This window comes from Thunnus maccoyii, chromosome 11 (assembly GCF_910596095.1).
Source record: "Thunnus maccoyii chromosome 11, fThuMac1.1, whole genome shotgun sequence".
NCBI lineage: Eukaryota > Metazoa > Chordata > Actinopteri > Scombriformes > Scombridae > Thunnus > Thunnus maccoyii.
In genome coordinates this window covers 28,232,022-28,376,200 of record NC_056543.1, presented here as the reverse complement: position 1 = coordinate 28,376,200, position 144,179 = coordinate 28,232,022, and the positions used below count along the sequence as shown (strand labels likewise).

Genomic DNA, 144,179 nt, shown 5'->3' with positions numbered 1-144,179 from the left:
TATCAGAGTTATTTGAAAGATGATAAAATTGTGCAAAAATGTGATACATGCAGGTTTTAAGGCCTCACAGCACTAATTTCATGGACATTTGAGAAATATTTCAGGGCAGAATCACGCTGAGGTACTTAGTATGGCTGCATTTTCACAGAACTAGTCTTCATAGCTATGTGCTTTCACTGGGCTTAATAGAAGAGAAACTCTGGTTCTTTGGGACCATCTGTTTAGGTCTACCAAATCTATTATTTAGCATGCCTCTGGGAGATGTTTGTGTAAGTGAACCTCCAGTTTATCTCTTGTAATCTGTAAAAGGAGACACATTTCACATCACACATAGACAGCATTTATCTGCAAAAGCTGTTTTCTTTGTTGTTGCTGCCAGCAAGAGATCAGTCCAGAGAAATAAAGCCCAGGGCTCTAGGAGCTTACATGCAAAAAATCGTCCAATGACCCAATCACCTCCCACCCTTTGTCCCCCAACTCATCTACTCTGCAAACAGTGCCCCCCCTAAATTTAGTTTGGTTATTTGAGGCAAGCACTCCTACTCATTCTTTACCCCCCACCACCTCTCTCCCTACTGGCATTTCAGCTCAATTCATCTTTGTCAGGGATCCGTCTGGGCGCAGACATCTCATGGTGAGACGTAAATGTTCTGATAAGCTGTGAACAATGTTGTTACACGTTAATGATCCTGCTTGGAAACATGATGTATAAACTCGGCAAATATGCTCCCAACAAACACACACAAATGTCACTGAACAAATGCTGCTACTGCCCTACCCCTCATTCCTGTTTGGTAAGCTATTAAAGATATGCCATTAACATATTTTTATTTTGAAACTGGACTTAGCAAATACGCTACAATTATTTAATGACTGCTAATTGATTTCGTAACCCCAAGGCACAGTAACCAGTAGCTGATAAACCTGTTGGTCTACTTAAAGCCAGACATTTATACGTGTTGACATAATATATTACTGTATTGGTTTTTGGTTCTAGCACTAACACGTATCACACTAAATATACTAATCCATGCTAACACATTAGCATGCAGTTGGTAATGAGAAAGTAAAGCAGCTCTTAAGCTAAACAGTAACTCGTCATAAATGGAGTGCATTTTGGGCAGATTTGTATTGAAAATTGGTAAAAAAATAAAAAAAATAAAAAATACATTAATTATCATGTATATGTTCATAATCATCCATTTTGAAAATGTGGTAGGTACAGATGGCCAAAGAGTCCCAGAGTGTCACTATATTTATGTTTTCTTGTGATCATTGAAGAATTATTTTGAGATATTCACAACCCAAAATATCTTCTCCTGATCATTAAGTAAAACTGTCAAAACATTTTTAGGCAATCATTCTGAACAGCAGCCATAAAACATGCCTGATGTAAGGTCATTATATTGATGATGATTCACTCTCCACAACTTACAGACAAAAAACTAAAGAGAAATTCAACTTTTTGGAGCTGATGGATGTGATGTGATGATGGCAGAGTTGCCATCATCCATTAATCCTACACTGGATGAGGACGATCAAAGATGATAAAAAAGCCAATTTCCTGTGGGATATGGAGGGACAAGACTGATAGACAAGGAGATCAAGAAAATGACAGAAAAACAGAAAACAGAAAAAAAAAACTATGAAAAAGCAAAATGTTTTCAATAACAAATAGCAAATAAATTCAACTTAATCTGGATGAAAAACCCCAAATATTAAAATGATTGCTTCATAAATTGGCCTAAATATTGCAACAAATCACTGGTCATGTGAAAATCCTTTGGCTTTGATTCTTGTGTTTTTATATGGAATATCTCTGCTGCCATAATTAAACTTTTGGAAAATCAAACCCTAAAATGCACGGTGGTTGCTTTTTCACTTTCTGCTCCTAAATGTTGACATTTGGGAGATGCGAGGGTGACGAATGCCCATTTATCATTTTCTACACGTCTGGAAACTTTTTCACACAGAGTGTGTTGTACTAACATGGCTTTTGTGCTCTGACTGGTGAGCAGAGATTTTTGCGCATGAGAACATGCATGTACAGTATGTTCACACCCTTTGTACGCTTTCACAGAATGTGTGTTTATGTGAATTTTGTAAGCTTGAGTCTATGTGTGTGTATGTGTGTGAGTGTGTGAGTGTGTGTCTGGCCAGGCTGAGTTTGTTTGGCCAGCTGTTTGGAGGGAAAGCCTGATCCCATGTGACCTTGTGTTTCTCCAGCTGCTCTCGGATCAGAACAACCAGCTCTCTCTGCCAGGAACCTGCAGGATGGGCCCAAACCTTGTTTACCCTACTTTTTCTGGTTTTCTTTTTTTGGATTATTATGGTTGGTAACAGCAGTAGTAGAGCTGGTACAAAGAATCAACCCTTTTTTTAGAAAAACTTTGGAACAGAGAGGTTGACTTAAAAAAGGTAAAATCCTCTGTAATGGGTAATGCCCTATGATGACAAAACAGTCATATGGAAATCTGTTTCTGATGTATCCTCCTACTAACCAACTAACTAACATGATATAACTGATATAACAGAGTCAATCAGTGGGTCAGTTATTGGGATCAGAAATCCCAAATGATTTGACAGAGCCATCATCTATACAGTAGACTTGAGCAGTTAGCTAGTCCAGCATCTTGCACAGCCAGGAGAAGCATAAAACGTGGCTTTAAATGAATCACTTGGTAACATGTTGGAAAAGCAGAAGGCTTGGAGGTTACAATAAAAGGTGAAGTTTATTGACTATGACACATTTTGTCAATAAGAGCGATATTACAAATTAACATTTTATTATACAAAACACAACCAGGAAGACAAATTAAGTTGGAATTTTTTTATTTTTTGCCAGTTTCTTATATTCAGAATAGCTGTCAAATAGTTGTGTCTTGTGTCCATAATTACAACAGTGATGCTTGGTGCAGATGGAGATGTCTATGGAACACTATAATAGTAATGCTCATCGTGATTTATATACTACGTTTTTCCCAAGTGTCTGTAATCGCTGAAGCAGATGAGCACAAAGTCCTTTACTTTAGATGTAGAAAACATTTGTTTGGGCTTAATCTTCGCATTTGCCAATTCATTTTTTTGTCATTTTCAGAAACTTGGAAAAATGAATGTTGTGCCAGTGGTTTCTCCACCAATTTCTGTCATCACTGCAAATAATGAAAATCACCATGTTAGTGTGATAGAAATGCAGCAGTTGTCAACATATGTGACAGAGCACTGATTCCTCACTAAAAGTGGACTAAATTATGTAAGAATATTTAGAGCTCTCATGCAACATTCATATGAAAAGTACAGTTGTTTGTAGAAAGATAATGGCAGGGCTGATCCTCAAGTTCAAGTTCATTTCATAGAACATCCTGAGAAGAGGCTGCTTCATGTCCTAACAAAGCCAACCAACACCAAAAATCAACTTAACTTCCAAAAAGAAAGGTTGAGCCGAGTGTTGCGTTTGTCTTCCAAGGTGTAGTGTAGTCTCGTTTCAGATACACAAATACTTCCAGTGTGATAAACATCCTAAATGTTGTTTACCATCATCTTGGAGTTACAGGAACTGTAGACCAGGAACTGGATTCTCCAGAGGAGAGAATCGAGCCGAGTCCATGGATCAGCGAGGTGGTGAAACCTGTCGGCTTCACACTCACACAGTCACACATACACGGAGAACTTAACACAGATGCACACACATACACAGATGAACAACTTCACACACAGATACACTCAAACTCCTGCGGTCATACACACACACACACACACACACACACACATACACACTAGTAGGGTGTGCACACATTTCCAACCCGCATATAAACACACACATGCCTGTACACACATGCACATACAAAGCCTTTCGTAATGAGAACATTATCATACATCAGCCATGTCTCATGCTATTCACAGCAGGTATTTATAGTGTTGTTCACCACTAGTAAAGACTTTGATCTGTGTGGGTGTGTGACTGTGTGTGTGTGTGTATGTGTTTGTGTGTGTGCACCAATTAAAATGACAGGAGAGCAATGACTGTCAACAGCCAGGTGCTGGATGCTAGGTGGAATTTGGCGCGTGACCGTGACAAGCCCGCACACTCGTCTTACAAGGTACAAGACAGAGAGCCAGCAGATTCTCCAAACACACCAGTCTGTACCAAAAACAAGCTGCTGGGTGTCAGTCATAGATAGATAGATAGATAGATAGATAGACAGATAGATAGATAGACAGATTGATAGATAGATAGATAGATAGACAGATTGATAGATAGATAGATAGATAGATAGACAGACAGACAGACAGACAGACAGACAGACAGACAGACCGACCGACCAACAGATAGATAGATAGATCTGAGACTCTATTTATATAATTATATGTTAAATATACTGTAATAAATTAAGTAAAATATATGCTTATAATATATTTATTTATATTATTCTATAATATATTTAAAACATATTTTATACATTATACATTATTTCATACATTAAAATCATCATTATGAATGTACAATCAAATTGAACAAATCCATAGTTATGGAAATGTTGAAAATTAACATTTATATAAATAAAAAACTTTTTTAAAAATTGCCACATCATATTTACAAGTATCATATTTATTAATTCATTTGTTTGTTTGTATAAAATGTTGTGTACAGTCATTAATACTGAAACAAATAAATTAAAATAGCAAATCATCCATGTAAATCAGGCAGAATTAGTTAATACTCACATTCCCTGTGTAGCTAAAACAAACTTATATTGTAATATCATTACAAATGGTCAAATACCATGTAGCTTTATTCTAAACATTTAATTAAACACAAATAAAGTTTTGGTGCATTACATTAAAGGGCATATTTATTAATTTATTATTTTTCATCAAACAAGACAATTTTAATTTTAATGTGTTTTGTTTCTTGTATGTATTTTACAGGAATTTATCTTAATAATTATATTAAGGAAGATTGAAACACTTGATTCTTTTACATCGTATTTATGTATTAACTATAACCGAGTAAAAAGATACATTTCTTCTATGAGGTAATAAATATTTTATGTTCATATTGAAGATAATAAGCAGGTCATTTGTCAGGCAGAGAGACAGATAGACAGCAAGTCCTCAACATTTCCAGTAATCCCTCGTCTGTTCCGGGCTCTTGTTTACAGATGTCTCCCTCTTTGCTGCTTTAAGTTCGCTGATGTTTAAAAGTGACGGCCTTTTCGGAGCTTTCAACTGCTGCTGAGGCTTCCAGCTCAGCTGGTCGCACATGTCTGTCAGCACCGCTATTACCATCCTCTGTGTGCATGTGTGTGTGTGTGTATGGCTGGGTGGGGGTTACCCGGGCCTGTGACCTTGAAACTAATGCTGAACATTATACTCAACACCTTCCCACATGCACATATACACATACACACACGTTAGCTAACTGGTATTCTCAGCCAGAGGCTATTGACCCTGTTACTGGTATTACATTGCTAACACATGTTCAGATCATCATATTCAGTGTGTATAAATTAAATTTTTAAATTGGTTATATATCAGCAAACTTGCAGTGAAGCCCAGCTCAGCTCAGCATGCAGGTGGTTTTCCACAACATAAACTTTGAGATATTTTAAATTATCCAGGAGCCTAGCATATTGTGGGAACATTTAATCAAGGAAATCTTTCTAATTACTAATTAAAGGTATCCCATGGAGTTTTTGACCACTAGTATTGTTATGGAGCAATGTTTTTTTACTGGTGGGTCCCTTTTGCTCTCGTGCAAGCGCACAAGGATGCACACGTTCCCGCCAAAGGTTTCACGCTATTCCACCGATCTACAGGTGGCCGTAATGTGGCCAAAAAACACAGCAATCAATTAACAAAGACAGGAAGGAAGACTGCTGGCAAGTTAAGGTGAATGTAAACAATGCAGGTTTCAAACTTTTAAGAAAAATTGTCTTTGCATGTTTTATAAGAACAACAGCATTCAACAGGCGTGTTCGATACACACAGTTAATTTTTGTGAGTATGACTGAATGTAAACAAAAGCTTTGTCTACTTACAAGAACTCCACCACCTTTAAGGTGGGGGAAAACCCTGCTTAGCAATTCCATTATTTTACATTGTATCCTGCACTTTCAAGATATCAGCTGTCAATCAGTTTGAGTCTGTAGGAGGCGCTCTTTTTTTATTACTCAAGCTAACTCCCAAGAAAGACTGAAGTACTGTTAACTCATAACGTGAAGATAGAGAGGTGAACGTGTTCACCAACATATCATTCTAGCTTTTTTATCTGTCTTTCTTCTCAACACTGACAAATTCAGTCACATAAAACTGAATACAGGCCTCAGACTTGGGAGGCACAGAATAAACTGTATTTTATAAGCAAATGTTCCCCGATCCCCGAGGGAAAAATGCTTGAGCTGAAGTGCTACGGTGCTAAAGTGAAGAGGCTCAGTGGCCATGACAATGTGCTAATGCTACAATGGGTCTCTAACGAGTGAGAGCCAGCGCTAATTTCCCTGTTTGACAAAAGGACTGTGATCCTTGGCTGTTAGCAGTTTGCTGCACTATAGCAGGTGTGTGTGTGTGTGTGTGTGTGTGTGTGTGTGTGTGTGAGTGAGTGAGAGAACGAGAGAGACTAGACTTAAACACTTTTGCTGAAACGTTGTCAGCTCAAAATGAGTAAAATAGGATTCTAAAGCACAATATTTTATTGTGCATAGAATTCACATATCAGTGAACCTGTGTGCATGTGTTAATATTTGTGTGTATGAATTAACCTCTACTCAGTATGCACTAGATGTGATTGCGTGTGTGTTCACATGCATATAAGCAATCGCTGAGGTTACGGGGTCGGTGGTGGCCTGCTGGGGGTTATTGGGCGTGGGTCACAGAGCAGACAGGTTGGCCAACAGATCATTTACATCTCCCAGCATGCTCAGTGTGTTCTTGGCACAGAAAAGTGCCACTGTTGCTGACTGCTCACAGTTAAAGCCCCGATGAAGACGAGCTGTCACCATTAACCTGTCACTCAGGACACCCACAGCAGCAAAACATAGCTTGGCAATATAGAGATCCAAAGTGAATTCTTGATATTCTTGAATTATAATGATAGATAATCAATACTCATTTATCTTAGAATTTAGATGGTAAACCAGTTACGATGACCGATGAAAAAAATCAGAAAAGAAATCAAACTGTGATATTCTCTCTATTAACTGGTTGAAATCCTTGTTGTTGTTGTTGTTGGGTGTTTTTTTAAAAAAAAAAAAATAGGGAAATAATAGAGAAGAAATAGTAAAGACGAAGTGTTTTTTCTTGAATTGTACTGAAAGAGAAATAGAAGATAGCAGGAGAGACGGAGTATAATGTCTCAGCTTATGTAAATCTCATTGAGGTAAAGTATAGTGAGATGCTAAACTTAGTCTTAGAGGTTAGCTTGGAATTAGGAGGATTTAAAGCCAATCTATCTTTGCATCAAACATGTTCCCGCTGGTCCATCTTCTTCTGAAGACAACCAAGCTTAAATTGTAGACAGCCATGATACTGCAAGGAACTTGGGATAAAAGTATCCACCAAATGCCATGTGAGAAGAAGAGACATTGCTATGCAAGGAGATGAAGAGGATATGGAGACTCTCAGATGGTGATGAACAATTGGACAAGTGAAAAAAGTGCGAAGGGGGAAAAGAAGAAGAGACCAAGAAGAAGGGCAGGAGGACGGTGACAACTCTGACAGCCTCAGGCCTCGTCGACTCCTTCAACCTCCGGGATAAATTTAAATGTGAGGACTGGTTGTGCTCCCCTAGACTTGTCACTGCTGTAGCTTACATGTTTGTGTGTCTGTGTATATATTTCCACCAACAACTATGTAGGAAAAAACCTGCCTTTAGGCATGAAGTAAATGGGTCAAAGCGAGTTATTCAACCAGCCTCCTTGATCCTGCTCACACCCAGTCTGACAAGGAAGTTGTCTACTCTACCTCCTACCTGTTGCCCTCTCTACAAAAATGTTATTTTTATTAAAGAAAATAGTTACGAATTTACACTCAAATTATCCCCAACATCCATCATTTTCAATCTGCAATACAAAACATTTCAGTTAATACTTTTATTGATGTCCAAATGTGTCATTATTTTTTAGTATTCATAGTTTTCAAAACTGTTAACAAATTTTCTAGTTACCCTGACATGATTGTCTTCAGTCTGGGAAGGAAACCCCGGAGGACACACTAATAGATCACTGCAACAGTCAGATATAGATTTTACCATCTGAAAACTGTTGGTGTCAATAGACAAATATATCAGTATTAAATAAACAATCAGTTAGAGAGTAAACAGACAAACCAAGGAACCTACATCAAAACTTTAACTCTGACACTGACTTTGCAACAAGATGAAGGCTGTTGTATGCTGTACTGATGGTAAAGGCAAATTTGTGATTTTGGGAAATATAAATAAAATTGACTTCCTGTGGACTATTATGCAATTTAATCTTTGGAAATAATTTAATATTAATATTAATACTGTTTATATGAGCCTATGAGTCTATTATTTTATTTTAGTCTATTGTTGGCTAAATTAAGGTATTTCTCCCAATCAAGATGGCTCTTTGTCTTCTGTCAACTATTGTGACATTTATTCCTTAATGTTAAAGCTGCTCAGCCAAACCACCATAACAATGCTAATGATCGCTAAAGTCCTATTTTGGGCAACACTGCCAAATTCAGATGTACCGCCTTAGAATTGTGACTCCATGCAGCTTTTGCTGTTCGTACTGATAAAAAAAAAAAAATTAGACCTGAGACGAATATAAAGGAAAAATTTGTGACATTTTTAAATTCCATGTGAATTTGAATATAGGCAGGAAACTTTGGGAAGTGGCAGTCAGGGACCTGCACTTTGTCCTCTATGTCCCCCTCTGCTGTCCACAACTCAAGCCACACATAAATCACATGGTAGACTCACAGACACTCTGGGGTGGCTTGCTGACTGGGGTTTTTTCCCCTCTGTCTGTTCTCCATGTTTACTGGTTTGCGTTTCTCTGTCTGTGTCTTCTCTCACTATGTCTGTCTCTTACTCCTACTCTCATGTACACAAATGCTAAGTGGGTGTTTGAGTGGCTTTTACTTAGGAAGAGTGTTGATCATCTCTTGAGGACTTGTGAGCCTAATGGCTGAATTGCACACCTGCCTGCCACTCTCAAAGTTCATTCATGAGAAAAGCAATGCAGGGAGAGATTTCAACATTTGCTTAGTTGGTTCTTAACCATTTGTTGTATGGTCTTGAGCATGTGTCTAGTACTGACGCCATCTGTTCTTGCACGTTATTTTGATCACAGTTTCCAAGTAAGCCCAGAGCATGCTGAGATGGTAACAGACGAGAGGAGAGAGGGTAAAGATTTAGCTTGGCGCAGGACAGGACAAGCTGATGAAGCGGGACACTTTGTATCCCAGGGGAAGGATCATAGCTTCGCCTGCATCAAGTTCTGCTTCCTCTTGTTTCTCAAATTAGTGCCTCCAGTTGCTTTTGGAGGCCACGCTTTAAATATCTCGTATGTCGTATGTGTAAAAGTAACACACAGTAAGTGTGAGTTAAGCACAATTTTGAAACGCAGATTTGGTGGAATGAAATGTGAAGATTACCACAGACTAGAGACAAGAGGATGAGGAAATGGATACGCCATATGTTCATGTGTTCAATACATAAAAATAGAGGTTAATTTTACTTTGGTCAGGCTATATACTGTACTGTACACTATATAACATATGTATATATAAATATATAAATACACATACACACACACACATATAGATATATATTTTATATATACTTTTTTCGTTTGTTTGTTTTTTGTTTTTTGTGTACTGGTGGATACAATTTCAAGTTTTTATTTTATCTAATCATTGAAGACACTGCTATGAGGCCAGTAAAAGACCAGTGACAAAAGTTAAGATTTGTGTTATCTACCAGTAATATTTAATTGAGAGAACATAACACATAAACTACCATATGTCTGCCTGAGATTGAACTCGGCACCAACAGGACTGGGCCTGTCACAGTGTTTGGATGTTACTGACACTGGATTTTGTGACGAGTGGATTTAAATGGATCCCCATAAGCAGGTAGTATCAGGACTAGAGGTATGAGACAGTTCAGAGCTCTTAAACCATAATCTTTTTTCTTATTGTCAACAGAAGAGAAACATAACATTATGTCTTAGATCACAAAAGACTCAGCATATTTGATAAAATCATGTTTTGCTTTTATCTTTATACAATGAATTTGAAACGTTTCTGTCAAAGGCGTTACATAACACATCTAATTTTCTGGTTGATCAGTGGTTGGTGATACGTTTCCATCTGCAGGTCCTTTCGTTTGTTCAGATTACTAAGCGTGATAGATGTAATCAGGCACCAGTTGCACAAGCAAATTGATTTGTATGTATCTTAAAATGAATTGTCTAATTTTCACACTGCTATCAGATGACTGACTGTGATCTGCCAGTGCCGTGTTACGGCTGGTGTGGATTTGAGATTAGGCCACAGCTGTCTCAGAGAACCTTATCGTACCTCTATATTCGTGTTTCTCCCAGAACGGGATAACCTTTCCGTCCCGTGGGGGCCAAGACAGAAAGGCTGGGACCATCTGACACCAGATCACCCCTGTGGAATTTAGGGAATGGCGCTGTCCCTCCGCCTTGCCCGCCCTACTGGGGAGGTGTCATCTCTGAATTGTGTTTATTTGTTGGCACCCTGTCGTGAAAACCTTCCCATCAACTGCATGTTAATCTTGTCAGTAAATTAACCCATGAATTGTTGTTGTTGCTGTTGTTCTTTTTTCAAACTACCACCTCAGCCACTTAACAAATTTATGAACTTTATGAACTCTCCTCTCCTCATCATCCCATCCTTTCTTTCTAGCATTTTTTTCTTCCACTATTCACTTCTGTCTTTCTCACTGCTTTCATTGAGACCGCCAAGTCCCAAATACAAACACATAAACACGTTGCCTATCATGGGTTTGGTGACATGTTGGTGGTGGCAGTGGACAGCACTAAAAAGGCTCCAGTGATGAAAAACCTCCCAGCCGTCCTGGGAAGCCATCTTCTGTTTCACACCAGACAAAATTTATGAGCTCAGCACTCAGCATCTCTTAGATGTAGAGATATTCAGAGAAACTCTCGTGGAAAGAGAGAGGAATGGAGTGAGAGTAGGAGATGGAGATGTAGAGAAGCAGTAACTGGTGAAGAGAGCTGTAGTGAGTGATAATCTGACAGAAATTTACAAGAAAATGTAGATAAGAGAAGAGTCAGAGTTTGAGTGGTAAAAATGAAAACAAAGGCGAAGAGGGAAATGAAGAGGGGACTGTGTAGAGAGACGTGTTGCGCATGCATTCACACAGTGATAAACATAATCACATCACTGGAAGTCCATTAGTGTCCTGTAGAGCTAGAGCAATCAAGGGAATACTTAAAAGGCTGATTCTCATAAACTGGTCAAAAAAGCGTAGGGTCATGTTAATTTTCAGGGTTCTGTTTTGGGTTCTTCTGTGCTTTGAGAGGTGGGCTCATTTGAGAAGGTGTGAGCTAGATTTTGGGGGGAGTTACAGTTATGAAAAGTAATTAGGGGAAAAATAAAATGGCCAGTCAGGGGGCAGGGTTGAGCTGAGTGACCAGGGAAACTCAACAGAGTTGTGGGCCAAGAAACATAATCCACAGCTGGAAAGATTTCAGCTTTTTCTTGTTTCCCAACTAACTGAATTTTGCTTATTGTGAAATAGTGAAATAGTGCTTATTGGACTATACAAAATTGACTTTGTGTCCATTATTGGACTGGCTACTAACTAACTTGATAAAGTAATATAATGTTATGAAAGGGCATCAGAAATAAGATATAAATAGAAATATGATATTATTTGTTCATTCCCACATTTGTAGCCAAACAAAGCAACAATATACAAGCAGATGGGCTAATTTACACTGTCCTCTGGGGTCTTCAGTCCAACACCAAGAGATCTTTGTAATTCTCACTTAAAGTTGGTGAATGTACAACATGTTTAAAAGGGTTAAAAAGCTAACACTTAAAATAAATGGGCACATTGAGAATACTTGAATGTTAAAAGTAAAACTTCAGAATACACATTAAAAAAAAAACAGTTGAAAAAACAAATTTAAAAAATGGAGGAAATAACAGGAACTGCAGCTGTAACATTTACTGTCTGGCATATCTGCGTACATCTGTAGGTCTAAAATGCTGATGCTGTTTTGTTTTTTTCATGGAGTTTTGTTTTATTTGAATCGAGGGTCTAAGGACAGCGGATGTTGGATTGCTGTACAGACTGTAATGCTCCCCTGAGATTTGTTATATAGGGCTATATAAATAAAACTGACTTGACTTGATTTGACTTTTCCTTCCTTGTAGGCGGTGCATGTTGGCATAATGGCTGAACAGATCCTCCATGGGGAAAGTCTGCACCTTGCTAAACAAGAAATGAGTGAGTACTGCAGTTCTGTAGAGTGCTTTGCAGAGTTATTGGAATATACTACATATTGCTAAGTAACTACTGTGTGACCTCCAGTCATTAAAAGAGGCAAATATATATATAAAAAATAATGGTTGTATTTGAATTACATTTTCCAGTTATCTTAATATACTTTATATCTGTTTTTGTTACTCATATGAATTATACAATTCATGACTGCCTGGAAGAAGTCTGAATTGAATTCCACAAATAAAGAGGTCAGTAAACTTAGTTACCCTCTACCCTGATCTCAGCCACTCAGACACATTTAATGGAAACACTGCTTGCCACATAAGCACAAATCATCCAAGCTTCATGTTTTTCCTACATATTTGAAAGGCTTAAAGTCGTGTTTTGCCTAAGTCTGTCAGACGGTCACCACATAATGCATTCAAAGAGAGATGGATTTGCACAGTAGTAGAGAGTAAGTAGAGGGTCCAAGCAACAAGAAAAATTACCTCTACCATCCATCACCAAGTTTATTTACTTAGTGATGAGATCAATATTTTGTAGGAGAGCCTGGTGGAAATTTGGATGTCCTGACTGAGTGTCGAGCCACATTGACAGCTCATGGAAAAAGTGTCGCTCAAGCAAATAGCTGAAGCTCAGCCAGGGCGTGCGACTGACTGTATTTTGTGCCGGGGGGATGGATGAGGGAACCGAAAAAAGAGCTTTACACGCAACACATGAGCATGTTATCAGATCGAAAACAACTTAACTCCTCGGTTCATTACGTCAAAGCGAAACACACTCCTACCAATGAGGGTTCAAGTGTCAAAGGGTCACTCTTATGCTAATTAATATCCCAAATGTCAGCCAAGGGCCCGGGTCACTCCAGTTCCCACCTCGGCATCTCTACACGTCTTCTCTCGTCGTGCCACTTCAACTTCTAGCTTGACACGAATATACGTCACGGAAGATCTGAGACTATCAAGCTACAGACCACCGAGCCAGAAATGCACAGTTTGGAGATGAGGTGGGTGGAAGGCACGCGGTAACGAGGAGTTCAGAGGGCAAAAATAACAAAGACAATGATCATGGCCGTAAATTGTCCCGCAGACACATCAAGCTGTCTACGCACTCCTTAGGTCGAGTGTCAGCTGGTTTGGGAATGAAAACACTTAACCCCACCATGGCTTAAAAGGTCATAACTCACAGCTCTCTTCCCTGACATGAGTTACTGCCTCTCGTTAGGACTGGACATCCCGACTCACACCTTCCGCCTCTCCCTCTCTCTTTCGTTCCCTCCCTCCTCCCGCCTGTCCCATTTGTGCAACCAGTAGATGTATCCGTTGCCAGTATCTCTAGGGCGCTGAACAAGATACTCTTACCCAACCCACCAAAAATGTGCCACAAGTGTGCAGCGAGAGGAAGTGAAAGCAGCAGTGGTGTCACACGCACTTTATTTTTACAATTCGGACACACGACGCTCTCATGCGATATGGGTGGTTAATCTCCACGGGTGTAAATTTATATTCTATTCAAGCAGGGAATGAAGTAGCTTCAGTACGAGGTCCCCCACCGGGTGATGGCACTCTGCCCGGGAGACCCCCACCACCTCTACCACCAGCGGATAGTGGTCCTTAACCCTCTCAACACCCCATGCTGCCAGAATTCAGGAGCAGCCTCATCTCAAATCGCTTCATTTCCAGAGCTTTGATTTATCTGAGGCTAAACATAACCCTCAGCACAGCAGTTATATTGTCGGTTCTTTTTGCTTTTTCAGCTAAGGCCTGCGATGAAATACAGAGGGCTTGAATCAACATGGACTTTCACTGGACTTCTTGACACGGTAATTTGGGAGTATGAAATAAAATGTGCTGCCAAAACGGTGTAATCGAACCGTGGGAGTCGCTGTGAGCACGGGGGAAGATTTATAGCCCATACAGCAGCATGTTAGCCAGATAAAATGTTACTTGAGAAAAGTTAAAACCCCTGCTGTACTGTAGGTGTTTAAAAATGAACACAGGAATGAGAGCAGCATAGAGTGAGATAGGGTCAGAGTCAAGACCGAAAGAGATGTTGACAGATAAAGAGGGATAAAATGACCCAAGAAAGGGAAAAACGAAGGTAAAGAGAGAATGAAAAGAGAGAAGGAATCCCCTGCCTTCATATCTAATGATCTTTCGCACGTGCTTCTTATCTTATCTCTGCAGCTGGTGAAAAGCTCTCTCCTTTCTTCTCCCATGGCTGATGAAACAAGTGTGGAAGAGAGAAGGTTTTTCAAAGAGATTTCATCTGTTTTCTTTCTTTTCTTTCCCTCCCTGACACCCAATCGGAACCACAGCGGCAACCCTCGGAGACCAGGCCTGGCCGTGTTTATTCAGCGCTAAAAAAGGTCATCGGTAATTTATGAAGGTGGTAAACAGAGATCTGTCATTGTGGAGGAGGATGGGGATGAAAGAGTTGGTCAGCGGGAGGAAGAGGAAGAGAGTGATGGTGCAGAAAAGGTAGCAGAGAGGTGGTGAAAAAACATGCAGTTGAGGAGAGGAGTCAGAGGTGGAAAGTTCAGCTACCACTTTGGACTTGAAATAGTCAAATTGTATATCTGAAAAGGGTCACTGAGTGGGAGATTCTTAAAGTAAGCTGTGACTTGCAACATGAGGGTTGTGGGACTGACAGATGTAGCTGATTAGCTAATGCTATCAATAAGCAACATTTCTATCTTAACTCAAGTTCCATTTACCAGCAACACATCTCAAGGTCATCATCAGCAGATGGTGTTTGCTCATTTGTCATAGAGATGGCTCAGTTGTCATCATTTCTATTTCAAAATTTCTTTTAACAATATCCTCCGTGTTGCTTAGCATTAACATGGATAATGTAACAATCATATGTTATAACCACCAGTTTCAATTATTTGAAGTTCGTTTATGAGAAATCCATCATTCAGTCCATCCTTTTGCCAATGTGGACAGCCAAAAGTACTACAATACCCATAGCTGTTGCTATGTAGAAGAAGCCAGTCAGACACACAAATTAGAACCGTAGAGGATTTAAAATGCTTTGTTACTGATTGAAGTTACAGGATGATTTTTTCTGTGTATGCTTGTTTATATGTAAATGTAATCAAAATGCAGCAATATCTTTTAAGACATTAAAGATATAAAAAATACTCTGCTTTGAATAATAATTTGTGTCTGATATGGTTTTTCCACATTAAAAAGCCATAATCTAAGAATACTTAGATATTTTTCATTTTAGGAGTTCCACTGCTGGACACAAGGCATCTTCTACCTCCTACCATTCCCAGTGTTTGTGCACTGGAGGCTTCAAGTTTTCACATCACACTTGTGTAAATTGCATACTGGACCATGATCGGCTCCAAACTAGTTGTGATGTCACAAATCCTGCTCGTAGGACCCCTAAAGTCAGATTTTCAGTCAGCAGAGAAACTTTCCTCCTTCAGCAGATAGATGTAAAAACAGCCTTCCAGTGTCAAACTCTGCACAAACATTATTCTGTACAGTGAAGCTCAAACATTTTTTGAGTGGAGGGGGACTTCAAAAGTGACCCAGAAATTAAAAGATTGTGATAGATTGTGGTGACAGACTATATGGCAAATATAAGCTTCTGCCATCCATTGTTTTAGGTGACGAAAAACTTCTTGAGATTTGAAGACTCAGATGTGTGAACATTATCTCAAATATCTTGTAGAAATGTCCAGATAACCTAATTGTGTCATTATACAGTTGATGTCAGCTGCTGAAAAGCTGAGGATAGCTATGGCATATAAAATAACCACTAGATGTTCCACTGTATATTGTTCTGTGTATTACAAGTTGGACAGTCAGCCTAAAAGATCAGATTTGAGAAGCAAATCAGATTTTCTGGCTGCCTGCTTCCTGTTTCAACATTTAGGAAGGCAGTTGAGATAAAAGAGCCCTACCTGCTTGTCTTGGCAGTAGAGCAGCTGAACTTTTGGCCAGAGGGTAAAACCTGAACCACAGAAAGTAAAGATTTGATGCTGTCAGAGAGGAGAGGGCTGATTGGAGATGAGAGAGCAGGTATTATGAAAAGAAAACAAAAAGAGGGGGCACCAAAGACAAAGTGAGAGAAAAGTTTGTGGATAGAGGGAGGTCTGCGTAATAGTTTTATTGAGTTAATCACATGAGTGAGACATCAGCTATGGCCAGAGGCGGCTGACAGGGCCGCGGCAGTAATGCCACAATCTGCTTTTTATGGCCTGTGATCCCAGGCTGTAGGAACGCCAGCTCAAAGCCATGAAAGAATAGACGACTTCAATTGAGTTATTGGACTGTGGAGCGAGAGAGGTGGAGAGAGGTCTTTTAACTTAATTAAACACTAATATGAAGCAGTCAGTGCCTCTCTTCTTCTTCTAGGGGCTTTCATGTGTGTGTGAATTGTGTTGGTCTGGCTGGAGGTAAAGTCTTTGACAGAGATATTTGTGAGCTTGGACCCCCCTGGAGTCTCCAATACTGCCCAAGTCAGAGGTGTTATTAGATGAGGATAGAAAGATTAGTGTCAGTGTGTGTGTGTGTGTATGTTTATGTGTGTTTGCAGCACTGTGTGGGAGCATGTGTTTTGATAGCATTACTCTGATAGGATTAGTCAGAGGCCACAGAGATGTGTTCATGTGTGTGTGTGCGTGCATGTGTGTGGAGTCCTCAACTCAAGGAAACTTGTTTTATGAGGGGAAAACTTTTTAAAAAATGTATTTTTGACAGTGGAACAATTTGATTTATTTGAACAGGGTATTTTACTTTGCACTTCTATAACATAGCTGGACTCACAATGGACAGTTTTGAAAAATGATCAAAATTGAGATGTCATCTTTTTTATTGCACCCATTCTTCTTCTTTGTGACAAAAACCCGGCACCTACATTAGCACCACGATGCAACTTGACCGTCGGCAGTTCAGAGATTTGGGTGTTTTACGCTAGTGGCGCCTAATGTAGCCTCGAGCAGAGATGAGGAGCAGGCTACACAAGTCACTCACAGATATTTTTTGTCATTTTCAAACTTTTAGTCTTTGGTCTTCAGCCCCAACCCAATTCATCAGACTTGGCACAGCTCCCCTCTTTCACATATGCAGCAGTATTCTCCAAGACCTGATTTGTAAAATTGGCAAACTCCGCCTATAATGCTGCAGCATATAATGATGTTTTAGGCAAAAGTGTCCAAGACTCATTTCTGTTTCTACATGACAGTGCCTACGTGCACAAAGCCAGATCCATAAAGAAACGGTATTCCCAGTGTGGTGTGGCAGACTGGCCTGAGCCCTGACCTCAACCCCGTCCAACACCTTTGGAATGAACTGGATCTCAGACTGTGAGCCAGGCCTTATCATGCAACATCAGTGGCCAACCACAGATATGCTCTTGTGGCTGAATGGGAGCAAATCCCTACAGTCAGAATCCAAAATTTTGTGGGAATCCTTCTGAGAAGTGTGGAGGCTGTTATATCAGCAGATTCATGCTCATGGTTTTGGAATCAGATGTTCATTAATCACAAACGCAGGTAATGTTCACAAATCTACATGAATTTCACCAAATAGCCTAGCACTCAGAAACAATGGGAGGTATTATACACTTAGTCAGTGCCTAAATTTAAATCACAACAGGTATAAACTGAGTCATGTATTTACAGCCATTAATTTATAAATACAACCATCAAGAGTTTTGCAGGAAATCTATTACCGTGATCCTCTCTGTTTTGTAATATGTATTTTCTTTAACCTACAGTTTGCTTTACAATACTGTACCGTGCTGAGTACACCTCTGCTTACATTCCATGCACGTACTGTAATATTATTACACCCTTGTGTATTTTTCAGGATCAAATTGTAGAATTTCAGCAATCTTTCTTCAGTGGTATATAGCTGGACAATTTTAACCACTAGAAGTTGATTTATACAACACATCCTCATAATTAAACGACCACATAGGTCTGATTATTCAGTGCACTCCAGAACGACCCATAGGAGTATTTTCTAATATGCCGCCTCTATCGGTGCTTTCCAAAACTGTTACAAATCATTGTTAAAAAAATAATGATGTTTCATGGTGTGACAGCGCTGTGGTTAAGATCTGATTAGGTTTAGGCACAAAAACCACTTGGTTAGGGTTAGGGAAAGATCAGGTTTGGGTTAAAATGATCACTTGAAACGTGGTGTGGGTTAAAGTTACTACTTCCCTAAAGTTAGGCAACCTTCGTCATGGCAACAATAAACACCATGGCAATCATAGTTACAGCTTTTGAAAAACTGTTGGAAACATGACACTTGCGGTTGGAAACGGGAAGCGAATAGCGGTTTTGCTGGCTGAATTTTCGACGTATACTGTCGTTTTTCTTTTGAGGACGGGCTGGATTTATAAGGTCATAGGTACCTGAAAGCATGATCTGCTAACATCTCTTAAAAGAAACCATACCGCAGGTTCTGACTGTTTTAGCCCATTAACTTCAAACCATGCAGACTTCACGGCTGACCATTTTGCAGACTGATGAATGTGTTTTTCCTTCCTTCCAAGCAGCCACTGGTTTTATTTCATGTCAGTAGTACGGTATACATATCAACTTGTAATTTAAATTATATGCAATTTATAGTACAAACCACCAGTATGGTCCTTTAAATTAGTAGATGTTGAGTTGTATTTAGCGCTAGAAGGGACAAGAGATAGTGTCACTGGATATCCCATCTCACTGCTCTGACAAGCTAATCGGACTATGTCGTTTTCTGCAGACTCTCTCTGTTACTTACATTTACATATACATGAAAGCATATCTGCCTGTGTTGCTGCACAGTTGATCCACTTGTTGAAACTGCTTAGAAAGAGGCATCATGTTGAGGCTTCAGCATCCGCTTTGACAAAAGCTCCTCTCAAGTTCACATAAAGCCCGTCTCACAACTCAATCATGAGTGGTCCTCAGTGTTTTGCAATATGTAATCGTATATCACTTTGTCTGTCATTACATGAAAGGAACGCCATTTACATCAACTACTCTTAAATCTCCCTAGATTAGCCAGATGCCAGAAGGCTGTGTGGTGGTCTGGACTGAGGCTGAACTGAGGCAGCAGGTTATGTTTGGACTGATGTTAAAAGACTGGGTTGGTCAGTTGATTGGTTTGTCAGTGGTTGGTGTGTATGTGTGTGTGTGTGTTACTGGCAGGAGGTCCAGTCATTGACAGAGGGATTACGGCGAGCCCCGAGTTCAAGCCTCTGTGCTGACAGACAACTTGCCCCTGAGAGTCAACACAAACTCTGGAGACACACTCCTTCTGCACCCTCGCCTGACCCTGCTGTGGGTGTGTTTATCACAGCAATGGCTGGGCAGCCGTCCAGCACTGCCCTTATCAAGTTTATCTTGAGAATACCTCTGTAATTTAATGACATAGCCTATAAATCTGCAGTACTAACGCAACAGAGCAAAGGAGAGGCACGATTCATCATACAGACATGCACAGAGGGGTGTTTTTCAATGTCAAATAAGGCACAGAAAGACGTCTGTATGATTGAAATGAATGAAAATGAATCCTGAAAAAAAAAATCCAGATGAATTGCTATCTACAGTCACTGAAATTAAATCTTAAAACAAGAAAGGCTGTATAAAAGCCTGTGGGATTCAGGTTGTCGCTCTGAATTTGAGTAGATTGGGTTGAAAAATGTATTACATTTACTGTTCATATTAAAAGATCTTCAGAAAAAATGTTAAGAACCACAAAACGTGAACCCTTGCACTCACGGACAGAAAGAAACCTCACAAAATCTATGTGCACCACATCAATATACAGTATCAGTATTCCTTATATGAGTTAAAGAGAAATAAAGTAAGCAAGTAAGAAGAAATACCTCTCTAAGAAACAAAATACTGCAATGTTTATCCCCTGCATGAAATGATTGACAGCTCACTATTCTTTCTGGGTGGTCTCTGGGTACTGGTGGTGCTGTTGGTGGGTGTGGGGGGGTTGACAGGATCTATGTTACCCTTTCAGCTATTTTTCATCCCTCCTTTTTCCCCCACAAAGAAAAAAAAAACTTTAAAGGGAATAGCCACATTACCCGTGTCAAGCGTCAGTTTCTCAGCGCCAAAGGCGACTCTGACATGTTAGACACCCATTCTGATGCACCTCCCTTTAAGAGACACTCTGCCCTCTTTAAAGATTTCAGACCCTTTCCTCACATGGGATATTATGACAAGTTTTAACATGGTTCACTCTGGAGTCACAGACGACGAGCCGTGAATCCTGAGAAGAGATGAGAGAGGCTGTGAGTCCGCCAGTGAAGAATATTTGAAACAATTCAGCCATTGAATTCACTGGAGGCTCTGATATTGTTTAATATTACGCCCATCTGGCTTGGTGTCATGGTTTCATTCCATATTTGACTTTACTCCCCTGATTGCAGTGATGCAGTGCAGAGGGCTAAGTAATGTCTTTTTTTTTGTGACAGCATAATCAATACTATCAATAATAAATACATTTTCAGATATGGTTTTGTAGGAATAAACTCATTAAATAAACTCATTAGACAAAAACTGAGGAAAAAACATAAAAATTAAAAATATGAATGAATTTTGCAAATTCATGCAAAATCCATTCATATTTTTATATTATTTACATTAGATTTGGACATTCAAATAAGATAGAAAATAAAAAAGAAGGTAAGAAAAATAAGGAATGATCAGGGACACATCGTCTATCTGTTGGATTTTCATAGCATAAATTATTATATTAACTAGGTGAATGATTATTAAATTATTTGCCTGTCTCAGGTTTGGTGTCTAATGAGACACAATTTATTCCTACAAAACAATATCTGAAAATGTATTTATTATTGATTGTATTGATTATGCAGTCACACAAAAAAGACAGTTTTGCTCAGCCGCTAGATGCCCTGTGAGGCCCCGGTGTTCACACAGCCCTTCTAGTGGTTCTGCTTATAAAACACTTGTTTCAGCAGGTCAAGCTGTGTAAATAAATAAATCAGGTTATGACCTATTTAAGGTTTTCACCTACATTTTCAATACTGCATCAGTACAATCGGGGGACTAAAGTCAAATAGTGAATGAACCATGGTACCAAGCCAGATGGGTGTAATACTAAACAACATTAGAGCCTCCAGTGAATTGAGTGGCTGAATTGTTTTAAATATTCCGCACTGACGGGCTCACAGCCTCTCTCATCTCTCTTCTCATTTGACACTTCCCCTGGCAGAACTCTCATTTACTGCTCACTATAGAGTCAACTATTGAGTGTGTATTATGTGGGGAATAGTGAATGAGTGAGTGAGGGAGAGAATACATGTGAAGTCTTGATTTATTAAAAGCAGAGCTGCTGTGGAGCCAGAGCTAATCTTATCGGTGCCAAAATAATTGTTGGTTTACTGACAAACAAGAATGAAAAACAAACAGTCGAGTCAAACGTTGATAAAAAAAATTAAATATCAGTGACCCCGTCATTCATGATCATTACATTCATGATGTTGGAAAATCAGCTACTAGCCTATAGCTATTTAGGTAAGCTAGTATTCCCAATAATAATTTGAACTGGGTAGGTAAACTAGGCTAACTATAGCTAACCTTGCTAAAATGTTATGGCTGGACAGTTTTTTGGCTTCCTTCTCTTCACCACTTGCTTTCAGTGAGCTTCAATTTAATGTTATCAGCAACAACACTGTGGTTCTTTGTCTTTAATGTTACACACCAAAGTTTAACTTTTGCAGAGGATGTGACTGCTGGAGGGTTTAAGCAGTCTGAGTTTATTGATTACAGACAACCAAAGGTCATGTTCTCTCTCAGCTCTTACATTCATTTTGTGTGTCTGAACCTTTAAAATTGCACACATTCACCTCGGGTGCAGTTGCTGAGGGACGAGAGAGTTGAACTTTCCATATTTTCTCACTCCATCATGAGTTTTGAACTGGCAACCGTCCTTCCACAAGCCTGCTTCCTGCTCCAGGTTTAACAACCGTAGACTTGCTAAAGGCTTAAAACAGTCATTGACCTTTTACCTTGAGTGTCATAACTCATCCAGATGTACGGCTTTACCACCAGCCAGACTTCACAGACATTCTTCAGATTGTTTCTCATTTTGTCTGATTATTCCTCGTTTCCTCTGACTGAGTCCACAGTAGTTTTGACACCTTGATCCAATGCTAGACCAAACACAGAGCCACGGACATGGCTTCAGGGATGGACTACTGAGCATGTCTGTCTTAAAGCCCTGGAGGATGTTTGGGTCAACAGCTTGATCGGACCTCCCCGCTGAAAGAGGTAATTGGCTGAGTGTTTTGGTTTCTGCCAAACCAAGGAACTACAACATTGGCGTAGACTTTGAAACAGAGAGTGAAGCATATCTGATTTTTGTTGGCAGGTGGGTTTTAGAAAACTTGTGAACTTAAATGCCCTGAATTCCCAATGTCCTGCTATGAACGATGGGAAACTGTATGAACACTGCATTTTCTACCAAAGATTGTTTATGACACATGAGAGTTTTCAGTATTTGTGTTTTTTTCACTTGTTTGAAGAGGGCAGGACTTGGAAAAAGGTGATGTCACAAATTTCTGACCACAAATCAGCATTTAGCAACAATTGAATAAAACTCTGAAACACATTTTTGGGGTTGTTTGCTTATGTTGGAATGACTGTCAATCAAATTGTATTAATCAGATTTTTTAAATTTGTTTATTTAGTTATGTATATTTGTACAATTTCAGACCAAGTTTTTAGGGGCTTTAAAGGAACAATCAAGCATTTAATACGTGTTTAAAAGTATTTTTTGATACAAAGACAACAATGTTGATTAGTACTTTTTCCTGCTTGCCATGAATTTCCATTTCATTTTCTGCTTTTTAGCCTACTGTAATAAACATTAAATTTTTAACAAACACATGATCACCTTTTTAGCAACAACTGTGACAAAAATAACACACAACTTGATTTGTTTCAGGTAAATATGATTTCTATCATCTTATTCGGGCCTTGGGTGTGGATCCAGTGATTTGCATCTAGTGAATTGCTCAAAAATGTGCAGATACACCAGTTATAAGATGAGTTCAAATGTGTTTGTGTCACATGGGAAAATAATGAATAGAGGAATTTTAAAAAGAAGTATTTAATTGCTGATTTGTCCTTGTGAAGACACTGTCCATATTTGTTTTCACATAAAGCACCATTGTAATCGTGTGAACTACTAATGATCCAAACTAGCATCATTTTAAAACCACACCGCTCAAAAACTAAAAAATTATGAACAAGTAATTTACTGGAGGATTTATGATAATAATTTACTGCAAGATTTATGATAATGTCAGTAGTTGGATGAAACATTTGACTCGGTTTCAGGCGCAAAAGTGCTCAAGTGTTTGGATGTGGGTGTAGAATATTTATGATGTGTGCCTCTAGATTTGTGGAATTACATGAAATAAGTAAACTTTGCAGGCCAATTGTGCTGTCGGTGTTTATGGATTTTCACAGGAAATACCATAAAAGTAAATAGTCAGAGGTTTTTAAAGGAAAATATGACTTGAAACTCTTAAGCAATGACAGTCCAACTGTCTCGTCTGGCGTTCTCTGCTAGTGGTTGGACTATTATTCATGTACAAATAGTTTCTGTCCGTGGCTTTCTTTGCTGTATGGATTAAGTTAGTGTTTTCTCACACAGGAAATTGCATGTCTGTCAGGAGGATTGTGGGTCAGTCCTGCTCATAAATCATGGCTCTAACAGTGACCACGCAGTAACTTTATGTTACATAAAAAAGCTTTGCTCCCTTCAATTTGTTGTTATACAAACTGTGATTTTCAGCAAATTGTGCCACATTTGATTTAAAAAGTCACTGAACTAATTTCCAGCAACATCCACATTACTCAAAGCTGACTTCAGTTCACTTCTACAAATTCACTCTCTCTTGCCTTTTAACGATCTCCTACAAACTGGACATTTTAGATTCTTACTGGATTTAGTTCTCAATGCACAAACGTGTATTGGCTTTACCGGCCCATTTTCCAAAAAGTATAAAAAGCTTAATTTAAAGTTGAATAACAGACTACAATTCCTCTAGGCTTTTCAGTTTAGCAGACAATCTGTGTTTTGCTTTGCTTATCCACATTTACGCCACAGTGTATTAAGATAATAACAGAGATTAAGCCTTGAGCAAACATTCAGCTCCATGTCATTTCATCGGTCAGCCAACACCACCCTGTAAATATCCCAGGCCAGTGCCGTTGTTAAAGTGTTTTTGGAGCAAAATCGGGGCAGAACAAGTCAGCTCGATTTTGTATTTATTTTCTGTGTTTAATTGGACAAATGAATAGCATTCCAGACCAGAAGCATAGTGGCATTATTGTTCTCGGAGAATAAACACAGAAGGGTCCTGCGTGGACTATAAAACTCCAGAATAAACAGCTCTCTCAAAGCCCAGTATTGAATGTCTGTTTATGACTTGTAATATGAAGTGCAGAGCTCTAAAATCACTAATTACATCAGCTATGTGGATTTCTGGGGAGAGCTCTTAAAAGGGGTATCGGTGGCTGTAAGTGTGTGTGTGTGTGTGTGTGTGCAGGCTTGTATAAGATAATATGTCTAATGTGTTTGTGGCTTTTAGGCTGTCTCGTGCCTAAGCGAATATATTTGGTCTATTTTACGCTTTTCTAAAAATGTGGGTCTATGTGCCTGGTCTTAACTTCATGCCTGTGTGTGTGTGCTCTAGTGTTACGAGCCTACGTGTGTTGTACATATGTGTATGTGTGTGTGTGTGTGGCTTCGTAACAGCCCATAGAGGGCTGACCTCGGTGCAGGGCGGGAGGAAAAAAATGGTTTCCTCTCCCCTGATCTCTGCAGACTCTGGTTATTAAAACATGTTTCCCTCTTCCGCTGAGATGAGAGGAGGTGAGCTGCTGACCCCCTCAACACGTGCAGTGAGGACTTTTTCAGCCAAGAGCGCTATTAAAACCTTGACATGGAAAAGAACGGTTATACAGGAGTAGATGAGATTATTTTTATTGATTAATTTGATAGATTTATTGTGGGATTCATTGCACCTCTGGAAACTAATTTACTTTGCACTTCTGGAAACCCAGACTTTACAGTCCTAGCACTCAATGCAGAATCAAAATCCTTTGGAAAATCATGGATTTGACTTGGACTTGAACGTTTTTGGATGATAATGATGAAAATTGTTGATTTTCCAAAAGGTTTTATTTATTTTCAGCCCAGAAAAATTATCAATTTAAGCAATTTCAACTCCACAAACAGACAAGAGAAGAGCAGTCACACCAACAAACATCAAGGAACGGAGTGTGAAAAGTCTTTGAGGACAGCCGAGGGGTGGAAAAAAGCAGAGAAAACACTAAGAAAGGAAACATTCATAGCTGTATGTGTGCAGCTATGCAGTTCAGCTCAGTTCAGTTAGTGGCCAGTCAGCTCTGTTGGCCGGCTTTACATGCACCATCACCTCATCACTCACCGGCCTGCCTGAACGCCCAGCAGCCACCGCCCACCCCTCCCACCCTGCTGCTGCTGCTGCTGCAGCAGCCACATTACAACTGCATCTCATCAGAATGACCCGCCACCTCATATCTCAGCTCAGGTATGGGCTTATTCATGAGTGCTGGACACAGATTTAACACGAGGCCCGTCGGTGGGATGACTGGTGGCCTGGCAGACTGATGGACGGCCTGCCTGTCGGTTGAAGCTGTTCTGCTGTCTAACTGGACGCCATTTTGACGGTGCTGAGGTCATCGCAGACAGGCAAACCAAAATGTGCTGCTGGGAAATATTCCTGGACACAAGAAGCTATTTTGATGAGCTGCTTGGCTAGTTCAATGAAATAAATTTTAAGGGTTAGAAGAAATATATTTGTTGCTGCCACGTAGGAAGATGTATTGCCTGAGATAAAATTAACACATGAAACCAATCACATTTGGAGTCGCAAGGCTTTCTCACAGCTACAGCGAAATGTCAAAGGTAGAGCTGTAAATTCAATTTGCATAAATTACTAGGAAATAATTATTGGAAATGTAAAACTAGGCTCGTAACGTTGGTAAAATTTTTAAGAAATACTGTATATTTCCCTCAAAACCATATACATTCAACATTTCTAGGGAACAAAGAAAAGTGGTGTTATTGTTGCTATAGATTTTCTTCCTTTGTGGATTCAACAAGGTTTCATACGTTTAGAAGGTCAGACACAAAGTCTTTACTGAATGAGGAAGGTGAAATATTTTTTTTAGGTAATTTCACATTGACATCAAATTGCCAATGCTCATAAAACCCGCAAAAACATTTGGCATTTTATAGAATAATTTATGACAACTTTTAAATGTCTAGAATTACTGTAACTGTAAGATCAACATGAACCAGGTTTCGTGCATTGGTTTAAACCATTTAAAGGATAAGTCTGCTGATATTCTTCTTTCTTGTTGTCAACAAATCCCATGAAAAGACAAAGCGTTAGTTTGTCTCTCAGTACTGTCTGACTTCTCTACCCTGTGTGTACCTCTCAGCCCCAAGACTATTCAGTCCTGCTGAAGACTTCAATTCTGAAAAAATGGATCACAAATATATATAGGTTAAATTTTAAAAATGCATACTAATTTCTTTAAACAGCTGGACACTGTTGTTTTTAACAAGTTCTTTCAGACGGGAGGAAATGGTGCATTTATAGGGCAATATTTTCAGCTGCAGGTTAATACACATCTGGTGCTCAAGAAAGTCCACAAACTGTGCAAAGGCTATCACATCATCATATAACAATATATATATTATAAGGTCCATCAGTTTATCAGTCAAAGCAACCACCTTATCTAATGAAAAACATAAAAATTGAAAACCCAAACTACTGCCAACCAAGTGAAAAAAAGAGGGTTTGTGGCTGATAGTAAGGAAAATAGAGAATATCACCATTCTTATCCTTGAAATGTTATTTGTCTATTTGGTCAGTCTGAATTATTCAAAAAATGTAGACTCAAAGTAATTATGATTTAAGCTACAAAAAGTGACATTTGAACCAACAGCAAGCTTTTTGATTAACATTTTAAACAAGCCATTAATATTATTCACTCTTTAGATTTTTAACAGTAAACTACAAACATCACTTCCTGCTGTGCTACAAGATAATTTTACTGTTATATATATATCTATATATATATATATATATATATAGATATATACATATATAACAGTAATTTTTCCTTAATTTTTTCATGTAATATTAATTAATTTACACTCTGTATTCTAACATGGCATACCCTAAATGTAGTGAATTGTAAAATGAATTGTGAACTAAAAATACAAAATTAGATACCGGACATGTTTCATGTTAATTGCATAATATATATTATATAATTACAACTACATGTATAAAAATAGTATAGACACATAGCTCTCTTCTGTGTTGTTCACTTCAGTTTCAGAGTTGCATTCAGAGTGCAAACTGTTGAACAGAAGAATACTGCAGCTGTAACAGGAGGCCTGTCACTGCCAACAATATCTATCTCAAGTATGGGTCATACACATTTATAGCTCATATCACATTCACCAGCTATAGACACCACCAAATCAAGTCAGCAGCTAGGGGTTGATCATATCCTGCAGTATATAATGTCATGCAGACCATATGATGACAGACTATAGCAGTGTCGACCACATAAAGTAATACTATCACCTGTCCATCAAAGTGTAATGCAAATACTGGCTGTAAAATAACACACTATACTCGGTATAGAGGCATCGCACATTCTAGACACTAACAGTTGTTGCCTGGTAGCTCCTGCAAGTAAGTAATCTGTAACACAGGAAGTGACGTGCTTTACATGTTCAGTCTGTTTGGAATATACAGAAAATGAACCAGATAGTAAATGAACCAGATAGTTAGCATGAGTTATGACAGAAATTATAGAAAATACAAGTAAAAGATGGCACTGTTTGATTGGCAGGTGATTTCTGGAAAGTGCATTATGATAACACTACTGCAATAAGAGCAGGGCAACAAAAATAAAAAAAAATCTTCATGTTTGTTCTTAATGTGTAAAGTTTGAAGGAAGATCTAGATCCTTACTTTAAAGGAATGCTCTGCTTTTTAGTATCAAATACCCTCTCTAAGCAAAGGAGCTTCTAACCTCCTAGAGCCACTTACAGGTGGTGAGTATTTGATGCTTTAATTTCATTGTAGGAGTGCTCCTTTAACTAACAAACATGGCGGCTGTAGAAAAGTGTGGCTCGTGGCTCAGCGCTGATCAGCACTAAAAGTGCCAGTGATGCCATGTGTGGATATTAGTGCAGAGATGACTAACTCTGCCCAGAGTATCTCTGACTTGTGGACGGCAGCCAGTGCTGGACTGTGTCCGACTCTCAACCATTATGGGCTGAGCGCTGCAGCAGGTGGCAGGAGGCCTGTAAGCTCCAAACATGGAACAGGATATGAGCCCAGATACCAGAAAAGACAACCTGGCGCCAGTTTTAGTAAAAGTCAAGACTGCCATCTAGTGACTGAAAGACAGACTATTCAGAGTTGTAAACAGTTTATTGTCTTTTCACCCTTGAAATAAGACCAAAAATGAAACAACCTTTTAACAAAACATCTGTATGACTGGGCTTATCTGAACAATAGCACACTTCCAACATCTACTGACAACGTGGCATTTAAATGTATTTAAAACTTTTAAGACTGAGTCAAAATTTAAGGGAATTAAAGCCTGCAAATGTGGAGTCAATATGGAAACTCTTCACAAAAAGGAACAGGGCAAAACATCAAACGATATCAGCACACTGCTGACAGACAACCATCTAAATTTAAGTGTCTCCACCTCACATAGAGATCTCCACTCCAGCCCAGGCAAATATTTAAATGATACAAAACCTCCACACAGAAATGGAAAGAAAACCATGTCCTTCTTGCTGCAAGGGTTTAGAAAAGGGCTGATTTTACAGCCACAAAAAACAAACCTGCCAAGTAATTATCTTTTAAAGCCCTCGTGTTTAGAATTTTTGTATTGGCAGAGTATTTTATAGCATCTTCCAAGTGATTATGACAGCATAGGGGAGCAGGTTTTTGTAGAAAAATGGAACAGTTCGTGTGAAATAAGTGCACTCCTCTCTCCTCTGACCCACTGGGGCCACATGCACTGCTGTCATTATTTTTTTGGTTTTAAAAAATTAATTTGGGTAAAAAGCCACATGAGACAAGATAAAGAGAAGCCAAGGAATCCTAGACTCCAGAGGAAGTAAAGTGTGAACAAACCATGTTTTATTTTACATGTTTGGTGATTGCATTATGAGATTATTCACGCTTTTCTGGTGACTTTTTCTTGATTAGATTTGCTGACAGCGTTGAACCTCCAAGTGCATCGACCACACTTACTTTAATAATTGAGAAATGATGTGGTGATCTCGTAATCCAACACCTGCAGCATACATGATGATCATACAGGCCTCAATTACACATGTAGATTGACCAGTATTGTCTTGATATAAAAAAGGTTCAAAGTAATTTGTTTCTGAGTCGAGCTGCTATATACTGTAAATATACAGTTTATGGTATTTTAGGTTCACTATATGACTGAAGTATCTGTCAAACACAATTAATTCTGAGGCCTGACATGACCACTCACTGTGTACCTACTTTGTGGCAAAGTTACACCCATGAGACTGAAATGTAATTAACAGACCTGTTCTTGATCAAAGTAAAGCTATGCAGTAATTTGCTCGCAGGTACACTAACCTTCAGAGAAAAAAGCTGTAAAAAAAAAAAAAAAAAAGAAAAAAGAAAAAAAGCTCAGATGAACAATAAAGTCAGGACTGTTTGCAGGAACAGCACAGATGGGAGAAATGCTGTTAATGTTTCATTTACACTGCGTCAGGCTGTTACTGAGCACAACACACCCAGAAAATACTGCTGTGGGATTTTATATCCAGATATTGCATGAGCCATTGAAAAATGCTGAACTATTATCTCCTACTGATCTACAACTCAATATGTGTTCACTGAAATGCCACATAGTTATTTTCACATTTAGCACAAATTACGGTGAAACACAGTTGTAGATTCAAGTTCTCCACTTCATCGTTGCGTTTTCCCTTTTCAAACACAGTTTATGATTAATTTAACTGCTGTTGGGTGCTAATACGGTGTCAGTGTTGTGCAAGAGTGTGAGAGTGCAGTCTGGGATTTTACTGAAGAATTTTTAATTTTGGGAGGTGTGACATTTACAGCCTTGAGACCAAATCCAGCCCTATAAAGTGCTGCTGGCCCCCTTTTTTTACAGCCCTGTAAATACAGAGTTAATTTGTTTTTTGTCCACCATGAGATTAAAACATGAACAGTGAGCGAGAGGTGTTTTAAAGGGTTCATTTCATTATTCCACAGTGCCCCACGGTCAGGAAATAAACACACTTGTGGAACATTAAGTGTCTGATGTGGGTGTGAAACTTTTTTAAAGGTCGCAGGATTAGAGGGCTAGACACTCCATAACGTATGCTGTTCGCATTTGAGTGAGAGAAAGAGCTGAAAACTGAGAAGCAACATTTTCTCCCCTGCTATGAAATATTTTTACCACATCTACGAGGCCTTAGGCCTATAAATTCAGGCTAAGTTACAAGGGCTGTAAAGTCAAGCCACATCTCCCTGATTTCAGTGGTGGCTGGTTGCAGCGAGGCCAACAGGGAACAGGAGAGCTTTTTCTTAAGACTAGCTCGAGACTTGCTGTGTGGGACAGAGCGGTCGCAACCTGGTGGTCTAGAGCTCAGGTGTTCTCTGACAGGTTTCAAAACCCCCGCCATGTCCTAACACTCTTTACCTGTTTTGGCTCCAGACCTGAAATACTCCCTTTAGGCCCCTAGGACAGAAACTAGCTTAAATCATACCTATCCTCCATGTGTGGTGATCATTGAGGGAGTACTAGTACAGCTTGAAACATGACATGTATCTATGTAAAGCTTAACCATGCATGGATGTGTTTTATAAGAGACCTAAAGCTGCAGAGAGAACTGCTGTATATACACACACACCACATTTCTCTCTGCAGTGGAGAATTTATTTTTATCTTGAAAGCCCCTATAAAACTTGACATACAGTGAGAAAAACTCGAGACACAGTTTGTGAAACGAAGCATGTTATTGAACATGTGTTACATCCTATCAGGATCTCATAACATTCAGAAACCGACAGCGTGATCCTCCTGGAACACAGCTGGGAGGAGATGGGGGGAGTGGATGTTTATACACAAACAGTCAAAAATGTCCATTTTGATTCAAGCGATGGTGAGGATGGCTCGCTCCCTCTTCCTCCTCTTCTTCTTCTTCTCCTGGAGTTGCCCCGTGGCGTCGCTGAAGAACATCACATCCTCTTTGCTCTCGATCTCCCGCTGGAGGAACTGCAGGGCGGCGCTGTTGAAGCCCATCAAGTCCTGAAAGAGGAAAAGTAGAGGTGTGATGAAGATGTTGTTCTCTGGTCTGGTCTAAAAGATGAACAGCTTTTTCCAGATGTTACTTACTCTAATTTCGCGAACTTTTGATAGAGTATTGGTCCGTAGCTCATCTATGACAGACAGCAGCATCTGGTTACTGGAGATCTGGCCAAAATGGATCCTAGAGAGAAAGAAACAATGATGTCAGCTCAGTCCGAAACTGTATACAGCAGATGATTCCATGGCAACTTGTGCAGGTTTATATAATAATAATAATATTTGCTCTACCAACTCTGGAAAAACAGTGGACAAGATTTATTGATCAATATTTCTGTTCTCAAACACTGAATGACCAGATCACTGCGCTATGAATATAAATGTTAACAGTCCTGTAGCCACTGTGAAGCAGCTGAATCTTCAGCCCTTTTCTTTTTATGGACATCAACAAGGTCTTATTATTTAAAGAAATAGAAGCCTCTTTAATCCTGCATCTTCAAATTCCTTAAATTGGATTAAATTAAATGATTCATTAAATCATATTCTCTAATATATTATACCATGCAGAAATAACCTGAACTGTGAAATAAGATTTTATTTCCTTCTATGTTTTAGTTTTTTTGTCAATGAATTATGTTGTTATGTTAATAAGATAACTGTATTTCTCAGTCAAACACATGCCTCATACATTCACTGATGGCTGTGCATGCTTGTAACCAGACAGGAGTCAGCTGAAACTCTGCAGTTTTTAATGCCAAAGCTTTCTTTATTGTTCTCAACGAGGAGCTGATAACCAACAAAACATACAAGCTTTTAGGTGGTATGATAGGTGAAAAAGCTTCTTAAAATGTATCAACTTTTTCCATTTTCAACAGTTTTCTTCTGTTCATTCTATGTCTGACCACCAAAGCTGTCCATGTATTTCTCATCATTTCTTTGCACTACTGAACACAAATCACCTTTGTCTTTTACACACCCGGGTTGAACTTACTTGAGCAGGAAGAAAAGGCAGCGGCAGACCAGCTCCACCTCCAGGCCCTGCTGGATGAAGCTGTTAAATAGCGTCAGCAGCTCGGGGACGTAAGGGAACGGTAACACCAACAGAGACACCTCCAGCTCGCTGATCATCACAACACACACAAAGAAAAACCCATTGAGTGTATTCATATACAAAATGCACTGCAAATGTTAGTTAGCAGCTGAATGAAGTCAGAGAGACACGGTACATTTAGTCCAGTCACTCTGGACTCACACCTCACCTGGATCTGACCTTCTTTATGACATCTAAAACGTAGCGAGACGGCTGCAAGAAGGACAGAGACAGAGTTACCTACAACTGAAAACTCATGCAATACATTCGATCTTTCGTATATTCTTCATCACTTACTGAAACATTTCCAAAGGCCACAAGAATAGGGTTGGGATTCGGCGGAGGTAGCTGCAAAACATCAGCCGTTTGTCAAATTTATTAAATAAACCATACTTAAAATTACATAAACTGATCACACTGAAAGAAAGTTTTTGATTTTGCTTCCATAAACAACGGAAATCCATCCAAAGTTTTTTAAATCATTCATATGTTTTGGGAGTACAAGTTGCAACATCACAGTAAGATAAGATTAATCTGTGATGTTTTATCAGTGCAGTTGCAGCTGCTGGATAAGTCCCCTCATTCAGCATCTGCCCGGCATTACTTAACTAAGATGTTTGCTCCACACCCCATGCCTCTAGGACGGGGAGCAGCAGTGTATTAGTGTCACACAGAGGTTGTAGAAAGTAGGATATCTGGATAATGTATCTACCTCTTTGCCCTCTCTCCTACAAGCATATTTATGCTCTTCCATCTTCCTTTCTTCATCTTTGTAAAGCTCCAGAGCCTCCATGATCCGCTCTGCCTGTATAGAAAATCACATAACAGCAAGGACATCAGCGAAGAACACGGAGAACTTCTCATTCATAGGTCGTCTATGAAGACTGAAGGAGTTTGTGGCACAGGACGGTGAAGAATGTCAGTCACAGAAACAGCAGACAACAAAACCATTGCTTCTGACTATAAGAGGTGAAGTGAACTCACAGCTTTGACTGTTTCAACGGTCTTCTTGCCAGCTGGTGCTGCTTCTCCTTGAGTCTCTCCAGGCACCTGTACAAACAACCAACAGATTGAAACAAGTCAATGCCTCACTTAAATCCATCTCATACAACAGACGTACAGCTTTTGTTTTTTGTAATTTTCTTTCATTTAGCTCGTGTGTCCTGGTGAGAATGACGCCATGTCAAACTGTTATTTAGGCGGCATGAAAAAACTTGGACATCTGAGCATAATAAAGTAATGCTCATGTCAAATCTGGATTTGACCCATCCACACCACCACAATCTCAATGCTGCCTTGCTTGAAACAGGGCAGTGTGAAGCTTCATTATTCAAACACAGGTAATGTCTGGTGGAAAGTATAAAGACGCCGATGAGGTCCGGAAATTGGAAACTGAGCGCTCACCACAGGCATATCTCCTTTGGCCATGCTCTCCTCAAACTCTGCTTCTCGCTCCTGTGAGAACAAAAAACAGGGTGATTTACAGACCTGAAGGAATTGTCTTTGAGTTTATTTATCTGATTAACTGTCAAATCATTTGTCAACCCTGTCCTCCACCTCACCATTTCACGCTCCTCCTCCAGGATGATGGGCTCCCTGGTCCTCTCCCACAGGCGCAGGGACTTGTCATGGGATGACGACACAATATGGTCACCGTTGGGGCTGATGGTCAGACACCAAACCTCCCGATGGTGACCCTTTGAGGCAGAGAAGACAGCCGAATGTCACACTGACTGTTTTTGTGAAGACATTCAGGGTCACCTTACGATTAACCATTATGATTTAGCCAGCATGCGTTCAAATGTATCTAATCTATTATGACAAATCTGCTATACAGCTGACAAGTGAGGTGCGGCCCTTTTTGCATTACGGCGTTTAAGATGTGAAGCAACGCTCCCAGAGTACACATGGGCTAAGCCACTGGACTCCAAACATCAAGGATAAGGAGAAAACAATCACCTCGAGCGTCTGGATAAGCTCAAACTTGTCAGCGTCCCACTGTTTGATCTTCTTGTCCTTTCCTGCTGTGAAGAACAGGTGAGTCTTGGGGACAAACTGGAGGAACATGACGCTGCAGAGAACAAAAAAAACAGTGAGAGAAGGGAGAGGAAGTTATTCCAGCTGATGGATAAAACATAGTAAAAATGACAAAACAAGCAACGCAGACAATTAGAGAAAAATAAATACAGAGAGAGGAAAAGAAAAAACACCAAGGACAGAAGGTGAGATGATCCATGAGAACACAGATGAGCTGTGAGATGAAAGAGCAGCTGGTGTGAGATCACAGGGCAGGCCGAGTTAACAGGACATGGATCAGAGTCCCTGACCACAACAGATGAAGTCAGAGCTGGAAACTCAACAGCCTGCAAAATGATTTCATCATCATACATTTGATAAAAACTGTTCCAAACACCCCGAGGCTGTTTGGTGTGAGTCTGTGTTGTTGGGTGTTACCTGTCGTCATGAGCAAACATGGAGCGGTGACAGTCGCCGAAGTCCAAACCCCAGATTTTCACGTTTCTATCAGCGGAGCCAGTGGCGATGAGTGTGTTGTCCTGGTTTAAAAGAAACACGAGGTCAGAGTCGGGGAGGCAGGACTTGAGGGTCAATGATCAGTTTTCTTGTGATTTACATGACTCTCTGTTTGTAACAGAGTTCAATTCAAAGATGATCAACCAGGTTTAGAGTCGCAGGTACGAGAGATTCCTTTGACCCCTGCTCAAGATTAAGTTAACAAGTTTTTGTTAAACATTGTGAAACTTTTCCCTCAACAAATAAAACGCTTCCTGCTGCTCTCAGTGACTTTTGACTTCAACCCAACAATTCGTCTTCCTGTTCAATTGTTGACATCGGACATTATCCAAGAAAAATCTAGCTGCATTTGTAAATAAGTGTAATTCTCTCACATATCCAGGAGACTAAGAACAACACTATGAAAGATAGACGACACAGCTGTATTGTCAGCTCACATTACACAGATTTCACAATCATATCAAACTGACATTAATATCACTGTTTTCTCAGTAATTCACAGCTGTATATAACAATAATTCCTAATAATGTAACTGCATCAATTAATGTGATCTTAAACCAAATAAGTGCCAGTAAATGTATGGATGTATTGACCAATTAAAAAATAACTTTTTGTTTTTGCTGAAGTTGACACTTGCTTATTATAAGATGATGAGCTTCCTAAACAGTGTTTCCTGTAGCACAATAACATCGTCCAACAGTCCGCAACCACATAGAAAAAAGTTATAACTAATGTTACCGTCTATGTCAGACAAGAGAAAATATTCTAAACCTTTTTTTTTATACATTTTAATACCTTCTAAGGCCTTTTTTGAGAGAACTGAATTCAGTGCTTTTAAATACTTTTCAAGACCTGCAGATACACAATTGTTACCACCTTTATTAATGCCTAACAGCAGCTGATAGCTTTCAGTTTCTGCAGGTTAAGAGTACTCACATGTGAGATGTCCAGACAAAGTACAGGCAGCTTGTGTCCATACAGAGACAGGAAGAACTGAAACGGCAAGAGGTAGAAATGTTTAATACAGTATAAACAGAATCTATGACACTATTTATGAAGTAGAACAGGCAGTCCTCATGTTGTGCACTGAAGGTTTATGTGTGAGTGTTCACCTTCAGTGTGTCTGTATAGAAGACTTTGACGGTGCAGTCTAACAAAGAGACGGCCAGCAGTCTGTGATCAGGAGAGAACTTCACACACAGGACGTCTTCCTCCAGCTGCAGAGTGCGCATGTGTTTCACTGTCAGCCTCCTGCATCACACAAACACACACTATTATCTGACACGATATCACATACAGTAGTAGTTAGTTAGACTAAGTATTCACTCACATAACTGACGCGCTGGGGTCAGTTATGTGAGGGCTACCCCAACTATTCATATCAATAAAACATGTAGTAAAGACTCTTTTTAGCATGAAAAACAATTTAATAAAGATTTCTCCTGTAAGGAAAAATCTGGAAAGATCTCTGTTGTAACCAAGTAAGACTTTGAGATCCACTGAGTCTCTGTCCAAGATCATCCTAAATGAACCACACAGACTTCTGAACATGGAAGGAGGTGGTGACCTACTTCTGGCTGGTCCCCTGGTCTTTGATCAGCTCAAACTCCCAGAACTTCACGGTCTTGTCTGCACCTCCTGTCACGATCCCCCTCTAGAGGAATGACACACACATGCACACGACAAATGAAAAAAACCACAGGAAATAGCCAGTGCATACAGTTAGAAGATCTGAATAATGCAAAGGTGTAACATGGTGAGGCAAAGACAGACAGAGGGCTGTATGCACTCAGGTATACCTGGTCTGGAGCCAGGCAGAGGGACCACAGGGCTCCGTTATGGGCATCTATGGTCTCCAGGAGGCTTCCTGAGGCCAACTCAAAGATCTGCAGCTTACCACTCTGACAGGAAAACAAGAGTCAGTGAACACATTGAATGAACCCAGACAAATTTCTCTTAACAGGTCAAAACGTCTACAGCCATGAATACCTTAGTTCCCAGAATGATCTGTCTGTCTCCAGGCACAAAGAGGGAGCAGAGGGCGTATTCACAGGCCATGGTGCGAATCACCTGCAGAGTCGACCTGTGGACGTGGGATGGGGTCATCGTGTTAGACAGCCAATCAATGCCAGCGACGTCTCTTGTGAAGAATGTGACAAAACCGATAAAAACACTTTGAAGCAGTTTCACCTGTTCCACACTTTGACTGTGTCTCCGGAGGCGGACAGGACGGCCAGGTTGTCGGAGCTGAAGGCCAGCGTGCGGACGTCGGTGCGGTGGCCGCCGAGGGTGAGGCGAGCCGTCTTATTGGCTGTGGGGGTTTTGTCTGTGGTCTTCAGGCTGTAGGTCTCAATGGTGTTGTTCTGCAGCAACAGCGCCACCTTCAGCTCGCCGCCCGCACATGACAGACACTCCACCCATCTGAGAGGACAGAGAACATGTGTGTGAGGAGGTTGGGGAGTTAGTATGCAGCTAGTGGCTTTATGAGTCTAGTTTGGAGGAATGATTGTGCTTTTGAGGGCCTAATGTTGTTTAATTTAAAATATTACTGACCTGATCTTGGCAGAGGCCTTGATGTTGGTCAGTCTGATGATCTCGTCCTTCAGCATCCTCTCCACAACCGGCTCCTCTGCCTCCTCACCTGTATCATCCTGAGTCCTACAGCAGGGGGCACACAACATGCTCACACTTTCACACCAGTATGGCTATAATAATATTAATAATATAGCACAGCAGGGGCAGAAGTAGCTGCTTTGGTTGATTAAGTACTTAAATTAGTAGTAGAAGGCATAACAGTAGTAGTAGAAGTAAGAGAGGCAGCAGTATTATTAGCACAACTTAGCAGATAATCAAGTAGCAGTAGAAGATATTTTGTTGGTATCAGCAGTAGAGGCGATACAGACAGATGGACAGTAGAAGTATTAAAAGTAATGTGCTGTTATACATTTACATACAGTAATGAACAGTAATAAAGGACATGAGACTAAACAGAAATACAGATCTTTCATGTTCTTACTTGGCTGCCTTCTTTTTAGCTTTCTTCAGCTTCTTTGTCATTTTCTTCTGCACTTCCTCCTCTGACAGCACAGTGAAGAGCTCCAGGACTGAATCATTGCCCTGATGAGTGGGGTGACAGATGTCTGATGTTTGACATAAAGCATTTATTGCCTGTGTATAAAATATCAATCATGCATTTGATGATAAACACGGGCTGCGTTGAATCCAAAGCCGACTTCAATTAACCGACACGGCTCTATCGGCTGGCCTCATGTCTTGTCTTATCGTTAATACTTAAAGGATGTGGCTGGCGATCATCTATGTTTTTCTTGTTGTCGACAAATCTCATTTGCGGAGCCGAACCGACAACGAACTCATCCTTCTTACGAGTATTGTGTGTATATGCAAAGTCACTATTAAAAACACATCAATGAGCTGCGCTGCTGCACTGGCTGACATGTTCCTTCATCCCTGAAGAGAGCGGTTATCACGGCTTGTTTAGAAACTGCTCTAAAGAGTGCTGTTCTCTTCAGGGGCGAAGGAACATGTCACCCAGTGCAGCAGTGTGGCTCAATGACATATTTTAACAGTATTTGGAGAGAGGAATACGATGAATACACGCACGGCACCAGGATGAGTTTATTGTTGGTTTGGCTCTGTTGTTGTTGACAATAAGAAAAATATAAAAAAAATGGCTAGCCAAACCCTTGAAGAGGCACATTTGAAGACACCGCAATGACTACAGCTGACAGCCAGCTGAACGCCATCAAGCATGTTTATTGTGTCTGTCCTTGCATGAGAGGAAATAACTTGTCAGTTCACAGTTTTACTAATCCAAAAAACATTAAGGAAAGACAAACTAGCCAACAAATCGTGAATCTCATCAAACAGTCTTGTCATGTGGTCGGAATACAAACAAATGGGTCTATAAAGCTTTTCTGTGCGCTGGTGCTGTCAATCTGTGGTCTGATGCTTGTGGACGAAGGAAAAATGAGCAGAAACCGCACCAAATATGTGAGTTTTAGATTTCTCATTGTCGGTGTGATGTTTGTGTTGTTTTCTATGTCAAGCGGAAAATAATTCGGATTTTTCCTGAGTTTCTCGAGGGAATCCTGACTTTCCCTGCGTTGTGTGTTGCTGCTATTTCACACACCCGAAGACGCTTCAACACTCACGTGGCAGGCGATGATTCTGGCCTTCTTGTCTGTTGTCAGTGACACCACTCTGTCTCTGGCCTCTCTGAGGATGGAGCCCGCTTTCTTACAACTCAAGATCCGCTGAGGAAAAGAGAGAGAAGACAAAGTTTAAAGCCGAGGAGAAGCAGAAGAGATTTGACACACCTTCCGTTTACATGAACCATAAGAAATCACTGCACATTCTTTTCTTTTCCTTCACTAAGGTCTCAGATATACCAAAAACACATTGCATTGATGACATTTCTCATACCTCTTCAGGACTCTCATCCACCTCTTCGTCATTCTCTTCATCATCGTCGTCGTCATCCAGCAGAGTTTTCCCCTTCTTCACCTTGGGCTCACCTTCAGCTTTTTCCTGAGCAGGACCCAAGAAGACAGACAGAGTTCAACATCAACAGACTACACTGCACAACACCTGCTGCCTGTTATAGACAGTTACAGTGTTATAATGTGAGCGGTGTCCTTGTTACAGGCTAATAATTAGGGTTTGAATTAATATTCAGTTCATCTGATGGTGGGATTTTTGGCTTTTAAACCTCACAGAGATCTGTTTTATCAGAACTTTTGAAATATGTCTTGCTTGGTTTTTGTCACATAAACATTTTCCTTTCTATGTGACTTTTGACAAAGTCTCCATAAATGACAGCGACTCTTCTTTTTTATTCCAAATAAATCAGAAAGAGAATAAACCAGACCTTTGTTCTCAATATACACCAAATCCTGCTGTATGTTGAGAACAAAGTGTCCAGCTGAGTTCTTCCTCACCTCCTGCAGGTAGCTGATGTCCCAGGCTCGAAGTTCACTGTCTGCTGAACCTGTTAACAGCCTGTTCTCCTGGTTCAACAGCGCCATGCCCCACACCTAACACACACACACACACACACACACACACACACACACACACACACACACACACACACACACACACACACACACACACACACACACACACACATAGCTGTAATGTAACTGTCCAGTACATGATTTATTTCACTTTTTGTTATAACAAACTAAAACCCATGAAGATGTGTAGAAATGTGTGAGTGTCACATAGAAAAACCTGCTGGTCCAGATAAAAAACACACTTCACATTTTTAGTAATTCCTCTTAAATTTAAAGATGTACAGTCCTGCTGATTACGCTGTGTCTCAGTCAGAGTGAACTAATCATCAACCAACATTCAGTGAAATGAATCAATCCTTCTCCTCTGCCTAATGTCAACAGCACATATAACATAATATAATGACCTTTTTTTTAGACAAAACTCAGGCAACTTTAACTATGTCAGCTCTGTTTTAGAAAGTGTGAGAAGTGACTGGTTGCATTTACAATAAATTCAGTAACATGAGGGGTGTTTCATTAAGCCAGATCACTTTGGTTTTTTAGGCTCATTCAAGACAGACCTGCTTTTCTGAGTCACCTTTAAGAAATATCCCTCTGAGCCCCGTTATACAAACAAGGCTTAACTAATCCAGGTTAACTTCACCACTTAACATCAGTCAGGTAAACAATCCTGTTCATTTTCAGTAAGATAACTTTTGTTACCCTTCCTCAGACAAAGCATCCTCTTCTTTATGTTAATGTTTATAGAGTAAGTAGCCACTCACCTCACTGCGGTGGCCCACCATAGTCTTGAAGCAATGCTGTGTGTCCAGATCCCACCACTTCACAAAGCTGTCCTTGGAGCTGCACAGGAGCAGAGAACACAGAGGGACGAGCTGTGTTAGTAACACTGCAGGTCTTGATTTGATGTTTTTATGTAATTTATATGTATCTGCTTAGAAACAATGATGTTTGAAACATAACGCCACAAATACCACACATACAAAGTAATAGCATGCTTAGTGACGACAGATGAGAAATATCATCATCCCAAATTAGTATAAAATTCAAATGGAAGTCTGAGTAGTAATGTGCTCATTTGCTAAAATTGAATGAGGTCAAACAGACAGATGGTGCAAGTAAAGCTCTAACTTCCATCTCTGAATATGGAGCTCTGCAAAATATGGCAAGAGCTCTTTAATATGGAATATTTTTTGCAACAGCTGCTGAAAGTGATACATAATGCAAGACTTCTAATTGTCTGAATTCAGACACATGACATTTGACATTTGATTGCACGCCATCAATTTAGTTTTCTGGATTTCTGTTAGTGAGCAATGAGCTGCAACATCAACGTCTGGCAGCAGGTTAAATACGGTCCCAGGACATTTGCTTTTTGGCTTAAGAATGAAATTTCCTCTTCTCCTCCCTACTGATCACGCATGTATGTATGTGTATGTAAAACTATAATAACAAGTTTAACAGTGCAGGATTTTTAGAGGCAGAAATCTGTTGTTTGCTTTAAGGATCTAACAGTATGTGTTACCTGGTGACCAGGAGGTTCTTGTCTTTGAGGAACAAGGCCTGTGTGATGATGTCTTTATGGCCTTTCAGCCTGTACAGACCACACTCATTGATGATGTCCCACACAATCACATCTGTGTCCTGAAGGGGGAGGAAAAGGTAATAACATGATAAATACATGCAATGACAAACAGGCTATATTCAAAATCGCTTGCCCAGAATCCAGGTTGGAATAAACTGAACCATTTGAAACCCATTCTAGCCTCTACTGATTTTATAATCTGTGTAACTACATTCTCATCTTGATCTCAAAGGCTGCCGTCTCCTCAACACACCATCCCCATGTGTAGATTTAAACATGTGAACGTTTTAAAACACAAACCCAAACTATGACCGAGTCCAAACCCTCCTGATTTACCTTGGAACCAGTGACGAGCCGTGCTCCCAGCGTGTCATAGTGTATGACGGTGACAGCGGACTTATGGCCGTTAAAGGAGACGTTGCTCTCGCCGTTCAGGAGGCTGAAAATCCGCACAGCGCCGTCCTCGTAACCCACGGCGATATGGACGCCATCAGGTGAGGCGCAGAGAAAGGTCACCTCGTGTTTCTGTCCCTGCAGGATCAGGACCTAGACAAAGAGACAGAAAAGACAGAATTAAAGATAATCTGAGTTGCGAGGACTTCCGAAAGTTGCTACAAATGTTTTTGCCCGACACCCGGTCCTGTCTTTCATTCCACTTCTGTCCTAATCACATCTTCTTCTCACCTTCTCTGCTTTGCGGATGTCCCAGATGAAGACATGTTCACATGCAGCCACGGCAACGTAGCGCCCCCTCTCCCCCCCACGCAGGGTCACATAAGAGATGTTGGCTTTCTGACCGCCGATGATTCCGAACACTGCGCTGGCAGCGTAGCGCAGGTACTGTTTGGTCAAACCCATGACCAGCAGCCTCAAGGTGACGCTGATCCCTGTTAAACAAGAACATTGCAGAGACTTGTTAGGATGATAGAAGGTCTCTGTCATGTTGAAAGAGTAAAGAGTCTTCACCAAACTATTGTCACAATGTCAGAGGCAAATTATTGTCTAAAATATTATCATATGCTGTGGCAGAAGTGTTTGACTTAATTGGAACTCAGTGATTTTTCCCAAACCACACATGGACCAAACCTAAAGAGACTAAAAGTGCACATAAGTATCCACACATTTTGGTAATTATAGAATATATATTATGGTTTTTGAATAGACTTGATAATTGGTACATTCTGCAAATTGCACATTTGTTAAGAACTGTGCTTTACTGACACAGCTAGTTAAACACAGAAACACAAACTGCTGACTACACAAAACTCAGGATGTTTTCAAATGCAAAATCAAAGCCACTGAACTTTCAATCCATCACCACTTTCCAGGGCTCTGAGATTGAGTCTGTATCTCAATAAGAATATCCAGGAATCGTTCTAGATGATCGTCTCTCTTTTAAGCCTCACATTCAGAAATTTGTGAAAAACCTGAAGTTGAAACTGGGTTTTTATTTTAGAAACAAGTCCTGCTTTCCCTTCCAGGCCAAAAGGAGACATGTTGCTGCCACCTTTATGTCTGTGCTGTACTATGGAGCAATGAGGTTTATTACAAATCTTAAAGCCCTTACTCATCATTGCTCTTTGTATGCTCGGGTTGGATGGTCTGCTTTGTCCACCCGTAGACTTACCCATTGGCATAGTCTTATTTATAAAGGCTATTCTTGGTCCGTTTCCATCTTACCTACAGATTTATGTTAAGCAGAAAAGTATGAGGAGTTATTGCCTCCCCAAGACTTATTCCTATGCTGCTTCGTATGCTGCTCCCTCTGCTTGAAATCAGTTGCTAAATCACCTGAATCTTCAGGAGCTGGTTTCACTGGATGCATTTAAAGTCATTCTAAATGACTTCTAAATGATAGAGGCAGACACATCTGGCTGCAGATGTTTTGACTGACTCTTATTGCCCTATGTTTTTTATGTCTGCAACTCTGTTTATTGTGTTGCTGCCTGCTTTGGCCAGGTCGCTCTTTAAAAGAGATTTTTTAATCTCTTAAGGCTTTTCCTGGTTAAATAAAGGTTAAAGACATGAAAATGAATAAATAAAAAGAGTATAACACACTTAAAAGTGAGTTAATAGTCACCGACCTTAGTGTGCTGCCTCATGATATCTTAATGCTTTACTATGTGTCTTTGGTAACGTTAAACCATATTGACTTTATAGTTATATCTCCTGTGGTCTGACTGTAATACTCGTAGAGGTATATTAAATGATTATAGTCCATCTTGTGGCTAATATGCTAACATGCTATTAAATAAATTATAATCCAACTACAAACTTCTTTTCTGTATATTTTAGCTAGTTACAGCAAGCTAGTCAACGTTTGTCGGAAGAGTGTTTGTTTTGTTACACTATAATGCCCGAGTGGGCGGGGTTCGTGTCGTTTGACGGAGGAATCAACTCAGTTCGCGACTAACCCCGCCCGCCCAGCTACAACTTTAATACAAAACGAGTACATCTGTGGTTCCTGAACCCACGTGGAGACGTTTCTGAGTAAATGTGGCTCATAAAATCAGATGTATTATATAGATATGCGTCTGTATATGTTTTATAAGAAGTTGGCTTTCCTATCTTTGTTGCAGCTCGTTTTATGTTCAGTTAGTTTATGCTCTTACCTCTGAAAGGCGGCTCTTAGCTAGTTGTGTCGTCCTATGTTGTGTTGAGCTCGAAGTGTTTCAGGCATAACACATCGATCACACATCTATACAAACAGTAAAAGAAAGGATGGCTTCTTGTTGTCACCATGAACTGCTATTGTGTATGTACGAGTAAAACATACAATTATCATTACAACTATATTCAACTGCATTTTTTGGACAAAAGTACATGAAACTGACAGCTTTGTCATTTTTTTAGGGGCTCGATCGCTCTCAATCTATTGCTTTTGTCTGCGAGCCAGAAGAAGCAGAAAACACTCAGAGACTTTTTTATAAACTCTATCGATTCTTGGAAAATAAATTCCTCATATTTCGCTAGAGATAATATATTTGACATATTTTATTCATTTTACTGCCGGTAAGAGGTGTCAGATCACCGTAAGTGATTTTGCGGTTCAGAAAAATGCCGTGACTTCTCACACGTCCCTAAACAACCATAGCGGAAGTGTTTTTCGCTTATTATTACTATTAGTCAGCTGATTAGGAAAAGAAGACAAGCGTCAAGTGCAGTAGAAACAGCAAGGACAGCACCGGAAACTTGCTACAAATTAAAGCGTGTGTGAGTTTGGTATGAGGGCAGGACTTTACAAACATCAAAGTGGAGGAAGAGCAGCTGCAAAAAAACTACCAACACATTTAATGTACAAGGATTACCGACTGGTGTCCCGAATAAACTATTGTAAGAAACAACCTTCATAGCAAAATGTCAACTTATTTCTTCTCAAAACATTATTAGTTGTGTAATTAATGTCACCTGAAAAAAATATTATTATTATTTTAGGAAAGTTACAGTTAATTTGCATATTGTGTAAAATGAAAATATATACTTTAATACAAATTGCAGCTTTTATCCCAAGTACAGTCTTTCCACAAAGGTATCCATCCTTTCAGTCATTGTGAGTCATTCACCTGTTTTTTTTTTGTTTTTTTTGTTTTATTAAACAAAAGATCACTCATTTTCTGTTTCATCCAGATCACATACTGATTACATTTGACTTCTTTCTTTCTAAGCAGAGTAACTAAGTAACTACTGTATGTTTCAATAAAAAAAGCAAAATACTATCTCTATAATCGAAACATAAACATAATCTCTGATAGGTTCAACATATGATCAAAATATAGAAATATTATGCAATTTGTTACAGTTAGGCCAGGTAGCTTGATAGACAGGATGTGTAAAATAGATGCATGACTACTGTATTTGTGTAAGAAAAATAAACAATCGGAACCATGAATAGAAGTGTTCAGAAGAAACAATGTGCTTATGTCTAAAAAAAGCATCATGTTATTACATTTTATTTTTGATCTATGAACACATATGAGCCTCTCTGTTAAATAAATAAATAAATAAAAAGTGGAATTTTAATTTGAAATTCATAGCCGGATGTTACTCTGATTATTGCAGCTAGCTTGACGTTGCACCAATAAGCAGCTAGCATGCTGGCTAAATGTGTAAACCTGGTTCAATTTGCACTTTTAAACTTCATTTTTGAGCGGTTTTGTGGTTACTTTACTTGCTAACATGAAAGCTCCGATGAAGGATAATAACTCTTGAGTCTATAAATGGTCGTGTGAAGATTTATTTCCTTGCTTTGCCGTGGACATCACCTCTGCCTGCGGGAAATACAACTGGCTAACAGTTAGGTGGGTAAAGTGCTGATTTTATGGCTCAGAGGCTCACTGACTGTCCAAAATAACAGTTCTACCGATTTTACCGATTTATATAGGGAGCTTTCCTCTGTGGGACCCTGCTGAGTAGGTGTAGGAAGACAGGAGAGTCAATTTATCAAGGGAAATACAGTTTTGACAGTAGCACGACTGTTTTTTTTAGGACCAAATATGCTTCTGCCTCCTACTTTCTCCAAATCATCCCGTGTTTCACTTAACGCCAACTGAATAATATACAGTGTTTCTAGTAATGTAGCAGTGACATAGTGGTGAAATCATCTTGTCATTTATAAGTTAAGCAAAACTCAGATATTTAGGAAAGCATCGTGCTGTCCTCAGTTTAAAGATTTTGACCTAACGATTATCTTCATTGTTTATTAATCTGTCTATATTATATTATTCCCTTTAAAAAAGACCATTTCAGTCTTCAAAAGCTCAAGGTGATGTCTTCAGATTGTTTATTTTGTCCGACCAACAGTCCAAACCCCAAATATACTCAATTTACTCTGATAAAGCGAATCTTCACATTTGAGAAGCTATGGTTAGTAAAGGATTTATTTGATAATTGACAATTAATCAGTTATCAGAAGTGTTGCTTATTAATTTTCTGTCGATGGACTAATCGATTAATTAGTTGACTCCTTGTTTCAGCACTAATTTTGTCTAATCAACAGTCCAAACTAGGGCTTTGCAATATATTGATATTATATCAATATCGTGATATGAGACTAGATATCATCTTAGATTTTGGATATCATAACATCGTGATATAAGTGTTGTCTTTTCCTGGTTTTAAAGGCTGCATTACAGAAAAGTGATGTCATCGCTGTTCTAGCTGCTCTATTATTTCTCTTTACCCACTTAGTCATTTTATCCACATTGCTGATGATTATTTATCAAAAATTTCATTGTGTAAATATTTTGTGAAAGCACCAATATTAATTTCTACAATATTATGGCAATATCGATATCAAGGTATTTGCTCACAAATATATTGATATTTGATTTTATCCATATGGCCCAGCCCTAGTCCAACCCAAAGATGTTACATGTCCAGTGATATATAACAGAGAAAAGCAGGAAATCTTCATATATGAGAAGCTGGAAACAACAAGCGTTTGAGACTTCTGCTTAATAAGTGACTCAACCTATGAATCTAAATTGCTGTTAAATAAGATTCTATCGATTGACAGATTGATTGATTAATCAACTAATCATGTCAGCGTTACTAAAAGAACCAATCATGTCATTAGTTTGACACATCCTGCTGAGTTACACAGAACTTCTCTCTGTTTTCTGTTCTGCTCATGAAAAAGTTGTTAACCTCAGTTTAGTTTCAGCCTCCGCTGCATCCTTGAGCAGAGAGACGGCTGTCACGCTTGTGTTTAATAAAGCATGAAACTCATCTTCTCCAGTCTGCTCATAATGTAATCACATGCAGGGTTTCGTTAAGTTTGCTGCTGATTTATGTGGCTGCAGTAAGACTGATGGTAGCCTGATGAATGGTATGGTAAGATGGACGATATTTATATTTTCAGGTTTGTTAGATGACTGGTTTGATAGATTTTTGCGCTTGAATAGAACAGAACCACTGTTAATGTTATGAGGAGGTGACGCTTGTGCTTTTCCTACTAGTCTGATGTCTCCTGTGTAAAAGGCCTACAGAGTTTGATTGGTCATATTATCTCAGCATTCTAAAACATAAGTGGCAGATATCAGGTTTTGGTGAGAGTCCAGCAGAATCAAAGAGGGAGGACTTATTTCCAGAGTTGCCATTATGCACCAAGCTATAAATATATAATCTTTCTCTCTCTCCTCTGCTTGCAGCACAGCTGTTTGGAGATCCGGCGTGAGCCTTTAGTGCCAAAAGGGGATGGATCCTCTGGGTGCTCGCTCCCAGTTTGTGGACATCCAGACTCTCCCTACATGGCAGCAGCAGCTCGGTGAGGATTTCGAGGAGACTCTGCAGGACCAGAGCGACAGCCTGCTCAGCCAGCAGGCCTTCCCCTCACCCTTCCCCTTTAGACCGGACATCAACCGCAAAATCATCCTCTTGTGAGTCACTCATATATGTTTCCTCTGTTGCGGTTGGGTAAAAACTCCTTTCTTCAAACAGATCACAATGTCAGCTTTGGATTGTCTCCTCCTACTGAGCATCATGTAATCATTCAAATAGAAAGAATCTTAATAAGCCAAACTATTGTGTAATCAATTGTATGCTGACGTTCTTCCTTCAACACAGCTATGAAAAAAAACAAAAAAAAAAGGGACCCACTCATAAAAACATTGATCCATAGCTCTACAAGTGGTTCAAAACTATAGATAACTATTGCTATTATATGATTATTGCAGTTCCTCTTAGTCTCATTTTTTGGCTTGACCAGCCCTATAACCACAGTTGTCCATGAGTGAGTGAGTGATGAAGTTACAACATTGGTCGGCCAGCAGACTGTTGGAGTTTCCTCATTGGCCGTTGCTCTTTCGAAATGAATCAGCACAAGATGATGGAAGTGGAGGACAGCAGCAGCGTGACGCAGAGTGACTGTGTTTCCTGCTCTGAGCTCTGATGCTCTCAGCTCCGATATCAAATACAATGAAGTCGGCTAAACTCCTGTTTAAACAAATGCGCAGCAGCATCCAGTGTCATCGACTCTCTCCGGCTGACAGCACTGAGACGCTCTGCAGTGCGTTTGGATTTTATAACTGAACTAATACTATGACGCAAGCTTTTTATTTCTCTGACAGCATTAACACATGAGTCTTGCAGGTAAAACATGCGACTCCTGTAGCTGAGATATCAGTTCAGCGTGGGGCAGCTGCTCTGCAGGTGCGCTTGATTTGACTGTAACTACAGTAACTGGGCGGAGATAAGCCTCCTGAATTTGCACCCAAAATGCTGTCAAAACATTCATTCATAATCTCCACTGCATTTATAACCTTTTTTTTTTTTTTTGACTCAAACGTCGCTTAACCATATCATGTGATGCTACTTCAGTACACTGAACCAGCAAATATTACTGGGACCACTACAGAAAATTGCAGAGGAACATTTAATATACAGGAATTCACATCATAGACACTATCACTGACTATCCCTGTAATAAACTGGCCACAATTTTAACACATACACGGTCCAGCCATATACTAGGTTTTGACCTAGTGTTATTGTGTCATTTAAACACTATTCTAAAACGTGCCCAATACTTCACTAAGTCACAGTAATTGTTCTAAACTTGGCATTATTAATTAAAATAGTTCTGTTGCATTTGTGCCTGCATGATTATGTTTGACCTCCCCAGCATACTTTGGGATTATCGGGTACTTTTAAAAAAGTGTCAGCTGACCTCAGTCCTGCTTTTCACTCACTCATATCATCAGAATTAAACAATGCAGATCATACAGTCCTCTTTTCACACATTTCAATCACTTCATTTGGGTGTAAAGTAGCCAATCACTGAGAACAGTGAGCATTGTTTTGGCAGAAGTTAATTAAAAAAAAAACTTTCTCCTCTTCACATCTCCTGAGCTTTATTTGAAAAACACAAATTGGATTCTCAAATTAACTGTTTCAGTGGATTTTCTTTCCTGAACTATGCACGCCTTTGATGAAGCCATAAATCCTCTTTTTATATGGAGTGAAGAATTTGATTTTCCACTTACTGAAGAGCGCAGCATGCCTGTGGATATACTCAGTCATCCAGGTTTCTGGGTAGTTAAGCAGCTGTAAGTCAAAGGCATCTGGACTTTTAGAATGCAGTATTTATTCAGATTTCAGTCTCAAAGTCAACATTTTACAGAATTAGCATCACACTGGTGTCGTGCTCATTAAAATATACCCATACTTTCATTTCATACCATCAGAAAAATATTTGCAGCTCGTTTGAACTTTAGACTTTCTGTCTTTCTGTCTTCTTTCATAGCAGTGCAGTTTTAAATCATCGCTTTTGAAGTAAGCATTTGTTGTTGATACTAAATCCAGCTCATTAGAGATGATGGAGAGAGTGTATAAAATGATCCAGACTGGTGATTCTTTTTGCAGTGAAACTGAATTTGTTCACTTTCAATCAAATATCATGTTTGATCTGACCGCTACACCGCATGTTTTTTTGTTCTTGTCCATTACACTGCTAAAGCAATGTTCACACTGCAGCATCAACACAGTGTGTTGTTATTATTTTGTCCTCAGGGGACTCAGAGCAGATGCTTTTTTTAATCAGTGGGAACGGCAGGAAGATGAAGCAAGTTTGTAAGTTTTTTTTGTAGTCAGTTTTTGCCCTGATTAGAAATGTACTTATTACTTCACTCACCTGATAAATTGAGTTATAATTTTTAAGGTTACAACTAATGATTATTTTCATCGAATAATCTGTCAGTTATTTTCTTGATTAATCAGTCAGTTGTTTGGTCCATAAAACAGTGAAAAATGGTGATAAATATTTCCCACAGCTCAAGGGGACACCCTCACATGTTTTGCTTTGTCCACAAGATATTCAGTTTACTGTCATAGAAAACTAATGAAACCAGAAAATATTCACATTTGAGAAGCTGGAAGCATAAAATTTGGAAACTTTCTTCTAAAAAAAAATGACTTAAAACAATTGATTGATTATCTTAATAGTTGGTGATTAATTCAATAGTTGGAAACTAATCAATTATTTGACTATTCGTTGCAGCTCTAATCATTTTGGACAAAGACGAACAGCAATGGACACAAAGTAAAGTGTCAGCTCAAACTAAAAGTGCTGAAAACCAGCAGGACAGTGTAGATACAGAAGTGGTTGCTGCAGTGTTTATTGTCACGTTACACACACACGGGCTTTTGGTGTCGCTGTCAGTTCACAGTAGTATCAGATGTGAGTTATTTCCTACAAAACTTTGGAGCAGTAATACAAACTCATCAGCTTCGAGCAGCCGTTGGTGTGTGTAGCGTGAACGCTGCCTGTGTGTCTCCATGTGCTCACTGAGACCAGACCAGAGTCCAGATCACCTCATAAATCCTCTTTGTGGAGGAACACATGACCATCCGGAGTCTGACTTGGCAGAAGCTTCTCTGTAAGAGCCTTGTTGTTATAGTGGCTCTCCCCTGCTCAGTCATCAGGATCGCTCACATTCCTGCCACACTAACATGACCACAGCTCCGAGAAGAATTGACCCTCGAGCAGTTTGTACCTTTTTATCCTGTGACTGTTTAAAATGAAGCCGTGTCTACAGTTTGCATGTGCTCATGAGTTGTTCATAGTTCCACTAAAGTGTCATTTTCCTTGTGATCATGTTTTCATTAAAAGACAGAAATCTATCTGGTGGTAGTAGTATTTTTCACAAGAAAAAGAAGACATACATTCAGAAAAAGTTAATAATTTTGTGTAACAGAATCATGTTTTTGTCTTTTTCTCATCCTGTTAGTCATTATGTAGCCCCTCCAAATCATTTTGCAACACCTTAGAGGTTTTCTAACCCCCAGCTTGGAAACTATTTACCTAGAGGATGATGAAAGGTGTGGCGTGAGATACTAAAACTTTAAATATGAATGATGCTGCCAGTCAGCATCATCAGCACAGGATGTGACATTATATATGTATGAAAATATGAGAGGCTTTTATTACTAGGTGCTGTCTTCAAGTGAAGCCTCCTAATACTGAACCAAGAAAAGTTTGTCTATCCCTCATGCCTAATTGTTCTCTTTATTGCACTCTCTTTCTTTCTCTTCATGCAATCAGATGAATACATTTTATTCAAATGTCAGAAACACTAAACAAAACCGTCACCTCCAGTTTGTACTGACGCCTGATATGGACACAATCCTGAACTGTCTTGTTGTTTGTTTGGTTGGTTTTTATTTTTTAAGGCATTTAATCTGGCTTATTTTTACTTTCACACCCTCTGAAGGTAGCTTATCTAACAGTTGAGTAATTAGTTGGATTTCTTCAAATAAACATAATCCATACACGTCTTATTTTCTCTGGAAAAGGGCAGACAGTTTTCCAATAGAAAACCTCTGCAGAAATGGATGATAATGGTCAGAAACCATGTGCAAAGACTTTTGTTCACATGATAAAAGACATCAGAGAACATGGGCGGGCAAACTGAAATATTATGGTTGATGTATCCCAGCGTATATAAAGCTTCTATGTCAGGACAGTTTACATAGAGTAGTTATTGCCATTTTACTTCACAAAGAGTGTTATTCACCAAATAGATGAAGATCAGACTCAGTAAAACAGGATCTGAGAGGATGTGGCTGCCAACGTTATTTTCTTGCAACTCATCTTTTATTAACCTAAGAGGCATGATGTAAAAATAAAAAAAAAAATCTCTTCCCTCTCAGTCCTGGAGGCTGAACTTGTCTTGTGACCAAATGCTTTCAACACATGCTTGACTAGTTCCTCATTGTTCTTTCAAAACAAACCCTAAAGGGCCTCAGAGTGGAGAACTTACTTTACTGAAGCAGTTAAATCTTCAAGGTTGTTTGGATAAATGTGTGCAGACTTTTGGGTACGTGCGTGGTCACTAAATACAAATAACCAGTAAATAATCACATGTTTTGAGGTTTGATAAAACTTGAATGAACCCCTGTGATGAAATTTGGAGATTTTACCACAGTAAATTCTCAAGTAGAAATAAAATATTTATGTGGTTTATAGCAAATAGGGATGTATGCTTGATAAATATTAAATACAGCATTATGGGAGTGCATACAAGTAGCAATATAACATGAAGACCTTCAGAATAAAATGGTATGACAAAAATAATAGCGATCATTTAATTTTTTTAGCCAGCCAACATGTCACTCATCTATAAATCCATCTGAAATTGAATAATACTACTGTAGTGAGTATTTGTTTTTCTTTCCCCAACAGCACCGGTGACATCGCCCTGCTGAACTGCACCGCCATCACCAACACTAGCAATGAGTCGCTAAACGACAAGAACCCGGTATCTGACAGCATCCATCAGCTTGCAGGACCCGAGCTGAGAGACGAACTGCTCAAACTCAAAGGTAGAGTTGAAAGGAAAAACAGTTTGGTTGAAAAGAAAAGTTCAGTTTGAACTTGTCAGCTCAGAGATGCTGAGGGGCTTAAACCTGGAGGCCCAGGACAAATGTCAGCATATTCACCGGTGGCTTTACATAGACATAACCAGGCGCATGATACTCAGCTGCTCAGCTGGAATTTAATAAAAAAGGGTTGTAAAATGCCGTTTTGATATACAGTATATCCTCTTTTGAGAAAGGCTCCACAGCTGCTCTACCACAGAAATACAAGTGGGGCTCTGTGGAAAAACTGAATTAAAAAGTCTCTAAAACTAGATCAGTAAATCAAATTGGCTTCAGAAGAGTGTACATTATACTAATTTTAGAGAACCGACCCTTTAAAAATCTGGCATCATTACTTCAGAATTCTAATTTCTGTTGGAAAAAACATCTTTTTCTTGCCTACATAAGACCATAACTTCTGGGTCAACAGCAGATATGGTCACAACTATTTTTCTTTTTCTTTATCATCTTTGTACTAAATAATAAATAAGTTTTGTTTGCATGTTTCTATGCAGGATGTCGGACAGGGGAGGCGAAGCTGACCAAAGGCTTCAACCTGGCAGCGAGGTTCATCGTCCACACGGTGGGACCAAAGTACAAAGCAAAGTACAGGACGGCAGCGGAGAGCTCGCTGTTCAGCTGCTACAGAAACATCTTGCAGCTGGCCATGTAAGAAGCAGCCATCAGTCACTCAGTCAGTCAATCTTAAACAAAGACTTGTATAAACATACAGCACTTCTCACTATTCCTAATTGTGTATTCATCTGGCAAAGCTACATGCTCTGTTTGTAATGTAAAATCAGTGAATTTTCTGTAGAGTTAAGCTGTCGTGGCAACATTTTTCAGCTTTTACTTCTTCGCCCTGAATTTGTTTGATAAACACTATTTCTGTCTGACGGGTGCAAATAAACAATGAATTAATGAAAGCCACTCAGAGCTTTCAAGTTATTCTCAAAAATGCGTTTGAAAGACTGCTGTAATAAACATCTCAAAAACACTGTTTGGAGAAAAGCTGCATCTGTCTTTGCGGTTGATGGTAATATCTGAAACATCACGAAATATATTACCTCATTACAGCTGTAACAGTGTAAAAGGCAGTAATTCAGAAGTGAAAAATACAGGGTTTGTTCATTTAAACCTTTAGAGACATAGTCTCAGACCACCTCATAGAAGCTATTAAGGCCTCTCATACCAACTAAGATGTTTTTGTTCACATCTCGTATTTGATGTGGTAAAGGTTTCCTTCTGATTATACCACTCTTTAATTCTGTAGCTCTGAACCTGGTCTACGATTTCGCTACAGGAATTTTTAAAAGTCATAGAATCAAAAAATATAACACCATTCCTAAACCTGCAGTTCAGAACTTTTACATATCTGTTACATTCAGGCCCTTGCCAAATGAGTTCACACAATGCTGATTAAGCTTATCACTGACAGGTAAATCTCTCTCTATTTCAGAGTATGAAAATTTTATTTTCATATCAAATAATTTTATATATTATTATCTTTGCAGTTGTCTTGTTTTGAATGAGAGACAGAGCGTTTACGTGTGTGAGTAACCTTTCTAACCAGTCACTGGTGTGTGCTGTAAATGTGGTGGGCAGTATGTGATGATGTTTTTCTTTTTGCCACAGAGAGCAGTCGATGTCGTCTGTTGGCTTCTGTGTCGTGAGCACGACCAAAAGAGGTTACCCACTGGAGGACGCCACACACATCGCTTTCAGTAAGACACACACAGACATACACAGCTTTTTATTAGTTAGGTACAAACAAGCAGCAACCTCTGGGGCTGAGAAATGAAGCCAATGTGGAAGTGCCAAAAACTGCAGTTCCTCAAATGGCCACTTGAGGCTGGCTCCAAAAGCAAGTCATTCCCCATAGACCCTCATGTTAAAATGCCCAACTTTACAGCAGAAATAAACATGTTTACAGCCTGTTTTGGTCTCTATAGCTAATTTCCCCTTCCATGACAACTGTACAGAGGGTGAATTTTTTTAAACTCACCTGTTTAAATTTTATTAAACTCTTAGGTTATGCATAATTAAGAACATGGCTGCTCTGAGTGACAGGTCGCCAGCCATTAGGTGGCTTGTTTCAGAAACCAGGCTTCATTGGGCCGCCTCAGCTCCACCTCTTTGCCCATTTTGGATCAGCCGGGAGTGACGCAGAGTCAAGCACTGCCAAGATGGCAACAGCCGGAACTGCCCACTTTGAGCTTCAAAATCGCTCTTCAGAAACAAATGGGTGATGTCACAGTGGCTGCATCCATATTTTTTACAGTCTGTGTTCACAAACATACATAACTTGTTAAAAAAAAAAAAAAGCACATTGATAGAGCTTTATCAACTCATACATCACACTTTCTTTTTTGGTACACACACAATCACATGCAGTCCCACATACTCACATATAATTGTTTTGAAATCTAAGTAATAACACAGCACTTCACTGGAGTTCCTCGATTACACACACACACACACGTGCACACACAACTCATGGCTAAATATACTCCAAATTAGGTCAACGAATTATACAGGCAGACAGCTGCACATTTAATTATAACACACACTACAATCCTTTATCTCTGGCTGGCATTCAACGTAAATGACCTGCTCACGTAAGCACATGACGGCCTGATAAGATCATAATCTGATGATGGAAACAATTAAAACATCTATGTTTCAAATGCATCACAGATCCAATAAGCTAAGCCATCTCTGGCAGTGATGCATCAGGCCACATTAACGATATGTCCAGGAAAGACACAATAGGCAGCTGTTGCTGTGACACTTAGCATCTGACTACAGGGACAGCTAAACTGCAACTGGAAGGGATTTAAAACAAAGCTGCGCGCTAAGTTGGACCTGATTGACCTGTCAAAGCAAGGACAGGTTCAGCTCAACTGAAATGTAAATGACTAAGTGTAAATGATTCCCAATGGTTTGGTCAGACAAAACAAGTAATTTGAGGGCATCATCTTATACTATTAGAACTAGCGATGGGCATTTCTCACAATTTTTGTAAATTTTTTCGTAATAAAAAAAAAAGATAATGACAATAACCATAAGTTGCAGCACTAAGTCTGAACACCAAGGCATCAGTCCCTTAATTCTTAAATCTAATACATGTGTTAATCTTGTTCTAAGGTAACAAGAGTGTGTGTTTTGTTTGTGTGTTAATAGGAACAGTGCGCAGGTTCCTGGAGAATCATGGGAACAGCATCGAGGCGGTGGTGTTTGCAGTGTCAGACACAGAGGAGGTTTGTATGACTTCAGCCCATGTCTGTGATGATTTCCCTTAAACAACATTGAAAACTAGTTTTGCTTTAAAGTTTGAGTAACTGTGAAGGTGTGTTCAGAAAAGCTTACTAGATAGGATTTATAACTTTTGTGTCCAGGTTTTAATGTCTTTCAAAAACAATAAAACAATGACAACACATCAAACAGTGGTAATAGTCTATAACCAGTCTGTTTATCAAGAGTACAAGTGCCCAGATTTTACAATTGATTTATATTAATGTGTCAGTATGTGACATGATTTCTGGGGAGCAAAGCTACTTAACCTGTTAACAAAAATCCTGAAAGTCTGAGACCACAAGTCAAGATACTTCTATTTTTCATTTGTTTCAAATATAATACTATCTTTTTCATTACAAATGATAATATCATCTTAACAATGTGAGTGAAAAGTTGAATCTTTGAAAAAAATTTACATCTTAGTATTTGGTATGTCCCCGTTTTGCTTTAATGACAACATGCACTTGAGCAGGCATGGACTCCACAAGTTTGTACAAAACCTGATGACCCATGTTATCCCAGCATGATTTGATCGTGTTCCAAAGAGCTTCTTTTGATGTCACAGAGTACTTGTCTTTCTCAGTCTTCAAGTGCCCCCATAAATGTTCAGTGGGGTTGAGGTCAGGTGACTGTGGAGGAAGGTGCATGACAGTCAGGACTCCATGGTCTTCTTTGGTCTTCAAGTTGTTCTTGCAAAGCTTTGAGGTGTGTTTGGGGTCATTATCCTGCTGGAGTATGAATCCTTCTCCACAAAGATGCAAACCAGAGAGTGTACCATGTCTCTGAAGAACGGAGTGGTACTTCTCCTTGGTCAGTGTGTAGTCAATTCAGTGCAGGTGTTCATCTCCAGAGTAGGCAAAACACCCCCAGACTTGAATATTCCTACCACCATGTTTCATGCTTCAGTTTCATGTTTTCATGAAACTGCTACTTGTCCTCTGAGACCATTACAAGACAGCCTTCTTTTGACAGTACTTTTGCTGATTAGAGTCTTGCGTTCTTTATTTAGCAAATTCTCTATCTGTGATAAAGTTGCTTTTCTATCTCTCAGGGAACTAAGCTCGATGTATTGGTCTTCTGATGGTGTCGTCACTCGTGGTCTGCCTGATTGTGCTTTGGTTACAACTGATCCAGTTTCTGCAAAGCATTTTAGAATTCCACGCACTGTCCCCTTAGAAACTTAGTCTAGCCATGATTTGAAGCTGAGAAAGCCCCCCTTTGCGTAGAGTAACAATTTGACTTCTGACACTTTCACTTAGTTCTGATGCCACGTTTCCCACTATCACAATGCTACTTAGTAATCAATGATCTGCTAGAAACTTGAGGCACAGCCATATTTATAACAGGTGAACACTGGCTGCAAGTTGAGTTACTTGAACAAAGGAGTTAAGTTGGTCAAATTTGCTTAAGTTTGATTGCTGACCTAGAAATAGTGCAGAATCTTCAATATTTCTTCTTTATTTTACATGTTATAACTTTTTGTGTTTTAAAACGTTTCTGAATCCTCAAACTTTCTGATTATTTCCAGGGTAAAGTGAATGTCCTGTTTAGCATGTACTAAGAGTTCAAAGTCCACAGATGTAAACATGAATACTGTGTCACGTGTGTGTGTGTGTGTGTGTGTGTTCCCCCAGCCGGTGTACAAGAAGTTACTGCCTCTGTACTACCCTCGCTCTGAGGAAGAGGAGAGGGCCTGTCTGCCCCTCATCCCAGCTGACATTGGCAACTCTGAGGGTGAACCCGTCGTCCCTGAGAGACAGATCCGCATCGCAGAGAAACCAGGCACCCTGGAAGGTACACAAGTTCAACACAAATCTGTTTATGCATAATGTGATAAAATGAACGAGCATTCAATGCGTTTCACTTTGATGTGGGCAGTCTATTTATAAGAGTAGGCATCATATTTTTTCAAGTGGTTGACATTTAATTTTGGAATCAGGCTCTCTTCTTGTGTTAATAGTACATAGTCCAAGATCAATTGAGGTGCCTTTCTAGATGTAAAAGCAGAGTGAGCAAAATAAACGCATACAGGCACAATTTAATATTTTTTGTTTCTCTTCATCTCTGTCCTCACTCATTTCACACAGACGAAAGGGAACTATTTTTTCCATTAGTTTAATTTTGGCCTGAAACTAAAAGGCATTTCAAATGGGCTGTTCCTTCTCTGCTGGTAAAGAGGGACACCAGTCAGTAAGCCTGTCAATCAACCAGTTAATCAGTCAAGAAACCATACACTTGGTCAGCCAAACAGCCATTTAAGCAACGAGGCAGTCATCAGTCTCCAGTGACACAGTCAATCAATTAGTCAACCACTCAGCAAGTCAACATGTCAGCCAAAGCAACAAATATAGAAAAATGAAGGCCAGGACAAGGATGAAATTTTGATGAGGACAGTGTGTTGGAGCTTAGTCATTCAGAGAGCCAGTCAGAGGACATGGAAGAATAGTGTAGCAGAATATTTCTAAACTGTGTCATTGGAACATCTGGCTGCGTGGATCCTTAACCCACACTAATACCTTCACACACACACTCACTCATTCAGCGAGCCCTGCCTTCCTGGAGGACTTCATGTGTTCCACACAGTATCATCTGCATATTACAGAGTTTCAGCCTGACTAATACAGAGCAGGTGTTTTTGTTTTTTGGTTGGGGGTTTTTTGTTGTTCTGAACTCACAGGTTGTATTAGGATACAATGTTTTTTCTCATGTTGTTGACATGAAATTTGTGTGAGTACTTCTATTCAACAACAAGGACAGTGTTACAAAGCATTTTATGGATTTTATTTAAAAGTAATATATGGTAACAAATAAAGACAGAATTGAGGTCCAGTATGGTTTGCAAACCTATGGTTTATAGAATCATCTGATTTCAGATATCCAGCTGTCAGCATCATCTTAGCTAATGTGACAGTTGTTGATGTTATTTTGGAGGAGGTAGTGTATAAAATGTGCAACGAAAGCTGCTTATATCCTGCCTTAAAAAGCTGAAGTCCTGATAATTTCACTTGTCTGGTTTCATTTAAGAGTTTTAGTTTTCCATGATGCTCCAAATGCTAATTTTGAGGTTTGTCCTTCCTGACAAGATGAAAAATGCTCTTCTTGAATCCTTTTTAAGTTCAAAATGGTCATTATTGCACATTATGAATTTTGGCCTGGCCAAGGACAGAGGAAACAATCCAACCATGAACAGACTATTGTTCTATAGGGAGACAGCTGAAATTCAAATTAATATTGGAAGCATCTTTTGAAATTCTGGATATGCTAATGGCAAATGCAAATGATTATTAAAAATCACTGAACCAGAAATTTAAGTCACTGTAATTTAAGTGGGGAAAAAATATTTATCATGCAATACATGTATTGTAAGACAATCAAAACTGATCTGAAAAGAGGAAAAAACTGGGACATTTTGACAACTGGCGACTTCAGTTCAAACTCCCTTTCAGGCCTAAAACCCTCATGTACTGTAAACTGTATTTTATGTGACCTCTAGTCAACCAACCTATGTTTTTGCTTGCACTTGTCTAAATGTTAGTTTTTGGTGAAAAGGATTGTGAAAGTTACACCAGCCCATGTTTTAGCATGTGTTTGTGGTTTCTATGTTGAGCATGTTGGCTCCATTGACCTCCAGTCTGATGTCTGTTGGCGTGACACTTCAAGGAAACAAGATGTGGCTTTGGGGTGTTGATCCAAAGCAAGCAGGCTGTCTGCAAGTGAAACCCAATAACAACAAGCTGATGTGTACACACTGACAGACACACATGCCTATTTGGATGTAGATAAAATGCATGGGCATGCATACTACAACATGTGGTTGTAGGGAAACAAGCAGAGAAACAGACTTGAACCTGAGTCTGAAGTCTGTCCTCTGAGTTTAGGACCTCAGTGCCAGCTTTTTCACAAACATACACACAAATAATGACATGCTTGCAGATAAGTTACCATTATGAAACCATTAAAGTAAATTATAAGTAGATAACCAGTTATCATCTGTATGTTTGTGTAGATGATTCTGAAGAGGAGAGTTTGGAGTCGGATCTGGGTCAGGTGGGGAATCATGCTTTCGCCCGGATGGAGGGCGACGTGGACAAACAACGCAAACTGATTCTGCAGGGCCAAATGTCAGAGGCGGCCATGCAGAAGCAGCACCAGAGGAAGCAAGTGTCCAACCAAACTCTCAAACTGAGTCTTATTTGATGAATACTAGCATTACCAACATTAGCATTGGCTTTTCGCTAGCAACACTAGCTTTAGCATTTTTGCCTTTATTTAAAAGCTGACAGTAGAGACAGACAGGATGCCTGGAGAGAGGGTGAGGGGAATGCCAATCATAATTATTACTTCTAATGATTATTACTAGCTGTTTGACAAAAAAAATGATTTTACTGTACAGTTTGACTGCATGATAAACCTGCATTTCTTCTTGTCATAGCAGAGATAATCTACAGCTCTCACACATTAATTGCTAACCCACAAGGAGCCTAACTGATTTAAAATTTGACCAGATTGACTTTTGACGTTTTGCTCTAGTGAAGTTTCTTCAGAGGCAGCAGTTATAGTATTCCAGTTGCATGTGCAGTCTGTAATATATTGTTTGCTGCAGCCATGTAACCATGAACCACAAATTAAAACCAGTTCTGTTTGTTTCCCTCCTGCAGTTACAATCGCTGGCTGTGTCGAGCGAGAGCAGAAGATCTGTCAGACATCGCTGCACTGAAAGCTTTGTATCAAACGGGTATGTGTTAATGTGTGTGTGATGGACAGAGAGAGAGAGGAAAGGAGAGAGAGAGAAGTCATATATTAGAACTTTCCATTTTCCAGTGTGAATCTCTCACCTCTGTAATGTAAATGTAAAATGAAACAAAGCAACAAAAGGAATGCATTTACAGTGCGTGTTGTGTGCAAGGCTGCCTGCATGTGTTGGATGTTCCTGAAAGAATTTTTTTCTTTTACCTCATTAAACACATCACTGGTGGAGTACAGTCATCCAGTTTCTCGTTATTGGTTTGCAGGATTTAAAAAAAAGGCCAGTATATGCATCTCCATCTTTTTTTTCAATACATGCAGTTCACTGTCATCTCCAGTAAGAGGCAGTATTGTGATACATTCTGGCCCCATTGTTGCCTCATATGATCATGGTCATAGATTTGAAGTAATATTAGAGAACTCCTGCTGCATTGTATAACCTGCTTTGTCAAACTATGGCCAGGGGCCAAAAATGGATGTCAAGCAGGGATATGTTCAAACCCTTCTGAACTTATTGACCCCCACTTTTTTCTATCTTTTACAAGGGAGACCTGGCCAGGACAGGCAGACAGAAAACACAAAAAGAGACAAATATAAAAAAGAAAATAAAAACAAGCATCAGGACACTCACATTTCAAATGAGAAATTTCTAGGAATCAGTTGCGTCACCAGGTAAATTAAAAACATTTATATTTTAGGGAATCTGCCTCTAAATCCTTCATTTTGGATTTAAATATGTTAAATGAGATAAATTCATTGAGTTTTAAGTCATTCTGCAATGTATTCCATGCCGAGGGTGCAGAATACATAAATGCCCTTTTTCCTATTTCATTACAGGCATTTGGGACTGAAAGCATAAGAAGTATTGAGAATGCAAAGAGTACTGTCTAGCACTTTTCTGAATGATAAAAACACATAGGTAGTGTGAGCAGACCATGTACCACGTCTACGGGTGGCCAGAGCAGGCCATCCTACCCAAGAGTATTACTCACAGTGGTGAGTCAGTACTTTACAATTGGTAATGAACCTCAAGGAAACATGGTAAGCTGTGTCAACCATATGAAGACACTGAGCAGAGGTATGCATATATAAAAGATCACCATAGTCCGACACAGGTAAAAAAGTGGCGTCAACAAGTCTCTTTTTTTACACTAAAAGAAAAACACAACTTATTTCAAAAATTAAAAACCCAGTTTTAGCCTCAGCTTTTTCACCAGGCACTGTACATGTGGCTTAAAAGTGAGACAGTCATCAATCAAAATACCCAGGTATTTATAAGAGTTAACAACCTCTATTTCACTTCCCTCAAGAGTGTCTACCAAAGGGATATTTTGTGATCTATTCCTAGAGTTGGTAAACAACATGAATTTGATCTTATCTGCATTACAAACAAGTTTGAGCTTAAGTAGGGTATTTTTTACAACAATAAAAGTATTTTGCAGGTATTCAATGGCCTGTACAAGAGTTGACACACAGCAGTATCATAACATCATACAGTGTAATCTGTATAAAAATGGAAATTAGCAACACTTTTTGACCCAGATTATTAATATGAATAGTGAATAAAAGTGGAGCTTATACAGAGCCCTGTGGTACACCCTTATCAACACATACAATAGCACAACATAGACCGTCATATGTAATGCACTGAGACCTATTTCTAAGGTAGTTTGAGAACCAAGCAACTGCTTGCTCAGAGAGTCCTGAGTTAAGAAGTCTAAGTTTTAAAATATCATGGTCCACTGTGTCGAAAGCTTTGGACAGACCTATAAAGAGTGATGCACAATGTTGCCTCTTGTCAAGTGCAACAGAAATATTGTTTACAGCACTAAAACAGCACCATCACAGCTGCACTGAAGATCAATGCAGCTGTGATGGTGCTGTTTCTTTAAGCCTGATTGATATGTTGATAAAATATCATTGTTGTATAAAACCTCCTTAAGTTGATCACTCACAAGAGCTTCAAGAATTTTAGCCAGTACTGATAATTTAGATATTGGCCTATAGCTATTTAAAATAGTTGGGTCCCCCCCTGTAAATAAAAGGAGGACAAAAGCCAATTTCCATATCCTCGGAATTTCCTTATTTTCCACTGTAAGGTTAAAAGATATGCAAGAGGCTCTGGTACAAAATCAGCAGCCAAATTCAAAAAGTAAGAATCAATAAAATTAGGTCCTGAGGGTTTTCGAGGATCTAAAGCTTTTAGGGCTTTGTGAACTTCCTGTAAAGAGAAAGGTACAAATTTAAAAGACTGACCAGTATACACTGGAACATCAGTACACAATTTCACAAACACAGAACCAGCAGAGTCTAAGAGAGAGCCAGTAGATATAAAATGCTCGTTAAAACAATGCAATATCTCTATTTTGTCATGAACAGCAACAGAATCCTTCATAACAAAGGAAGGTGCAGCTTGAGAGGTTTTGCTCACAGAAAGGAATTTTATGGTTTTCCAAAACCTCCAGGGTCATTTCTGATATTCTGAATTGGCTGTCTGTTTCATAGTTGTCTAAAAATAAGCCAATCAGTAGTAGAACCTGTTAGCCCAAGCCAAGTTATGCTCAGTTATCAGCATCATCCAGTTATCATGCCCCTCCACTCTGTTTCTCTTGAATGGGGCATGTGTCATTCAATCATGATGAAAACCCCTGTTTATTAACATGTTTAAGATTCTTCTTGTAAATGATGCACGGTTTAAGTTCAGGGACCTTAGTGTTCCTGGTAGCAGCAACAACACAATGGTCACTTAGGTCATTGCAAAAAACAGCAACAGCTGAAAATTTATGAGGAGCATCAGTGAGAATCAAGTCAATTCAGGTGGACTTCTCAGGGCATTTAAGATTTGGACAAGCGGGTGATTTAATCAACAGGGTAAGATTGACGGAATTACAAAAAGATTTAAATTCGTCAGATACTGGCTTAAACTAATCCCAGTTAAAATCACCAGCTAAAATAATTTAATCTGGATAAAAGGTGAATCAAAGACTGCAATGCATCATTTAAAGCAGATGGAGGCCTATAACACCCAACAACAGTTATACAGAGCCCCTTAGCAATTTCCACAGTCAATGCCAGAAATTCCAACTGCCTGCAGATTGATGTAGACAGAACTACCCTGACAAGGTTTTACATAAATAGCAATGCCCCCACCTTTCTTTGCTCTGTCAGCACGATAAACATTGTATCCATCCATGTCAATATCTTTATCAATAACTGATTTTTTCAGTTTAGTTTCAGATATTACAATATATCATATCAATTGATATAAAATGGATATAGTAAAATGGATATAGTCATATCCATTTTGGATAACAAGCTGCACACATTGAGACTAACAATGTTTAGACCAGACAGAGATTTAAAATCAATGTACACTGCAACTCAGGGCCAGAGTTAGGTTGTATATTACCAGATGTAAGTAATAATAGAACAATCAACCATGTCTGCTTAGCAACATTACATGACAATATTTTCAACGTTTCATACGTTAAATCCGAACGAGATCTGTCATTGAACTCAAAGTAGTTATTTAAAGCCAGAAGGCTTTGAAGGTGGGGTAAGTCTCTGGGTAAATACCACGAAAAGTTCATGTCCTGTTCAACTGTTGTACAACTGTAGAGCAAGTGCATCCATAAGCAATGTCCAGCGGGCAAAACACATTGTTAGGTGTACTCACCCAGTAATAATCACTTGCTCGAAAGTCCCACACAGACAATGCACAAAGTAAAGTCAGAAGATCACCATTGTCTCTGTCCAGAGAATATGTGTGAATGTGTGTGTGGTGAGTGTACAGCAGGCCGTTACTGGAGTGGAGATGGGGAGGGGGAAAGAGGAGATGCGGTGGCAAGGCCAGGTGGAGAGGCCAGGCAAGTAGAGACTGAGAGACACAGTTTTCGAGACCCAGGAGAGTTGGAGAGATAAATTCAGAGGATCGGAGCACATTATGTCCCAATTAGATGGTCCAGGAAAGAGATATCCTTATAATCGCCATAAAATAAAGCCTGCAAATGCCTTATGGAAATACTTTGCTTTACTTCAGTATGAATATTAAAATAATAAAAGACTTGTTCGTAAAAACACACAACACTTAACACTGACATGGACTGACATGCTGCATTCTTGAATTCATCTCTTAATTCTGTTAATTAAAAATGAAACACAGTAAACAGGAGAGAACTGATACTACTTGCATGAGGAAAGGGACTTTAAATAAAAAAAGAAAAACAGAAATGAATGTTGAAAGCTGATTTCTGTTTTTACTTGAGATTAATTGTTGTGTTATGATGATCATGACCAGAGCCCTCAGTTGACCCAGTGTATCACTGGTCACAGGTATACTTCTGGTTTGTGCTCTCCCTTGAGATAAAAAAAATATTCAAATATTGATTTCATGAAACTACATTACAGGACAAAAGATTAGTTTTATATTTTTATATCAAGTGATGTGGGGTGATGAACAGTTTTTGTTCAAACTGGGCTGTTATTTTATTGAACATTTACAGAAAGTTTCATGGTTAATTTTACTTTTCATTTAAAATTTCAAACTTTTGAAAACATGATGATGTGGCTGTTAAACTAGTGTTAAAATCATATTGGTATGAATGTACAAAAGCACTGGCACACTGCTGTTTTTCCATGAAAAGGATTTGTTTGTTTGTATAGCTGTGGTACAGGAATGAAAGGATTGTATTCAGGAAAAAGACAACCACATGGTGAAAAACAGTAACTTGGGTATGTTGGGCTTGGTGAATAGTATCAAAAATGGTTTAAACAAAACACAGTTCTGAAAAGAATACGTAATGCCAAAAACTTCTCAGTGTTTTCCAAAGTCATGTTGTTACTTTGCTGGGACAGGTTTGGGGGAAATATTTAGTGCAAGTTCTCAGAGTCCAAGTTGATGTCCTAAAATTTCTTATTTTGTCCAACCAACAAATCAAAACTCAAATGCATTCAATTTATGATACAAAAGGATGATACATTTGAAAGGTTGCAATCAGAGAATGTTTGACATTTTACCTTGATAAATGACTTAAATGCTTAATTGATTATTGTAATTGTATAATTGTGAAAAATAAGCAGAAGAGTGTAATCATTTGCAGTGACAACCAAAATAATCCCTTACCGCTTGATTTAGAGAAACATTGAGGCAGTGCGTGCTTGTCGAGAGGCTCTCCAGTTACCAGGGTTTTGTTGCTCAGCTCTGCAATCAACACTCTCAGTTCATTTGCCAGTGTTTCTGTGTGAGAGGAGTCTGATTCAGTGGGCGCTTGACCTTTACTATGTGTCTGTGTGTGTTTCTCTAGGTGTGGATATGTGTGGCAGAACAGTGATGGTTGTGGTTGGACGAAACATCCCAGTGACCCTTATTGACATTGAAAAGGTAACGCACTGCACTCACTGAGAGATTAAATTATATCAGTTTCAAAATAAAAAGATTCAGATGAAGTTGCAGTCAGACTTGATCTGTGTATTTGTGTGCATCTTAATATTAGTCTTAGATAACAAATAGTTTTAAAGCTACAATATGCAAGTACTGTGTTTCATGTCTTAATGCAATGTGTGTGTTTGCGAATGTGGCATATTACCCTCACACTTTAAATATATTAATTTACACATATTACACTTTAAATATGTTCAGAGTAAAAAAAGTGTAGCTTAGCTTTTGTTTACTGAGAAATTAAGGTAAACAAATGTATTATTCGTTTGTGATACACACTACCTATTGTGGACAAATACAGAATATGCAGAAATTAGGTTGTTATATTCAAGATTTACCACACTCTACCAAAAACACTAAAACTTGCACCAAAACGAAATAAAACTTAATATAAAAAACATGAAAGAGACCAAACCTGCTGCTGTGTAGTTTTAAAGGTGTAGTTGAGAAATATAAACATGATTTTCTAGAATTTAAGCAAGAACTTTGCCAAAAACAAATAGTCTAAAACCCTCACAGTAGTTATTTAAAGGATAAGACTGGATATTATCAATATTTTTCTTATTGTCAACAAATCTCATGTGCAGAAATAAACCAACAATGAACTCATTCTACTTAAAAGTATTTTGTGTTTATCCAGAGTCTGATCTATTGTATTCCTCTGTGCCGTAGACCTCTGTTGTTGTTCAAAAACTAGTAAAAACACATCAATGAGCCACACTGCTGCACTTGGTGACATGTTCCTTGTCCCCAAAGAGTGTGGTTTAGAAAGGGCTCCAAAGACTCTGATACCAGATGAAATTCCAATGAAACTTTAAAAGAAAACTTGTTTTGTCTGTGTGTGCGTGTGTGTGCAGGCCCTGCTGTATTTCATACATGTGATGGACCACATCACAGTGAAGGAGTATGTGATGGTTTACTTCCACACACTGACCGGCGAGCACAACCACCTGAACTCCGACTTCCTCAAGAACCTCTACGACATCGTTGACGCCAAGTCAGTGTGACATTTTACACTCCTGAATGACCTGAGCCAGTAACTGCTATACTTAATAACTACCTCTGGGAGGGGTGCACAGATGGGTCAGAGTCAAACATCTAATCCTTACACCAAATGCATGCTAGGATGTGCAATATTTTGCACCAGTGACTCTACATCACTGGAATCCTTTCAGATCCAATAAGAAGACACTGAAGCTGTTACTGCTTTAACCTCCCAGCCACCCAAGGGCACCGACTTTAATGTTCTGTGCTGTATGTTTGCACTAGAATTAACGTCATTTGTCTAATTCCACTGGCCAGCCATGTCTCCGGTATTTAATAGCCAGAACTGCATATCGAACATAGAGCGTGAAGGTTTTTTATTTTTAGTACAGATATACAATGTCATAGAAACATTCTCCAGATGGATCAACAGTCTGACAGGATTCAACATCTCCCTGGCGTTTTCGTTGTTTCTCTGTTTATAGTAATAAGACATCAAGTCTAGCCTGGTGCAACAACTTAATTAAACGTAAAAGTGCAGTATGAGAATGCTCTCATGCCTCCTCGGTGTCTGCTGCTGGATATGATAATGTTTACAGAACGCAACATTTTCTGTGAGGCTTGGCTCTCATTTGACCCTTGTTTGGCCTTCATTTGGTTCTTGCCTTGGTTCTCCTCTGGCTATGCTGAGTTCTGCAGATTGAAGTTCAAATACATTGTTCATGCTACAGTATGACACTACCAAGGCTACAGTGTTTAGGCTTTGGGAAAAGCAAAACGAGCTGTGAAAAGCTGTTTTTTTCGTTGTGGTTTTTGGAAATCTGGCGGCCATATTTGGAACAGGAAACCCTAATTTGGAGCATTTTCTCCAGGTGAAGTATTGGCTGTGACTCAGCCTTAAAGACAAACTTCAGGAACGCTTTCACAATCAAACATAATGACTAACAATGACTAAGTACAAAAGACATGTCCAGAGCTAGGTGAGAAAAAGGATCTGCTTTCAAAATTTGAACCCTCTGATTAAAGGGAAACTTGGGGATTTTTCAATCTGGACCCTATTTTCCCATCATTTTAGGTCTAAGTGAGCAATGGGGACAGCAATATTTTAAATTGGTCTAGTATTGAGCGAGAGCCTTTCAGCCGGCAACCACAAAACGGGCTTCAATATAATCATATGGGGCAATTGTGCACTTCAGTGTACATCCACTAAAAGTGCTTGTTTTTGCCACTGACAGGCTCATATTGTTATTTTAAGTGTCTGACAATGAAAGTAACGTTAAACACAGGGACTAGCCATCTATAGCAGCATTATGCCTACCTGCAAAGGGATCTATATCTGCGGCAGCCTGCACGTCGGTTTGTTTACGTCTGAGGCTGTGGATAGCTAAGCGTAACGTTAAGTAAGTAACGTTAGTCACACAGTTACGTGTTAAAATCACATTTTTCTTTAAAAGAAAACAGAAGTGACGGATTATCCTGTGGAAGTGAAAGAGGAAAAACAAAGAATGGAGGCAGAAAGGCAGCAGGATCGTCAGGAAAAACAACGTATAGTAACGGTTACTCCAGAGAAACTGTTGGTGTTCCTGTAGTCACTGCCGTCCTGACAAGTGAAGAGGAGGACTTCTACAGCGTGGGACCTGTTGCTGCCAGACTCAGAAGATCTGGAAGTGTTTACAGTGTAATCACAGCTGTGTAACTACTACAAACGGATTTACTGCGTTTATCAATAGTGTCATCAAAATTAACTGGATGAAAAAAATTAGGCTGGCTAAACCAAATGTTCAGTCTCACATGATAAGAAAAATGTGATTTCAACACACAACTTGGTGACTAACATTACTTCTCTAGTCTATGATCAAACGCTGAGCTGTCCACCGCCTCAGACATAAACAAACCAAAGTGCAGGCTGTCCCAAATATACATCCTTTTGCAGTTAGCCAAAAAACACGGTGAAAGTCATCCTCAATACATGTAAACAAACTGGCATGCACAGATGAATAAGCACAGCGAGGTTAGTTTAGCCTGCAAACTGCCCTGGAGATATATCCCTTTGCAGTTAGCCATAATACTGCTACGGGTGGCTAGTTCCTGTGTTTAACATTACTTTCATTGTCATACACTTATAATAACAATCTGAGTCTGTCAGTGGCAAAAACAAGCACTTCTAGTGGGCGTACATTGATGGTGCGTAATTGCCCATATGATTATATTGCAGCCTGTTTCCAGTCACTGGCTGAAGCACTTTCGCTCAATACTGGACCAATTTCAAAAATTGTTGTCCCATTAGTCACTTAGACCTAAAATGATGGGAAAGGTTTGAAAGCAGATCTTTTTTCTCAACTAGTTTTGGACAAGTCTTTCATACTTAGAAAAGTCATGTTAGTCATTATGTTTGATTGTGAAAGCGTTTAAGTTGAAGATGCCTTCAATGGTTCATCTCTTCACATCTGTTAATAAATAAGTGCTGAAGAACATAGAAACTAAAACAGCATTAGCCTGCTCACACAGAAGATTTACTCACTTTAAATTAAATCTGAATCACATATGGGCAAGTTAGCTTATTCTTGATAAATACACGATAATGTCAGTACCATGCATTTCAAGACAGACTTTGGTCTTCCTCATCTTAAGATAAACATGTTGATGTTAGAATTGCTGTTCAAACACCCAACAGATGCAGTCCAGATGAAGGAGCTGAATCTAAATCAGAGAGTCTACTGAGAAACTTATAAAATTATAAAATACGCTGGAGGTTGTTTGTCATCACAATGCATTTACAACATTATAACAACAAAAACTGTACACATGGAGTCAGATATTGTATCCGTGATCATGCATCTCTCTCTTTTGTAATCTGCTGTGAGGTTCACCTCACATGAGGGTGAGGGTTTTCATCAAGCTAAATAAGAGCCACATCCTCCAAATGAAATCAGACAGTTACGTTTACAGCCCGCCATAAGAGTAGACCTACAGTTCTGTCTTATCTAAAGTGATCATTTTCAGTCCTCACAAACCCACTGATGGGACTACTGTTCAAACCTGCTGAGTTTTGTTTTTTTTTAATTATACTCTAAGAGTTACATTTTCCAGATACCAAATGAGTCACAAGCAGTCAGATGATCACAAAAGGTTTTAAACAAACACATTTGAAAGAGAAAACAAAGGCTAATGCTATAATTATTATCCAAACTGTAGTAACCATCCATCAGACACACTCATTTTTCTGTGCAATGAGGGATTATTACCAACATTTCAGGTGCACTTTCTTTCAGTTTTACCTCTAAATAAAGTGTTTTAGATTATACTAGACAAACTGCTGGTAAGCTGTGGCCTTTTTACAACCCTTCCAGTTATCTGACCATGCATGTTTGGTGCTCTGTTGTGCTTATGTGTTCCCAGATCACAGCAATTACTTGATAATATCCTCAATAACCAATCAACATTCATAACCAATTGCAATTTTTGCCAAAATGAGGAAAAATTTGTCCTGAGTTGAAATAAACTGGAATTATCTTTTAATATTTCATTCACTGTGAGCCAAATATACTGTTTAAAGCAAGATAAGTTTATTGCAAAGCACATTTCATACACAAAGGAAATATGACACAAAACAGATACAAAATACTGTTATAGTTTGTAAAGAATCATTTTGTATTTTTCTGACTTTGAAGATATTTAAAGGGGAATTACAGAGAAACTCCAGGGCTCAAGGGCTTAATAAACGTCTCTAGTTCTAATCTCTTTCTAGTTTCTAGTAACCACAACTAAACAAGTTTCCTGTGTCAGTGGGAAACTCCACGCAGTCATTATGCACCTTTCAACCCCCATGTTCCTTTATTCATTTCTTTCTGAGACTGCTCATTCAGTTGGTTTTTGCCACACCTCTCTTACCCCTTTTCTGTCTGGAAAATCTAGTCAAGAAATAAAGTAGTATTCAATAGTTTTCTTTAAGTGAGGTCAAAATAAAGGCTCATATTCACAATGTTTGTCCTTTATTTTATGAAAAAAATGTGCCATCCAAAGGCTGCCAAAATCACATGCTGGTTATGTGCTATATTTCAATCACACAGTGATAAATTGGGAGAGGAAACAAAAAGAATGCAACAAAAAATGCCCCATCATACAATCATTGTTGGAAATGAATGAAAACACCTTCATTCAGCTTCCCCTTTCATCGGAACAAGGAAATCCCATTCAGTCATGAACGATAACTGTGACTGTTTAAGAACACTTTGCTGACTCATAACAGAAAGTTGTAGCTCACGGCATAATGCTGATTACCTTAAAATGTCAGGGTTATTTACAGTTCTACAAACCCTCTGCAAACGTTGAGCCTTGGCATATATAATCTTAGTAATGAGAAGATGGACTGGTAGACTGCAGTTTGGACTGGTTTGACACAAACCAACCATCTGAATTAAATGTTTTGGTGTTTTAATGAAGTTGTTTTTTTAAGTTGTTTTTTTTTGGGGTGGGTTTTTTGCCTTTTTTGGCATTCATTTGAAAAGAGAGAAAAAAATGTCCTTAGATAGAGACCTAGGCTTGGGAGCTCTCTATGTTTTTGTGAGCAGTCTGTTACTTTATTCCATGATTTATTTTTAATACATTTTTTTGGAGGATGGTTATATAAAGTATATAAGACTCCTTACAGTACCGACAGCCCCGGTAGGAATCAAACCCATTCTTCTGGTAATTGTTGAGCTTATTCTGTTCTACAGGGTAAGCAGCACAAACTGCTTTATGTGTTTCAGATCATGTTAAGGGTTCATATTTCATATAAATACAACTTCCATCTATAATGTTATTAAAGGCGTATAGTTTTATACTTACACCCTAACTCGTTTGTCAGGATGCGTGACTAATTTTGAAGCAACTTTTCTCAGTTTCCCTCCTCAAGCAGTTACTGTTTTTTTTTTTTTTTTTTTGGTTAGCCAGGCAGTGTTGATCTGCGCAGGCAATGGAACCACTAACTCTGGCCTGGCATGTCGAGCTATTGATTTGCTACAGATGCATTTTGGCTCCAGACAACCTAACCAGCAGACTGAAGCCAAACATAAAAACAAAAAGTTTCCAATTCTATCTGGCTAAGTTGGGAAATGTTAATCACTTTCTCCAGGAGACAGATGAGCTTGTGAGGTTGATCATTATTTTTGTCCCCTTAGGGGACCAAAGCAGCAGCCACACGTCATGCCTTAGTACTCCTGATTCTCCTGAGTTAGTTTGTCCACTAAAAGATCAAGTCCTCCCTCTCTTGGCTGACTGTTTTGTATTATATTGTATGAACAGATGCATCCTACCCTTTCCAGACCACCACTACGTGTGTGTGTGGCATGACAACGCAAACTGCTGCAAATGTGGCGGATTATTGTCAACACAATGTACTGCCATGACATGAACAGCCAAGTCTGCACTGCCAATGCTGAGTAAATTATGACCTGTTTATAAAAGCTTGCCAGTTACTGATATTTGAAAATAACTACTGATATTTTTGTAGTGATCAGTTTTTAATTACAGTTTAGGGTACTTCAGGTTTGTTGATGTCAGGAGTGGATGAGATTCACCCTGAAGCTCTTGATGTTTTGGGGTTGCCATGGTTGACTCCAGGTTGGTGGCTCCCATCTTTAAAATAGGGAAGCTGAGCGGGTGCTCCGATCAGGGAATCATCAGCTTAACCGGCTTATACCGGTTTGGTGACCTCAGGATTGCATCTCTGCTTTTTGCCAATGATGTGGTTTTGTTGCTTCGTTGGACTGTGACCTTCAGCACGCACTGGGGCGGTTTGCAGCCGAGGGTGAAGTGGTTGGGATGAGGGTCAGCACCTCTAATTCTGAGGTTGTCTGACTTTACCAGAAAACCTTGGATTGCTCCTTGCTGGTTGGGACTGAGTTACTGCCCCAAGTGAAGAAGTTCAAGTGTCTTCAGGTCCTTTTCATCTGTAAGATTCACGAGATTGACAGGCAGATTGGTGCACCATCTGTGGATTTGGCCTCATTGAACCAGTCTGTTGTGGCTCTCAATTTACCTGTCTATTCTAATCCTCACCTCTGGGTATGAGATCATGGAGACAAGTTACTAAAATGAGTTTCCTTTGCACGCTGTTATGGATCACTATTAAGGACAAGTTTAGGACCTCAGTTAAAGCTACAACCTGCAAGTTTTGGAAACCAGATGTATTGATTTCTTCCTGGACTGGAAGTAAACAAGCTCCTCGATTCAACTAATACAGGTATCAGGAGCTTGTGGGTGAACCATAGCGAGGCCTTCAATGGTTAATGCTAGCTTGGAGCATGGGTACGAGAGGAGTAGTAGTAGGCAAGAAATGCATTCACATATTGATTGACAGCCCTGAGCTCCCACCCTTGACTTTGGCCTCCTCTGACAGGTTAGAAGGGCAAGACTCTTAAAAACCTGAGAAGGGAATATGTCTGTACTGTTGCCAGGCTGTTCAGTGAGCATTAACATATGCTTTGGAGAATATTTCAACTAAAAATATTAGGAAAAACTTACATCCTGTAGCTTTAAGATGGTTCTGATATCTGATAAGTTCTGGTCAGTGCAGCATAGTAAATACAGTACTTTTGCAGGCAGCTGCTGTAATTTATATTGTCCATTTATACATCTGTCCGATCAAATAAATTGTCCAATACAGAGTATTACAAAAACACTTGAGAACTCAGATGACTAAATAAAAAATCTGGGGATCATTATTTGCACGAATTGTATAATTCATATTCCTGGGCACCTTTTTTACTAATTTGACAATTTGATCTGAGAGTGGAGCTGGGAGAAAGGCCAGGAGGTAATCCATCTATTGCTTTAGGTAATATCAAGAAATAAATGTGGGACAAATGTTGGCAGTTGTGACGTCATGGTGGCACTAGTAGAAAAATCAGGGTTACATCAAAACCTCAAATGATTCTCTGGGGACCATGAATGTCTTTACCAATTGACAGGTAAATCTATCTATCTAATAGTTGCTGAGATTTTGTAACTCTAGATGAACCTACAGACAGACTGTCTCTTCTTTTGGGAGATGATTAATAGTATTGTTAACTGATTGCTGGATACACTGACGTGTTGTATTAAAGCCCCAGGTGCAGAGGCTGCCTTATACAGAATAGATGGTTTGATCAAATGCAGATGTGTTAGGTGGTCTTTAAACGGAAAATCTTTTTCTTTCTGCTACAGATCAGCATGTGAGGTTGATCAGGATTCAGTCAGTTTATCAAGGACATTTGAATGGCAAAGTAAAGACTCACTGGCATGGGAGTACCCTGTTTGTCTTTCCAAAGGATGTCTACATTCCTAAATAGGGCCATGAAGTTGTCATGTTTATCTGTGTCAGCTGTGTACAATTTGGAAACTTTTTTGTGTTCTAAATGTTTGCAGTTTACAAATCTTTAATCAGTGATTTTCATATAAATGAATATCTTAAGCACTGAGTGATGTGACACTAATGATTCAACTTGTATACAGTTCATTGGAGCCCTCAAACATTGATTTTTCTATACTGGTAGCTTTTGAATGGGAATTGGTATGTTTTTGCATTTCTGTTTAGTTTGGAACAAAGATAAGACCTCGACAGTCAACACTAATGATAGTTATCATCAATGTTGAATGGACAAGAGAAAAGGTGAATGCACATACTAAAAGTCATCTTTCACCAGGTATCCACATCTGTCTGTGCATACGTTCTGCAGGATATCATATAATGTTCTTGGAAGACAATCATTCAAGATGTTAATTGCCAAGTACATTGGCCTTAAGCAGGTTACATACACTACAGGTCGGTGTGCTGCATGAGAAGTTGAAAGGGAAGGATAATGTTTGCTTTTGTGTGTGTGTATGTGATAAATGTTTCCATGCTAAAGTTGTGTTTTTTGGGAGAGCACCTCACACCATTGGACTCAATTACAGTGACTTCACACTTATCTTCTCTTTCAGAGTGCTTATAGAGTATCATTTTCTCTTCATCTTAGTTATAGTCCTCAGTTTCACACAATTTCTCATTCTTCAGTTTTTCTTGTGTTATATTAAAGAATTAGTGAGTCATTGTCATAACATTGCTATAAAATATTCTTCCTGAGGTCTTCTGTTTTATCTATGGCAGGTTTAAAAAGAATTTGAAGGCCTTCTACTTTGTGCATCCAACATTTCGCTCAAAGGTAAGATTCTGTCTTGTCATATATTGAAAATGATTGATATTTGCTTACTTTATATTCAGGCAGTAAGAAGAAGTAGTGGTAGTGGTAGTTGATCATACATTTTTACTTAATTTATTGCTGTATATACTTAAATACAAGTGTCAGAGGTCCACTAACTAAATTTTCATCATATCAAAGATGTGCAAATGATGATAAATTTGAGTTCCAAAAACTCCAGAACTATGTACAAGAACAACATTTCTGTATTAATGGGACAATGACACCGTAGAATAAAAACTCCTTAAACTTGGACACAAAAGTTATGAAGATCTGGTGGTGACACTGATGTAAGTGTTCAATAGTGAGTCTGCTGCGGTATGAGATCCATTTAAAGAGATGTTCCACTGAAAATCAGTATTTTGTGATGGCCCATCACTGTAAGTACAGACGTGGCCGAATTGACCCAGTGACCCATTTTATTAAAATAATACACTGTTTGCCCTGAACAGTGTTGAAATTAAAAGATATTTTATCATCAGTCCATTTCTATGTTTGGTTTGCAGTGGAACAAAGCAAAAAAGTTGTGAAAATAACTGAATTCATGCTGATTCTACAAAAACATTCTAAATCTGCCTGGACAACCTTATTGGTACCCTTTAGAAGTGGTAAGAAATAATTGATTTGTAGTGATACTTAAAGCAGACTATTGTGTTTTAATTAGGATCACAGGTGTTTTAAATCTTATAATCACTCATGCAGCCAGTTTAAAAGGAGAAAATTACTCACTCTGCTGTTTTGTGCCACTGTGCATCATACTGAACATGGAAAACAAAGAAAACTAGAGAGTGGTCTGAAGACATTAGAAAAAAGGTAATAGCCAAGCATGGTCAATGTAAAGGTTACACGACCATCTCCAAAGAGCTTGATGTTCATGTGACCACTGTTGCCAATATTATTAGAAGTTTAAGGCCCAGGAAACCGTAGCCAACATCTCTGGACGTGGTCGCAAGAGGAAAATTGGCCCAAGATTGAACAGAAGGATTGCGCAAATGGTCGAGAAAGAACCAAGGAAAACTTCAACACAGATCCAAGCTGATCATCAAGTTCAAGGTTATATAGTTTCAAGTCGCACCATCCATCACTGTCTGAATGAAAATGGGCTCCATGGTAGAAGTCCCAGGAAGACACCACTTCTAAGAGGGAGACACAAAAAAGCCAGACTGGACTTTGCCAAAATGCATGCTGACAAGCTGTAGTCCTTCTAGGAGAATGTGCTTTGGACAGATGAAACAAAATTAGAGCTTTTAAGTAAATCACACCAACCCCATGTTTACAGAAACACCTATGTTTAAGAAAAATGAAGAAAAGAACACCATGCCTACCATTAAACATGGAGGAGGCTCAGTGATGTTTTGGGGTTGCTTTGCTGCCTCAGGCACTGGCTGCCTTGAATCTGTGTAGCACAATGAAATCAGAAGACTATCAAGGCATTTTGGAGAGAAACATACAGCCCAGTGTCAGAAAGCTGTGTCTTAGTCGCAGGTCATGGGTCTTCCAGCAGGATAATGACCCCAAACATACATCAAAAAGCACCCAAGAGTAGATTAGGAAAAAACGTTGGACCATTCTGAAGTGGCCTGTTATGAGTCCTGATCTGAATCCCATTTAACAGCTGTGGAAAGAGCTGAAACTTGCAGTTGGGAGACGGCACCCTTCAAACCTGAGAGAACTGGAGCAATTTGCCTAAGAAGAGTGGGCCGAACTACCAGTGGAGAAGTGTAGAAACCTTATTCAGAGTTACAGAAAGCACTTGACTGAAGTTATTGCCTCCAAAGGCTGTGCTTCAAAATATTAAGTTAAGGGGACCAATATTTTTGGACATGCCATTTTCATTTGTTTTATTGTATTAAATAATATGTTAAGTTGTAAATCAAAAGCAAAGTTTCAGTTAATACTGAGAATTTTTTTTTTTCTTTTTTAAAGGTGGAAGGGTACCAATATTTTCGGCCACATCTGTATGTAGATGCTAATCCTGATCCAGATGCAAAATCAAAACATTTAAATATTTTTCTGCACTTAAAATAACAAATCCAGAGGATTGTACAGTCTTGGCGGAGGTATGCGCTCTCACAGTGCATTCTGGTTTATATCTTTTTCTTTGTTGTTTGCTGGAATTACAGCACTTTTTGCTCCAATGGCCAAACCCCCCTTTGGAGATCATTAAAATTTCATTAGACCTCATCTAGCTCTGTTGTTTTCTTTCGAAAGGGACGTTCAATCCTGCTTTTGTTTATATCTTGATAACGTAATCGTATATACACCATCTATAACTGATGAAGTTTTCCTTTCTTGTTTCCTCTCACTTTCATCATTTTTTACTGACTCACACCAGGTCTCAACGTGGTTCTTCACCACCTTTAGTGTGTCAGGGATGAAGGACAAGGTCCGCTACCTGGACAACCTGCCTCAGCTCTTCACCTGGATCAAGCCTGAGCAGATAGACATCCCTCCTTTTGTCCTTGAGTACGACGCACGGGTAAGCAGCAAAACACACACACACACACACACACACACACACACACACACACAGATCCATAACACACTCAGACACAAACACAAGTGGAATTGTTGGCACATAAACTTCATGCTCGTTTAAGTTTTACATTACATTAAGTTTTACATTTTTTACATTTTACATTACATCAAGGTTTGCATGTTTATCTGTGACAGTTTGTGACAATCTTTTTCAAATCCCATCAACTCAGTTCTAAAATCCTGAAAGTTCTCATTTTGAAGTGGAAACTTGCTGATGTGACAGTAACATTACATGGAAAGAGGTTTAATTCTCTAACCTCTTAACATTCCTTTGTCTGGATTCAGTCTCTCACTTTTTAGATTGTCTCATTTTCAAATGTGTAAATGTCAGGTGGAAGCCAAAGCTATATCTCGTAATTGCCAGGTCATCTGACCCTTTTAAATACTTAGTAAGCAGAAATACTGTGCTAAATTATGGTAAGATTAACTTTTTGTATATAATATTCATCCAGTTTGGAAAGAGCTGGAGATGAACCATCTGCATTGTCTTAGCAGTGGGTGCTTTACTAAAATAACAAGACTAGACCTTTGACCCCTGAATTTCTTTCTTTAAATGATGCTGGAACTCTTGTGGGTTCCAAAAGATGCATCCTGTTTTCTGTGCGTCACTGAGATGAGGGCAACATTTTCAGGGTTCTTCTCAATGCTTTTTCCTAACATTTGGTGGTGTTGCATACAGTTAAGCTTGGGATATTGGTCATATTTAAGACCCACCACAATATTCAGTTGATAAGTGGAAAACTTCTGGAATTTGAAACAAATTATCTTTTTTTCTTTGTTTTGTTCTTGGTGGACATATTCTGATTTTTTGTTATTTATATACTGTTATATCTATACTAAAAATGGTCAAAGTTCCAGAACTTGAGGTTAATGTATGTAGAAATGCTTCCTGCAATTTAAATACCCAGGCTTCAACCTGCTTTGAAGGCTTTGTTTGCAGCTTTTTTTTCTACCTGATGGCTGTTTATAGCCTTCGTTGATAAGGTTGTTGCTAAGGTTTTTCTATGTGTTGTTTGCGTTGTCCACACTCATGGGTCTGATCGGATTTCAGCTCAAACATGTACAGATGTGTTTGGGAAATTTATATTTCAAGTAGTGAAATCCTACTACTAGCGTTTGTTTCATGGTTTGTTGATGTAGCCTCCAGAGCTGACGGAACTCTGTCGAGGGGTGGCTTCTGGAGCTTAACCAATCAGGGGGGTCTAAAAGAGACAGGAGCTAAAACAGCCTGTTTCAGACAGAGGCTGAACTAAGGGGCTGTGTTAATGGTCAGTATGAGTTAAATAAGGAGTTTTTGTAAATGTTCTATATGTAAGACTTATGAAGCAATTTACATTCATTAATATTTTTTATTGCCAATGAGTGAACAGGTTGTAACAGAACTTAAAAAATGAGACCTTCCGCTTGTCAGTTGGGTATATCAGCCTGTGGACTGATTTCTGTGTGAAGGACCCGGCCCAGATTTTCTGCGAAAATCCAACGAATGTGACGTTTTCGCATGCTCTTGCCTTGCCTTTCTCCCGCTAATGCCAACAAATGGCATCTACCACAACAAAAACAGTGCTATCTAAGTAGAAACACCATGTAGGCCCTAGATATTAGCTCTCTGGCTAATGAGACAGCTAGCTAGTTCCATCAACCACCACACATTTCACTACAAAACACCCCCGCAACAAGCACACACACAGTTAAAACAACATTATTTCTTGAACAAAGGACCAGAAAACAAGCTCCAGAGCGATAGCAGAACATAGGTTACCCCTTTTGTTTTTTCTATTGATTGTCCAAAGGTGGTAATAAACGCACATTTCACAACAAAACCACAACGCGTTGCTCCCCAGCCACAGTGCGTTGATCCCTGGCCACAGCTCCCTAAGCCCACTAGTGTTAAGTAAACACGATCGGTAAAAAAAAAAAAGTTGTGGGCTTACGATTCGGGTGGTTGATTAACGCATATTTTAGTGGGTTGGACAGCTCTCTCTGGCCAGCGGCCACAGCAAAAGTTAACACCTAAACTTCACAGTCATTGTTACATTTCAAATCCAGTATGATAGAATACAGAGGCAGAACAAAACAGTCCTAACAGAATGTGCTGAGTAGGGGTGGGACAAAAATGTGGTAATGAATTGTTTTGCAATATGTTAGGATACAATTTTACATGTTCTAGTAGTAGTAGTAATAAGTGTTCCTGTTGTAGTCAGATGTTATGCTCTCTCTGTTTCTCTCTGTGCCAGTATTCTTGAGATGCTAGTCCCCCTGTCGTACTTATCAGGAACTTATTATTAGATCATTCTCGGTCTCTGTCAGGGAATTTAACCGTCAATGTGTGAAAACAGTGGGCTGACCTCCTTTAAAGCTGGAGCACAGTGCATTTCCCCTTTTCAGCACTGCAGCCAGCCAGTGAATTGTGTAATGACTTTCATATCATCACCTGGGTGTTGCTGTTATACAGAAACACTTTGGTGTGCCGGGCTGAATTGCAGTGCAAGTAGAGTCCAGGAAATAATTATTCTTTTTGTTCAGTGAAATCTAATCTAATAGGTTCTTAGGATGAAACTCTGTCAAGGGCTTAATTAGGGCTGGATGTAAGACGCAGGCAGATCAATCTCCCAGAACACACACCATATCGTACACAAACTAACTTAAAATATGGACTGTAGCCTATATGATACTGGCAGATAGAGTGTAATACAATGATTTTAACAACCTTAAAGGGAAACTTAGGTATTTTTCAACTCGGACCCTATTTTCCCATCTTTTTGTGTCTAAGTGACTAATGGGGACAACAGTTTTTGAAATTGGTCCAGTATTGAGCAAGTGCACTTCAGCCGGCAGCTGCAAAATGGGCTGCAATGTAATCTGATGGGACAAAAGTGCCCCATCAATGTATGTCCACTAAAAGTGCTTGTTTTTGCCACTGACAGGCTCAGATTGTCTAACAACATTATGGAAAGGACCATATAAAATGTTTTTCTTTACCTTCCTCTTGATCTAGTCTGTTTGTCTCGCTGGAGGAGAAGTCTCGTTCTGAAATCTTGCGAGAGTTGAGTTGTTGTTGAAATCAGCTTAATATTCAGCCATGACAGATTTATCTCTAGAGGAGTGCCAGGAGGAGTTTGTTGCGTTGGAGTACAGAAAGCATAGCTTGGTGTTATCTAAAAGATTTTCAAAGTCCATCCATCCATCCATCCATCCATCCATCCATTTTCCGCCGCTTATCCGGAACCAGGTCGCGGTGGCATCAGACTGAGTAAGGAAACCTAGACATCCTTCACCTTGGCAGTGCCCTCCAGCTCCTCCTCCAAGCCGTTCCTAGGTCAGAAGAGATATGTAGTCCCTCTAGCATGTTCTGGGTCTGCCCCGGGGTGTCCTACCAGTTTAACGTGCCTGGAACACCTCCAGAGGGAGGCGCTCAGGAGACATCCTAACCAGGTCCCTAAACCACCTCAGCTGGCTCCTTTTGATGCGAAGAATTAGCGGCTCTACTCTGAGCTCCTCCTGGATATCCAAGCTCCTCACCTTATCTCTCAGGCTGAGCCCAGACACTCTCCGGAGGAAACTCATTTCAGCCGCTTGTATCCGTGATCTCATTCTTTCAGTCACTACCCAAAGCTCATGACCATAGGTGAGGGTTGGGACATAGACCGACTTGTAAATTGAGAGCTTTGCCTTCGGGTTTTTCTTCACCACAACAGTTCAGTACAATACCCGCATTACTGCTAATGCTGCACCAATCTGCCTGTTAACCTCATGCTCCATCTTACCCTCACTCATTAACAAGACCCCGAGATACTTGAATTCCTTCAATTTTCAGTTCAAAGTCATGGCTGAATATTTAGCTGATTTCGACAACAACTCAACTCTTGTGAGATTCAGAATGAGACTTGTCCTTGGGTGAGACTTGTATAAACATAATAACAAACAGACTGGATCAAGCGAAAGGTAAAGAAAAACATTTTATTTCTCCATATGGTCCCTTCATAATGTTGTCAGACACTTATAAGAAGAATCTGAGCCTGTCAGTGGCTTTTATTGGACGTACATTGACAGGGCACTATTGTCCCGTCAGATTACATTGCAGCCTGTTTTGCAGCTGCCGGCTGCTGCACTCTCACTCAATAATGGACCAATTTCAAAAATTGTTGTCCCCATTAGCCACTTAGACACAAAAAGATGGGAAAATAAGGTCCAGGTTGAAAAGTTTCCCTTTAAAGCTTCTTAAAGGGAAAATTGCTGCTTACTAAGAGTGTGCCCGAATCCAAATACGTTATTTGGCAAAGCACAAATAGTCAGTTATTTTGTACAAATATTTTAAAAATTATTTGTTTTTGGGAAGAAAAAAACAAACATGTCAAATACCAGCACGCAGGTTGGTTACATCGCTATCTCAGCCTCTTTCCTCTGCTCCGCTTTTATGTCTATCAGCAGGTCTCAACTAAGGGAGTCACATCCACCTGCTACATGACGCAGATTTCCTAATTTGGACATCACTCCCGGAGTTGGGGATGTTCCCCAGAGATAAAGCTGAGCTACTGACACAAGCGAAGTGCTTTCAAGGGACTCTCCGTAATCTGTTGTTCCCCTTCTCCTTTCCACAAAGTTAGGTTGTAAAAAATAAACAATAAATGAAAAGTGCAAAGCAAGAAACACCTTTGAAGTTCTTCTCTACATGTTTCACGCTGTGCTGTCTTTGTGTTATGGGTGTATATATAGGTAGAGGTCTGTCTGCACCTTTGCGATGCACTTGGTTTTAATTCAGTCAGCGCAGTCCTCTATGATCTGGGAGACTCGAGTTCAAGACCCAGTGTGGGGACCTTCTTCGTAAGATAGTTTATTCATAAACACTTTAACACTTTAATACCCTAAAATTAAAAGCGTAATAAAAACAAAAACTGGATTTTTACACCTATTTCCACTTTTATTCGAATACAAATATAAATAATTTTGCTGCCTCAACAAACATAGATACAAATACAAATACTGGGCTCTCTGCACATCCCAAATACACACACACACACACACACACACACACACACACACACACACACACACACACAGAGTCCCATGGTATTTCACTGTGATATAGTAACACCTGTAACACTGATAAGCAGCGTGAGAGAATTACAGGAGAGCTTGAATTTCCACTCACTTCAGATAATTGTAGCATTCCTGGAAAGTGTGTTGAAAAGATAAAAGAACACAATCAGCTTTCTGGAGGCCTCTCATTCAAAGGTACAAACCGCTGAGATGGTGTTTCATCAAACAGAGAAAAAGTAAAACCTCCCCAAGCCCACCTCTTGCTTTGTTTGTTAAATAATAACTTTCTTTCATAATGCTTTTGCCTGCAGTCAATTTGGTTGTCATGGTTACAGTCAATGATACGGTGCCACAATTGTAATATAGCAGTTGTAAGTCTGCCAGAATGATGCATTCATGGGCAGTCCACATCAAGAGTGTCCACTCTTGATGCTCAGCACTATTTGCTGCCCCTCAGCCCTCAGGGTCAACCGCCATGAATAAGTTATCAACCTGTGGGAGACAAATGATGTCACTGCTGAGACATTTTTGTTAGTGATTGGCCCAGGGGCTGTGTCCTGTTTAATCCATCCAACAGTTAATCCATTTGCTGAAATACCCAAATAGTGACCAGGGCCTTTGTTTGCCTCAACCACAGAGAGAACTAGGCCTTTATTCAAAACAGGTTTATACTTTTTAAGAGACAGACAGATTTATAATTCACCCTGTTTTGCTTTTTTTATTATGTATTATTTTATTTTAGTAAGAAGCCTCCCTGTTTCCTGATCTGCTCCAGTTTAAATTTGCTGTTGATGCTGTTTGCTGTTCCTGCAAACTCAACACTTCTTCCAGGCTTCCATGTTGTCTTAATAAGTTCAGGATAATGCAATTTTAGCAGCACTAATTCCATCACTACAACAGCAGAGTCATGTCACGCCATGCTTCTTTGAGTTTATTTTCAGTAACAGAAATACTGTTTTTATTCACTAAATAAATCCAACTGCTTTTATTTAGCTGTTTTTCTAGCAAGTTACCATCAATGAAACTCAACACTTTCACATAAAAAGCATAGGCATATAGGTGTATTCCCTGTGGATTATGCCCTATCTAGGCAACTTTGCATCTTTTGATTTGTGACTTTTTTCTTCTTCTCCATCACAGATGAATGGACCGTTCCATCCCTCCCAGTCTTCCAGTCTGTGACAGGAGACCATTCAAACGTCTCTGTCGAGGTGACAAGGTGGTGACGGCCTGTCAAATGGAAGCCATTTATGGACATTATGTTGCCTGTGTGGTCTGAACTGCTACCATTCTCTTAAGGATCTGAACCATAGTGGGGAAAATCTCCTTTTGTCCTTCCAAAAGGACAAAATTAACCGACGCAGCCCACGTTTAGAAGCATGTGGCGTGGTAAGCGGTCGAATCTCACCCACCACAAACTATTTGTGGATCTCGTATGGTTTCTGGATTATGCCTTACACCAAGAGTTCTTATTCAGCAGTTTCTTCAAACACCCCTAAATATGAAGTATCATGTCAAGCCTGACAGTTCCTCAAAGCCATTTTCATTGTGCGGTCATATCAGACGTCCTCGCCCATGTCTCACAATATTGCAAGACTTTTTCATATGCTGGAGTAAGACTTGGGGAGATGACGTCTGTCTTGTTTTCCACACCATTTCATTCTATGTTGTACCACGTTGCCCTGCGGAAACTCTGGATCAAGTAAAGACTAATGCTGCATTACACTCAGTTGAAAGTTGTAAATTCCCACCTGGTAGGTTGAAATAACAACTTTTGTCTTTGATAGACAAAAACAATGCTCCTCATGCAACAGCTAACGTCAGGAATGTCGCTCTGTTAGCTAGCTAGGTAGCATAGAATATTAACTTTACATCTCAAATGTATGTGTATCCATTTACCAACATAAGCTTTAAATTCACACAAAGTGTGTGGGTGGATTTAAGGTGATGCACTGAAAATGTTTTTCAAGAGTTGATGTCAGATATCTGCATCTCAGAAACCTCAGTTTTCAATCGCATGAAGTTTGTAATTTCCCACCGGTAGGTTGTGGTCCTACTGGCAAGTCTAATCTGGAACACAGCAGCGCAGATATGTTTCTGCCAAGCTGGTGAACATAATCTAGGATAGCAGTACTGAGACAATTAGTCGATAAATCATTTAGTCAACAGAAATTTCAGCTGCAATATTTTTAAAAATCAATTAATCGTTCAAGTTATTTGACAAGCAAAAATACCAATCATTCACTGGTCCCAGTTTCTCAAATGTGAGGATTTGCTACTTTTTTTGTTTTATATTCTTATAAACTGAATACTTTTTGGATTTGGGACTCTTCATCACACAAAACAAGCAATTAGAAGACATCACCTCTGGAAACTTATGGTGGGCATTTTTCTATTAGTTAGTTGATTAAATTTAAAAATGAATGCAATAATTGATTATTAATATAATTATAGGTTGTTGCCTCTCTGGCAAGGTCAGTCATAAAGTTCTCTTCTTCTATGGTACTGCCTGCTTGAGTATAGCTAGCCTACTTGTCAGGCTGAAGGTCCTTGCTGTCTGCAGGATGCATTTTATAGCTTTATGCCAGAGGTCTCAACCCAGAGGTCAGAACGTGATAAAGGGGACTACAAACAACATTCTCTTACTGCACTAACGTATCATCATGTAATTGCTTCCACAATTGTAATTTATGTCTTGTGAAACTGGTTTTCAGCTGCTTTGCTTCCTCTGATGTTTATTCTTTGGTTGAACTGTTCAAATGCCAAAAAAGGATGAGAATCACTTCCTTACGGCAGTTGGCACCCTCGATGAGGAAGAAAAGTACAATTAGCTGACTTTTCTTTTGCCCTTGCCAATAGAGCTTAACATTTTTGTGCCTGTTTGTTTGTTAAAATGAGCGTTTTGTTCCTCAGTCACTAATTTTCCTTTTTATTTGCACAGTTGGCTCCACTTCATTTGGTGTTTTCAAAATGCACAAATAGTTTAATTTAACTTGGACTTCCAGACTGGTGGGTTTACTTTATCTAATTGCAAATCAAATGTACTGAACTGAACTTTGAAAACATTCCTGTGATTGTCTAAACCTTCGAAGCAGTTATTATGTAGCAAACCCCATCTGTCTGGTACCCCGAGAGGTAACACTATCAAAATAGACGTAGACTCTGTCTAACTAACGTCACCATCGAAGAAATGTCACCTGCATGTAGTTTTGTCTTCACCAAGTCTTCTCCAGTTGGCTGGTCTTCCACACACTGTCAGGAATCCATACCTATTTAAATAAGTTCAAGTCCTCACTAACAAGAGATACTGTATCAGTGATTCAAAATCCCGACACAGTCAGACAGGTCAGGTGACACTATCGTACAGTACCGTATCGTACGAGTTCAGTTTGAAACTTGAGGCTTCTTAAATTGTAACTTACATGTTGTTGGAGTTTGTATATTTAAACGGGGAGATGTGCCATGTCAGTTACTCAAGGATCAATCACCAGATCGTTGCTCAAGGATCCATCAAGGACCAGATCAATCAATCACCCTGTAAATAAAATGCAGTTAAACAGATGTTGATCCTGTAATCAACGTTCAGTGTCTTTATATCTTATTTTTCTAAAACGAATGGAAGAAAAACATCCAGCGCGGTTAGGTAATTCAAAGCAAAATTGCATGAATGAAACAAATGAGTTTTCCTTAACTGACCAACTTTTTCAACCTGCTTTTAGAAAAAGAAGATTTGAAGACTGAACATGATGCAGAGTTGTTTAAAATGTCATAAATATGACTATGAAATGTCACTCACTGTTCTCCCTTCGACTGTTTATGAAGAAACCAGAAAAGCAGCTTTAGATCAGTGAAATCATTAGCATACACTTAATTGTCACAACTGTGATCATGTCAGAATGTATATGAATGATGAGCCAAATTTTGAGTTCTTGGAAATGTATATTATCTTTTTTATGATTTCAAATTGGTGAATGGAAGTTGGTTGTTCATAAGATTTACAGTCCATAAGTACAGGAAGTGTGAACACCAGTGATGTCACTGTTGGATTTCTTGAATTCTTGTTTTTTTACACACTGATTAAAATGATTTTCCTCTGTAAAGATGTTTTATTTTTCAGTTACTTTGGTAATTGGAGGCTCCAATTGTCCTATTAGAAAAAAGTTGGAAGTGTTGTAGAAAGGTCAACATCCTTAATTCATGATTAATACAAAGACAATAAAGCTCATATCTATCATTTGCCACAAGTTTGACACTATAGAAAATTATTGGTTTTAATAATGAGTCAAATCAACTGCGACATCAAACTCAATTCTTAGTTGAGAGAATACAAAGAAAAATCACAAGTCAAAGTTAATTATTTCCGAAATGTTGTGTGTGTGTATACTTATAACACTGTTAAGGGAATGTGCTGAAATTTGTTACAAAGGGAAAATGAGATCCTTCACTTACAGCCAATCGGTGATGATTGAAAAAAGTATCCAGCGAAATATTGTAGATGAAAATCTAGCTCAAGGCTCACGTCCAGACATTCAAGTATTACGTGTTGGAGAGCTTAAACCTGTACTGCAGCCAAACGTCTGTGAAGATTAAATACTCCTTAAATCAGAGTTCTCTTATAAAATGTTAGATGGATACTTTCAATTATATATTTCAAAAATCTTCCCATGGCTATGAGTTCAAGCTTTTTAATATTTTAGGAGTGATGTCTCCAGTGAGAAGAAATAAAACGTGAGTAATAAATGAAGTAGGGCAGAATTACGTGGTTGTCATGATTCAACTTTCCCTTAAATTCACTGGTCAAAATAGAAAAGAAAAACTTCTTCAGGATAAGGTTCAAGTTAGTATGTTAAAGTTTTCTTTAAATGTTCTTTTTCTTACTTTTCAATCTTACTGAATGAAATATCAAAACACTTCCCTCTGTTATCCCATGAGTTTAAAATCCAAGAGAAAACTCCCTTGAGACTCTATCTAGAATCAGAGTGATGATAATCAACAAGGGCAACATGATGTGGGTGTTTCATCACAAAACCATAAAATTATGAATTCTAAGTCTAGTACAGCTACTGATTTTTCCAGTGGTGAAAATAGTATTCAGATCCTTTACAAACGTGCAAGTACCACAGAATGAAAATACTACAGTTAATCAGCATTAAGATATTATCAGCAAAATCTTAAGAATCAAAGGTAAGAGTAATCATTATACAGAGATTGGCCCATGTTAGTTTTATATTATAGGATAATAACTACTAATGTGTTCATGTCTAAGCATCATTTTAATGTTGCAACGGGTCACAAATATATTCACTTAACTTTTTTAGAAAGCCTGAGTAATTTCCTTAAACTACTGGGCACTGTACTTTTTAGATAACGTTACTCAGAAATAAATGTAGCATTTGTTGGGAACTATTTTCAGTCGTGAATTAGTACACATTCGGTGCTCTAGTGAGCATTTCCAGCAGCAGGACAGTGTTGAGGAACTGATTCAAAATAAATTATAATGCTCGTATTTATTGTAATGAAGGAACATGTCACCAGTGTAATGGTGTGGCTCACTGATGTATTTTTAACAATGGTGCTCTGTGGCACAGAGGAATATACTATATAAGGCTCTGGCTACAAAGGCAGTACTTCTTAGAGGGATCAAATTATTGTTGGTTTTAGTCTTTTCATGGGATTTGTTGTGAACAATAATATATATAAAAATATAGAAATTCACCAGTATTTGTGAGGAATATTGTCCCACACAAATTTCTACATTTTTAGGGATAACAGAATATAAAACCAGTTGCTACAAGCTACATCATGTCATGAACAAAGTGCAGTTAGAAACAAAAATATCTTTCTAAATGTATTTCTGGTTTGCAAACTGTGTCAACAATTTATCTGCAAAGCATGCAGACATCAAATCCAGAGCCGTTATGTGTTTTCCCTTTGAGGACACAGCAAAGACAGAGACACGTAAGTGGCTGAATAAAAAGGATAAACACCAGGTGTTTCACTGGGAGTGTTTTTTTTCCACCAGTCTCACATTCCCTCCACAGAAAACAGCATCATGTTCTAGGAAGTGAAGAAGTGGTCTTGTCCTGATTAAAAACCTCCTGCCCCCTCCCCTGTCCTCAACATTTCCCGTCTCACCTGCCCACATCCTGCTGACCACAGTGACCCTCTTTCATCATGTCTCATCTTCTGCTTTTTAATCTCTTTATTCGTTCTAGCTGGATTAAAGCGCTGAGCAGGGGGTGAGGGTGGAAGGATGCTGCTGTCCGCTCTGTAAATGAAAAGCTGTGGTGAGAAGACGAGAAAATCCATCTTTTATGGACCTCCCTCCATGACAGGCAGGGATTAGCGAGTGGAAACATAGAGCAGACGGAGCAGAGTAACACAGTAAATCATCAGTGACCTTTGGCCAGTGTTCAAATACAGTCTGAGGACTGAAATGCCTTATTTATAACTGAATTGAAACATAACTATATCTGATATATGACAATACAACATACTTTTTCTCTGTCTTTATCAGACACATAGACAGGGACCATTAACTAACATCATGAGAGGATCAGAAGAAGTACTGCAGAGTTTTACACTTGAAACTTGACTTGGACTTACCTGTGAGACTTGAAGGCAACAACATTCAAGTCTCAAATTTAAACAACATAAAATCCTGGGACAATAAAAAAAAAAAAAGAAAAACGGTGAAGCTTTTGGCCTTTGTATGTAGCTGTCACAGCCGACGGGCTCCTCTTCAAATAACCACGACAGGGCAAGGACAGCCAGGGAGATACTGTGCAAGCACTGTGATTGATCAGCATGGGCTCGTTGTGTGTTCTACAGGTTTCTGATGCTAGTGGAGATTTTTTGACAGTGAATACAACATTAAAGGGGATGCATTATACATGTTTACAGATCTATATTTTTGCATGATTTACAGCTTTAAAAAACTCCCTATTTAGCTCATATTGACCCTTTATGCAGCCCCTCAGATCAGCCTCTGTCTGAAACAGGCTGTTTTAGCTCTGCTACAATAGCAGCAGGATTTCACTTTGTTTTCTCATTCTTTACTCAAAACATAAACTTCTAATATACATCCGCACATGTTCAAGCTGATATACAATCTGAAATATGCGAGTAGACAACCCATGGAACAACGTTAGCAACAAAGGCTATGGACCGCACTGCCATTTGTTGGCATGCATGAATGATCTGACATCAGTTTGATGGGGACGTAGAGGTAACATTGCAAATGGAGCATTCAGATTGGCTGCAGCCCTAGCTTTTCCCAGAATCCCAGAATGGGAACTATTTCTTAAAGCTGGACCACTAGAGTTCATCTGGTCAAACAAAGTGACTGAAGGTGCAAGCACTCCAGAGGTCAAACCAAATTCCTCTAAGCATGCCTCATGTTAATGCATCCCCAGAGCCTGATTACTAATCTGAGAAAAAAAGAAAAGTTCGGTAATCAGCTCCTTTTCAGTAACACACATCTAACACAGACTTCTGCTCACTGTAATTGCTGCTTTATCACAGTGAATGAAAGCATGTAGCATTAAACACAGTAACTGCACAGAAGAAGCCTCCTATTCAGGATTGAGACAAGATGAAATAGCTGTTACCTGGATTACCTGTTGCAACGTAAATGTAAACACAATTACTTTGAGGGATGTAGTTACAGCACAATACAGCCTGATCATGTACAATACATCTGTCCAGTGTTGCAGTGGTATCTAGTTAGTTATTTTATCGACACAATTAGATAAAACATTTGGGTCCAAACAATATACAGAAAAGTCATATATACAATAAACCCATTAATATTGAAAGATAATACAATTAGCAACACAAAATCCCCCATAGCGCAAGATAAGCATGTAACATAATCAGTGTCAACAAAGAGTGAGCTCAGTTCAGTGGACTCATGTCCATATTTCACACGGATATCCTGTGTGTGAGGGAACACGAGTATGTGTTTGTTTTGTATGCCAGTCTTACGCAACACACATGTTGTTCAGGTGGTGTATGGCTCCACCTTCCCATTTCCACTTGCACTCTGTGAGAGGACAAGCGGAACTGTGTAAAAGTTATTCTCAAATGGTCTTCAGTGTACGATGTATTGCTGGTATAAAGTGAATGGACTGCAGTTCAGTACAGCTGTTAACTACATATAACCAGCATGATAAACTGCTCTGCTCTGCTGTCTTCTGGGCAGCAGCCTGCAGTGGAGGAGAGACTGAGAGAAACTGTGAGGTTCAGAGTAAAGCAGTTTGAGAAAGTCATTCTGTGCCCGGGCTGTCAAACAATAGAACTTTACCTTTTTAGAGACATTTTTCTGAAACATCCAAGACACACAAAATGACCCACTGAACAAGGCCATGTCTGTTCAGTGAGGCTGCCCAGCAACAACAATTGTATCCTTAAATCATATGTAAATGTCATTTGAATTAGGTAAATGTCACTTTAAACTTGTTTTTGGTTCTAACCTTTCTTTAAAAACATAAGCGTTTTGCATGGCATTTCAAGGCATGTTGGTTTAGAAGTCCAGGAAAAATTCAGTATTTCTTACAAACTCCTACAGGAACATTCCCCCTAAATCTGCAAGGAAGAGGACTAATACTGTGTTCATGCCTAACTCATCTAGTGCAGTTTAAACAACAATTTACCAGTTTAATCCAGTTTGTTTAGGCAAGCTTAACACTGCCAGTTAAACTCTTGTGTGGATCAGGTTACTACACTAGACTGCTTCTAAAAATAGTTGATAAATCACAAGAACACGAAGAGGACAAACTACAGAAAGAGCAACTTTTCTATGAGTTCATAACTTCTCAAAAGTGAGAGGGTTTATCTAACTTGTCTGCAAGTCATGTAAAAAAAATAACCTACTGCTCTTGGCCAGGAAATAGTCTGACACATAACCCCCCATAAAAAAACAAACAAATTTTTGCCATTTGGTTTTTTGTGCAGATTAAACAATAGTGCTAGTACTGTAGGTGGATTTTGTTTCATTTGGATAGAGTCATGCTAGTTGTTAACCTGTTTCCAGTCTTTATGCTAAGCTAAGTTAGCTGGCTGCTGACTGCTATATCCCAGAATGTCAACTATTTCTTAAAGCTGGACCACTAGAGTTCATCTGGTCAAACAAAGTGACTGAAGGTGCAAGCACTCCAGAAGTCAAACCAAATTCCTCCAAGCATGCCTCACGTTAATGCATCCCCAGAGCCTGATTACTAATCTGAGCCTTTAGGTCATTTTCAGTATACTGGTGTGCAGCTGTTTTACATGATAATGTTTCCCATAATCCACTCTAACCTCTCACACCAGCATGGGTTCCTGCAGGGTGTGTGATAGAAAGGGAAAACTATGAATCAGAATGATTCATCTGCAGACTCCTTGTACAACAGAAGGTTCACACATCTGCACATATTCAAATGAAAGATGATCAGATTAATAACGATGAGCCAAACAGCAACATCGGATCAAACACAGACTTCAATGAACGAAGATAAAAAATAATAAACTTCTAAACATACAGTCAGCACCCATGTGTGGATGCAGTCAGAGTTTTCATGACCAACATGTGCTCATATCCATCAGATCTCAGCATTGCCTTCGAAGCTATGAGACAGTGCTGAGTGACCCCTTGATCAATAAAACCAGGTCTGAGATCCAGGTCTCCAGATCAAGAATAATTAAAAACTGTCCATATTAGTAATTAGTAGCAGTACACACAGCAAGAGGGGAATGTTGAAGTGAACGTGTGACAATGTGACCTGTTTGTCAAGCGTGTGTTGGGTCAAGATCACAATTGTTCCCATAAAATGTGTGCGGGTGCACTAATGAGACCTCCTAGGGAACGCTGAGAGGTTGAGTTGTTTCCAATGTCATTACCTCTTCCCCTGCTGATATGTTTCCCTCCTGTTTTATACTCTGATTTAAACACAGATACTGCTGTAGAGGAATGAGTCATTTTCTTTGGTTGTGCGTTTTATTCACTGTCACCCATCCAATGCGGTGGTTTGTCCCTTTTAACCACTGGTAACCACACTGCAAGCATTTGTGAACCCAAAAACCGGCCTGTATTTGTCTGAGCTATCCAGTCTTTTATATAATAAAGGGAAGGAGAATACACACAGAGTCAGAACAAATTTGAATGTCTACACAGGCAAATAGCACAAAAACCAGAGGAAAATGTGATGCATAGCTCACTGGTTGGACACGAGAGCGCAATAACAGAGAATAAGATTTCTGTTCTTCCTTTAAACTTGTGATTCTGATCATTTAGAAGGAACCAGACACTTCACTCGTTAATGTCACACATTTTACCTGATGTCTTCACACTTCAGCAAAGAATATCATATTATTATAATAATCTTTAGCGCTTCACACGAGAGCAAATTTAAATCAACAAATTCTAAATTCAGGTACAAAATTTAATCTTGGACTGCAGCAAACAATTATTTTCATTATCAAAGAATCTGCCAATTATTTTCTAAATGAATTGATCAATCATTTAAAAGAGTCAGAAAGTTGTGAAAAAGTGGGACATTTTTGTTGTTACTTTGAGGAATAATCAAATAATCTAATCAAATGGATTAGATGTTATAATAAAAAAAAATTTCAGTGATAAGATTTTTTTTAAAAACTTGTAAAATCAGGATAAGCTTTCTGGTAAAAGTATGTTTTAAGAAGAAATCCTAAAGATGTTTCTTCTGGTATATCATCCCAGAGCCTCAGGGCCCTGGCTGCAAAGGTTCTGTCCCCTCTGGTTTTAAGCAGGGACTCTGGCTAGGGATCTATATATGCCCTAGAAAGTAGTGAAACTACATTTTGGCCTCCATCCCCAAGATGGAGGATTAGTAACATAGCAAAAATAGCCCCCAAAATAACCTCCACTCAGTCCTGAAGACTACAGTCCACTTCACCACTCCAGATTACTTATGGAAAATAAACAAAATTAATTGATTTTAAGCTGCATCTGGAGGCAATATTTTATCACAAAAAACAATTTCATGGAACACATGAGTTGAGAGTTGAACCGGCTCTCTGCTGGCATCTCTGTGTGTGAATGTGCCTTGGTCAACTGAGTTGTCCAGTCTGTCTTATATCACAGCCCAGCTATGTGGCAGTGTTTCAAACTGAGCATGTGCTGGCCTGATTAGAACTGTGCGCACGCTCTGGGTCTGCCTCTCTGAATGCTGTCTAATGATGAAGGGGCAGGACGGGGTCAGAGCGCAGTGAGGACATGTGGCCACTAGGGGGACGGGCTGAGCTGATGTACTGTACAGAGAGCACTGATGGCTTCTATCTGTTTTTCTTGGTTTTATTTCTTTTTGTGAAACCATTTGTAAATTGTTTTGGACAAGTGCTTTATAAAAGTCCTATTACTATAGTTATATTAAGATATGCATCGTGTTAGTGTATGAATACTGACTGTGTCCACGTGCAGACCTGTATTCATTCAGGATACTCAGGCACGTTGCACTCGTGCAGCACACAATATCAATAGTGCAGATAAGCAGTTGTTCTGATAATAAGAAGCTCCAGTACAACAGCTGTGGTATATAGATACTAGCTGAGACACTGAGGAATATAAACACATTATCCCTGTCAAGCTACTGTATATATATATATATATATATATATATATATATATATATATATATATATATATATATTGTGTGTGTGTGTGTGTGTGTGTGTGTGTGTGTATATATCTCTGCAGATGAGCTTTTTGCAGCCTATAAATATAACAGACTACCAATTATAAATATACAACCTCCTTCCCCAGTGTAGTCTTACTCAAAATAATTAGAAAAGACGACAAATACCCTGTTTAACTACTAAAGGTTATGGGACCACATGCAACAACAGGGATGTGAACACGTAGTGGCTAAAGTGACTCAATCTGTTGTCTTTTTACCCTCTTTGGCTGAAGTGCCCCTCTTGACCAAATTACTGTAATAAATATATATTTTCCAGATTATTGTAACTGTAATAATACAATTTTTGTTTTTTAGTTGTTGTTGCCACAGCTGTCAACCTAATAATTCAAACAGCAAATTATCACTATTACACTGCCTGCTACTGTCACACACTGCTGGAACCCCACAGCGCCTGTGAGGCAGGGGGACCCCACCCTTGAAAAATGGCCCTGTATAACTTATATTAATAATACATATGGAGCTGATTCATATTTTCCCCTGTATATTATAATTGGGACTCACAAAGGCTTTTGCCGCCCACATTTAGATGGCGCTCAAGTTAATCATCTCACCAACATGTCGAAACAATTCAGTAACACCGGATGGAAGAGTTTGCACAGGTCTTGGAAAAATACAGTTCACAGGCCTGATTCACTTTGTCAGAATTATAAATCACACCAAGAAGGTGATTTTCAGAGCTCAGTTTTTTCAGCACTGCTGTAAATGTACCAATTTAATTTAATTTAATTTAATTTAATTTAATTTAATTTAATTTAATTTAATTTAATTTGATAACTAAATGTAATGTAATGTAATATTTTATTGAATTATTGTATTTTAATTTAATTATTAAATTTAATTAATTATAAGATTAATAATTTAATTTAAAAAAAAATTAAAATTAAAAAATTAAAAAATAATTTAAATAAAATTTAAAGAGACCACAAACCGACACTGAGTTGATTGTACTATCACATCTGCAGTCTGATATATTAAATAAATAAATACTGTTATACTGTTGCATCTGTGTGAGACATTTCTTCATCACAATAAGCACAACCATTAAAAGTAACTGGTCTTTTAGCTGTAAAGCATCATATTTGTGAGCATGCAAAGTTAATCAGCGGTGCAAACTCTTTCCCCAGTACAGGTTTTGTTTTCCATTATGTAAATTCCTGAGGTTTTGGGGCTCTGGGGACTCACTGTTATTCTTAAGGTCTTTTACAGCAACAGCTAAAATTACATAACATTGATGTGGCAGACTCATTTGTCCAAAATGATTTACATGTTGTGGGAGCAGTTTAGTGTCTTGGTCAAGGACACTTCAACACTTGGACAGGAGGAGCTGTGATTAAAAGCCAGTTAATGTGAGCTACAGCCGCCCCAGACTGAGAGAAGGGAGAGTGCTGATGTACAGTTACTTCCTGTGAAACAGTGAATGACCAACAATGTCCAACACACAGTGACTTCACCAGCTGTACGACAGGAAGTCCCTCAGTGCCCTGATCAGCTGACCTGCCCAAGAAACCTGCAGTTTAATAGACTAATGCAGACGCTTCCCTCTCTGTTAAGAACAAATACACTGAATGACATCTGGGGAACTTAACTCATGTAGTTTGGGTGGGTTTTTGAGTTTACTTGTAAAAAAAAAAAAAGTACTTTATCAAATTGCCTTGATTATTTCCATCTACCAGAAAACACTTTTACTAGATTCAAAAAAAAGAATCTTTGATTTTGCCTGAGAAAGTAATACATCTCTTATGACATATTGGTTTCCTAAAACTGTGATGAAAGTAATCCATGAGAAGATGGAAGATTTGGTTGGATCAAAGTTTGGAGAACACTTCACATCACTGATTGGTCACAAATGAATCATGCAGAACATTTCAACATTTCGAGAACATGACAGCAGCTATCTTAATGCAGTTCAACTGTATTGCTATTTTACTAAAGTAAAAGTGCAGCTATGCAGAACAGCTCAACTGAAAGGTTCAATCTTACTAACAGACTAAGTGAGAAAAAAAAAATGCGCAGTCATTTCAGCTTCCTCTGGCTAAAAGTGACAGATGTCTAGATGTCTATCAAATTAACTAAAGAACTGTGAACGAGGTTGATGGTTGGCATCGATTTAGCTTACACCACACAACAACAACACTTTTCTTATTTTAAGTTTAGCTTCTCTGATTTACTTTTTCAAAATGTTCCCAGTGCCAAAATAGAACAGAACTCAGCTCTGTCACTCAGTTCAATGTATTTTCAGAGGTAGTTGTCGAAACCTGAAAAAGAATAAAGAAAGAAAGAGACTGTGAAAGCCAGTTGTTAGCTCATATTTCCTGTCTGATCTTGGTACTGAACTTGCACCTGAACTCAGCAAATACAACTGCCACAAAAATAAAAAACAGGAGGAAACAAATCATTGAGATGTTAAGGTTGCCAAGATGCTTGTCATCAAATCATCACACTTAGAGAAGATGCAACAGTCTTCTCCACTACGATCCCACTTCACAAGTTAGACTGGTGATGTGAGTCAGTTATTACATAAACTGCGCAGTTCAAATTTACAAGAAAATTCACTTCTTGATGGATTAAAACAAACATGTTCTTTGTCATGGTGAGGTAATGATAGCCAGATAGTTTTAAGGCAATTGTGACCTTATCTAACCTCCTCTTCGCTCTGCAGTCCAGGCAGAGGGATGGGCTGTTGGACAGAGCGCACAGAAGAAAGTGCATTTTCATAATTGCCTGGAAGAGGATCAGACACCCTGAAAGAATAGAGTTCTATCTGAAAGCAATATAATGGGAACAGCATGTCAGAGTACATTAAAAGTACAGAGGCGAGCTCTCTGCCGACAACCATTCACAGAGTTTAGAGGAGACGACACAGGCGCAGTGAGACAGATGCTGAAGTTCTTCAGCATTTACAGCCAAACACATGCTGCGCTGGCCTCACTGCTGGAAATATGTTGGACGCCGAGCTCACATACGCTCTGTCAAGTGAGTCTGGTAGTAAGATATACATAAATCCTTAGGAGATGAATATGCAGGCACGCCCATCCATCATGCTTGGCACAGGATCTGTGAGGTTTATGTTATATATAGATTGACAAGTAGAGGATGTGTGCGTGTGCTGGAGGGGTTTGATGCAAGTCTTTCTGGGAAACAAACCACCAGTGCATGAAAAGGTACATGAGAAGTGCTGAGTCCTCTCTCTTTCTTTTTTTTTCTTTCTCTGTTTCAGCCACAGCCCCCCACTTAATCTCCACCTGTTTCTCGGGACCTTGTTGTACTCCTGTAGGTGGCACCCCTCTGCATGGTGGTAGTGAAGAGGCTTTTCATATTTGCGCAGCTTGCACAATTCCTGACAAGGGTGGAAGGTTTACATGAGCTGCTCAACTTCTCACGTTTGTTTCCTTCACAGGTTAAAGTCCAGGCATCCGCCACACAAGGAGGAAGTTTATTGGGTCCTTCAGGCTATGATGGATTGTTCTTAGGTGTTGCTTTAAATCCTTATCCTTTCCATTGGGGGATCTTAGTGTTGTTAGTGTTTTCATGTAATGTAACACAGATTGTAAGGTATTGAATCCAAGATGCTATATATTTTATGTATCTGACTTAACTTTAGTAAAACTTACCTTACAGCCAAGTTTGTAAATCTTGTTGAAAGATTTCCCAGCAGAGTGGAGGCTGTTATAGCAGCAGATTAATGCACATAGTTTCAGAATGAAATGTACAACGATCACATTTGTCCACATACTTTTAGCTATATAGTGTAGTACTATGTTTAGTGAATTGAGATGATATTGTTATCTTGTTTTCTTCTGCATTTGACAAGCACATCAAAGATTTATAGCAGCATAAAGGACATCATATCTTCATAAAACAAATGTCTCATAATGTTTACATTTGTTTTATGACTCCAGAGAAGTTTAGAGTAAGCAGCTTTAAATTATGGCAGCTCCTAATGGCAAGAAATGCCTATTGAAAGGGTTTGACCTCACGACTCACCCAGAAAACAGGCCAGCTGGTCTGTGAGTCTTTATATCGCAGGCTAGTTTGTACTTTAGATTTTATTTGTCCTGTTGGCAGAGGAGTGTACTTTACATATCTCAACACCATAAGCACACACAGTGAATGTGGAGTTTCAGTTTGTGAGGGTTTGACACTCATCACTTTCCAGCCACACACTTACAATATGATTAGTGCAACTTTAAAGGGATATAACACACAAACTTTCACATTTCAGCATTAATTGGGGATTGAAATTAATTATTTGGATACGAGATTTGGTCAGATACTAAATTCGGTCAAGTCACTTAACCTAGAAGTTTAGTTACATAAGAACAGAGCACAGCAGTATCGTTAATGTCGGCTCTGACTTCATGAGCCTCTAAAGTATACATTTAAGCATGCACAGAGAGAGAGAGAGAGATCTGGCTGTTGTGATAAAAGATATCCAGAGACCAGAGTCAGAGTCTGTGGGTATATGCTGTTGGTGGTGGCGGGGCTGATTAAAGCTAAGCAAGCTGCAGCAATGATAGCTGTGAATATACTCTCAGAGCAGAGGGAGAGCCAGGCATTTTGAAAGCTTACAGTATACAAAGCTCCAACTTGTAACTGTTTTGAATACACGTTGCAAAAAGCTTGTCATGTGTGAATGTAGCAGTGCAACTCGAGTTGTTTGCTTGAACTCACTGCATCCATCTGAACATATTTATTAGTACAGGTACATAATATAAATCTATAACATCATTAAACATCATTAAAATCAAAGACATGAGATTTGAAAAACAACCAGGGGCTGTCTGGGTGGTAGGAATGTAAACTGGTAAATGGGCGGCAGTAATGTTAAGTAAATGCAATGTGTTGTTAATGGGCTGAAACTACTAAAAACTATCATGCTTTGAAGGATTTCTGCTCTGGGGAGTGAAACAACACGAGATAATATGAAATTTGTGAGATGAGCTTGAACCGACGTTAAGCACTGCTTCACACTGATGTGCTGCACTGTAGTCTTGCGCTCACTGTCATGTCATTAATTGAAACTGCTGGCTCCTGCTTATTTATTTTGTGGCTCCACGGTTCACTCACACAACTATGAGTTCCAATCATGCACATGAAGACTGGAGAAAAATGAAGGAAAAACCTGAATAAATAAATGGAGAAACATAAGCAGAAACAAAAACACTGGAGTATGGAAATCACACGCTATGGCTTTCACTGTCACCAGATGTTGACCAGAACTGACCATCTATGGGAGATTTTGGATGGATATGTTGCACAGCACTCTCCTCCACCACCATCACAACACCAGATGAGGGAATATCTTTTGGAAGAATGGTAGAATATGTATGTATGTGACATCTAACAAAACTTCTCATGTGGGTTTAACTAACTGATGGATCATGAATGACAATCACAAACAAACCAAATCAAACTAACCTATCATGAAAGTGATTTGGCTTTGAGAAGATCAAAGCTCTCAAGTGCGCCAGTGGATGAGTAGCTCAGGGCACCAGAATGGGCAGAAACACAATTGTTAGGTGAACATGTGCTTGTCCTGCTCAGCCAAAAGACACCCCAGTGTCTCAGCAGCTTATCCTCTGCCAGGACAACCAGACATGAGTAGGCAGGTTTGTCAACATGCTCCCCTGTCTGCACCATAATTCACCAACTCTCACACACAAACACACAAATGAACAAAACACACACGACAAATAATCAGCAAAATCATCATCCCAGAAAACAGATGCTATCAGTGCCACAGCTCATTACTCTTGGATGTTTCGCATGGATACTAATGAGGTTTCTCAGGGATCTACAGTGCATCAGCCTTAATCAAGCCAAGTACTAATTAATCTGCCCTGACCCCAAGGACCCCGCACAGTCGCACTGAAAACAGGAAGGAACAGCAAGGATATGAAAGCATTTTTCAACATTAATTACCACACAAATGCGTTCCATTTAACTGGTGGCAATAAACTCTTCAGCTGCGAGGTCAATGTGAAGGCTCAGCAGCTGCAAAACATTTAGTGCCTGTTCAAGTGTTTCAAAACACAACACCCTGCTGAAATACTCCACTGTGTTTCTGCTTCTCACAACCTTTTAGAATACTTTGACTCACAATAGCATCGCAATTTAATTATTCCTGAGACAAAAGCAATTCTAGTAATGACTAATCATGCTAACTTTATTCTGCCCCACGCAGACGCACAGCAGTGGGCGATGTGAAGCAGAAACAAAAATCGCCTCCCACCAGTAAATATCACTGGTGCCCAAGCAGATAGCTAAACGTGAGTCACTAACTTTGATCTTTGAAAGCCACAAAGTTATTTCTGTAGACTTTGCGGAGGAATGTTCTCAATAAAGTCCCATGACAATAAGAAATATTTTAAGTTCTCTCAGTAGATGCGACCAGACTGCAGGTCAACACAGTAGGTTTTGGATTAAAGAATGCTTAATATGTACACAAAGTATTTTAATATGTATTGTAGATAAACTTAAGTATCATATTCAGTTACCTGATTTAAATATCAGTCAAGCATAAGTAAGATTACTTGTGCTAAAAAATACTTAAAGGCTTAGTTCACCCAAACTACAAACAAGACAAATGAACTCAATAAAATGGAAATGAAGGCATCATCTCTTTCCAGAATGTGTCAGACTTTACTCTGAGTAACCCACAGACCCACTGTCTACAGTTTCCATTGGGGCTTTAAAGTAGCTTCTCTGAAAACTTTTTTTTCTGTAAATAAACTTAACAAGAGATGAGTGAAAAATATGTTTTTTAGCCATGCTAGCGGCATGACTCTAGGAATCGTAATAACGGCTGGTAAGTCGCTCTGTTGGTCCATCAGTTTGTTATAGCCTTAAATATCTCATGAACTATTTGATGGATTACCATGAAATTTGGTACAAACATTTATGGCAACAGATATCTCAAAATCTGGGCACATAAAACCAAATATCGGCACACCGGAATACAACTAGAGGTAAGTGAGAACAGTTTTTAAGATATTTGAGCGAACCGATCTTATAAGTAAAAGTACAGCAGAAGCACTTTTATAGAGACTACTCTAAGTTAATGGCTGAAAGGACAAATGTCTGACTGTAACTGTTTCAATATGAAAACAACAGATCTCTCAGCATCGTTTCTTTATAAAGTAAACTGAAACAGAAAATGATCTTACACCAGCCAAAACCACTCTGCATGGTACTACCACAGCATGGTACTTCATCAAAAATTAAAGCATTGACGTAATCTCTGAGTTTACAGGATACTCAGCATAGTACAGGTACACTAAAGCCACTCAGTTAGGACTACTTGTCCTTAGTTCCCCTCCACCCTTGCTGAAAAAGATTTAGATTCAAGATTCAACACTGATGACATAAAACAGGTGGTAAAAAACATAAAATGACCACAGTCAGACAATAAAAACTCATAAAAGAAGAACCATTTCAGCAGCTGTTAGAGACCAGAGGCAGGTAGGTGAATTCTCTGCTCTGTGTTAACTGTCCATTGTCTCTCTGTCCCCAGTATACTTCTATCAGTATTTTTCCAGAAATCATGCATTGTTTGACCTGGCCAAACACTGCTGGGGGGAGGGTGGGTGGGGTGGGGGTGGGGGATCTGTGTCTGTTTTTGTGTACAGAGGAGGAGGTTTGTGTGGTTTTGTTGTGGGCATGAAACTCCCTCATGGAGACCAGTTGTCATCTCGCTCTGTGTTTCTGCCTCTGAAACTCAAGAAACAAGACACCTAAGAGTGACAGCTCAAAAGGTGACAACTCAATAAAAAGAAAAGAAAATGAGTTGTGGGTAAATATGTGTAAATACCTACTATATACTGTATACAAACTGCTCTGTTTTGTTGGTTTTTGTATTTATAATGATAAAAACAGCAATTTGATCTGTCTTGACAAGCTCATAGAAACTGAGAAATGTTAACGTTTTCCTGTTTAAAGTAGGAATAGTTATAAATTGATGATTTTAACTATGTGAGCTTGAGTCTGTGGCTTCAGTGCTGCTTGACAGGATGCTTGGTTTCCTGCACATCTTAATTGCATTTAGAGCCTCAGCAGTGACATTGTATGTGTGTGTGTGTGTGGCAGAATCGAGAGTCTGGGCAGAAGGTCCCCTTCACTTTTTAGCAGTTGTGTCGATGTGTTTCCAGATGTGAAATTAGCAGCTCATCCCTCACCTGAACACTCAGACTAAGTCTCCAAGTACTGATGGAACAGGTATTTGAAGTCACTGTTGAGTTACTATACTGCCTCAACATTTTGCTTTGATGTCAGAAATAATAAAGCTTGAAATGTTTTATTTTAAAAAAAAAACAGACAATTAACATCTGTTTGTCACTCAAAGTGCTTCATATTTTAAGTATTATGAAATTAGATTGTAAATAATGAAATCAGGTGAAACCGTGACTCTGATTGCATTAAGGAAGTAAAAATCTTACGATAATTCTCACCTGATTCAGAGCAACTGTCGGTTAAAATGTAAGCAAATAACAATCACAAGGAAGTGTGTCTTTCTAAGTTGGTATTCAAAGCAACAAAGAAAATGACTTATCATATAAGTCTTTTCTTCTGAACAATTTACACAAGGTGATAACAGATAAGTGCTGCAGTTTAGTCTATATCTCCTAAACCAACCATTTAAAAGTAACTAAGCCCTAAGATATGGACAACAATAGAAAGGAATATTTCTAGTGCCTTGTGACAGTGAGATTTAACCTCTTAAACTCTGATGAACTCACCAGTGGCTCCATCTTTACAAACTCATGCACCACATTATGGTTCCAGCAACATATCTGTGGAACAAGCAGAACTATAAGATACAGCCATGCAGTGTGGAAGAAGTTTAATCTCTCTGTATAAATCAAGGAATCTCTGTCTGTCTGTATGCATGTATGTTTGTCCTTCACATATTTCGAAAACCGTTCATCTGATCTACCTCATGCCTGGCGGATGTATTGCTGGAGAATCAAGGAAGTGTAATGTCGAGGGTGAAGTTGTTTGGATGAGTGGTTCTTAAGAAATATATAAAAAATACCTCATAGACAACGTTGATTTACTTCCTCTTCTGCCCGTGGAGTCAATGAGTGGAAATACGGACAGCGCCACTCTGCCACTGTGATCCATATTGTAGTCGGAGGTGGGATTACATCCATAGTGTTAATGACTTGAAAACATTTAAGAGACTTAAGCTTTACTATTGAACTGTGTGCTGTGAATGAAACTTGGCATTTACGTTCAAGACTTAGTGTTGGATGTCTAAGGCATGTTCAGAAATATATAAAAATACCTCACTAACAACATTGCTTCTGCTTCTTCTTCTGCTTGTGGATTCAACGAGCAGAAATACAGACAGCGTCACTCTTGCAACTCACACTGTGGTCAGAGGTGGGATTACATCTGTAGTGATGAGAACTACTGTAGAGAAGAATTGAAAAAGTTTAGAGTTAAACTCCCCTTAAATTCCCATTCCTCAGGCATGGGAACTTTGTATGTGTGTTCATTACATAATGCAGAATGTCTCAGGCACGTTTTGAACAGGCACTACAGTTCATTCGATCAACTTCACCTCAACTCAAAATTGTAGTCTCCAGATATTCTGCATGTGAGGTGATTAGGGAACATTGGGAAATTGTAGCATCTACTGATTGTAAGCATGTGAGGCGTATAGGGAGCATCGGTAAATTGTAGTGTCTACTGATAGTCTGCATGAGAGGCATTTAGGGGATGGCCACAACTCTCTCTAGGTATTGAGAAATCAGCCCGTTCCGAACAGGCACTGCACTAATTTCATAACTGGGTGGGCATTTCTGGTACAGCTTTAAACTGGTTTAATTCATACTTAACAAATAGATTTTTTAATGTCTGTGTTAATAATCATGTATCCTCCTTAGCTCCCCTCCAGTGTGGAGTCCCTCAGGGTTCCATCCTTGGTCCAATCCGGTTTTCATTGTACATGCTCCTTTTGGGTCAGTTCAGCCACTTTCATGAAATGTCATATCACTGTTATGCCGATGATAATCAGATCTATTTCTCTGCCAAACCCAATAACTTGAATCAACTGTCCTCCCTCCATGATTGTTTAGCTACTACCAAAGAGTGGATGACTCAAAATTTTCTCCATCTAAACCCTGATAAAACTGAAGTTCTTTTAATTAGTACTGAAATCTTTGTCACTGCTGCTACTCAGTTTATTGGCCCACTTCACCCAAACATTAAATCCACTGCTAAGAATCTTAGTACCATCTTTGACCAGTATATGACATTTGACCATCATGTTAATAAGCTTTTCCAGTCCTGTTTTCTTCAGTTAAGAAATTTTGCAAAAATAAGACCTGTATTGCCTCCTACTGTTCTTGAAAAATTAATCCACACATTCATTTTCTCTCAGTTAGACTACTGTAACTCCCTCTACACCTGCCTCAGTCAGTCTTCTCTAAAAAATTTACAGTTAATCCAAAATACAGCAGCTAGACTTCTAACCAGAACTAGCCGTAGTTCCCACATTACCCCTGTTCTTGCATCCCTCCATTGGCTTCCAGTGAAATTCAGAATAAACTACAAGATCCTGCTGATTACATATAAAGCACTCCATGACCTCGCCCCTCACCATATTTCTGAGCTCCTTTTTCCCCAATCCACGACCTCTTTGATCCTCAAATCTTGGCCTTCTATCTATCCCCCGCACAAACTGCAAATCAAAAGGTGATCGCACATTTGTATTCTTAGCCCCACCTCATGTGGAATCATCTTCCACAATCTGTTAGATCGGCTGAATCCTTGGACTGTTTTAAACAACGCCTTAAAACCCATTTATATCAGCAAGCTTTTCTATAGACATCCCTTTCTGTTCCAATGTCCTGTTTTATTTCATTTTGGTTGATCATTTGCTTGTGTCACTGCATCAGTTTATTACTTTTAAGCAAATCTTCCCAATTCTAAACTCAACAAAAATCTTACCACACTTGGACTAAAATGATCTGGGTACAAAACTAAGCAGCACGATGATCCTCTGGTGTTTGGGTGTGAACCAGTTGAGTCATTGCATGTTGTGGCCCTGAAGGCTAGTTTCATAAACCACGCTTGAGATGGGAGGAGTGGCTGCATGGCTGAAGCACTGCAGCTTTGCCAGACAGTTGGGAGCACTGAGGGGCCAGGTGCTGCTTTGCAAGTTATAATAATAACTGCTGGTTGGGAAAACAGTGTTTTCAGGTGAGTAGTGCAGCTGCTGTACTGTTAAAGAGACATTGAAACATGCTTGGTGCACTGTATTTAAAGAATTTTACCCAAATACAAGAATTTTTAATTTTAATTTTACAAAAAGCAACTATTTACAGTATTTAACCATGAAGAGAGATTGAAGATAAGAATTTATATGGTTTTTGCAGTTTTATTCACATGAAACCATAAACCACAGTGGAGAGGAAGTGGAGGGAGTGGAGGAGCCATGGAGTGAAGCATGTAAAGGTTAATATGGTCTGTGAAGCAGCATCAACACGTGGACAGAGAGGAATGGAAAAAGAGGTTGGTGAGGGCAGGTTGCTGCGTCACCTAAGTCTACAGAGTGAGTCATTCTCTGCAGATAAGTCAGTGTTTTATGAATGGCAGCTGGTGGTTCAGGGTGACGTGCAGTGATGCAAATGCATGTTGAGACTGAAGGTCAATAGACTTAAACGCTTTTAAATACTCTTAAAGCATCATGTTCACAAAAGCAACGTCCAGGCAGTTATTACCCAATAAAAAACACTGGCATGGGTAGAGTTTTCCAGATCAGAAAGAACAGGGCTTCAAGTTTTGAATGCTAACCGCTTCCCCAGTGATGGAGATGGAAAACATCTCTGGTTAAAATCACCATCAGGATGCCCACTAGACTGAAGTGAAGATGTTAGGAAGTCAAAGTTGTAAAGGCTGGAGGCTAAAGCCATCAGAAATGTGTTGCTACCAAAATCCGACAGTACATTCAGACATTTGATAGTCTTTTTAACTACAATGCAATGAGGTTAATGTATCAGCAAACCACCTTTACTGTAGATTCAATATATTAGTCAGTGAGTGCAGGCCTAATGCAGACATCAGTGACACAGAGGATGTACCGAGAGGCACGACCTGCAGGTTATTTTATTAAAGGATAGGTCTATCAATATCAAAACAAGACTGACATATGTATGACCTAATATTCTGGTTCCTGATGCATGTTGCATGTGGATCTGTGTGTTTTAGAAGTAAAGACTTAATAAATAATTTATATTGAATCAATTTGCTTTAGGGAGGAATCCAGTATTTAAAGACAGACTTAAAAAAAAAATGAACCCATCCTTTAAATGCACAATATGTAACTTCTGCAGCTAGAAGGAGTTTGATGATGTTGTGAAGTAGCATGGGATCATGGGAGTTGTTGTCTAAAATATAGGTCTAGTTGTTTTTAGACATTTTAATGTGGAATAGTTACATATTATACCTTTAAAGGGTTGGTTCCTCAAGGACAAAAAACACCTGACATTCTCAAAGATCCCTGTGCCCTCTACTGAGGAAATTGTCCCTGAGAAAACTGTTGTGTTTTGTGGATCATTCACAGTAATGTGGACTAATGTGAACCTGCTGTTGAATTTATAAAATGTCATTTTTCAATGCGGTGAGCGCCACATACAAGATTCCATTTAGGTAAAAAAATATGTCAGTTTTTTTGTTTTACTTGACCCTTTAAGTTCAAGATCAAGTTCAGTTACACCTGAGATGAAACATTGTTTCTTCAGGATCAGGGCACAAAAAACAACAAAATGGAAGATTAAAAAGAAAAAAAAAAAGATATCAAAGTGGGATAAAAGATTTGAGTTTGACATCAGTGAGTTAGTTGAATATCAAAAAACATGAAACATTTTCTAAACCTTTATTTGCCATTATGAATCCTCTATATGCACAACTGAGCCAGATCAACACTGCTCAACCCCCCTGAAAAGAAATGTTCTATCTTCTGGACAGTACTTTATGTAGCTATCTACATCTTCTGTTACTATATTCATATGAAAGGAGATGATGGACACAGAGGCCCCTGTCCCAGCAACCGCCGCTCACAGCAGGACTGCTGACTGAGCCCTTTCATTCTCAAACAAGAAATGTTAATAAGAGTAATGTCTCACAGAAGCTCTGGCTTAGGGGCCCCTCTGAGCCCGTGGGCCTCATGACCTTTGCAGTAAGTTAACAATCAAATTTGGATTTTAATTTCACAGTTCCTGGTCAGCTCCTGCAAACTACGGCCCTTCACTCCTGCTGCTCTGTGCAGCTCAGTTTGTATAGAGACATTTTATTGAGTCTGTATTTTATTAGCATATACATCTGTGATGTTTTACTGTGTTGTATTATTGTCTTGTATATTGCTGCACTGCTTTGTACTTGTTTCACACTGTGATGCAGTCCTTTATACTGCACTGTTTTATTTTTACTGTTGCACTGTGATCCTGGAGGAATTAATTTCATTCTACTGTGTACATGAAAACTTTCACGATAAAAATCTATTTTATCTTCTCTAAATTGTTAGGTTTTGCACTTTTTTAAATTATCACCACTATACAGACTCAATAATCCTGCTTTGTGAGGCTTCCATAAACAGTCCAGACTGTTTCAAAGGACAAGAATGATCTTTCACTCTTTGTCTGTTCCAACAGTACAAGTCTGGCAGTGCAGCATTAAAAGCCAGACATACAAAATATTATCTGTACAAACAGTCTCATAAAAATCTTTCAAATGCCAGTTTGGGATAAATCTGTAAAGCAGAATGTGCTGTGTGAAATTTTAACAACAAAAAGGCTGAAGCAGATATTGCATTTAATGTCTTTATTCATTATTTCCTCTTCAAACACATTTTCCTGATGTACATGTACATTTCCATTCAAAAGGAAAAACTCAAGTGAGGTAAAAGTGCTGAAAAATGAAATAGTACAATGGTTGTAACCATCAAAATCATCGTCACAATCACGAAGCTGACAAAAAAGCTCTTATGTATTAACTATTTCAAAAATAATGTATAGTGCGACAAATTTCATATTTCTCCCCACTTTTTAAAGTTGTATCCACAGGCATCCCCTCATACACACATGCAAACGAGCACACACACCTCCACGCATTAACGTAAACACAAATCTGCTGCAAAAAAAAAAAAAAAATTCACAACTCTTCATATAGAAACTGCAGGAGAACTTCCAGACGGCCTCCATCACATTCCCATGATGTAAGACTTGTACTTAAGACAAGCATAACCACTAAATAACTAATCCTCTGCTTTCTCTGCACCCCCTCGAGCAAAGAATACATCTACAGGTGTCATAAATAAAAACACCATGCACTAATAAACAAAGGCCCAAACAAATGGGACGACCAAAGGCAAGGTGAATGAGAGAAGCAGGAGGATCATAACACTGACAAGTTTACAGCAGAAAAAAAAGTGGGGGCGAGAAAGAAAGAAAAAAAAAAAAAGAAAAAAAAAGGCAAAATACACTTCATCCTCACTTTTTTTTTTCTCCACATTGTTCTTCACAAAAAAAGTTCATACATCTCATACATACATCAACCCTGACGAAGGAAGTGATTTAGCCTGAGCCCTGCTGTACCCCACTCTCATCATCATGGGGACGGTAAAGCTTTCGTTAACAGGCACATGTTTTCAGTCGTCAGAAAAAAAAGCCACAATAACCGTAAACACGTGAAGGTAGGGTTAAGGTGAACGGAAGCAAACATGCAGAGGATTTACATGCCAGGCTACATTCACCATAAACTAAGTCTAGAAAACGCAAACTTCTGTTTGCTGCGTTTTCTTTGACCTCGCTCGCAACTACTTTTAGCGGGCGATGCCAAAAAGAAGCCCAAGAAGAGACTAGTCCTCACCGTGGTCAGCAGACTTCATCCTGCAACTGTGAGCGGCAGCATCGCCGGGCTGCTGGCTTTGAATGTGCCTCCAAGCTCCAGAAACCAAGTTATCATCACTCAGAGAACATAAACAAACTGGGGAATGATTGAGAGACTTGAGGCTGCCATTTTTTTGGGCTTTTAGCACTTGGACAAAGTTTTGTCCCTTGGCTTTTAAACAAGGCAAAGATCATCTTAGGGTAAGAGTATGGAGATAAATCCAGTTGTCAGCACTAAACTTGGAGGGGGCTATTCATTGAGTGATGATAAAAGTCTCAGAACAAATGGATGCACAGATAAAAACCCAGCGCTGCTGTAATGCTGTAGCAAGCTGAAGCCTGCTGGCTACCTCCAACTTAAGGCATGATCTAATAAGAACCTGTAGAACGGGCGTGAAGAGGGAGAGTCAGAGTTACAATACAGAGTGAAGAAAAGACTAAATTAAGGCAACTATCAGGAGGAGACGTCTCAGTGTCAAGGGCAGTTTAAACCAATTCACCTTCCCAAAAAAAAAAAAAAAAAAAAAAAAAAAAAAAAGGGAAAAAAAAACAAAGCCCTCAAAAACACATTATATCCCTGAGAACCAGCTCAACTCCATTCAGCAATTGACCACATTAGCTTATTTACATTCCTCTCAGGTGGCTGGGTTTGGAGTAAAACAAGGCCTCTTTAAAGTGCTTCTGTTATTATGGGGTCTGTACTGGGTGACCTCCAGCTACTGTGCCACAGTACAGCTCGTCAGTGAACTTCAGGTAGTATTTTGGTTTGGATGGGGACAGAACTGTCAGCACAACAAATTTAGCCTGGTTACTTTGGAGCAGGTAGAGCTAGGCAGCCCATTTAAATTGACGGTATAAATACATAGAGTATGATGAGAAAATCGGAATAAATCAGTTGGATTTCAAAAGGCGTTCGGGGGAGACTGAAGTCAACATGACGACAAGGCCAATACTGATGGCAGGAAAAGACAAGAAAGGAGTATAATGAAACGACTGAGACTGTTACAGGAATGACTAGACAGATGGGTTTCAAGGAAAAATATTGTTTGGGACTGAAACTAAAAGAAAAAAAAACTAAAGGGAAAAAATATGATAAAAGAAAAATAAAATAAATAAACTCATTTTGAATTCAAACCAAAAGTATTTTGCTCCCCCACCGAAGACTGTATGAATTCTCCCATAAACTACTTTCCAATACAGCGTGTTGTATCAAGTCAGTTTCACAGGGTTTAAAGGGGCTGAAAAGAAAAGAATTATGCTAACCCTTTCCCTCCTGATCACAATTTAAAAAAACCTTTAAAAAGCTAACTCACTCTCCAAAAAGTGAAAGGCACTTGAGTGCTTCAGTTGCTGGTTTTATAGCATACTTTGGTCCAGAGAGAGACAGTGTGTGGCACCTCAGTTGTTAAAAACACTAAAGCAGTTCCAATACCAAAGCTCAGCAGCTGAGCCAGCACAACATGGCCTGACCACGGGGTGTGACCTGCAGAAGAGGCCGAGCTGACCTTCCTCTAACAATTCTCTAACCAGCCAGGAGCTGTGAGCCAGCCAGATAAGAGACATTTCTGGTTATCTGGTACAAACACGAGCCACAGTGAGATGAGCAGCAGCAGCAATGTAGTGAGCAGGAAATGGTGAAGGCTTCTGAGAAACAGAGGGGTGAGGGGGGTAAGCACAGCAGCTGCCACTTGCATAAGAAATTTAAGAGCAACTTTTCTCCTCTCAAACATGGATGCTATGATGTCAGCAAAAGAGGAGAGGAGAGATGACGGGTCTAAATCACAGCTTAGCCCATCTGCTAGTAATGCCACACTGCAAATGTTCAAAATTAACAGCTAATAATAGGCTTGGCTGAAATTAGAAATTCATAGGTTTGGGGGCAACGCTGTCACCACTAGTGGAGGGTGGGTGGGGGGGTGATGGCCTTGTGGCTCAAGTCATTTGTAGCTTCAGTGATAAATCAGAATCCAAGTCTGAAAGGGGAGTGGTATCCCTCTAGCAGACATGCTGGCATTTCTCTTAACATACCACTCGCGCTCCCTGGTGTCTATCCTTCCATGACCACAAATGGGGTTCAAACACTGCGTGGTCCGCTGCACTGGATAGGAGAGTACAGGAAGTGATTCAGCTCCCACACATGTAAGGTGGCGGCGCTGCTGCTTGCACACCCGTCCCTAGTTCCCCGCCCTGACAGTACCTCCCCCAGGAAAAAAGAAAAAGGATAATTATAGACAGCCTGTAGTTGAGAGCCAGTCGCTGAGCTGCGTCAGAGGAGGATCCCATTTCAGGGCTGCTGTCGAGCCTACAATGGTTGTGAGGGATGACCCTGTGGGCCCACCATGTGCTGCTCCTTTTAAGGAATGGACAGCCAGTCCAGTCAGCCTGTCACTCCAGGACTCCCAGCCAGCTCTCTCTCCAGGCAACGAGGCTAGCCACATTCTCTCAATGGGCTCGTGTCCATTCTGTCCTGTTTGTCAGCCTCCCACAATAGCCAGAAGACTGTGACATCTGGTGGTCACTGGTGAGGCTTCGGAAGGGACTTAAAAACAGGGAAAGTAAACTTCTCAGAGGCAGTCTATCTGAAGCCTAAACTGCCTCGCTGCAGATTTCCACTCGAAGCCAGTCTTGACATAACAGTACAGGACTGAGCAAAATGGATATAAAGTGGGTGAGGGGGGGCTCGTCCTACACTGAAATTCACAGTGGAAAATGAAATAAAAATACACACAGTTTCTCTTGCATTGAGTACAAATCACAGGCACTGCCGGCATATTATGGAGAGCACAAATGCCTGTGAGAGATATTTACATGTCAAAATGAATTAAAACAAATTGACTCTTCTCGTTTGCCCTTCATTGCTGATATGACTAAAGTTATTAGTGTACCACCACTCTTCCCTGCCCAGCGAACTAAACTTTTAAACACCTGTGCTCTGCTTTTTTTTTTTTTTTTGGCCATCACCTATTACATTACCTCTTCCCCAATAATACCATTTTTACATATTTTAATGTTTTTTTTTTCTGCCTTTTTACATTTTTAAATAACAGGAGAAAACCAAATTGAAGGCTATATCATTTTCTTCCCTTTCTTCAAAACATAGCCCATTACTTACTTATAACTTATGGGGAGGAGGGGGGGGTAAACCTGGAGGTTAAGGCACAAAACACAACTTCTTTAAGAGTAAGGCTGATAAACAAGGAAACAAACAAAGATGAGAAAAAAAAAAAATCTAAATAACACTTAAAAATATCACTTTCTATTCAATGACCTAGACGCCTCTGTAGATAAGGAATGAGAAAGGATTCCAAAAAACAAAGCAAAACACTTGTCCACTTAAATATAGTCATTTGTGCCTTGTGAGGAACAAATCATTTATTGCCTTAATATTAAATTTTTTGGGAGTTTTTGTTTTTATTTTATTCCTTCTCTCTGCTCAAAAGCAGCAGCGGCAGTCCTCTCTTGTACGTCCTTCCACTTGTTTGTTTTGTCAGTTACACGGCAGCCATGTTGGAATGTTCTGGTTAGCCACATAGTAGTTGCTGAAGTTGTGGTCTCGGACATAGGGCGCTGGCTGATAGTAGCAGGTGACACAGGACGCATCGGGGATGGCATTCTGCTCTGCCAGCACTCGGAAGGCCATCAGTGAGATGAGGTGGAGGGTCTGCCGTCGCTCGTGGCCCATGAGGCACACTGTGCTCTCGTTGACCACTCGCCGCAGGATCATGAGGTAGTCGTACTTGCTCTTCTCCTCACCTATAAAGTGGCTCTGGAGGTAGGCTTCAACTTTGCGCTGCTGCTCACCGATGTCAGGGAAGTCAATGAAGAAGCGTGAACACATGTACCGCTCCAGGCCCTTGAACTCCTCCTCGCTGGCAGGTCGAAAGTCCCGCACCAGAAGATTGCAGTATTTCAGCAGGCCGCCACCTCGGATCTCCTCGGGCCGCTTGGTGGCGATGAGCTTGTTCCGCAGGTGGCTAAGTGCCATGCTGAAGTCTCCATACATGCTCTCCCCACTCACAGTAGGGTGAAAGGCCTGCGACATGGGTGTCTTTGCCAGTTCATAATAGGCAAGTACAGAGTCCAGCACAATCTGAAAGGAGTCCACACTGAACTCAAACTGCCGGCGTATCGAATCCACAAACTTCAGCTCCACATTGCGGCCGTTGTTGTTGGAGAGGGAGATGAGACTCCAGCGGTCCTGCTCTGTGTTAACCTTCACCAGCTTCTGGACATAGGCCTCTTTGAGAGTCATGGGTGTGATTTTCTCTTTGTTCACACCCTCAGGCAGAAAGTCCAGCAGGGTACCCAGCACCACGTCCTTAATGAGCCTGAACTCTGCTTCATGCGGCAGGTCCACCCGGAAGATGACGTCCAGATCCTTGTAGCTCCAGCCGATATCCTGCACCAGCACATGGCTGGCTGTCGAGCCGTTGAGCCGTACGTCCTTTACTCTGATACCACTCTGCTCCAGACGGGAGCGCACCCGCGCCACAATGTCTTTCAATCGCACCTCTAAAGTAGGGAAGTTCCCCCGGCCATGAACAGGCACAACCTCTGTCAGGACTTCATTCAGCCGGCTCACCTGCTCCCAGGAGAGGACACTGCTGGCACAACTCTTTGCTTCCTTGTTATCCATCTTCTCACAAAGTTCAGATTTACTAAGATGGGAGGGAAAAAGAGATTTTAGATAGGGCTCCAACTGTGACACAAACCAAGCAAACTTTACATTTAAACCATTTTAAAGCCATTTCCCTTCACAACAATACAAAGTACTAAAGAGGAGATTTGACCTTGTTCAACTCAAATGCAATTTTTGTCATTACACATTGTGCAGGCACATGCCATTAAAGGAGGGCTGCTGTGTGGGAGTGTGTGTGTGTGTTGGGGGGGGGGGGGGGGGGGCACATATTGCATAAACATAAAAATAGACAGTGAGGCAAAATATATTAAAATATATAGTAATATAATATAGTAGGAAATAGTAAAATCACACTAAAAAAATGTCAACATATGTGCAAACTCGCATTATATCTGAAAGTATTTGTAGTAGAGCTGTGCGAATGGCATTGTAAACATATGGCAGTAGTACAGTTGTTATGGAGATTGTGAAACTCTAAGTTCAATATAAATCACAAATACATGCGATTACAACAATTGGCTCTGTAGCTTTTAAAAAGATCTGATGAAACAGTAGCAGCAACATGGCCCCTTTCAGCACGAGACAACCTGCTCACTCTCCGTTACGCGCGCGCGCGCGCACACACACACACACACACACACACACACACACACACACACACACACACACACACACACACGCAGCAAAGGACAGAGCCCGTGAGGTTTCTAGAACAGCTCACCGTGCGAGCTTCGCTTTTTATTCCAGAACCGCTGAGAGACAAACACCAAGCTCGCTTAAAGTGCACTAAACACCGAGTTTTCCTAAATACATAACCACGTCCGACATTAACCTTTAGAAAAACTGCAAATTAACATTACACGCATTTTGTCGAAACATCACCGGTACAGAAAGCGTTCCGGCTGACTTATCAATTTAACGTTAGCTACCAGTGACGAGGCAATATGAGTTTTTGCTCTAATTTACCCACCAAGGTACTGACTAACGTTAACATTTTAAACAAGTACAAGACGCTACCATGAATTACCGTTACGTTGACAAACTAGCAAACGTTAGTTATGCTGAGCTGAACTTCGGTTGAACTGAATCCCACCGTAATTTTAGCACGGTTGCCTAACACACGTTTCAGGGAAAAAAAAAAAAAAACAACTAATCAACGTTTTTATGTTAAAGTCTTCCAAACTGGTGAAAGTAGTACATACATTTCCAAAGGCGTATATTCCGAAAGCATTCAACGTCCAAAAAGAAGATGTTAACTTGACATTCGTGCAGACACCACCAACATAATCCACTGCCAGAAAGAGACACACGGCACCGCTTTTACACCGGTCTTTGAACCACTCTCCCCTCAGAAGACACGCCTCATTTATACAGCCGAAGAACGACCCACTGAAACTGATGCACAGCCGAAGCACGACACAGTCCCTCTGTCCACGTAGCGTGGCTTTTACGTTTATGAAGTACTACATGACTAGTATGTGAAGGTGCAAAAATTAAAGTAAAGACATTAACTTGATATATTTACCCAAAGGTCTAGCATTAATCATCAGCAGATCACACAGATCGTGCAATCGTTCAGTTTGGTTGTACCAATGCGCCGAGCGAAGTGTCTGATTGGTCAACGAGGTTTTTGCGTTGCCAGGTAACCAAGAGCGTCTCCAGGCAGGCGACGTTCTCTGTATCTAGGTCCACAGGCAGGTACTTACAGCTCTGATTCAGTCACACTTTTACATTTTCTTGTGACACATAATGAATATTTTGTATTGCCCCAATATATATATATATATATATATAATATATAAATAGTAAGTAAAGTTTCGTTAAAAAAACAAAAACACTCACAGACACATGACACGTACCTCTTAGTGACGTTAAACTTTAACAAGTTCAACTCTGTAATTTCAGATTTCAAAGAGCTTAATGGCCTCTTAAAATTAAAAACACTCCTTAGAGAAGGAGACAGGGCGTATCTTGCTGCCAAATATGTATCAACATGCCACAACCTGAGGGACAGTGAATGACCTAGACACACACACACACACACACACACACACACACACACACACACACACACACACACACACACACACACACACACACACACACACACACACACATATACATCAATCTTAATGTATTAATGTTCATATTATTGGGGTTTTTTTGTTGGTTTTTGTTGTTGTTGTTGTTTTTTTACAAATACTGTATTTGGACAAATTGTATTTTGATGCTTTGCCAAGACAGCCCATTGAATTGAACTGAATTAATAATTCTAAGTTCCACCAGGAGCTCAAAGGACCAACAGTGTCAATACCAGTGACCAACTAGATCTTTAAAGTAGGTATGACCCCTGATTATCTTCAACACATGGTTGACATGGTAGATTAATGGTTATCATTAATGAAAATTGTATCCATATACCACTTTTTTCATCTCTTTATTTATACAAACCATCACTTACAGCATGTGACATTAAAACAATAACAGAAAACACTTAGGCATCATAATGAAATAAAGATAACATAACAGGCATGACTTCACTTTCAATTGGTTGATACATTTAACGTGGTAACAGGACATAAGTAATAACAATAAAAATATGAGATTATAAATTAACAAAAGGTAGACAAAATCAGATTCTTAACAAAAAATAGAGCATACTAAGTGTATGTGCACATTTCTTATTATTTATAAGTTGGATAGACTCAAAATACTTTCTAAATTCAATCATGAAAAGTTCAAATGATGGAGGTATCCATATAACACTAAAAACACACAGTTGTGAGTTGTAAGGTGGACAAAATATCAGCACCACAAACTACACTCCAGGCTCCAGGCTGCTTTAAAGAACAAACAGTGAATTCATTTTTTATTAGTCTAGTTCAAGTGACTAATGACCTCTTGAATCATAAGTTCTCCAGTGGAAGCGACTAGACAGTGTGGGTTGGGATTATGTAGTGCACAGTGGTCTGCACAGGTCACCAGACATTATCATGTACTGAGCACAGCCATAATCATTGTAAGTCTGATTTTTATCAGTTATCTGAACATCCTGTATGAGTTGTCATCAAACAACCTTGTGCTTGTGTACAACTGTAATTAGTTGTTCATTGTGGAGTCTGTTGCATTGGGTTAGAGCGGTAAAAATCTTGCAGTCTGCTGATGGTCCTGATAGGCTTTTCTACTACACAAGAAACTTTCTTGGCAGATGTAATCTGGGTGAATGCCACTGACACAGCACTGGGAACTTTCCATGGAAGACATTTAATTCAGTATTTCACTAGAACACATAAAAACATAATTCACCATATCTCTTTCTGTTTTCTCTCTCTCTCTCTCACACACACACACAGACATACACACTGTATGTTGAAAAACAGAACTTCTGCATTGCAGAACCCCCCTGTGACACTCCTCACTAAGCCTGAGATGTGTTATTGTGAAAGACGCAAGGAAACCACTGAGGGGTTGTAACGGTAGTGATTCTTTGGAAATTAAAAAACATAGACAACAGAATTCCCTGTAACATTGAAAGGTGTTTTTCCTTGTAATACAGATGTTTATTTCAAAATAGAGCATTCAGAAATTGTTGAACAGCTAAAATTTGACATTTTAGCAGGTTATTGAAAAATTAAAGCACAATCAATGGAGTGGAATTAGTGAAACATGATTGTCAGCAGTACAAATACAATGCTGTGATATCACAATTCATTATCAATGGGTACATTTGACTTTACTCACTCCCTGTCTCTCACTTGTTTTTACCCTCATTCTCACTTTCTGACCACAACCAAGACCAGTGTTTTTTTTTATAACTATTTTAAAATAGTTAATTAAATTTATATTTTGGTGTTTGTTCTTAGTGTCCTCCGCTCAAATGTTCACAAAAGATGACTTCAATTTGTCTTTTTGCACTGAAACAGGAAGTTTCATATATAGCATCAATATGAACTCAATGAAATGTTAACATAAAAAAAACATTAACAAAGCAGGAAAAATAATTCCATAAATGAAAACCAGAAAGCTGAAACATATGTAACAGCTGAAGCAGTCATGTAATCATTTATCCTCCAATTATATGGACTTCAACACTGTCTGTTAGCTGCCTGTTAATAGATTTCCAGCCTGCTCAGATGATTATAGCTGGTCTGACTGATAAATATTACAGTGTCACTTTAAAGCTCTGTCATTCATGTTGTGGAGGATATTTTGTTGTTTAGAATGTTGGATTAACTTAAATCCAACTGTAACTCCATCAATGAAATATTCAATGATTCATCACTCAGTTCCTGCCAAAGACATACACATGGTTGGTTTACACAGATGGACATGTGCTGTTCTCAGCTGATTTATTTTGACTAGTTAAACTTCCTGAGAAAGACAAGATGTGTTGAAATGTTGATCCATAGAATTTCATCCTTCTCTCTTTTGTTTACATCTGAGACTAAACTGTTAACACACAAAGCTACTTTGGCCTTCTACTTGTTTAACCATGTAAATATATAGATTATGACAGTTTAACAAATATGACAGTTTGACAGGACCATGCTTGTAAATTCGTTCTGCTTTGCATCACTGATGTTTTGCTGAATGACAATAAAAGGATCTTTAATCTTGAATAAGTGATTTCAGCTTGAAATTCTGAAAAGATACCATTTGCACAACTACTACTACTACTACTACTACTATTACTACTACTACTACTACTACTACTGCTACTACTACTACTACTACTACTACTACTACTACTACTCAGGCCTGGCGCCAGGATGATGGGGGGCTGTTAAAAATTGCAAGGGGGCAATTTTTTTCATAAAATAAAATTCACTGATCTAACCATGCAACAGCTCAAATGGCTAAATAACAACAACATAAGGCTAGTGTCTCAAAATCAAAGGATACATTTAATTATCCAAGCACTCATAAAAATGATTCAAAATCAACAGCTGTAGAAACAGCTGTTTGGCTCTTTTCTCTCTATCTCTCTCTCTCTCACTCAGTTCAAGTGCCAACTCCGACTCCTCTTCAGCATTGAAAGGTTCGTCTGACCTGTCAGGGCCAGTGTTGTCACTTCCCTCTCAAATGTTTTTTGGACCTTGTAGCCATTTAAAAATTCCACTCATCCGGCTTGCTAAAATCAACGACTGCATCAAGCTAATGTTAATGTTACTAGTTCATGCTATGTTGGATATGATGTCAGGTGTGTAAGTGGCTAAGCACAGGCAAATTTTATTTCTAAAATATTTAAATGATTAACAACAAACTGTGTTAAGTATGGGCCAGAGTGCCAGAGCAACGGAGATGAAAAAGTCATGAAATCGTAGGTAAGCATGTTTCTGTTTAATGTTAGAGCAGTTAGGAACAGTACAGTTACATAAGCGCTTCCGTTTCACCACACCATTGTTGTTTTGGTTGTTAGTTGTTTCACACTGCCCTCTCACTTGCTAGGTGGTCTACAGGCTGTAAGCCTGCCCCCACGACAACAGGCTCAGCAGAGAGAAAACAGAAAACTGAACTGAAAACAAAACCGAGGACTGACAACAAAGGAAGACAACACACGTACAGTAAAACCAGCGAAACAATGAGATACTTCCATTTTTGGAGTTACAATGATTACACGCCTGCAGCTTTGAGTTTTCGTGTTTTTAAATAGTTTTTTATTTATGGAATTATTTTTCTTGGTTTTGGGCTCACAGTCATTATTTAGATAATACTTTTACGTCGTTTTTTATATTTCACTGAGCTCACATTTATCTCTGTGTTAACTGGTCCTTTAAGAAGTGTTCACATGAATCTGTCAAACCTGCCTGTTTAATCTGAGAGTTAAATATGTCGTCACCTAAGTTTTCCCCCAAGGCTAAATTCTTTTAGAAGTTTTGTTCAGAGTTTTGTTAGAATGTCATGTTCTCTAAAGCTGAATCTTGACGGGCACTTTCAGTTTGATTGGAAAACGAGATTAGATGGATAACAAACACTCAACACATATCAATAAATGAGTCAGGGATGATGACAGTTGAGGTTTACAGGGAACAGATGTGAGTTGAGTTACAGTTTCTCACAAAAGAGCTTTTTACTTTTCTCTGCTGTATCAGTGGTGAGAAAACAAGGTGAGACGAAACCGCTGACTGACAGCGTAGAGGGCCATGTCAGCTGTACTGTGCTGGTTGTGTGTGGGTGTTGCGGGGGAGTCCCCATGGGAGTGGGTTATACATTAAATCATTGTCGGTGAGTCAGCAGCGCTGAAAGGAAACTAGTAGTGCAGGGAGGGGATTCCCTCTGTGTGTGTGTGTGTGTGTGTGTGTGCATCATACTCTTATTGAAAGCTGATATTAATCTGTCATTTACAAATAAGACATGCAGCTTTGATACTGTCATCAAAGTACAATGATCCAGAAACACCTACAAATTCTGACTATTCATGAATCTCTCTACATTTGAGAGTACAAAGGAGTGAGGTCTGCACACTGTTAATCATTTTATTCTCTTTTTTGAGGCCTTGAAAAAGAGAATGAAATTATTTATTGGGAGCTTAACAGCGTGCAGATCTCACTCCTTTGTATCCTAAAATAAAAAACAATTGTCTTGCACCTGAATAATTTGCCTGGATGTGAGAACACTTGGTCCCTCTTCCAATAATAATACATTTGATTCAGTGTTTCAATAAAATGTCAAAAAATAGTTAAAAATTACTATTTTTCTCAGAGCCCATGATGATATCATTAAATTGCTTTCAAGTTCAAAATCCAAACATATTCAACTTACAAAAACACAGAACAGACAAAAGCTGCAAATATTCACATTTCAGAGGCTGGAACTGGAAAATGTTTGGCATTTTTCTTAAATTATCAAAACATTTAATCAGTTATCACACACAGATGAAATTTTGCTATCCTGCTCATTGATTAACCCAGTATTACCCTCAGTGAGTCCGACTAATATTAGTATTATATTGGTCAATTTTACCTTCATACTGACATGACATATATTACCATATATGAGCAGAGAAGAAATTGCAGTGATTGGCAAAGAAATGTTTGGGATAATTTAAAAACAGCATTGCTGTTACATATTTTGACAAACTTATTAGAGCCTGAGCACCCAGCAGCATGAAGGCCCTATTTTATCTGAAGGCATTCTTCTTCCTCTTCCTCTTCCTCTTCCTCTTCTCTGCAATGAATTGCATTTTTGAAGGGCTAAATTTGCTCGAAAACTCACAAAACTTTGCACATTCGTAAGAAGTGGGGGGAAATTGTGTCTTTAATAGTGATTGGGCTTGGGCATGGTCAGCGGGATCCATAGCACAACCAAACGCGGGTCCATTTTGGAAAAAGTTTCTTTGATGTTCATAAAATTCGGTAAGATCACTGCTCTCATCATTATACCTGGAAATTTCTTTTTTGGAATGTTTTTGCCCAACAGGAAGTCAGCCATTTTGGATTTTGTGTGTCAATTTTCATTTCACAAACACATATTTGAGGCCTTTTGGATGCACACAAACTCACAAAACTTTGCACACTTGTTTGAATTAGTAAGTAGTTTGATTTATTATCATAAATGGGCTTTGGTGTTGCACAGCAGCTGTATAGCGCCCCCCAATTACTTTGGGCATTTTTGAGGTGCTAGGAATGCTTGAAAACTCACAAAACTTTGCACATTCGTCAGAAGTGGCGCAACTTGATATCTGATATGGGTCTTTGGCTTGGGTGTTCCAAAATGGCTCAAGGGTGCTCCCTAGAAAATTTCAAATTAAAAGCCCTCACTTTTAAATTTGACGTGGATGAACAAAATTTGTAAGGCACATGTATCATCCAGACGCATAAAAAACCCTAAGTCCAACAGGAAGTCAGCCATTTTGACTATACTGTGCAATTTTTGTGCAGTTTTTGCCATTTGTAGGCATTGTATTTTAACAAACTCCTCCTAGAAAATTAACCCGAGCGACTTCAAATTTGGTCAGTGTCATCTAAAGTCCTTTGTGATGAAAAGTTATCAAAATCTTGAATTTTCATCGAACGCCCTGGCAGTGCAGCAAACTTCGATGTTTCGCCATGAAGCAGGAAGTTGTTGTAACTTCAATGTACATCGGCTAACCTAAATCACGTTTCTCATGCTTAATAAGAGTTCTGGCCTGAAAACATCTACATGTAAATACTGAGTCATAGTCATAGCGCCACCTACTGACAACAGGAAGTCAGGCTGATATGAGAAACATCATCCGCTTTACATGGAATTCACATGGTGCGGTCTACACATGATATACAGCGACATCATGTATAATTGTGGGTGCTCTCTAGCGCCACATAGTGGACACAAGAAGTAAAATTTAACTTCATATTTCAAATTTAACATGCAACATCCAGTAAGAGCCCAGACCTGAAGACACACAATAAAAGCCTTTTGACTGTGGCCCACGACGACATGTGCAAAGGTGCGAGGGGTGATCATTGCTGCTTGCAGCTTTAATTTATATTTCAACTGTTAAATATCACAGTAAATAGTATTCATGATCACAATAATCATCAGCGCTTCCTGATATCCCACTATTAGTGCTAAAATATAGTTAAATTACTTCATGCCATGATTGCCTTGGATTCTATTCAGTGAACAGTGGTCTGTATATTGTAGCTTTGTTGGACTCTGGAAAAAGAAATAATTTCAAAAACAATTTAAACACTTTAAACAGAAGTAGGTTGCTCACAGATTGAGACAGATGCTTGGAAATAACTTAAATACAGCTTGTGTTTGTGGCATATGGCATAGTTCATGAATTTTTCCTGATGAAATTGATTGATTGATTGATTTCTGGAGTCCAAGAACTTTGTATTAAGTGTTATCTACTGGCTGTTAACAGTTACATTCTTTTTTAAAAGGCAGAGAAGTTTGTAAAAGCACACAGGACATAACAGTTATACTGGGCTCTTACAGGCCACTAGTACTGACTGTCGCTCTGTGTTCATGGTGCCCTCTGAAAACAACAATAATCATGGTAATGGAAATACTTGGCAGCATTGGCTAGTTGCGTAAGATGACGTTGTACGATTTCTGGTTTGAGGATGGTGAGCACAAGCATTTTCGCTTTCCGATGCTGGTCAGTTTGTAGACAACAAAATGACTTTCTACATGCGATGTCTTCAAGATATTCCAAAGATAACGAACAATGATGTTCACCACATCATTCAAGCTGCAACATCAGCACCAAGGAATAAGTGAGAGAAGCTTCAAGATGTAACTTTATGTCTCCAGTTACATGAATAAATACAAAGGTAAGTTAACTTGCTAGCTTGATAGCTAACTAACATAAACAGCCACAGAGGATTAGCTATCTTGCTAACCAGCTTACTTTGCTATCTAACATTGGATAATTTGACAACAATTTGACAAATATGACCAAGTTTTAGGTGTGTTGATGATAAGGTGATATCGTCCCCAGTATCAAACAAAGATCAACGAACAGGGACAGTGAGCATCCGAGCTAGCTGCCACAGGTCTGTGAGGAAATATGAGAAACCTCACAAGCTCAGAGTAGGAAGGAAGACAGTTCAGTTGTTCATCAGTTTCAAGCCAGTTCTGTGCTAATTATTTTCTGGGGATTTGATGTGGCTAGGATAGGTTCTGTAACTCTATATCATCAACATCTGAAGTAGGTAACATAAATGTTACCTGCTTTCATGAAGAAACCAGAAACTGGCTGTGGTGGCTGTTGTTCTTTGCTGTATGTTCACTTTCATTTATCTGCATGCTGTTCAGTATTAACTGTTGTACAAACTATGTTTGAATGTAGGTTTGAGTAAATTAAGACACTAACATTATAGACTACTCAGACTTATCTATTTTAATTTCCTTACAATGTTCCAAAAACCGAATGGGGATAGAGGCTTGGTACATTGACAGCTCTGATGAAGCCACACAAACTGAACCCGAATCAGCCTGTTTCCCTGGTATTTGATTGGAGTTTTGAACTGGAAGGTAAATTACAGCCACAGCAAGCTGCTGCCTTAAAGTTTCTATATAAAAGCTTAACCATGATAAACATTTATATTCTGAATAGCTAAAGTCAAAATTGTGCTTTATGTATATGTACAATATTAAAGGAACAAGGTTTAGGATTTAGTGGCATCTAGCGTTGAGGTTGCAGATTGCAACCAACTGAATACCCCCCCACCCCCCTCCCCTTCCAAGCATGTAGGAGAACCTAGGCTGCGAAACTTGCAAAAAAAACATGAAAGGCCCTCTCTAGAGCCAGTGTTTGGTTTGTCCATTCTGGGCTCCTATAGAAACATAGCAGTGCAACATGGTGGGCTCCATGGAAGAGGACCTGCTCCCTATGTATATATAAAGTGCTCATTCTAAGGTAACTAAAACACACTAATTAAAATATACTTATGAATATTAAATTCCATTTCTTCCCAGTCCGTTCCACTAGATGCCACTAAATTCTACACACTGCACCTTTAAGTTACAAAGCTTCATTTAACACTTCTTTGTGTTACATAACTAATGAGAACGTCAAAACTGAAAAAGTACGACACATATGTCAACGTTTAGTGTGTAGTTCTTAAGTTGTTAAGCTTATAGTTTAGTTGTTGGAAGGAAATGTTATGAGTAAAAACCTGTGTTTAAGCTTGGGGACGTGGAAATAAACACACAAATTAGAAAGTGAGTTACAATTTTTAGTGGATTTTTTTACTGCCAGTTAAGCCCCAGTTTGTGCCTCTTGTGGTGGTACTGATTCTCCCTGAACACAACTGATCAGGAAGAAGCCTGAGAACCAGCTCCCAGCCACATTAAAAAAAGAAAAACCAAAAACAAATAATATTCACTTACAGAACCTCATAACGTTCTGTACAATGGGAAACGTCCCCTCACTAAACAAATGCCTCCTCAACAGTATTAATGACAAAAATGCCTCTTCGATAATTATAATGAAAAAATGCGATAAGTATCTACTTTGATAGGTATAAACAAATGCCTCTTTAATATGTATAATAAATAAACAAAATAAAGCTTGAAGGTGTCTGGCTATTGTGCAGCAAGCACAACCTCTTGCACAAATAACACTAGGAGAGACCCAACGCAGGTCAATTGGTTGAAAGATTTATTTTGTAGTGTTCCTCAAAGGTACCCTCAAATCAGAAAGGCAAAAGACCAGAAAGAAGACTCAAAAGGGCCTGAACAGACCAGAGTTTCTGTCTGACTATCTCTACAAATGAGGTCTGCAACCAGTTGAGGAAAGAACTGAGTGACCAGAGTGTGCAGTTTCTCTCCTCTCTTAAACCCCAGAAAAAGGGCGTCGTCACACCTTGATTGGCCAAGAGGGGAATGCACCCAGCTGCTCTCAATTACTATTTGGAAGCCAGTCCCCACATCCTGCACAACAGGTAATCTGAATAACCCTCTAATCAACCCAGATGGATTTCGACATACAATACGAATTTGGAACAGGGATACACGAATTTGGAACAGGGAAATGATAGCAAGTCCCACAAATGGGTGACTGCTACACTCTAATGTATTCTCATTACGTACTGTACATAAAAAGCACTATCAGGGGCAAACTGCTTGAATGGAATTTACTGTTGTGACGTGTAACAAATTATTAAATTACCAAACAAATTTAAGTGAGTTTCAACAGTTTGTTTCCTGATCAGAGCTGTTGTGCTGTTGTTGCAGCTGAATGCTGATAACTATGAAACAGACTCAGAGCTGCAGCAGATCCGAAAGGACCAAGGCTACTATACTACATATGACCATATGGACTCCATCACTATTCACAAAGACACACTGCCTAACTCTGAGGAAATTCTGAGATACTGTCACTTTGTTGGCAAACTGGAGTGAAGTAAAATTATGCTCTACAGAGGTTTATGACAGCAGTCTGTGGTGAAGACAATGACAGTTACCATATGTACTGGATATGAAGACTTATAATTAAATGAAGAAAACCATTAGTCTTCTCATTTCTGTCCACTCACCTGAAGATGTTCTTAGGGGAACATTTGACCTTGGACAATGAGATCTGGTACATCCGAGACAGCGGGGCCTACTTCAATATCAGGGACAAGGAGGTTAGATGGATCAGAATTGCTATGAGCAAGGGTGACCTGATCACCCTGTCAGCCGACATCTACCACCGCTTTACCCCAGACAAGACTGGACGTCTGACAGCTAATTACATGAAAATAGGCAGACAAATAGACTCTGAATATTACTGACCCCACAGATACAAGAATCAACTAGTATAAATGATAAAATCTTCAAAGCTGGATTAAATAATTCATGAGGATACATGTTAGTGATTTTTTATTGATATGACAGCACATTCCTTTGAAAAACCTGGAAGTAGTTAAACACTTTTTGGCTATCTCATCTATCTTAGTGTAGATGCTCAACACTGACAGTCTCACAGTGCCTCATCATACTGGATTAGATATGATGAAATTTAAATGATGCCTGAGGGGGTTTGTTGCTGCAGAAAAGAATATTTGAATGAGACTAGAGCAGCTTGACAGCACAAAGTGACAGTTACATTAACATATTAAAAGAGTGTAGAGCTGCAATGATTAACCAGTAGTTGCCAACTATAAAATTAATCTTCAACTATTCTGATAAGTGATTAATCGAGTCATTTTTTTAAGAGGAAAGATTCCAGCTTCTAAAATGTGAATATTTTCTGATGTCCTTAGACCTTTAAGGTAGTAAATATTGGGTTGTGGACTGTTGGTCGGGACCACAGACTGTAAAAAATATGGACGTAGCCACCGTAATGTCACCCATTGATTTCTGAAGATCGGTTTTGAAGCTCAAAGTACTGCCATCTTGGCAGTGCCTGACTCCATCTAACTCCCGGCTAATCCAAAATGGGCAAAGAGGTGGAGCTGAGGCAGGCACTCAAAGCAGCCACGTCCTTAATTATGCATAACTTTACAGCTTAATAAAATTTAAAGGGTTGAGTTATAAAAAAATTCACCCCCATACAGTTGTCATGGAAGGGGAAATTAGCTACAGAGACCAAAACCGTTTTTTGTACCAGGCTGTAAACATGTTTATTTCTGCTGTAAAGTTGGACATTTTAACATGGGGGTCTATGGGGATTGACTCACTTTTGGAGCCAGCCTCAAGTGGCCATTCGAGGAACTGCAGTTTTTGGCACTTCAGCATTGGCTTGGACAAAACAAGACATTTGAGGACGTTGCCTTGAGCTTCGAGAAGAAGTGACAGACCAATTTACTACTTTCTGACATTTTATGATCAAACAACTAATGCATTAATTGAGAAAATAATTGACAGATTAATCGATAATGAAAATATGTGTTTGTTTCCACAGAACTACACAAAAGCCATAAGACTGTTTGTGGGGGAGCCGGTGTAGAAAACTCACAACTGACCTGCTGAATGACTTTGACATCCATGAGAAGTACATGGCTTCTCTGCAGGGGTCCTGAGAGAAGGCTGCAGCAGACTACATCAACTACAAACTCAACTCCATGTGAACACTGTTCACACTAGATGCAGAACTTCTGATGTTATTGTGCCAGGTTTTAAGATAGAATGTTGAAGACAGATCTCCTGTAGCAAAGAAGTCATGTTATGTACTAAGATGCTTTTTAGTGGTAAATGAAATTATGTAGCTCACATGTAGACTGTCTCATAGTAGAAAATAAGTACATTTACTCAAGTCACAATTTATTATTTAGTATTTCCATTTTATGCTACACTTCTTCTCCGTTACTATCGTTCCTGGTTAGATTTAGATTCTACATACAAAACATATGATCAGATAATAACATATTATGCACATATAAGTACGTTTAAAATAGCTTCATCTCAGCTATCTAGATTTAAATGCTGCTTACAGATTAATCCATCCGTAATGATGATTTAATAATATGTAACATTTTGAAAGGGGTCATTCTGCATGAGTACTTAGACTCCTTTGTTGAGTCTTCTCTGCCCCCTGATTGAAGTTGTCTCTATGGATCTTAATGAGCCACTGAGTCCGTACCTCAGGATCAACAGGAGACTGATGAAAGCTAATCTTGACGAATTAGCACATGGAGGCACACGACAATGTAGAGCCGTTTTCTTCTCTTGCTGTTGATATGTTAATTGTTTCTCCTCAATCTTAAAAACACTCATGATTGCTATTGCCATCCAGGTCTTCTCGCAATTCTCCTCACAACCACTACAACAAACTACAATCGGACACAGTAACGCACACCACGCATAGCCTGGAAGATAAGAGACGCCCTCATGTGCAGCGGGCGAATTGATACTGTCAGAATGTTCGAACAATGCCACTGTTACGACCCTGGCTCAGGGGGGAAGTAACATGAACGAGGAAAACTGAATTATATAAAACAAATTTCAGTTTATTAATTAAGCAAAGAAAGGAAAACAAATAACAATGTGGTGTGGAGGAGACTGCTGGCTGAGAGAGAGCCAAGAAGATGGAGGAAGGGCATTTTTGTAGGTTGCTCAGCTGCCACCAGTTGGACGGGACCAATGATTGGTCTCAGCTCCCTGAAACAAAGGGCAGGTACACAGAACACACAACACAGGACATAACAACCACCCTCATATCTGTTTGATAAATATAACACCACAGCAAGCAGCCTGTTAGCTTAGCTGAGCATAAAGACTGGAAAGGAGGAAACAGCTAGCTTGGCTCCCTCTGAAGACAACAAAATCTGCCTACCAGCACATCTGAAGCTCACAAATTAATGCATTTGCCTTTGATATTCACAATCTTTGCAGAATATGGTGAGATAAAGGAAAGATAGTGACTTGTTTTTAGAGAGTCCATATCCTTATCCAGGCCACTTAAAAATGGCCCTTAAATCTTTTCACCAGAGCCAGTTACGTCATGATGAATTTTATCCAAGTTTAGTGAGGAAGTCAGTTCATCCAGCCAGGGTTTGAAAGCAGGCGGAAAAGTGGATTTCCAATTCTTCAAGATAAATCTTTTGGCTGTGATCTTTGTGATCTGTGAGTAGCCAAAAAAGCCAGTTCATAATCTACCTCTATAAACCAGTAAAAAATGTCCTCCCAACATTTAACCAAGCATGGATGAGTTAAAAAGAGGTGAGAGGTCTTTTCTGGGGGGGAAAATAATGATGAATTACTTTGAAATGGATGCATCGAGCTCAAACACTTACTGAAAATCAAACCTCCGTCTCATACACACTGAGATATTTCTTAAACCTAACTCTGTGTTTCATGCCAATTTAAGATGGACAAGTTGAGAGAAATGATACCAATTGAGATATTGCCTTCTTGAAAACTGACAGAAACTGCTCATTGATAAACTAGGAAAATTAGGGTAATATTTTTACGGTAAACAAAAATTTTGTAAGGTCATGAAATGAAAAAGATTTGGGCAGGCCAATGTAACTTCAAGATTAGCAAAAGATCAAAATTCTTGTCCGATGAACAAATCTCTGATGACCTTCAGCCCTTTTTCTTTCCATTCATGGAACACATTATCATTAAAAGAGGAGATGAAATTATGATCATAACAAACTGGGACAATTAATGAAAAAAAAGAGAAGTGCTGACAGTGGACTCTTTACACATGAATGAGCCTCCGTCTGTACCCATTTGGGGAGTCTAGGGCCATGGCTGCAGCTCCAGAGTTTTATTCTTAACAATAATGAATAATAATGCTCTGACATTCGCTGCCCCCTAGTAGAATCTAAAAATTTTAGGAAAAAACCCTCCTAACAAAGTGAAAAGTGAGAGGTGAAACTACCAGCTTAAAAAAACAAGACAGCCTCGACTCAGCTTTACTGTTTTTGTTTTTTTTTTTCATTTTTTAAATATATATGTTTAGATTATCATTTGCAGTCTTGAATCATCAGAGAACTCTGAAATGAAAAAATTCTTGTTAGCTCTGCTGATATATGTATGGTCAAAAGTATGTGGACACCCAAATATTGCGCCCATGTGTGATTGTTGAACATCTTGAGCGAAAATCTGCTGACATAACAGCCTCCACTCTCCTGGGAAGACTTTCCACAAGATTAAGGAACCTGGCTGCAGGCATTTGCTATATATACATACAGTTGGCCAGTTCATTCCAAATTTCATTTTCTTCCACACCAAACTGGGAAAAACTTTCTTGGGAAGACCCATTTCTTTATGTCCTTTGAAAAGGGTCTTCCCCAAACTGTTGCCACAAAGTGTAAAGCACACTATCCTCTAAAATATAATTGTATTCTGTAGCATGAAGATTTTCCTTTCCCTGATGGCATCATGCACATTTATTAAAAAAACAAAACATAACAAAAAAATTCTTCATGTCTGATTTTGCGAGTAGTAAGAAGCTAACACACCCCTGAAATAATTACTGTAAATCTACTGTAACGGTTAATGAGGCTGAAGGTAGAGTTATTATTTTAATGGCTTCCATCATGTGCAGCATAGACTGTATAGAAATAATGGACGTAGCTACTATGATATCGCCCATTGGTTTGTGAACTCCCGTTTTGAAGCATTTGGCATTTTGCCATCTTGGTTTTATGGAGCCAGAAGTGATGAGAAGTTACCATATTTGGATGAGAGCATGGAGCTTGGGAGGAGCTCCCCAGGGTCCAACCTCAGGCACAACTGTGGTAGCGACTTGTCAACCACGAGGTAGCCACGTCCTAAAGAATATCCTGCTTTATTGTCTATTTTACTCTAAATGGAGCCATAATTTACAAAATGAACATCATTCTGTGTTAAAGAGGACTAGTGATTGAGACCATAAAGTCATTAGGAAACTGTTTACTGAGGTAATAAATCAAGTGAGAAGTAGGGTCATTTTCCCAGATATAGATTTCTATACAAATGGACTTCTATTTGGAGCCAATGGAGTCGCGCCCTGCTGGCCATTAGAGAGAATGCAGGTTAAAGGCACTTTTGCATCAGTTTCCTTGCATGTGCATGTTCCTGTGCATGAAATGTGCAAGAGGTCCTGTAAGTTTTTCCCAACATGAGAAGACAGCATGAAGGTGGCAAGTAGAAACAGGTGGATGTGGTCTGACATAGAATCTGTGCAGCAGAAAGTAAAAATGTTCTGGTCATTGTTAACTGCAACAAGTCAGTTAAGCTACAGTACAGGCATACAGTACCAGTCAAAAGTTTGAACACACGTTCCCATTCACTTGAATTGGAAATTGTGCCCAGACTTTTGACTGGTACTATAACTGTCAGCTGTTAACCTTTTCAAATGACAAATATGTCAAAAAATGAAAATGTTGTATTGGATTCTTGCTGTTGTCAAATCAACCTGTATTTGTTCATAGTGTGTAATTGCAGGCAATTGCAATTTTGGTGTTGCTTAAAGGATTGAAAAGTTACATTTCTCATCCAAGTAAGTAACACTTTATGATACAGACCATGATTTACTATCTTATTTTGTTGTATGAATTACCAATACAAGAATTACTGATTTCCACTGTTAGTTAAATGTGGTTACAATGGAAGAAAGCACAACTATGGGGAATGAGGAAGTAACAATTGGGCATTTTTGGGGAAAGTATAAAATAAATTATACTATAAGTTTGGGATAAATAACACTATGTGGAACCTACAAAGTGATTTTGGTAAAACATTTGATCTGTGTTATATTATTACATTTACACTTATTATGTTATAGTAGTTCGTATTTGTTATAGTTTTTCCTCCTCCTTCTCAAGTAGCTGTGCACTTGCGAAAGGTATAAAGTTTGTTTTGTACTCCAACCTACCCATTACAGGCTACATCAGTGCTGGAGGAACATGCCTACTTCATTTCAGTTTAGACCCATTTCTACGGTGGCCCTGTGGGTCAAACAACAACAACAACATTTCAGAAAACACAATGTTTCATGAAACATGACATTTCACAAAGTACATCAATATTTCACACTTGCTCTTTGTGATTGGACCGAACTGGCATGTCTGCTTTGAGTGACAGGTGGGTCAGGTTCCTCTGGCTGGCTAGCCGTGCACTTCAGCTAACCGAGAAATGAATCAGAGCTCTGGCTGCAGCTGTTGTTCCTGCTTTTGGTGACTTTTAATGCCAGTATCAGACTACAAATAATATGACTTGCTGTGTGTTAGACTGTAAACTGCCTGACAGGTTCTTCGGCTCATGGTGTTTCAGTAAGTGGAGTTCTAGTAACATTCTATCTTGCATGATAGTACAAACAGGTATGCACTTTGTTGTTAGCATAACTTGTTAGCTAGCAAATTAGCCTGCTAACCATTAAAATCAGTGCTACAGTTCTCCAGATGCGCTACTGGTGAGTCTGCAGGTAGTTTTGATGTTGCAGGATGTCATAGGATCATAGTGTTGTTTTTTCCACTTGTTATCAGTATATTGGAAACATGAAACTCTCTACTCAGTCTTTCATAAAAGCAAAAAGTATATAACACTAGACAGCTCTATGACACTTACCACATAATTACTGTACTAGCTTATTAAGCCTAGGACATACTCTTGGCTATAATTCCTGGTTGAGATTCTTCATGATAACAATATTATCGCAGTATCTATAGAACTTTGAAAAAAAAAAATGCTATCAGTCAAATCATCTTTAACTTTGTTTATTGTGTTTTGCCTCTTTTCTGGCAAATGAATTATACTCAAAATATGAGTGTAGGGAGGTGGAGAGAGAGTCAGAAACCATAACTGTGCAGAGTTTGAAAGAAGTTTGAACACACTGAAGTATAAGGTTTTTATTTCTGCCTGAATATTTTTTTTGCAAACAGATGCCTGCAGATGACCTATAGCTGTGACTTATTAGCTGGAAAACACAATGGGATCACAGCATGGAGCCTTACCTAAGTTCAAATCTAATAACAATACCACAGAAAACAAATATTTTACACGTTTTTCTAAGCATGTATTCCAAAAAAAGGCCATTTAGAGACACCAAATAGCCCCTGCTTCAGAGTAACTGAAGCGTAAACATATTATAGTGCTTTGTTCCCCTGTTGAAACTAAACTTCCTTAGGTCAAAAGAAGTGCTAAAGCTGAAAAGCAGCTCATATAAAAAGTAAATCACAGCATACTATATTTACATAATTTCCATGTTGTGGCTTTATAAAAAGCAATAAAGCAGCATATGGTCATTTTTAGAATTTCATTGGCTATTTGAAACGCCAGTCATTGGCAGATTCTGTTCCTATTGGCTCCGTCTGTACACAAAAGAAGAGGGGCAGGCTCTCCCAGGTCACCAGGTTTTCAACATGGACTCTCGTTGGCTATTGTAGGCTATAGACAGGATATGGAAGCTCCTACTGGGTCAAGCGAGGTGTCTATCGAAAGGTCGGAGAGAGAATACATTGGAAGATTAGGACATCCGCCGGCTAATTTGAAATGATGCAACAGCTGTTCATGGATATTTATTGATGTAATGATGTGTTTTGGACTAAATATTTTACTGGATTGGATCGACTGGACCTTTGCCAATGTAACAAGCCTGTTTTTGTTGGAGTTGTATCAGTCAGTGGAGTAATATGAGGCTTCATAGGTGAGAAGAGTGAAGTTTGTAATTGTTTGTCTGTTTGTTGGCAGTCTGACAGAGGCATTGGTTGTACACGCTGTTGTGATTGTATCTTGTAATGATTTGCATCAATCGAATCACAAGAATCTTAGCTTTCCAAAGATGTGTTGCATGAGTATCCAGTTAAAGACAGGAGTTGTGTACATAGCATAGTTGTGTACTTAACAATGTGACAGCCCATCCACGGGCCATCGGAATGTTAAGGGGTTTTGAGAGGCACTGGATTATTTACACAATATCATATGTGTATTATTAACATATCAACATTTAATTTTTTAAATATCATGGTTATAATCAATACCAGTATATCACAACACCCCTAATTTGTACCAAAACTGTACCCCAGGATTGGTGAGTACCCCTGTCATACTTTTGGGAATGTAACCCATATATTTACCATATTTACTTATTTATGTCCATATGTTCTTCAGTAACCCCTCCATCTGAAGTTCAAAAGATTTTAAGCACTGTATCCTGTTGGAACCCAGTATTTACGAAAATACTTAGAGTACACTTTATGTCTCTTCTGTTTGGGAATATATTCCCACATTCTTGTTTTATTTCAAGCATGAGTAGGAACTGGTACTTGGACACGGATTTGCACAGGACACCGTGAATTGACGCAAAGACGCATCCATGTGAGTTGAAAATCTTTCATCTAGAGCAAAGTATTTGTGCCTGTCACAGGGCTTTATCAGTCTGCTTCATAAACATACAGAGGTGAGAGGGAAAAGGAAAGACATTGGAGTTAAATGACAGAACTGGAGTGTTTGGTGAGTTCTGAGTTCAGTCAGAGGCTGAACTGAACACAAACACACAGGCACACTCCCATAAACATAGTCAGTGTGTCCATTGCTTGCTAGCTTAAAGCTCATATAGTCATTGGTACATTGAGAGTTTGGGGCAAATAAACACAAACGGTCCAGCGGTCAAACTTGAGCAAATGACACAAAACTTTGCTTTGCGTTCTATCCAAACACACCATTAGGGTTAGTTTATGGTGAATCAGAACTGGTTTGTATGACGTGCTGTCAGACCATGTCAGAAACAAAAAGTGTTTATTGTTTTTCAGAACTGATGTTACAGACAACGGGAAGACATGATATTGTTTTAATACAGGGATTCAGTGCATATTTTCAGAGAGTCTCTCCTGTATGGTAGTCTTAGTTTTGCACTCCTTAAGTACAAAAACTGACAAAAATAGTTGTGTCAAGAATGAAAAAGAGAGCTGAAAGAGAAGTTCAAACCCTGGCTCCTTTCTCACCTCCACAAAGCTGACTAATCATGACGTGAAAGGTGTGTGAGTATTGGCTCGTCAGTTTTTGAAAGTTACAACTGCCTCAACACAGGCCCCCCTAATCAGATGTCTAAAAGGTGAGAGTATATAACGGCCCCTTTAAGAGTCTGATATCTTCAAAAACTCATGAGATATAACTGAAACTTTCTGCATGCCTAGATACCTCTAGAGGTTAAGTAAGTCAAAAAAACATGTGTGTCTGTAATTTTGGTGCAATGACCTTTTAATGATTTGGTATCATAATGGAGGGACTGTGTAATAAGAGGCAGTGGAGGAGTATGGGGCTGGACAGAGCAAATAATGATAACTAGAGACTGAGAGTGAGGGCATGGTGGACTACGCAGTTACTGTTGACAGGAAAAGCACCTACACTGAAATTACACAGTGGGGAGTTACAGACAGTTCATTATGTGTTTCTGAAGAACCACTCGTCTACAACTGGGAGAGATTGCCAGCTAGGAAATGTGCTACACTAAGAGTTATTACCCAACACAGGTGTGATTGTAACACTTCCTCTCCCCACATTATATGTTCCAGTTACGGTGACCAGACGTCCTGAAAAATTCAGGACAGTCCCGAATCACGAGCAGTTGTCCCGAATCCTTACCTGTTTGTCCTGAAAAATAGACTAAACACGAGTTTTGATTAGTTATAGCCAAATAAAACATTAAATACTAATCATTGTGACACATTCTTTTGGTGTTGCCCACAGACGGCCACTGTTATGTCCATAGCCTACATGAATTATGGCTGTTGGATTTTTTTTTTTTTTTTAAGCTGTGTACAGTAGTGCTGCGAATTGATAAACAACTATGCACAGAGGTGACATAAAGCTATGGTGTTGTCAAATTAAAACATTTACGGAGGGAAATTAAACCATCCATGGCTGACATGGAGCCCAGTGTCGTGGGATAAAGATAGAGAAGTTTCAGTCACGAGGACAGGGGAAGTGTAGCTGCAGGTAGCCATGGATAAGTGGTGATCTGACATGCGCGTCATGCAGGCAGATGTGATAAGCACCGCACTGATGAAACGAATAAAATCAAATTTATTTTTTGTAACGGATAATGATTTATACACTGTTAAATACAACACAGTCATTGTATTCCTTTTTCCTAATGATAGACAGTTGACTTCATTTTAGCATTGAGTTTTGACTTTCACGTGTTTTACTGTTCGTTGATACTGAAGGGCAAATTCAGCAATGTGAATTGTGCATTGTTTGCAACCGCTATCTGCCCCGTCTCAAGGTCTGATTCACAAAAGATATTGCATAAAATTTTGCAGCTGAGTGCAATTTGCCCTTGTTTTGCCTCTGATTGAGAGAGCAGGGCTGTTTCCAGTGTTTCAGACTTTTCTCCACATTTCAGCACACAGACTAGTCCATAATAAACTGCAGAGAGCACAATAGCCTCAAATTGCATGTCTTTATCTAACAGAGATGCACACACACAGAGTTCTCTACAGCCACAAACCAACTTTCAAGTATTTTGTTTCTTTTACCTCTCTAGTATTTTGCATTTATACGTGATCTACTGAAATGTCAAATGTCAAAATACAGCTAATACAGCTAATGTGACTCAGGCAGGTCTGAAACGTGTTAGATTGATGTCTGAATCTTACAATAATGTCGTTCAGGTGTCACTGAATGTATCTGGGATTTCGCAGAAACATCAGCATTGATGTTCTGTTTGTTGTCCACAGCTGGCTGTGTGTCACAGCTGGCTGCAGCATCACACAGCAGCTGAAACAATAAGTGCGTCTCCAAACTGAGAAAGAGGCTGTGTGCATTTATGTACGTGGCAGAGCAGCAGTAACTTCATCAACACCGGATCGGTCAGGATCTGACAGTAATTAATGTTCTGTGTTCTGTGACACATCTACACAGATCAGCTGTTACACACAGATTCAAGCTTTATATGGTGAAATTGTTTGTAAAAAAGCAGCACTTATGGATGAATCCTGAGCTCCATCAGAGCTGTCAGGACTTTTTTTTTTTAAGAAGCCGAAAGTCCAAGATAAGCCTACCACTCCATACCAACTTGATTGATTTTGCCCTTGATATCATTCCGTTCAGTTCAATATAATTCAATGCCTGACAAGCTTGAGATTTGAAGAAAGAGAGAGAGAGAGTGAGTGAGTTTCACATACCACCAACTCTCTGAGGACCCTAATAATTTCACTCTAACTGCGCATGGCTATTAGTGCTGGACCTGGTCTTTGTGAATTGGACTGTTTGCATTGAGGCTCATTTGCATAGAAATTTTGCAATTTTGCACCACATGTATGCATATTATCTAATTTACATACATGCAAATAGCAAAGGAGCACCAAGACTATTTGCTTGGCAGTACAGCTTGAGGTGCATTCCACCCTTTGTGGGTGCTTTGTGAATTACAAGGTTTTTTGTGTCTCATTTGCGCAGGTTTAGTGGCGCAAAAACCACACAATCCTTTTGTGAATTCGCCTCTGAATGTAATGTACTGGAGGCCTCGCCCAATGAGGCCACATGACCACGGCCACCGCCAACTCTCGAATTTCACCCCTTCTCATCTGGTCACCCTAGTTCCTGTAAGGAATGAAACAACCTGGAATGAAACGGAGTCATTGGAATTTCATTTGGAAAGTGCTGCTTAGTTTGCCAGATTTTTTTTCTCTTTTTTTTAAACTTTTTTTGGGGGGGGCATTTTTGTCTTTATTTGATAGACAATAGCAATCCAGACAGAAAATCTTAATCTTAATGCAGGGAGAAAGAGAGATGATGAACAAGACATTGCTGTTATACGGTATGAACCTTAACCACTTGGCTATCAGAGGGCCTAGTTTTCCAGAATTTTAAACACAATTGGTTTTGCCATACTTGTGAGAACTTTGTATTGACCTGAATTGATTTCAACTAAAACCAATGTACGAATACGAGGGGGCTACTATCCCGTGCTTTTGCATGTGCTGACTACACCAGCAGTCAGTTCTGATTATACTTGATTAAGGGTTTGGTTTAGGGAATGCGTCAAACAAAGTGCTTGTCAGATCATCTAATAGTGTCACACACCTGCTCACCTAACAGCTTTCCAGCATCAGCATTGGAGGGTTCTACATCTGACGATCCAACATGCAGTGATTGGACAGGTGTGCAAAGGTGTGAAAGCCGGCAGGGTTTGAACCCCTCTCAAACTCTATTTTCATTCTTCACACAACTACCTCAGTAACTTTTGTGTGTAAAACATAAACTGTATAAAAATAATGGATGTAGCCGCCATGACGTCACCCATTGGTTTGTGGACCCTAGTTTTGAAGCCTGTAGCCAAAATGTGAGTTTGGCATTTTGACTGTCATCATCTTGGTTTTTTTGAAGCTAGAAGTGATGAGAAGTGACCATATTTGGTCAAAAGGGTGGGGCTGATCCTAACGCTATTTGCTATCTTGGTTAGCACAGCGCATTTACAGTCTATGTTTAACTGTGATAATGCTACTGCTAATTTTCGCTAGCAAAAAATGGGCTTAAACCATTAAAACAAAATGTACTTACTGGAAAAACTGAACATCCAACTTCCTTTAGTACAACCAAATCAGGTTCAAGGCACTTTTGCATTGGCTTCACTTCTCAGACCCAGAACTACCTGCTTGGTGTAAAACCAAGTTCAACAGCATGAATTCCTTTGAGAGACTGTCTCAAAGTGTGCAGATATTATCCCTGTCCATATGATAGACTGTATCTCGCCCCTCTTTATAATGGTGTTTTTGCTCCTCCTTCAGGTGCGGTCATTGAAAAACAGTCTAAAAACACTTTTGCCTTTAGACTGTTCTCACAATTTATTTTTATGAAATAAATGTATCTATGCAGCTCGTTTTACTTTACTTCATGAACTAAACCACACAAACGACAATCTTTTTCAGGTATCTGAGGTATCTGGGCCAGATATAGTAGTTCAGCCAATTTTCCACTGAACCTCCATGTATTTACTGGAAATTCAGGATCTCTGTTGACAGAACAAAATATTAATGTGTCTATGTATTAGGTGTTATTATTTTTTGCTGACTGTGCTGAGCCATCTGCTACCTGACTGTGAAAATATACAGTATGTATGGAACTACACCCTCTGGCACATATAAGGACTCTGAATAAAGTATCTCTTAGGTGATGATGAATGTTATCAGGGTACTCTTGTTTAGGGATGAATTGCAGGGGGTTTGTAAGGTGTGCAGTTTCTGTGACTGAGTACATGGCTCAGTCTACCTGAACCATGCAATGTGTGTGTGTTTGTGTGTGTGCGTGTGTTGATCCTGTTGTGCAGCAAGAGCTCGGCCACCTGCTTCTCTTGGGCGCTGTGCCATCTGAGAAGGGGCTCAACGTGTCGAGGCCACGGATGGGTAAGCAGCCCTGGCCATTAACACATTAAACACACACTGAGACACACAAACAAAATTGATTTGCATGTACCTGGATGCACTCATTGTACCAATGTAAGCAAACAGACACACACACACTAGAGTGCCATTAAAGGTTCCACTACGCCTGTTGACGAAAGCATGTGCTAATCTTTTCAGAGTGACTCATTTGGACGGTTAAAAGCCCTGCACTTCCTCTGACATCATTTAGTTGTTGTTGCTTATCAGAGGACACGTTACTACCTTCCTCCCCCTTCCTGATTTACTCATTATTACATGGTCAAACCTCATTTAAAGGTCAAATTCTGCTCCATGGATGTAGCTTGCTGCTGCACTTTTACTATATTCTTAAAAGAAACCCATGAGAAGAAAAAAGTTTCCTTTTCTTTCTCTCTGTAATAGTGATTTAAGTCATGCTGGCCTGCAGAATCCAAGAGCTCACTTCCCAAATGATTTATTATGTGTAAGTAAATAATAAAAAGAAGCTTTGGGACTGACTCAAATTTGAATAAACAGACGTGTACTTTACGTGGTGTTCCTCTTTTCAGTGAAAAAGATAACAGAATGTTCTACAGATGGAATTTGTGTATGTGGGGAAGAGTCCTTCCATCCCGCATGCAAGTAAAGATAATGTCTTAGCAATCAATTAGATGCGTCAGTATAAGTATCTATTTAAGATTTAAAAACAGTTTTGGGCAGTTTTGATTTTTTGCTCTGTCTCAAAGAGGAGGAAATCTGTTGACAGTAGTTAGGTCAATACATCATCGTCCACAGGCCAGACTTCATGGGGGATGGAGGGAAAGAGATACACGAGAAAGATGACAAAGATTTTATTGATCTCAGCACCATGTTACCAATGTTTAGAAGATTTGTCTGTGTGTCGGCAGACTTGTATTTACTTCAGCAACCACCAAACAATCTCTCTTTCCAATAACCTCTCTCTGTCCGTCTGGATGACAAAGAAACAGAGAAGGATCTGTCGCCAGAATAGATGGACTCAATCCATTTTTTCCCCTATATTTAAAAACTTCAAACATCAAGAACACAATGGAAACAGGTCTGTGACTCAGTTGTGTCATTACAATGTGGTACATAGAAAAATTAGACAGTCTAAAGTTACAATCTGCCACAGTTTAATATTTAAAACATGTGTGCTTTGTTTCTCTCTATCACCGATTTAAGACTAGAGCAGACTATTCTGTTTTTTAACTGGAGACAGAAACCAATAGCTGAGAATCCATACTTGTGCATGCGTGATTCCATTGTAGCCAAAATGAAGATGCTCTTGTAGTTGGAGCAGCTTGGAGACAAGTCGATGACAGATATCCGTACCAGTATCCAAGAGCGTAAGAGGAAACCAGGGGCAAAAAACAGACGAAAACAGTCTGGGACAAAAATGTTTTGCAGCGTAAGCAGTACAGCAATTCTGAAATTTAGCCTGGTTGTCTGCACTAGCTTTCATGTAACACACATGATTCAATTTATTTCCAGCTCATAAAAGCCTGCTGAGTAAAATCCAATGTAGCACATCATTTCTTCCCCGGTCATTGATTGGTATGCTGAAGCAATGCACTCAGCACTGCAACATTGGTTTTGTTGTAACACAGCTTCCAGCCACTGGTGGCAGCACTAGCAGGCAATGTTTCTGCATCAGAAAATTATCATCATAGGTCAGTGTTGTTTTCTTGAATCATGGCCATGACCATTTTTTTTTTTTTTACTTGTAAATCAAACCTTAACCAGATAGTAATCAGAAAAAGGTGATATGAATCATTTTCGTCAATGGCTTGTTGCACTGGCACCAAATGTTAAAATGCTCATATGGGTTGTCTTGGAAGGTGATGAAAAACTACCTATAAGGTCGGAGGACTTGGTGGCATCAGTGTTTGATGGTGCAGCACAGAAACAAAAAAATCCCAAAATATCACAATTTAATTCAGACTTTTGGAAACTGCCCCTGAGTCATCACCACATCACTCCCCTCTCACTTTTAGGACTGATTGTTCCTTTCTTGCTTTCTTTCTTCATGTAAACAGTTCAGCTAATCCAGGATTATGGTAAAACCTCTCTTTCCCCTCCTCCTGTCTCCTCTATTCTCTGTCGGAACATACTGAGGCCATTCATTGTTGGCCTCAGCAGGGCCAAATAAAACAAGGGTATGAGTAATTTTATAAACAGAACAGCTCTGTGTCAGCAGGCTAAAATGTCTAAAAATCAGCTTCACCGCGTTAACACAGCGAACATGCGTATGAAGAGGATTACAGAGGCAGGACGACATTGATTGACAGCAAACCGAGTATTTAATGTTCTGCATCACCATGTCACATCTCTCATTTGGGTACAAACATGGCGAGAAGCTAATTGTTGTTGAGAAAGTAACTGGTTTAATTTGCTGACATTTATGTTTAGCTACGAGAAATTTCTTGTGATTGTTGGAAACACCTGTATTGGTTCTGAATACAAAAAATGATTTCATATTACCTTGGATTAACTGAAACACATGTTAGTACTAGATCTGTTACTGCCAGTCATTACTCCACAAGCCAGTGTAGTATTGTATGCATATTATGTGGTATAACATAATATTAGCATGGTATCTCTATAAGTTATATAAACAGATTCTATTTTTATATTAAATTATAATTTTTAATTTAAAATGATGAATGTTTAATTAAAAAATAACATATGTATGAGAATATAAATTATAATATAATTGCATACAATTAAAATTTTCAAAATGAAAAACATGAATATACAACCTTGATAATGAATAATTTAAAATGTTAAAACAGTGCCCGGTCTCCCGTAAACCTAAAATCTACTTGATATGAAGACAGATTTAAAATAAGACAAAGCTTTTACAGTTTCAGTGGATCCAGGTCACTGCAACAGCAAAGGGATTGAATTCAGCCGAGAAGAACACAAATACAACAACTTATTTCTCTTATGTTCTCTGTTTAAGAGACAACTTACTGCTAACCTTTTCCTCTGCTCACATTCACCGTCACTGTTCTGCCATTTGCTCAACCACACACTCACAAATTAAACTACAACAGGGCATGAAGACATTTAAAAAAAAAAAAAAAAAAAAAAAAAGATCATGAAATACAGCAAGATAACACTGAAATAAATTGGTGATCTGAAGAGAACACACCAAACACCAAACAAATTAAGAAACTTGAAACGTGAAATTTGTTGTTGTGAAAGTTGCATTATGATTAATGCATCTCTCAAACAAGCTGTGTGTTGCGAGACTCAATATGCTGTTGTGTTGGAGAGCAGAGATGATGTTTGGTGTGAAAGATCAGGTGTTTGCGGTGGAACTAAAGGTTACCAACAGATGTCACCTTGGTTTCATTTTTAGTGTTGTGGGTCGAGAGGAAAAAAAATACCCACAGAACATTCTCAGGTGTTATTTTATATTCTCTCATGAATATAAAATAACACCTTCTGGTAGGACAACCACAAACGCACACACACACACACACGCATGCAGCAAGATGTACACAAGAACCTGTCAGGCCAAATATTTGCCTTCATTAATAAATGAAATTCAAAGCATCAGGGAGGCGTCTCACAGGGATTAGACCATCACATCGTCTGTTCACAGTGCAGTGAAACATACTACAGATCTGGCAGTTTTTAAGGATCCCCTCCAGTCAGCTATTAAGACATAAAAATACTCAATTTGAATAATAACAATATTGTGTGTCTAATATGTTTTTTTTCCATAAAAAAGTATTATCGCATTAAAAAAAACTTAAAATTCTACTCCTTCTCCCTCATTAAAAACTTCTGAATATGCAAATGTACAGTATGTCATTTCAATAGTAAGCCATGATTGGCTTCCAAACTAGTTGTGATGTCACAAATAATGCTCGTAGGCCCACCCCTTAAAATCAGATTTTTCAGGGAAACAGAGAAACTTTCCATTTTCAGCAGATGAATGTGAAAACAGCCTTCTAGTTTCAAACATATATCTATTACATATATATATTTTTGAGTGGAGAGAGACTT

At 39.2% G+C, this 144,179-nt stretch overlaps 3 protein-coding genes, 1 long non-coding RNA gene and 1 pseudogene across 8 annotated transcripts; 3 read left to right on the top strand and 2 right to left on the bottom strand.

The window, feature by feature from the left end:
* Nucleotides 1-12,400: 12,400 nt before the first annotated feature.
* On the top strand, nucleotides 12,401-15,635 carry LOC121906588. 3 transcript variants are annotated; one of them, XR_006098681.1, is made up of 4 exons: nucleotides 12,401-12,475; nucleotides 12,691-12,720; nucleotides 14,229-14,294; nucleotides 14,790-15,635. It is a non-coding gene; the product is annotated as an uncharacterized LOC121906588 (long non-coding RNA). The 3 variants fall into 3 exon arrangements; XR_006098680.1 differs by lacking the exon at nucleotides 12,691-12,720; XR_006098682.1 differs by lacking the exons at nucleotides 12,401-12,475; nucleotides 12,691-12,720 and adding an exon at nucleotides 13,183-13,478.
* Nucleotides 15,636-31,471: 15,836 nt separating this feature from the next.
* wdr3 (WD repeat domain 3) lies at nucleotides 31,472-44,820 on the bottom strand. The gene is made up of 27 exons (XM_042425932.1): nucleotides 44,719-44,820; nucleotides 42,791-42,993; nucleotides 42,443-42,652; nucleotides 42,047-42,165; nucleotides 41,286-41,364; nucleotides 40,444-40,539; nucleotides 39,929-40,033; nucleotides 39,658-39,759; nucleotides 38,502-38,602; nucleotides 38,039-38,143; nucleotides 37,676-37,906; nucleotides 37,475-37,568; nucleotides 37,285-37,386; nucleotides 37,057-37,139; nucleotides 36,598-36,736; nucleotides 36,422-36,478; nucleotides 35,407-35,507; nucleotides 34,912-35,023; nucleotides 34,515-34,649; nucleotides 34,357-34,407; nucleotides 33,937-34,002; nucleotides 33,665-33,757; nucleotides 33,250-33,300; nucleotides 33,122-33,165; nucleotides 32,854-32,982; nucleotides 31,953-32,046; nucleotides 31,472-31,865 (listed from the first exon to the last, which is right to left on the bottom strand). The coding sequence occupies exons 2-27, from the start codon at nucleotides 42,962-42,964 to the stop codon at nucleotides 31,710-31,712; spliced, it is 2,829 nt and encodes a 942-aa protein (XP_042281866.1). The 5' UTR covers nucleotides 42,965-42,993; nucleotides 44,719-44,820; the 3' UTR covers nucleotides 31,472-31,709.
* A 1,341-nt stretch (nucleotides 44,821-46,161) lies between these two features.
* gdap2 (ganglioside induced differentiation associated protein 2) lies at nucleotides 46,162-87,433 on the top strand. 2 transcript variants are annotated; one of them, XM_042425934.1, is made up of 14 exons: nucleotides 46,162-46,404; nucleotides 48,261-48,483; nucleotides 53,286-53,425; nucleotides 53,977-54,130; nucleotides 55,097-55,185; nucleotides 56,645-56,721; nucleotides 58,393-58,552; nucleotides 60,765-60,915; nucleotides 61,417-61,493; nucleotides 66,808-66,884; nucleotides 67,799-67,938; nucleotides 76,036-76,090; nucleotides 78,462-78,605; nucleotides 84,842-87,433. In XM_042425934.1, exons 2-14 carry the CDS (start codon nucleotides 48,302-48,304, stop codon nucleotides 84,881-84,883), a joined length of 1,488 nt encoding a protein of 495 aa, XP_042281868.1. In that variant the 5' UTR covers nucleotides 46,162-46,404; nucleotides 48,261-48,301; the 3' UTR covers nucleotides 84,884-87,433. The 2 variants fall into 2 exon arrangements, with proteins under 2 accessions (XP_042281868.1, XP_042281867.1); XM_042425933.1 differs by having other exon boundaries at nucleotides 48,256-48,483.
* Nucleotides 87,434-109,224: 21,791 nt separating this feature from the next.
* tent5c (terminal nucleotidyltransferase 5C) lies at nucleotides 109,225-116,569 on the bottom strand. 2 transcript variants are annotated; one of them, XM_042426601.1, is made up of 2 exons: nucleotides 116,471-116,569; nucleotides 109,225-114,964 (listed from the first exon to the last, which is right to left on the bottom strand). In XM_042426601.1, exon 2 carries the CDS (start codon nucleotides 114,940-114,942, stop codon nucleotides 113,794-113,796), a length of 1,149 nt encoding a protein of 382 aa, XP_042282535.1. In that variant the 5' UTR covers nucleotides 114,943-114,964; nucleotides 116,471-116,569; the 3' UTR covers nucleotides 109,225-113,793. The 2 variants fall into 2 exon arrangements, with proteins under 2 accessions (XP_042282535.1, XP_042282534.1); XM_042426600.1 differs by lacking the exon at nucleotides 116,471-116,569 and adding an exon at nucleotides 116,148-116,464.
* A 7,783-nt stretch (nucleotides 116,570-124,352) lies between these two features.
* Nucleotides 124,353-131,613, top strand: LOC121906574 (annotated as a pseudogene).
* Nucleotides 131,614-144,179: the final 12,566 nt, after the last annotated feature.

What these genes read in the sequence shown, in the direction of transcription:
- wdr3 (XM_042425932.1), bottom strand. Translation starts at nt 42,964, where the DNA reads ATGGGTTTGACCAAACAGTACCTGCGCTACGCTGCCAGCGCAGTGTTC. An exon ending in ACAGTCAAAGTGTGGAACAG is followed by an intron (nt 37,569 to 37,675) that starts GTGAAACTGCTT and finishes CCACGTCCACAG; the next exon opens with GTCGACTCTGCAGGTGATTC. An exon ending in GACCAGGGGACCAGCCAGAA is followed by an intron (nt 36,737 to 37,056) that starts GTAGGTCACCAC and finishes TGTGTGATGCAG; the next exon opens with GAGGCTGACAGTGAAACACA.
- gdap2 (XM_042425934.1), top strand. Translation starts at nt 48,302, where the DNA reads ATGGATCCTCTGGGTGCTCGCTCCCAGTTTGTGGACATCCAGACTCTC. An exon ending in AACATCTTGCAGCTGGCCAT is followed by an intron (nt 54,131 to 55,096) that starts GTAAGAAGCAGC and finishes TTTTTGCCACAG; the next exon opens with AGAGCAGTCGATGTCGTCTG. An exon ending in GAAACCAGGCACCCTGGAAG is followed by an intron (nt 58,553 to 60,764) that starts GTACACAAGTTC and finishes ATGTTTGTGTAG; the next exon opens with ATGATTCTGAAGAGGAGAGT.
- tent5c (XM_042426600.1), bottom strand. Translation starts at nt 116,176, where the DNA reads ATGCTTTCGGAATATACGCCTTTGGAAAT. An exon ending in GAATATACGCCTTTGGAAAT is followed by an intron (nt 114,965 to 116,147) that starts GTATGTACTACT and finishes CTCCCATCTTAG; the next exon opens with TAAATCTGAACTTTGTGAGA.